This window comes from Embiotoca jacksoni, unplaced genomic scaffold, assembly GCF_022577435.1.
Source record: "Embiotoca jacksoni isolate LCO1_2020_lvr unplaced genomic scaffold, fEmbJac1.0.p SCAF_1, whole genome shotgun sequence".
In the NCBI taxonomy this organism is placed as follows: domain Eukaryota; kingdom Metazoa; phylum Chordata; class Actinopteri; family Embiotocidae; genus Embiotoca; species Embiotoca jacksoni.
The window spans coordinates 11,380,065-11,502,123 of record NW_027185229.1 but is presented as its reverse complement, the minus strand read 5'-3'; the positions used below and the strand labels follow the sequence as shown (position 1 = coordinate 11,502,123).

Below are 122,059 nucleotides of genomic sequence, written 5' to 3'. Positions count from 1 at the left end.
TAAACAATACCACAGAAATAAAGAAACACAAAACAGTAGCAAAACAAAACAGCACTGGCTTTCATTTCCTCCATTTAGGCAGGCTCACACCTGGTTTGGGCCTCCCTGAGGAGCTGGGTCTGGAGTTCAAACAAACAAACAAACAAACAAACAAAGCTTTACTTCAAGATTGAACCTTAAAACCACCTACCAGATCACTGCGAATCTCAATTTATGGAGCACTCAGACACAAGAAGGGAAAAGCAGCCTGACAGCAGCTCATTTGGTACAGCTTTTATATCCTGCCTAATGGGTGACTCAGGAAGTAGGAGGTGCCAAGACCTGCCTGAACCTCCAGTAACTCAGGGGGGACATTTGCTCACTGGCCACACAAGCAGCAACCCACCGTGAAGTCGCACAGTTTTGTGAAGGGTCAGTTTGTCTCCATCTTGATTTGTTGGAACCAAGATGGTATCATACCTCTCTCAGAGGCCTAATATCTAAATGAATATGGAATTATTTTCAAAAGGACCACCAGAACACTAATCAGGAGTGAATTGAGCAAATTAAACCATAATGACTTGTGGGATAAACTTATTGACTTTATATTTCATGAGAACATTTTACACTTTTTGAATGGGAATCTGTTAGTGCCAGCAGTTTTTTTTGGAGCCAACTGCTTGTGGCTGCTTGTGACTGCGTCATCTTCACTTTTCAAACCTGGAGTTTTCATCTATCTTCATATGCAGTCTGTGGTTTCATGTTTTCGATCAGTAAGACCCATCCAATGATGTGTACAGAGCAAGCGTGAAAGCAGTAGAATTGTCGTCGTGCCAAAAGGCCAATTAAAACATGTAGTGTGAGTTAACACATTATACAAGATTAATAAAAAAACGCACAGCTTTAGGTCACTCCATGCATCATTAATACACTCGGGGTTAGAATTACTTAGGCACGTGCGCCCTTGCTGCATGTCTGATGCACTCTTTCCAGACATACAACAGTATGTGGTGTAATTATCACATAGGATAAATACTCTACTGCTTAACTAGTGTCTCTGTCTCCTCATTCCATATGCATTTAAGGAAGGATTTCATAAACAACAAGAGACATGTTGATGGAATATTATTGTATTTCACTGGATTTATTAATGTCACAAAATTTTGAACAAGCAGTCGTTAACATGGCACCTATTATTTATGATATACAAGAATCTCGTGGAAGATTGTAGCATGAAAATAAATTATTTCTTCCTGAAAACTTAAAATATCAACAGAAAGAAAACGTTAAAAAGAAAAAGAAAACCTTTGTAGTCCCAATAATGATTATTGTATTGTGAGGTCCCTTACAACTGCAGCTGCTCTTCTTTTGATAGTACATTATGACTCAAATACATTAACCTCAGTATCCTCGTAAAGCATCGTCTGTATAGTGCATACTGATCATCTGTATAATCATTATGCAAATTATTATTGTTTTGAATGATTATTGTTTTAGGCGGCACAGTGGTGCAGTGGTTAGCATTGTCGCCTCACAGCGAGAAAGTTCCAGGTTTGAAACTGGGCCTGGGCCTTTCTGTGCAGAGTTTGAATGTTCTTCCTGTGCCTGTGTGGGTTCTCTCCAGGTACTCCAGCTTCCTCCCACCATCCAAAAACATGCACCTCAGGTTAATTGGTGATTTAACAAATCTCCCTTAGGTGTTAATGAGAGCGTGAATGGTCTTTGTTTCTGTCTGTCTATAAGTGTTGGCCCTGTGATAGACTGGGGACCTGTCCAGCTCACTTTGGGCAAAGTGAGCCGGGATAGGCTCCAGCCCCCCTGTAACCCTGTTCAGGATAAAGTGGGTATAGATAATGAATGGAATTATTATTTTGCTTGGTGTACGAACCGGATCTTCACTATACATGGTCAATCTAATGCAATCTCTTTATCTCTGTTCATCTTATGATTGTCTTTAATTATAATATAATTTGATCTGATCTAATATGAAGGTCTAATTTAAAATGATGACCCTAAAGCTCAGGTTGCATAACATCAAAGTGCAGTACATATAATGAGGATATTCTGTACATCAGTCTAGGGCTTTTCAGTGATGTTTGGAACATTTTTCTGGGTAACATTTGCTGTGGCCAAATAGGGAAAGTGATGTGGCTTTTAAGGCAAGGACATGAACACAGCATCTGTCTGGGAGAGCAAGGAGCTTCTCTACATCTACTTCCCCTTTGGTCTTCTATCCAGACGCAGGTTACCTCAGTGGGCTGGCTGCTGTTTCAAGGCAGACAGCTCATCAAGATGAGTGAAGTGTCGGGGCAGGAACCGGTCCATTCACAGTGTGGAGGGGGCCAGACAGTACACTTCCTGCCTCACATAAAAGGCTCTGCAGCAACAGTATCAGACAATATGACATATCCATAGTTGCATTGCTCCGTATGTAATTTAAAAGGTCCCGCATGAACCCTCATTGTTTTTAATCAGGGTGTTCTTTTTGAATTACAGTCTACTTTGACAGTCTATTACTTTTTTTTTTTAAATGTTCAAAGACCTGTTCTAATGCTGAGTAAATTGGGTTTTGTGGGATTGCATGCTTTTGAAGTGTTTAATTGCAACAAATACATTTTTAAATGCAGTCATCAAGGATGCAAAGTTAAAGACATAGTAATGAAATGTATACAGTTTGTCCTGCAATCAATTGCACCATCACAATGCTTTTTTGGATCTGGTACCTTCCCTGTGAACTGCTTGATTACCTTCAGTGCTAAATCCGGGGTTATGTGAAGTGAAGTCTGGGCTGGGCTTTAATCAGGGTACCCAAGAAAAAAAAAACGCTGGCTGTGGCCCTCTCCAGCCAAGTGGAGCAGGAGGAGCACCAGCTGCAGCCTGCATACTGGGGTCAAGCTGATGGCATCTGAGAGGTCTGAGAAGTCGGGCTGTTGGGATTCTAGCTGTGCAGTCTGGAGGTCCTGACCTTGAGCTGAAGATTTGACTGTGCTCAGGTGTAGGCCAACTCCCAGACAGCAGACGCTAATGACTCCATATATCTGTTAATTAAGACCACAAGTATCTCCTGATGCAGCGACTTTTGAGAGTCCTAATGAAGGTCTACGGCCATGGCATGGAATAATGGTATTACTGAAGATGTCAGCGGTGTCCCTGGGTCACTCTAAAACATCACAAAATTAAGAAAAGTGCCTATGCAGCACAAATGCTACTGCCGAGCTACCGTGATGAATTGGTGGGCTATTTTCAGCTGTGATCCCAGCAGTGCGGTTGGCACTGTGCCACCAAGGGGTCGGCCTGACAACTTCAGATGAGGCCCCGGGGCAGGAGGGACGTGCCGGGCAGGGCACTAGGCTTGCACTGGGTGTCAGCCAGCTCTCTGAAGTGGTCCCTCCTGGACGGCAGATGGAGGACTACGCGAGCTGTAGTTGTGTTCCCATGGCTCAGCCGTCCGCTCCAGAGGAGTCCACCAGCTGGGCTTTGAATCATCCCGAATCATCTGGCTTCTGTCGCTGCAGGTCCCACCAGTGAAATCAAAACTTGGTCTTCCAGATGGAAAGACAGACAATGCACAATATGTCCCGGTGCACTCAATGTGACGGATTTATGCCTCCTACAAATGAAGCAGCAGTAGCAGGCTGCAGATGTAGAGCAGTGACGAGCCTGGTGGTCCTCTGACTTTCCTGGCATCTAATGTGCTGTAATCACATTACTGTAAGGTGTCAGCACAAACAGCATGATTTATTTGACAGCGTTTCTTAAAATGTCTCACTACAGCCACACCAGGATCAGACTGGCCTCTTAAAAGTGTGCCGTTAGAGAGAAGCAATAATTAATGTCCATAAATTAATCCTCTGCTTCACATTTTAATAGTGAAAGTGCAGTAACAGGCCTGATGTTATGAATTCCACCAAGCCCTCACCCTGCCTCTCTCAGTGTCTGTCACCAGCTAGTCAAGGGCAGCACGCACTTCACACTGCGCTCGACATGCTGTGTATCTGTGTGTGTGTGTGTGTGTGTGTGTGTGTGTGTGTGTGTGTGTGTGTGTGTGTGTGTGTGTGTGTGTGTGTGTGTGTGTGTGTGTGTGTGTGTGTTTTAGGCATTAGAGGGCTCAGATTTAATGAGGCACACCTGGCCCTCATTCATAATGGAAGGAAGATTTCATATTAATTTGGTGGCGGACTCAGTGTCCAAGGTGATGTCGAACAGCTGTAGAGATCCAGTTACACTGCATAATGTATGATATCTCACATTTATTTAAAAACCAAAGGAGTGAAGTCTTCATTGTTCAAGCAGTAAACAGCAGAGAGGCAAGTGTTTCACTAAATGCAGAATTAAAGACTTAATTAAACAGAAAGAAAAAAAAAAAGCCCTGAAAGTCGGAATGGAGGTGTCTTTGAAGCCTTGAAGTTCTGCAAATTATTTCTCACAATGAAGCATCTGGTGGGTGGTTGGATAAGTTTAGGTGTAGATGTAGATACAGATGGGTCCCTTGTTTGAGCATGTGTATAGATCATGTTTGTTAGTGCAGGAGGTTACTGCTCCTGGCCAATAAATAGTGAGAACACCATGTCTGTGCTGATTAAAGATTAAACAAGATATAACATGTTAGTATTGTAGGTAGGTTTTATTACCAGCCAGGGTGACTGTTTCCAATCTTAAATAAGCTGTAACTGCATATTTATCATAAAAATATGGACATTTGAAACTTCTTATCTACCTCTTGACAAAGGAGAGAGAATATGCCAATTTCAGAAAATTTTAAATTATTTCTTAAATATCACTTAAAAAAGAGGAAGCGAATTAACTCTCCACCGTCTGAAACTTAGTTAAGGTTACTGGGTCTTTGTGAGGTGGCATGTCTTAAAACATTACATACATGTTTGAAACTGGATATTTAGATAAAATTTGGTCAAAAATAGAAACATTTAGTCAATTGACCAATCATATTCAGTAGTCTTCCTCTAGGTTATTTTTCTTACTGTCAAATCCAATGAAAAGACCAAAATCTACAATAAATTGGCCTAATATTGTTTGTGTGTATCCAAAGCCTGATATTTCGTATCTGGCATAGAGCTGCACTGTTGTTCAAAAGCTATTAAGAAACTTGCCTGGCTCTGCCCAACTATTTCTCACGAATTCAATGTTTGCTGTGGTTATAGTCTGGAGAACTTGTTTGCATTAAGGTTCGCTCAGCAATTCTGAAGGGTGGACCAATTGGCGACTATACAAATGGTATATGGTGGTCAATTTTCAAAAAACAACTCAATGGGCCCTATTTTCATCTGCCAGACGCAGCGCACTTCTGCACCAGCGCAGATAGGTGTGGCCAACTTGTTTGGTATTTTGGTTAACATGAGCGCAAGCGTAACTCTGGCGCAGCAGGGCGCGGTGGTCTATGAGGCGGACTCCATAATTAAAAGGTGTATCTCATCCGACTTTAATCGTAGCTAATCAAATCAGCTCCTCTCATTCTCTTTAACACCGCTGTGACGCACAGGACTGTCGGTTTCTTATGAATGAAGAAGAAACTGACCGGCACTGCTATCCAAACTTTACCCTGCAGGAAACTGACATACTTGTTTTGAGCTTCAGGCTCTATCACCAAATTTATTAGACTATGAGTCGGCCTCCAGGGGCTGATCACAGGCTTGGGAAGAGGTAATTAATGTTACCATGTAGATCAGTTTTGAGACTGTGAAGTGCACGCAGCAGGAGGAAGGTATAACTCTAATGAGTAAGTGTTACAAATCATCATCTGGAAGTCAGCAAGACCCTTAAAATGCTTCAGTAATTCTTCCCCCAGAGAGGTCCCCCACGAGTTATAATGTGCATTACTTTCAATGCAAATGGTCTGAACTGTGCTGCTATGGCACATAAGTTCTCCAACATCAAAATGTGCCCTCACAGCGCATTTAAAAGTTTCTCACCTGCAACAACACATTGCTCCCCACCACTCACATGAACGGGGTATGGCTCCCTGCTGCTTTTTTTTTTTTCTCTATTCCCAATAATTTGTCACAAACTGCAATGTGTGCTTTTGCTCAAATTTCACATGCGTAAAACATCACAGATGCCCCCGGACCTGTGTAACTCAGGTACTGATTTTGATCAAGTGATGAGACTTGGAGTCCTTATTAATGAAAGGTGTAGCTTCTCTGTGCCCATTGAATTTTGTTCGCATAAGAGCAGTGTGAAACTTACTGATCCACATAAATACAGATTTAGTTTATTATGGAATAATAGTTTACTTTGGGGTGATAAAAAATAACTTTTTGAATGGTTCATTTGATGTAAATATGATTTTGTCTGTGAGATATACCACTGTGCACGGTGCGCGTTTCTTTAAGGGGGACTACAGTTAAAAATGTTAATATTTGGAGTTATGTAACCGGATGAACAGTTTCCTAAAATACCGATATTGCTGAATCACAGGACTACTTGTAGCATTTCATTTGTTCTATAGTTGTCTTCCTTGTTCCAAATGAACTCCTTGTGTGTTTTAACACCAACCTTAGGTTGTGTGTTACAAACTCACCTGTGTAAATGATGCAGTGTCACTTGCAAGCCTTGATCACTAAACCAGATGAGTAGATGAAAAGGCCTTTTAATTATTATCCCTTTATGTGTAATTTAATTACAATTAATTTGTAGTTACTGGAGTGTCTTTTATATTTCATGGCTGTGATTGGCTGCTGCATAATGATGTACGCCAACTGCCTGATTAACATCTGATTCAATAGACAAAAGTCCGGTCAACTTTTCATATAATTAACTGAATCAGAATGTTGCATGAAAAAAATATAGTTTAAATATTTATATAAAATGTTTAAATATGTGGGACATCCACCAAGCCTGTGGGTGTGATTTTGGACAGGTCTGCTCATGTACGCTCTGCCCACTAAAGCCACAGAAATAGCTTTCTGCTTGTTGCGCCATTGAGTTTGACCTGGTCGGAGCTGTCGGAGGCATAAGGCGCAAGTTCACCTCAAAGTTGATACCCAAACTCCAATACACCGGCTGATCTTCAATGACACACCCCCTGCTGCGCTGTTCCGCCCTACTTGGTGCATGTGTGGAAAATATGTCACCAAAATAGGTCTGCGTTGCGCTGGGAACAAAAATATGACCCAAGGTTTACCCCGACAAGAATAAATCGACTGGAAACAATCCTCAATGGAGTGTGGCCAGACCCATATGTTTTAGTATTTCATTCTCCCCCAAACGAAACTCGATCTATCTCTGTATCTATCTATGGACATTTTGCTCTTTGCACAACAGGGGATGGGAAAACAGTCAGGGGCTGTCTCAAAACTGTCAAATCACACACACCTCAAACCAACAATTTTTCCCTGTGGATCTGCTTCTGTTATACAGAAAAAAACCTCTAGTCATGCAATATGTTGTAATGCAATTGTGAATTGTATTTTTCCATTATTGTTTTGTATCCCGACTTTTAACAGTTACATAGATCTTACTGACACTCAGTATGGACTCCTTTTTTAATTCTAGAAACGTAGTTTTTAATGCAAACCCTATTTGATCAATTGATGAATTTAGGTAGAAGTAAATACATTTAAGTGGCAGCTGGCAAGGAGGCAACAAATGGCAGTAATAAAGCAGACAAGAACGGTCCGCTGGCTGTAAACACTCACTCAAATATCAAATCTATTTGTTTTAGGAAGTTGCTGGGCTTTCATAGACTAGGGCTTTTTAAACTGTGGCCCATGGGTGGGATATGTCTCATTTGAAATTATAGCTGCCTGTCTGGATACTGTGTCATTGTTTTCATTTTTAACAAATATGTATATGGACCTGCTATGAGCACCTTATGTTTGTTTGGAACTTTTTTTGATAGTATCATAAACAGGCCCATACAGTTTTATTATGATAATCTTGTATTTTGGTGTCTGTAATTGATTACATAAAATTAATTTGTGTAATTAGTTTATTCCATGGACTGATATATCTATTTACAAGCAAGCAAAGTTTGAACAAGTTTTAGCGTATATCCACATTAGCTAACCTGTCTGAACACCTACTCATCCATCTATATATAAGTTATGATAAACATAAAAACTGGCTGCAACTGTTTTCTTTTTCATCTTGCCTCAAAGGCCTCTAGAACAAACCTTCAAGGCTTTAAATAATCATATCAAACTAATTCATTGAATAAAGGACCCAAGAGCATGAGGCAGGAGGCAGATGTAAAATAATCTATACTTAAAAAAACAAGTATGTAGAAATCCAAACAAAGTACGAAGGGACAGGTTGAAGCAAAATCCAAAACTGCTGTCAAGGTTGGAAACATAATCAGGATCAAAACAGGCAGGCAAAGAACAGAGCGCTGGAAAACTAAGGAACATGGCACAAAGACAATCTGGTGGAGAACAAGGGAAAACCAACTGGAATGTGGGCAATGCAGGAGTCGAGGTAATGGGGAACAAGTGAGAAGATTGGGTAGGAGGAGCAGTGCAGGTGATTCTATTTGCCTGCAGGTGAGGGCAACGTTGTGCATTCAGGCAGCTGGACATTTTTAAAAGTTCCCATTTGGGAACATCCCACTTTCAACTTGAGAGTGTTATCATAAGGACAGCAAACAGGCAACATTGCAGCCCCCAGAAAATGTCCTCTATCGCTATGATTTCAAACCTTCTTCTTAAACTTCTTAAGAACCTTTCACTTTACTTGTGAGATATTTGTAGTTCAGTAAGCGTTCAAGTGTATTCCTCACTCAGAAGCTTTCCCTAGTTGTTAATTCATGCACCTTAAGAACATGTACGCACAAACAATTGGACAGAATGAATTAAATGATAAATGTGCAGATTGAAGCTCAAAACATGACCCTGTGCTTGTTCATCAATAGAAGAAATTTAATTAAAATTGAAATAAATATTTTATTTAGTGTTTTCCTTAGTTTACTGCATTTTTTATAAGGTCACTTGGTAGATCAATGAATGGAATTTTCTTTGAATGCATCCTTATTTGATTTAAGTCCCTAAAACCACTCAAGTGGCAACCCACCATGATGTCACCCATTGGTTTGTGAAATATAATTTGGAAGACTTTGGAAGTCTGTTTGGCTGTTAACATTCAGGTTTTTTTGGAGCCACAAGTGACCATATTTGGATGAGTTGGGGTGGAGACAGGTGACTAATAATCACTATACCTGTTCACGTATACAGAAACTGGACTCTACCTGCATGTTAAACTTGGCATGCCCCCAAACATACCTCTCTTTGAGGCCTAACATGTAATTCATTATTTAATTATCTTCAGGTGGACCACCAGAACACTGATCAGAAGGAGTGTATTTCGCTAATAACACCATGACGACTTGTTGAAAAAATGTATTGCGTTTGTATTCCATGAGAAAAGATTACTCTTTTTGAATAGGAGTCTGTTAGAAGATTTTTGGAGACAGCCCGTAGTGGACCCTCAGTAGTATTGCACTTTCACACTGGTTTCACTTTTTAGACCCAGAGCTTCTGAGAAGTTGAAGTGTAATATTCTTCATCATGCCACGTACAATTAATTATTCATCCAATAACACCACTAAATCATGATTAAAGGGATTTTCGTAACAATCCACCCACGACTCCAATGGAATTATGATCTGTGGCAAACCATCCGGGCATCTGGGTGTGAACGATGTGTCCCACATTCTCAGCAGAAGTGCTGTGGAAAAAAAAAACACCTCACAACTTCACTTCTTAGGTGAGATGGTGTGAGTTTTTGTGCCTTTGAGTGAAAAGCCACATGTTAACAGTACAGCAGCGTGTATTATGATGTTATGCTCCACATGTGTTATGGGGATAAATCAAAATTAGTGACAGCTTGATTCAGAATATAATGTGAAAATGATCAGCAGGTCATCACAAAGCACAGATTGCAGCACGCAGATTTCACATCAATTAAAGACCACCCACAACACTAGATTGAGATAAATGAAGCCATTTATATACTCGGTGTCACGCAACCGTTGAAAGTACTGTGTGACACACTTAAGAAAAGAAACACAAATATGATAGGCTTTTAAAGACGAATCTGAATTAAAAATGTACCACTAAATGTCAAGGTAACATCAATTCCAATTCCACTAAACGCAGTGCCTAAGAAAACTATAACAGCATTTACCATTAATTGAGGGCTTTGAACACCCATACAGGTGCTTTCAGGTTTTCTGACTAATTTGATTTCTTCCCATGTAAAGTTAGCTCAAGATTTGTTGGGAAACAAAGCAGGTTATATGCTATACTTGATATGGTTAGTTAGTATAGGTAGTTTAGAGAAAATTCAGAACTGCAAGATCAAAAGAGGGAGGAATGGACTAAACCACGTCTCTCTCTGCTATTACATAAGCAGTGGTCAGAGTGTTAGCTCCAAAGCTAAGGAGTGCATTATTATTAATGAGCAAAAATGTGTTTTTGGAGTCACATGTTAAGTTCACGTCTAAAGGGCAAAACACACAGGCAGCGCACAGTCAAAACAGTCACTTGTATTACTACAAATGGCTGCTAGTTACGCGTAGGAACGCCGCCCAGCAACACCTCACCCAACTCTATTACTATTTCCAGCATTCTCGTGCCTGAAAAAACCTTTCCCCCCAGAGAAAAGGCTTTTTTGAACTTCACAGCTCCTGTATCATTTCATCTTCTACTCTGCTCCTGTTGTAGCCCCAGGTTTGCAATCGACTTCCTCACCTCTTATTGTTGCAGTCCCACAGTGGGTGAGAGGAGAGGAGTTAATGAGGTCGAGAAAAATCTTGATCTGTACGACCCCACGACCATTAATACCAGGACAGTTGGCAACGTATCCATCGCATTGTTTTTTTTCTATGCTGTGTGTGGTCTCCACGCATTGCTGTGCTGTGCATCTTATTAGTGCGAGTGGCGGCAGTCAACGCGCGACACACTGCTTGTATGTTTTCAGCTTAAGACATCCACTGTGTAGTATTTCAACCCGTTTCCTATTTGTTATGGCCTGCTGGTGTCTCATACATATATGCAAGGTAGCTACCTTGTTCCCAATGACATCACACAGGCCATGAAAGATGGCAAAGTAGGATTAGTGTCGCCGAAGTCGAAGAAGTTGAGACTCTACCACTTATTCTGACACATTGATCATTTGATCATCATGGATGATTGTATCATGGAGCCAATAGGGCTGGCTCCAACAAAAACCTACAGCTACAGTAGACTTCCATTGAGGGTGGCATTTATATATGAAACCACCTATTCACTTTATAAAAACCTTGTATTTGCTTTATTACTAAATTATGAAATGCAAACATTTGGTGTATTTCATTTGAATTCTGAGTGTACAATGTAGCAATTAAAATCCTAAAAAAATTTCAAAATGGGAAAAAAATATAGCGTCTATGGAATGTACACTACTTTTCAATAATTTCCTACAATGCAATGACAGACGATGATGACTCAAAGTAAGTGTCTGAAATCTGAAAATATTGATCACTCGAATTTGAGCCAATTATTCAGTGTACATGAGTTGTGAATGAGCAAGCAAGGGAGTGATATCAGACACAGCCCTGATGTTGTACATGTTGGCTGGTGATGGCTTAAAGGGACTCTTAAAGGAATTGAGCAATCTATAATATAATTAGCTGCACCTGTGTTTTTCCCTATGACAAGTCAAAATGTCTGCTGTGTGAAAAGCCTATTATCCTCAACCATTAGGTTTGCGCATGCAGATAACTTAATGCTCTGGACAAACCCAAGTTTGTGCTCAGAGATTTGGCTGGTGCCTTGGCTCATGTGGCCACTGACTGCGATGCCAGATGATCAGTACCTGGCAATTCCAGGCCCCTCCCACTCTTCCCCCATCCCTCCTGTGGCCACTCGCTAACAATTCTCTCTTGACTTATTACCCGTTGGGCACACAGGAGAATCTGATGCATGGCATACTGTCATAAAACAGGTGAAATATTTATTTTGTTGGTTTTCCTCTCAGTTTCTGCTGTCAGGGAAGGTTGATGTATTATACAAAGGGTTCAACAGATGCAATGCATGGCACGGTACAAAACAACACTTTATGTCTCAAAGTGAAATATGATATAGATTGATACGGTTTTTTTCACCTGACAATGTGCCGTAGGCCTAAATAGTATAAGGCTTTTCCTGTCAAATGAATAGCAACCCTTCGAGACATGGAATTCGACAAACACAATATTGTAAACACATGTCCACGTGAACTCTAAAATAAACTAGGTTTGCCAAAACAGAGCCCAAATATACATTAAAATATCTGAAAAGGGATTGAGTTTGGCTCCCTCCATAAATGTCTCAGATTTAGTTATTGATGTGTCATTCGATCCTTCCAAATATGATGGTTAGCAACATATCCACTGCTTATCCCAATGAGTTGTGTTACTGTATCATATTTTCTTGTCAATTGAACTTTTCAGCAATTCAGTGTTTGGACAATGCTAATAGAGCAGCTTGACTATACGTACTGTATGATGTCACCATTTTACCTATTTATTGCTATTTGTAAGTGTTGTACCTATTTGCACTAGATTATACACACATCACCAGCCATTTTCCTTCTCAGGGTTAGAGGCAGGGGTCCCTCCCAGCTTGCAGCAGGTGAGATCAGGAGCTGGGAGTTGAGCCAAGGTCCTTCATGCAATGCAGGAACAGTTTAAACCACCGATCCACACCTTTTGATGAATACATATTATTTTGATGAATAGCTTTTCTTCAGCCATATCTTGGCAAATTGTGGCCTGCTTATCATACTTAGAAATATGTGCAGTGTAGTAAATTGCGGTGGGTCAAAAATACAAAAAAGCAAGTATTGTGTTGATGCTACAAAATTAAAACCATGTTTTTGGGGTGGAAGTTGAATTGTTTATTCATGCTGCCTACCATCCTGACATTTTCTCAATAATTAAAACAGTACATTGTTGCAAAGCAGCAGTGGTGGAAGAAGTATTTTAATCATTTAGTAAAAAAAACAAAAGTAAAAGTAATGTCAAAATACAAAAACAATGTATGCCAATTATTACTTGGGGAAAGCTATTTTAGTAGTATCCTCAAAATGTAGTTAAAGTATTAAAGTACAAGTATGGTTTTTACTAATATATTTGTATATATGGCATCTTAAGATGAATACTGAAGCATTACGTAAAATTAATATCAGCATTCAGTGCCACTACAAGTATTTTGTGTTTTAAAGTAGAAAAAAATAATATTTGCCTTTGATTGTACCATAAAAATAATATTTTACTAACCTCAATATAGACAATATTTCCCTCATCTTCAACCTGACCACTGTGGGGCAGCAAAACAGGCTGTAAACTATACACTGTAGAGAAATGGATGTAGTCACTGGGTCTGAAAAGTGAAGACAATTTGGAGGTAGCTTAAACTGCAATGCCACTGAGGGCCACCAGGGGCTGGCTCCAGTAGTCTAATTAAAAAGCGTAATTTTCTGTCATGAAATTTAAAGTCAATACATTTTCTCGACCATTATGGTGTCAGTGTCCCCGTGGTCCTTCTGAGAAGATTCTGTAATTAATTTATTGATCAGATCCACCCCTTACACCTCCCATGGTTGTCTACCGGCAGTTCACAAACCAGTGAGTAATGTAAAGTTGATGTGATGAATGTGTTAGCAAACAGTTGCATACAGACACCTCAATGGGGGATCAAATTAGAGTCCTAAAGATTTTGTGCTTGTGAAATGATGTTCACAAATCATTTCAGTCTGCACTTATATTTCACATTTTGTGTGCACGTAAAAATAAATGCGCATGCTTGTATCTGAATGTGTAAGCTTGTAAAAGAAAACTTTTCTCATAAAATCAAATCTGTGAATGTGTGAAACTGTTTTGCACCTGTAAACATGTCTTCTGTCTGCGCAAACAAATTTTGTGCACACAGAGTGCAAAAGGTTTTTGTGCCTGTACAAAGTACAAAGAGGGACACACAAATGTTCTACTTTTGTGTGCGACTCGAGCTACAAAATGACGGACGAATTTTGACCCTGTTTTTACACTGCAGCTGACCAGCCAATCAGCATGTTGCCTGCTGACTAGCCAATCAGAACATTGCCAGCTGACCATCCAATCTGGAGGCACTTTGATTCTTGTGCATTCTGGCTACGCCGTCCACCTGCAGTCTGCCGGGGCGTCATGGCAGGACCGGAGGTGAACTCTTCTGGGAAACAGGAGGGTTAATTGCATGTGTTTGCACGGAACATACCTGTCAAGTCCCTATCAGCTTTCAAGCTGTCCTCTGTTCTAACATCAGTATCACAGGGAGCACAGATCTCTCACAATGTTTGGAATATGATTTCACAAAATACACAACATTAACATCGTGTGTAAGTGTATACATGATGCTATTATATGTTATATGATGCTACTTATACTATTATACAATTCAGTACAGTATTTACTGTGAATATTTTAATATTTTGTATTGTATTATACGACTATATATCTACTATATATCCTTTAGTATAATGTTATTCTCCTATTTGACCTTATTGGTTTTTTTTGCCAATTAATATGTTATACTATTGTACTATGCTGTATATTGGTGTATCACTACATTTCACAATATACACGGATTCCACTGAAATTCCTGGAATATCATGGAATTATAAAAAGTAAGTTCCAGACATTAAAGTCAGAGGATTTGATAATTTTTTTTGTATGCCAAATCATGGAAAATCATGGGGTTTAGTTTAAATCCTAGTTGCCATTTATCAAACAGTAATATTTTCCATGCATTATTTTTCTATCTAGAGGGAGCCTTTCATAGCCACGCCAACAAAGAAGCATTCTTCTCCCATCACTGCTCTGCTGCAGCCCAGTGGAGGAGAATCTTTAGGCGGGGCAGCCTAATTCACATTCACAAATTTTGCTCCATTTAAGAAGAATCCATTTTGTTTAAGCAATTTTAAAAAATCAAGTTTTGTACTGAAAATCTGTGAACTAGTAAGGAAAGCTCACAAACTGCTGGGAATAAAATGTAAATGGATTTTGCTTGACCAGCACAAAGGTGACTGATTTTGAGTTCATTATGTCATGGAAATTCAACTTTTTAGTCAAGGAATCTTGAATATAATAATGCACTTATATTCCTTACCATTAACACTGTGCTATATATTTTACTAGTTTTTATCATCAGGTTAATATGTTATACTGCTGTAACACCTGCGTTTCTTCCCAGGGAATCAATTAAGTTGTATCTGAATCTTTTCACTGCCATAAAAATATAGAACGCAGACTGACAGCCAGTGTTTGACAGTTTGATTTGCACTTGCTTTTTTGTTGTTTTTCTCAATTATGATACATTATTAGTACTATAATTATAATAATATAATAAACAATAATATTGCAATGTTTTAGTTTGTTAAAGTGAATGATCTGTATTCTGACTCAGCACAAAAATGCTAAAGTGATGGGGACTTAGAAAAAGCCATTTCCACAATATATAAAACTTTGTGCATATTTGCATTAAATTATAGCCTGTTCGGATGTTTCCACAACTATGATCCAAGAATTTGAAATGTCCATGCTTTACAAAGGTGAATTTTAATAATTGTTTGTGACAATAAATATTTTCCACCATGTAAGTAAATCAGTTAATGTAAATCTAACCCTTACACACTCCTTTCTTGAGTGTCTAGTTAAAGTATAGCCAAACTCAACACACTAAGTAACTGGAGAGAAAACATTTTATTTTATCATTTGTGAACGTCATTACACAAGCACAAAATCTTTATGACCCTAATTTGATCCCATACCTTGAGATGAGTGAATTTATAGCATTCATTTGAGATTAGGCTTTGTGATACCGAATGGATTGTATTACGTGTGTTACAGACAACTTTATGGCTGTGGACCAAAAACCACACAAGTGGTTAAAAAAAAATTGAACTTTTGTGGAAAGTGCAGAATCAGTGGATGATTATCTCTGGTTTCATTACTGTGAGCAAGCCCTTTTCACAGTCACATTTGATTTATTGTTATTATGAAATAATTGGTCAAAGCCGCTTTACCCATCTCATGGTAGCCATGCTATTATTGACTCTCCTTACTTTTTGCCACAATGTAAATCCCAGCAGCTTATCCTGTCCTTTCTAACAACTGGAGGATTCAACATGTCGTTTCACAGACATGGTTGGAATAATGAGTTGATGGAATAATGAGATAACACAAGCTACAGAAATACCATTCAAGTTTTTTTTCTAACGTCTAATTTTTGTAGTTTGTAGCTGTCAAATAGGAGCATAATTTTGTTTCTCTTTCCAGTTTGAGTGAACAAAAGGTAAAACTACTAAAGAAGGTGTAACACATGTTTTACACTAACATTTTATGAAGAATAATTAGCTGAATCCACACTTTCACTGGCTTTACAGAGCTCTATAGTGAGGTTTGGCTCAGTGTTCAGCTGTCTGGTCAGTAACTTATTGCTTTGGTTCACTCTCTCTGCTATCATAGTGTCATTTCCAGCCACATAGGGCAACTGTTTTCAGAAAAACCAGGCAGATGCTGTCAGCAAGTAGCCGGTAAATATAGTGAAGCTTGATATTTCCCTTAGGAGTCAATGGGCGCCAAAAGAAAAAATGAACACTGGACTTACATTGGCCAATTGGTCTAAACATGACTAAATTATGGCTAATGGAAGTGGAAGTGCTGGATGTACTGCATAGGTGAGTATAACTTCATCAACATAAAAGCTGATGATACCTCAGTGCTGTACGTGTTCACAGCTTGTTTCCGCTGCACCCAAGTGGCTAAAATTAGAGACTGTCCTCCTCCAAAAAAATGACCCCATGGGTCTTTTGTGCTTGCAGCTTGTAACAACCCAAGTGACCTCTAGCTGTCATCTAAATAACGACAATCTGCTGTCTATGGTGTCCTACTTGAGATGACCACAGCCTCATAACGCCGCATAACTTAGAGGGGATATGTAATGTGTTAAAATCACTCAAAGGGACCATAGCAACAATGTCAGTGGAAAGTCAATTAAGATCCTCAGCCATGGTAGCCACACAAACGTAAGCTGGAAAAGTGACGCAGTTTAGATGATGTCGATACAATATGAAATTTTCATAGTTAGAAGGAGGTGGGCTTCATGGATGAGTTGATACAACGGCTGACTCGGGTGTTCCCTTTCCATTTTCAATCTCGAGTCGGGACAGTTCTGCAAAACCACATTTATTGTTGATCAAAATGAAAGTTTCATATTTATAAGGAAGTAGTAACTTTAAAGCACAATATGTTTCCAATTAACATTTTAACCCAAATCCGTATCTTTCCTTGACCAAGTGTTTTTTGTGCCTACACCTAACCAGCGGCACACATGTAGGACACATGTATGTGGGTTTTATTAGAGGGTCAGAACAAACTATCAGAAGTTGCTACTAATCAGAATTAGTACTTAAAAGCTCATACGGTACATGTTAAATTAAAAGTTTATAGGCACGACTATTTTTGGGTTATTTATTTTTTATCACAACCAACTGCACTACCTGTCCCTCAGATCCTTAGTACTCTCACGTCTAAAATTGCTAAACCAGAATAAGTGAAATAAAGAGGTTTTATAATTCATATATTAATAGTTTCACTGCAAAAAAAAAGGGGAGGACTTTTTTTTTTTTTTTTTTACAAAATTGATTATTCAATTACTTTTATTTTCATTGACATAAACAAGTTAATATATGCTTCTAAATTTAATGATACACGTTTCTTAATTTCATACATTTAAGTATGCTTCTATGATAGTCACATGACTGTTATAACCATTGGAAGACTGAATGCAGAATGGGGATTAATAAGAGAGTCTTTATGGAGTTAACAAATGTATTGCTACTGACTTGGTATCAAAGAATCCCAGTCACTTTACTAATACAACTGACCATTAAAACAGTGGTACATTTTTGCCTCAATACCCCCTTAAGTATTTTTTGTCATAATCTCAACATTTAATGAGCATGATTTTGCAAATAATTATCCATGTTTGCAGCATTTAGAAGCACACAAACATGCACAAGAGACTTATTCAATATACTCACAGGCAAGCTATGCTTTTATAGATCCAGCTTTAAATTCTACGAGCAGTCTAGATTCTATAGTACCGCTGTGTTGAGAAGCTCAGAGCTGGAACCGGGAAATCCTGGTGCTGTCATATGGTGCTTATGGATGGTGCTTATTCAGAAACCAAAGACCAGTAAATCAATGATCCTTTAACTGTTAATCAATCACATCTCACTGTTATTCTCATAAGACCACTGTAGCTTCATTACCATTCAACAATTAACACTGCCAGGAGAGTGATTGGTACACTGACTGCCATGATTAATGAGACTATAAAATGGGAGGGGGTCCAATGAATTCAAATTTTGATGTTAATTAATTATCGGACAGTCATTAATTAATTGAAGGGTAAAGTTATAGTGGTTCATAGGATACGGTTTTGTTGGTTCCTGGTAACACATCTCAACATGACTTCGACTTAAAGCAACAAGTTAAAATAAATAAGGAAAGAAAACAACATACTCCTTAAACTGTGTATTCACAGGAAAGGCTTTTTTTGTTGTTCTTGTAATGTTTCTTGGCTTCTGCAAAGAATCAAATATTGCAATATTGCCTGATCTATCTTTTTCCACCCTAAATCTTGTTAAAGTCTTTCACAAATCAGTGAGCCTGGTAATTGTTGTTTGTGCTCTCTCATGCCTGGCATCAAAATGTTTTCAAGATATACACTTTTGGCTGCCCTGGACTGTTGCATTACATTTTTTGTATTGTTTTTAACCAATCAAATGTATGATTTAAAGTGATTATTGAAATGACTGAAGGATGGCAGGTTGTAAGCAAATGGTTAATTGGGTCCCAACAATGGGATGACTTAAGACAATGGCATCACCTGCTACACACTGTTGTCCAAGATTGCACACTTACAATAGGGCATTGCAAATACAATGAATGTAAATACAAGCATTCCCTTCCTCACACTGTCTGTGGTGCTAGATGTTTCCATTCTGACATGTTCTCTGTATGTTTTCAATTATGTAGGTATTTATTTGCAGTCTGTTTTTGCAAGTCACTGAGATTAGCATTATTTTGCCTTAAGACTTTTAAGTGATCTAATAACAAAAAAAACCAACAATAAATTATCTTAATATTTTGAGTATTTTATCAACTGTCACGTCTGACCGTACTGAGTGAGACTTTATCTGTTTTATTTTGGACAGAAGGCAACACTGTGAAGTCAGTAAGTCTTCCTATGGCCATATCCTTTGGGATAGTTCATTGGCACATTGAGAACAAAATGTTTGCACATTTGCATCAATTCTCTGCCAAAGTGCCTTCTCACATTGGAAACTGTAGTGTCACTTCCCAGACAAAAAAAAAAAACAACCTATGGATTACAATTTAACACAACAACCTGCAACAACACTGTCAACTTGTGTATGCTCCCTCTGTTAAAATGGAAGCCTACTTTAACATATTTATTTTGAGACATTTTCACATTGCTATAATGCTGTAACATACACAGAATTGTTTACGTTTATTTGAGTTTATCATTTAAACCTTTAAAATGGTGCAAAGCAGGGACTATGTGAAGTCTTGAGTTAGGGTTTAACTTCCTGCTATCTTTTACATTACATTTCATTTAGCTGACGCTTTTATCCAAAGCGACTTACAATAAGTGCATTTCAACCATGAGGGTACAAAACCCAGAACAACAAGAATCAAGAAAATACAATTTCTTCAAGAAAGTCAAACTACAAAGTGCTATCAGTAAGGGCCATTTTAAGTGCTACTAAGGTTCTACTATTCAAGGTAAAGTCGGAAGAGGTGTGTTTTTAGTTTGCAGTGGAAGATGTACAGAGTTTCCGCTGTCCTGATGTCGTTGGGGAGCTCATTCCACCATTTAGGAGCCAGGACATCAAGCAGTCGTGATTTTGTAGAGTGTTTAGCTCGCAGTGAGGGAGCAACAAGCCGATTGGTAGAAGCAGAGCGGAGGGAGCGGGCTGGGGTGTAGGGTTTGACCATGTCCTGGATGTAGACTGGATCCGATCTGTTCGCAGCACGGTACGCAAGTACCAATGTTTTGAAACGAATGTGGGCAGCTACTGGTAACCAGTGAAGGGAGCGGAGTAGTGTGAGTGTATTTCCGGAGGTTAAAGACCAGTCGAGCTGCGGCATTCTGGATGAGCTGCAGAGGTCAGATGGCGCTAACAGGTAGACCTGCCAGGAGGGAGTTACAGTCGTCCAGACGTGAGATGACCAGAGCCTGCACCAGAACCTGGACCAGAACCTGCGCCGCCTTTTTGACCCAAAAACAGTCATGTTTGTCATTGAGTGAGTGAGTAATAAAAGTTATATTATTGGTTGGGCAAATTCTACATTACTGACTGAAGTTAGACCATTGGCTGGCCTGAATGCCACAGTTTCAAATTAAAAAAATTAAAACAGCACCATGACGTGCACAGAGACCCTTAAAAGGCTTTAGTAAGCCTACAGCAATGAAGCAATGAATCACGTGAGGTGTTTTGAGTGGCATTCGCATGTCAGGGGCAAAACGTCACTGTCCAAGACCAAACAAGGTACATCAGGTCAGGAGTGAAAACAGGTGGCTTTTCCATGATAATCATGAGGTTGCTCACTGTGAATTCAACCCCCACGGTCAGGCTGTGAACATCAAGTTCTACTGTGATGTCCTTAGGTGTCTGAGGAAAAACATTAAGCACAAAAAACAAAACAGTTGTTCAAATGCACTTGGGTTCTCCAACGTGACAAAATCGTCCAATTACAGCTCTTTGAAAGGCACAAATTTCTCGCCACACACAGTTGATGCTCTCAACCACTCCCATTCGCCAGATTTGGCTCCTTCTTAATTCTTTCTGTTGACACAGAAAGTTGGCAAGAGATTTTTGATATGCACTGTAGAAAAGTCTCTGTGCTCAAGTTTCAGGTCAATGGTGAAATCACAAATGCCAACGGAGGAGTGGTCAAACTGTCGAGCACAACAGGAAAACGTTTTGAACACCCCTTATACAGCGCAGCTATATACTTTTTTTTTTTTTACTTTGTCTTGTCATACTTTGATGAAAAAATTATTTAAAAAGCAACAACCATAGGAATATTAAGTGATGAAATGACAATGGAATTGTATGTTAAGACAGAATTTGCCTTTCCTGTAGACCTCTTTAAAACCATTCAGCTGTTTACAGCAAATTACTTGTCAAACTTGTTGTTTATCCTTTATATTCTGTGACAATATGACTGGTTGGTATACATTTCCTCTGTGTCGGAGGCTTTGCTGTATTGCTTTAAAACAGGTCCCTGTGGAGACTGAACACCCCTTTATCCTTTCGCCTCAAGTCGCAATCAGATAATTGTTTCTCAGAGCAACCATTTGAGACTGCAAACCATGTAATCCCCAGTGCTACTCTGATGGGGCTACAATGGCAGGAGGCTGCTAGAAACTCTGAGGGGCTCATTGTGAGCTTGTTTCTGAAAAGAAATGTTTTTCAGAATTGTTTAGGTTAGGATAGAAACCACAAATACTTAAGTCAAGTGAACTTTCCCAAAGACGGGGTGTGTTTTTAGAAGTTGCACTTTTGTTCAATACCGAAGGATGTTTCTGTTGAAAGAAGGAATTGCATTTGACAGATTTTGTTGTTGCTACGATAGCTTGAAATTAATGAAAAGTCCAACACTTTTCTTCAATTAACACCCAAAATCTTTCTCTTGCTTCTCTATGAAATCCACTTTTTGCATCATGCGCATGAGACTACCCTTGGCATTTATCATCACCATATTACCTGTCAGCTCCCTGACTCTGTCATGTCCTAATATTCCATATGGTAATTTATTTATGCCTGTTCTACTAAACCAAGTGTCTGTGGGCTGCTTTAAAGATGTAATGGTAACACTGGTGCAGATAGAGTGGCAGAATACTCTAAGCAATATGGTGTAATTTCTCAGTGAGGGGAAGGTGTTACTTTAAATTTGTCAAATGTGGGAAACCAAAATACATAGCAAGGAGAAGAGAAGAGAAGAGAAGAGAAGAGAAGAGAAGAGAAGAGAAGAGAAGAGAAGAGAAGAGAAGAGAAGAGAAGAGAAGAGAAGAGAAGAGAAGAGAAGAGAAGAGCCTTTTGCATGACCTTTGGAGACAGACACTGTGAAATCACAGCTATGGCATTTCAACTAAGCCAAATTATATTTAGAAATGAAATGACTAATTGCAATAGCGAGCTCCAATTCCCACCTCTCATTATTTATTTCAGCTAAATCATTACTCAAAGTAAAGAATTCATTGAAATGTATGAAGGATTTCTTCTTTTTTGTTGTTGTGTTTGTTTGTTTTTTGTCAAAGAAACAACCTCCCCAGTATATTCTTTGCAGTGGCAGGTTATCGCCCCCCAAATGGCTCTATTGTGGGATGTAGGAGAAAAAGAAACAGTGAGAGTTTGCATTTAGTTGTAATTTTCCATCAGTCCTCTGGTATAGTGAATAGTGTATTTATAGACCCAGCAAACATACTGGCTTTTTTAATATTTTTTGCAGTTTAAAGTGTTGTTATTCCCGGGTGGCCAATCTATTTTTCATGAAAGTATTTGGTTGAAGGCCGTAATGCTTTTAAAAGCATAGATGGACAAAATGTGTTCCTGACGATTGCTTTTGTTTTTCTAATATAAAAGAGGAACATTTGCTGACTACTTTCGAAGCAAATATTTAAAGTGGTGAGAAGGGAAATTTAAACTTTACACAAAATATGTAGAGTATTTTATCCTAATTTACAAAGGCAAAAACCCAATTATCTCCTAAATGCAACACAGTGAGTTTGTTTCCATCTCTTGAAGATTTTGGTGGCATTTAGACCTTTTTAGTTTGTGTTTTTTGTCATGCAACAGACAGACCGAACGCCTTCATGTCATGCTGCAGCCGAGCAATTTCAAAGTCAACATCTTTTTTGAGCCAAGGCCACTGCCTGCAGCCTGCAGGTGTTGGTCTATCTAACAGCAATGACGAAACTCACAATGCTTTGTGCTAGTCTCCAACGTGTCAGTCATGTCAGCAAAGAACCACGGTCTGAGTGAGTCCCATTCCCAGCCTGGAAGCCTTGGGCCTTTTGCTTGCAAGGTTGAGAGACAGCTGCTCTGCACATGGAGCCAACTTGAAAGAATGCGACCGACAAAAGCTTGTTGTTCTACCAAGAGAGGTAAAATGGCCTCTCTCTTCCCCAGCCACAGGAAAATCCTCTCAATCTTTTAAAGCTGCACAAAACAATGTTAATTCCACATTTTTGTTATGTATGTGACCATATTTACTACAAATATCATGTGCAGTATGGACTGTTATTAAAGTTCTGTTTTAATGGAAAATACATAGTTGTCTATGCTTAGGAGCTTTTAAGTTGGTGTCGCTAGTTTATTAATGTGTGTGGAAATTATCAGGAGTGTCTGAGGGCTCAGGGACAGTGAAATTAACGAGAAATAAGGGCTGTTGGAGAGAAATGTTGTTGTGTGAGAACCAAGTACTTGGTAGAGGCAAGCTTTAGCAAATGTCACATTGTGAAGCATTGGCAAATTCCAGTCTTTTGGGAATATCATCCTTGGTTTTCATGTGTGCAGCATTTGCTTAGCACCCGAAGAAGACAGGTTAAAAAGGCTCTTACAAAGAGAATAATTTTGGATCTACACATTAAAAGCTACGCAATGAAGAACTTGTTTTGTTTTCATTTTTATAACTGCGTCTTTGTGTATTGTTCCTCTTTGGACAACTGGGTCAGTTTAAATGTTACTTGCCATTTAATGTTTGAATGTATTTAAAACTATTCACAGATTTTTCATAAATATCTGCATTTGGTTTCTGATCCTGACATTATGTTTCCTATCGTGTCTTTACCTGCGCCCATGTACTGAGTGACATTTCATTGGCCCATACTTGTCATGTGACCACTGACCAACAGATATAAGGAACAGCCCAAAGTGTGTTTTTTTTTTTACTGCTATTGAATAGCCATGACAAATAAAAGGCTTTTTAATTATAAACCTTTTGAGTGCCTCAGATTTCTTCAAGTTTTCAACTCAAAGATTAAAATTGCTTCATGATATGGAGCATTGTCACCTCTGTGTTTTTTTTTTTTTTTTTTTTGACCTTTATTTAACCAGGTAATATCAATTGAGAACCAATTCTCATTTACAATGATGACCTGTCAGCACAGTCCACAGACCTGAGGTGCATGTTTTTGGATGATGGGAGGAAGCCGGAGAACCCGGAGAGAACCCACGCAAGCACAGGGAGAACATGCAAACTCCTCACAGAAAGGCCCAGGACCGGATTCGAACCCAGAACCTTTTTGCTGTGAGGCGACAGTGCTAACCACTGCACCACCGTGCAAAAAGTATGAAGTTATTTGGTAGAAAACTTCCATAAATTAAAAATCAAATGATTCTTTCTGATGGCTTTGTTTGATTCTGAGCTTCAGGTGAACTCAGAGATAGACATAGTACTTTGTGATTTCTCTTATATCTACTTGACGATGACTCAGTCTTTTACCTACTTTTGAAAGTTCTGCTCATTATGATTGAGGCCTCTCCTCAAGTTGCATTATTTAATTGCAGGTAGTCTTTGTAGTGAGGTGTATTATATAGTAGCAGGGCATATATTTTTATGGGCAAAAATTAGGCAAAGAGATTAAGTCTATTTCAGTGCACATACTGTGCCCCATACACCACACAACTTCAGGCAGGAACTGCTTGTTTATTTGCCTGCAGAAACAGTAACCACCAACTCACTTCACTCATGGTGCCAAGTGCTTTCTTTCATGACAAACTGTAACACTGTAGAAACACAGTCGAATTATTGTGAAAACCACTAATACTAATACTGTTTGCCACATAACATCTGTGGTTCTTGGCCAAAGAACTAAAAACACATTAACTCAGAGCATGCTGGGAAATACCATTTTTCAAGATCGAAGTTTTGATTTCCTTATTTTATACACTACAACAGCCACACAACTAATTAGGTTGCTTCTGAGCCTAACATTGTGCACCAAATAGAATTTAGGTTTGCCAAAGTAAAATGGGATGAATACTTTTCCAAACAGCACACAACATTTTTCAATTCCTTAGAAAATAGTTTGCGATGTAAAACTCATGTTACTTTACTAATTCAAGTATTATTTTTGTAAGTTAAAGTAAATATAGGAAAATACTTGTGTTTAAATGTTAAATGAGGGATTTAGCAGGTGGCTTGAACACGTTTGCAAGAGAATGCATTTGTCTCGCTCTCAAAGTGTCATCCTAAAATCGTCCTTTGTAAAGTAATACAACAAAGCTTTAGGAAGCCAATTGTTTGCTGTCGTGTTTTTCAGAATTTCACGTTTTCAGATGTCCGTGAATATCTGACCAGCATGGCCTTGCTCTGTAGTGTCTTCCTCTACATACATTATCTAATAGTATAGCGTACTGACACGTCAATATGGATTCAGGCAAGTCAACACAAGTCAAGTACTTCAAATGGTTTTATAGACTGTGATTTTCAAATTTGATAAGGTCATTGCAATTTGAGCATAATATATGTAATGTAGAAAGGTTCAAATTTTTAACTAAATGTTCCAGCCCAAGACAGTACCAAAACTAGTCATGCTTTGTCTACATGGTCTAATCTGGAGAAATTGTTAATTCGTTTCCCAATTCCTTTTGTGGTGAGAAGCCTGACCACTACCAGGGGTATGTTACAGCAGCAGGATCAGGAGTTTGTCAAGGCGCATGATGAAAGAGCAAGATTCTGCCACCAGAGACCAGGGTTGGCATCCTGCAGGCTGTGTGGGTTTGGGTTTCAGGGAAAAGGATGACTTTTGCTTGTGATTAAAGAACAATAGTGTCGCAGTTTAAAATCACTTATTTTTTTAAACTCCACCAAGACTGCAATCTTTACCTGACTTTAACCACATGCTGAGAGTTCCAAAGCATAACCATTGAAAGCTTTAATCATGGAAAACAAATGTAGCATCAGTGAACATTTTACAGATACATATAGGGTGAACATTTTTCAACTTGCTGTATAATGTTAACAAAACCATGAATTAATCATACGAGAAAGCTGTAACACATTTCTTGTAATATAATGTCTTTGAGGCAGCAGAAGCTAGCAGGAGTACTGATTTCATTAACACCAGGAAATAATGTAAATTATAAGTTTGCTAGTTAAGCTACATCTCGCATTACCAAAAACAAGTTACCTGTTGGTTTGTAAACAGCCGTCTGGCCGTCGCCATCGTGGTTTTTGGAAAACAGAAGGGACCAAATTTGGACGAGCTGGAGAAGAACATGCAGTGGATCTACCTGAGAACCTGAGGGCACTAAGCCCGCCCACTTGTTCCAGCAAACTGGCAAACTGTCTGTCCATGTCAATCAAACTAGGCGTGCCCTCAACCAAACCTCTCTTTAAGGCTTAATATCAAAATGATTATTTAATTATTTTCAGAAGGACCATCAGAACACTGACGGAAGGACTAAATTTAGCTAATGACAACTGCTGACAACTGGTGCAGCAATGAAGTTCCATCTTCTCACTGGAGTGTATGTCTGTGAAAAACTTAAATCTAGTAGAAAGACTACAACTATATTGTACAACAACTGCTAACTTCTACCTCCTACTGCACAGTTTGATGTCAGAGGACTCACTTCTCTCTGTCATCTGACACAAAGTAAACCAAAACAAGGAGCAGATCCAATTTCTCAAAGCATATTCTCCACATCAAATGTATAAATTCTGTAAGAATTTCAACTTACAAGTTGCTCCTTAACCATCTACTTCTGGAACATGTTTAAAGCAGAGACACTAGTCTCTATTTTATATTTTGAGTGACTACCACTGCGTGAGGGCTATGATCTGAAAGAGGCGGCAACACCGACAACACTTTATTGTAAGATACCAACATTTGATCAGAAGTGTGGAGGCTCTGAAATGTTTTATTTAGAGTTTTGTGTGGGTGTGATATTTGAAAATCCCACTACAAAAAATTAGTTTGTGTCGTGCTTGTGAATCATTTCAGGCAGGCATTTTTATTCAAAAATACCGTTTGAGGTATCATATTCAAATGCAGAAATAAATCTTCCTTGATAACATCATGCAGCATGTAACCATCATGAACATGTCAGGGAAAGAGATGTGACTGCCAGAGAAATATTCACAGTTGTTTAATTTTTCAGGAATCAGACCTGAAGTATGTACACTGCATAGGCTGTGCTTGATAATAAAGGTCATATCTGAAGAATTCTGTCAAATGATTAATAAAGCACAGTCTCCTGTGATTTGTGAACATTGTGTTAGATACAAAGGAATGGTTACTGAGCTAATCTTTCAAAAAATGACTTGAACAATGAAAAAGGCATGCCATATGGTTTCATTTCAACTACTTATATATCTTCATACTATTATTTTACACTCACTGTCTATCCTATATATCTCCTCACATTTTCTGTGAAAAGGGTGTCAGCTCTGCAGCAAATGTAAAAAAAGATTTTTTTAAAAAAAGGAAAGCTGTGCCTGCTACCTAACATTTCTCTGCCATCCAGTTGAAATTGCAGAGCTCTTTCTGTATTTCAGCTCTCACTGGAAATGTATGTGCAAAGATCAGAAGGCTATCTGTGGGTTAAAGTTGTTGTCCAGGCCTGCTGATCTCATTCGGGCAGCAATACATGTTGTATGGGAAATATAATGAGCAGATTCTTGGCTGATGCCATGAGCGTGCCAGAGGCAAATCTGCCCTCTCTCTCTCTCCAAGCATGAACAGTGTGAACAGGAAGGCTCCAGAAGTTTACCAAGTGCACCGAGGGATCATGGGCATAAGGGAATAAGATTAAATGCAGTTTGAGCATGTTTGAATGCAGTAAGAGGTCATAACTGGTATATTCCTGCATTACAATTTGCGTGTTAAGTAGGCTATAAAATGTAGTGTTGAACTGAAAAGCAGCTTACAGGAAGAAAATACTGATATACAGTATGTTGTATTATATTGTTTATATTTAAAATCTGAATTCATAAAAAAAAAATGTAAGAACATATTTAGTATTAAAATATGAATATTGTATGAATATTTCTATATTACAACCTTCATAATGTAGTGTTTCCCCCACTACTATATAGAGATGTCGACCATCATGCCACGTAAAAACTGCAGTGAGAGACATATTGCGAAGGTTTTGTAGTAGTAGTACTAGTGACGCTATAGTGCAAGGTTTTGAAGATAGGGGCCACTGTCATTTATGTTGTGTGTAAACACAAGGACAGATATATAGGCACAGTAGCGTGATATTTTTGGTGCTAACAATGCGCCAGTAAAAGCTGAGAAGAAGAGGACCACTCATACTGTATACATAAAAATGGACATAGTGTCTGTGTCTAAAAAATTAAGCCAATGTGGAAGTGGAAGATTGATTGTTACTTGTGGCCCCAAAAAAACATGAAGAAAGGCTTGACTTCAGGCTTCAATACAGCAGTTCACAAACCAATGGGTGACGTCAGGGTGTGTTGACAATTGGGACCACTCGCCAGCAAACATGATTTAATTATTAATAAAGCAGGTGCAAATATGAAACAGTCCACTGCACATGTTTTATGAGCAAAGAACTGACAAAATATATCTTTTAAAAAAATGTGTTTCTATTTAGTTCATTGTAAGACCAAGATAAGACAGATGTGCTATGATTTACAAAATACACCTCAAAGCACAAATAATACATGGGGAGCTTGTTGCAAATTAAAGATAAATTCAATCATGTGCACATAGTGTTTGAATTGTATCTCAGCTAAAAGGTGTAGTATTTTGGATGCAGCAGAGAACATCAAGTCCGAGCACATTTTTAAGAAAGCAAAGACAATATAGCAAAATATGTTCGTCATGGCCTTCAGAAACAGGTATGTGTCAAGGTGAGACGCCTTGGATTTTAATAAAACTGTCTGTTTAAAAGAAATGCCCACCTTTAACCGTGCTTCCGAAATAGGTAAGCTTTATCTGTGGCCGAGTGTGATTTAGTGGAGTAATGTCCATGTTAAATTCTTAACAGTGATACACTTCCTGATTTCGGTACAACTAGCTTTCCCACCTGATGCCTTCTGCACAAGAGTACACCTGATCTGGACCTAAGTCCTTTTTTTTTTCCAAACGGACCTGGGTACTGTTCCCAGGTACAGCACACAATGTTCACACTTAACACAAACAAACGTTCACAAACGTACAGGACTTTGGGGTCAAACATATTCAAGTATAAGTGGGAAGTGTGAAAGGCTTTAAACAAGGATTATTTGGAAATAAACTTCTTTCTAGGAGTGATTAGGGTATAAGTGAACACACAGTTTCCTATCAAGCTGAGAAGAGTTTTGTTTGTTCCACATCAGAGATTCAGGATGTTAAAAACTTCCGTCATGTTGCCATGGAAATCTGATGAAAAGAATACCTCTCAATGTGTTTTTTTTCCCTCAACCTTAACTTTGACCACTGCTCATTTATTGTTATAGATAAAAAGTATAATACAGTAAAAGGATCCACCACATAAATAAAACAAGATGAATGAATAAATAAAGAACGTAAAATACGCGGCAGTTCCTGGCTGTCACACAAAGTGTAATTACATAACAGGCTTTTCTTGAATAACCCTGAGACAGATTGCCTAGACACTGTAGATAGAGAGATATTAGCATATGAAGATTGCAAAACTGTATACCCTCACGCGTGTAAAACCAGCTGCTCCCACTGTAAGATATGATGACAGAGCTGCGAACATGTGAATGTGGGAATACTGTAGGTTTTGAATGCGCTGCTGGGGAGCCTGGAGTTGGATGTGACGTGTGCTAGATGTGATTGATTGTGTTGTTATTGCTAAGGACTCTCTTCCGGCTGCCTTCGGGACCTTTTTCGATCCATCCACTGTCTGTTTGTACTGCTGCTCATAAATTTTACAGCCCGTGCTGGAACCTACTGGGAGCTTAAACAATTGCTTTATTGATGAATTTGTCTCATACAAGGAAGAGCACCACACCAAGCTGGCATGAGACGTTTCACCACAACAAAATGAATATTGGTGGCCCTTTTTTTTAATCATTTAAATCTCAATAAGTGTAGAGGGGGGGGGGGGGGGGCAGGCTGTGTTGGTGAGGTTTTCCATTCAAAATTATTTACTGGTGCTCTTTATTTACTGCGCCTTTTTTTTGGTCCCAGCAAATGAAATGTATCTTTAGATGGAGAGGTGGAATCATGGTTTATGTTGTTTGCAAGGTTTACGTTTTTTCATTACCTACCCCGTAGAGAAATAAATGTGAAACTGTAACATAAAACAGAGACAGCCTTTTGAATTAGTATTAGAGGCTTCAGATTGTTTGTATAAAAGCAACCTCAGACATGATTCTATAGGAAACATAAATCAATTACAGGGCGTAGTGCTACTGTAATGTGCATGTTGTAGCCTATGTGATTAAGAAAGAGAGGCACAGTTTACAGTGTGTGATCCTATTTATAGGAGTAGAAAGGGGGGTATTATGTTAGTGGGAGGATTATTGGTATTATTAGTCTTGTGCTACTAACCTACATGAGCGAGAGATGGGAAGATATATTATGTCATTAAAGTCAGCTTCTTTAAATGGACAAAAAAATCAAGTGCAGTCACAATAACCTCTTAAAATCAGCAAGGCACTTGCTGTTTTTACAGAATAAATATTGCAAGGAAAACATGTTTAATTCTCGCCAGGATCAGCTCCATGTTCCTGGTGAGTCAACCGGGGATTGGGGAAATGGAGTACTAAAATATTTATCAGAGCATTGCATATTCAGCTGAGGGTCCTTTGTGCATGCTCGTGTGATCTTTCACAACACGTTCACAAATTAAATATTTATCGCATTTAAATAAAAAGGCGAGTGCTGGGTCTCACCGAGTGGTAGTATGTGTGTGTGTGTGTGTGTGTGTGTGTGTGTGTGTGTGTGTGTGTGTGTGTGTGTCAGAGTGCATGAGGCGGGATGCTAGTTGTGTGCTATCAGGGATGATTGGTGTGGAGTCCCGGGTGGCGGGGGTGTGTTGAGCCTGTCAGGATGGAGATATGAGACTCACCTCCCTATCTCCTCATTCACAGAGACTGGAATCAGCCTCAGCTTATCCAGTGTGCTGTGGCTACTGAGGGGGCTGCAGCACACAAAAAGAGCACTGTGCCTGACCTAATGTTGCAGTATGCCACTAAATACACTGTTGTATAAGGAAACAAATGGCTTCCCAAAATCAGAATATATGCGGATATCACATTTTTGACTAAATAGACCTTTTAACTACTTATTCAATTTCATATTGATTTAATTAGGGTAATTGTATGGATTCTATCCATCAGTGTATTCATAATACATTTTATATGAATGTATATAGTCTGATTTTTCTCCAAACTTAACAAGAAAGGGTTAGCATGTAGTTAATGGTTATAGGTTTGGTGTATCTAGCTGCTGACAATCATGATCTGGTTCATACAAAGCAGTGAGGTAAGTTCAGTTATAAGAAATGAAATACACCCTGGCTCAACTAAATACACCCAGAGTTTTTTTTTGTTGCTACTGACTTATTTTATTTCAAATGACCAGTAGCGTGGTGGCTACTGAAGCTTTTGTTTGGCTTACAGCTGCAGAGTTCAGTGTGCATCAAATGGAGTGCTTTTCACTTAACTGAGCATAAAAAACGACCAGCGTAGTTTGTTTTAAGTGTACCCTTTGCTAATGTTAAATAATGTTGACTAAAGTTCATGCCAGCAAATTTAGAAATTTGTAAACTTTTTTTTTTGGTGCTATTTTTACACAGCATGGTGTTTTCTTTGTGGTAGTGTTAGGATGCCTGGTACTAGCTGGATTAAAGCAGAAGTCAGAAATGAAGAGCAGACCAACTAGTTATTTATTCACCCACAAAAAACACACAACAAACACGTTACATGTTAAACAAAATGTAGATTAAGTAGCATGAGATCCTATAACAGCAGCAGATTGTTAACTGGCAGCCTTTTATAGACTGCTGCTGACTACTTCCTTCAAGCCTTCCCAATGGACAGGGTAGTCACAAAACCCATTAAAAACTAACAAAGAAATTACATCCATGAAAATTATTGCATTAATAGATTTTATAAATAATCCATAACCTTATTTAAAGAAATTTCCTCCATCACATTTAAGGCCATCATCTCAAATTTGAATTTGAAAAACTGCTTCACCCCCTCCTCAATTAAACACTTTAAATTAAACACGCCTCACGAAACCTTTAATTGGTGTTCAGGCTCCATAGAGACTCTATTAGCCTGAACATTATGGAAAGGAACCACAACAGCAGAGGTAAGACATTTAGCAAGATATTACAACCACCCAACATTACAAAAACCTGCATCTAGATGTCTTTCGATTCAGCACCAACTGATGTTCTCTTTTTGTACAGCCAAACCTGCCAATCCAATCACCTTCAAGCTTTCAAAACCGTCATAAATACTTTTGCCTTCCGGCATGGTCACGAAGCACTGTATAGCTTGTTTCAGGTGTACTCTCGATGTTGATTCATGTTTGCAAATGTAATGCAAATATTGCTGTGCTACACAGTCAGTTCCCTGACTTTATAACTTTACTTGTGCCATTGTGTTTTAGCTTGTTACAGAGAAATAAGAATGCACTGCACCTCCCCAGAGTGTCAGGAGTGACTTGAAAGATATTGCCATGTCACAGTGATAGCAAACTTGTCCTGCTGGTGCTTTACCTTAACAATAGCCCTTTAGATAGACCACCAAAATTAGCAACACTGAAGCCTCAGATGCATTTGTCTGTTTGTCTGTCAAAGAGTGAAAATAAGTAAAATGTAACATGTCAAATAAAAACGATGTGTGAAAGAAATAATGGATCCCTGACTCCTTTTACATGGAGCCCATGAGAACCCATTGTAATGTAGGAAAAAAAAAAGTTAGGGCATGCTGAGTTGGTAGCTGTTTTTCCCCAGCTTGCTGCTAATTTCTGAGGGCCAAATGTCAGTGCACTGCCTCCTGGCTAATGGCAAATTCAGACACATTCAAAAATACAACACCAGCAAGGTTTTAATCACAGCATGCTTAGATAATATCTTTTATAATGTGGCAAATTTGTTATGTAGTGTTCAAACAAGTCAGGTTCTGATGTTACCTTCAAAGCATAACAACGTATAAATATAGCTTGCCACTGTTCCTGGGGATAAACTTGAAGTATGGGTCAGCACATGCTGTGAGGAGGCAAGCTGTGAAAGACTCAGGATCTGCTTTAAAAGCCAGACCATGAGCGGAGTCGACCCACTGAGACAGAAATGTAAAAAAAAAAGGAAAAGAAAAGCCAAACATAATTACTATTGAAATAGTCAGCATGTGGGGGTGTTTTATGTGCAAAATAGTACCTCATCAACATCAACAACAGCCATTACAACATGACGGAATACCTCTATTGATGAGCGCAGCCCAGCACGTAGCACACCGTAAATCACAGTATGATGGTTTAAATTAGGCTTTTCTTTTTTTTCTTTTCTGAGAATACTGCATGGTTATGACTACAATATAACAAACAGTGTAAATGCAGGTCAATTTTTCTTTTTGTATCCAAAAACTAGCCTTGATAGACTGTAATACTGATGCAGTGTCAGAAAAAAAATCTTGTTGACAAGAACAGGGTTGGGATAGGAAACCGACATCCGAGGAAGGGGAGTTTCAGAGCAGCTTTGTCTTGAAAATGTAGCATCAGTTCATTAAAGGTTAATGGTGCATTGATGATAAGTTTTATTCACCTCCTCTCTTCTGGACTAATGGTGCACTGCTCACATGTTGACATCTTTTAGATAGAATAGATGTTTGAGTCTTTGGATAAGGTGTCTTTGGTAGTAGCCAATGCAGTGATACAGTTCTTTGTAGCAGAATGCAAGAAGTTTCCAGAGATAGGATTTATAACCAAAGGCACCTGTATTCGCACCTCTCCAGACATGTCAGTAAATTTCCTTGAATTGAAAAGATAAATTTAAGACTCTATGATATGTTTATAGCCCTGTGTCTTAGCATTGCTTTAGGCACTAGCACTAGGCCTCATATAATTAACATATAGGGTGGCACGGTGGTGCAGTGGTTAGCACTGTCACCTCACAGCAAAAAGGTTCCGGGTTCGAATCCGGTCCTGGGCCTTTCTGTGCGGAGTTTGCATGTTCTCCCTGTGCTTGCGTGGGTTCTCTCCAGGTTCTCCGGCTTCCTCCCATCATCCAAAAACATGCACCTCAGGTCAGGTTACCTGGCGCCGCGCTAGTGGCAGCCTGCTGCAGCAGCTCCCCCCTGAGAGCCCCCCTGCTGTAGTGAAGAAACTTCCCCTCGGGGATTAATAAAGTGTATAAAATTTAAAAAAAATAATTAATGTAGCAAAGATGAAACTTGCACATTCTCTAACTAAAAAATAAAACTGAAAAAGTTGGATAACAAACTTAAAAGTTACCTTTACCATTGGACATTAGACACGAGGTGGGAGGATGGAGCTTTCATTTCAACAACTGCACTAGCAGTGATTATAAAGAAAAACTGCATGAACTTGGATGTGTCTGCAATATCTAAGTTGTGAAAGTATTATATTATCTGAAAGTAGTTGGGGCCACAGCACCATTCATTTTCATGCTTTTTAAAATGGAGGGTGCTGAGAGATAGCAGTTTATAGTGCTTATATATTAGGTCTGGAGGGAAGTGACTGCAGTTAACTGTCCTGGCCACCGGCCAATGTGATCCGACTGCATTATACAATGCTTGGTATAAAATGTTTTTTTTTTTACATGTATTGAAATATCTATGCAAAGAAATTAACCCTAGCCTCAAACCTATTGAACAATATATTAGCTATTAAAACTTAAAGGCAAATATAAGTACACTTACAGTACTGTAAACTTTAAATGTTTTCACATCTTATTTGAGTGCCCATCCCAATCATTTGTGTCTTTCATTGGCTCTGCAAGGTTGACCAGGCATGAATTGCTGAAAATGGTATACCTTCTGATGGTTTTAAACAAATATTTGAATTAGTGTTAAAATGTTTTTATTCGAAAGAAACATTTTTGGGGCCAAGAAGTTGACATGCAGCTGTTAAGTCTACTCAGCCACGTCAACTCATTCCTGTCACTGCTTTTTATTGGTGCAGCTACGTAACCAGCAGCAGTGGCTATGTAGGAAGATATGTTCTTTATTATACCTGCTTTGACTGGTTAACCGTTTCTCTAACCATCAGAAACAGCCATCAAGTGAGCACAATGCAGGACCTATTTGACATTATTTCTGATCATCTCCAGTTTGTTTGGCAATTACAGTAAGAGATCTGGAACCAGGGTGTACATGACCTGCATATCATCAAATCAGTGTGGGGCTATAATTCACCCTGTGTGATCTACATCTTCAAGGACATAGTTTGAGGATTTTATTTGCAGACTTTACAGTATATCTGCATTTGATGGTGTCGTTAGCCACACTAAGCCTTCCTAGAAGATCAGGCCTTCATGATTGTGCACCAATCACTCAGATTAAAAGGTGTAATGCTACAACGGTGACTTTTAGTTTGCAGATCACTTTCCACTGATTGTCATTTGAGGCTGCAAACTGACACCAACTAACAGCTACCTTTCTGATCAAAAGGAATTCACTTTTAAAGTAAAGTTAATGGATTTCATTGGTGTGCTTGAGAGTGGATGAGACATAGAGAGATGCCTAGCACCTTTTGATCCATCACCAGCCTGAACTCAGAAATACAGGAAACCATGACCCCTTAATACTACATGGTGTGGTGGTGGCGGCGGCACGTGTTGTGTTAAATCACATACTGGTGACATGGAAATAATGCTTATAGAAAGTGAATAAGCAAGAGAAGTGACAAAGTTCAGATGCTGTCCATATCTTTTTTCTTTTTTTTATCACAAGGCAGCTTTAGTGAAGGGTGGTACGGTGGTGCACTGGTTAGTGCTGTCACCTCAAAGGAAAATGGGTTTGGGTTTGAACGTAGAGGGTGTATGTTCTCCTTGTGGCTCCGTGGGTTTATTTTGGGTGCTCTGGTTTCCTCCCGCAGTTCAAAGACATGTGTTAGGTTAATCAATGATTATACATTGTCTGTAGGTATGAATTGGTGCGAGTGGCCCTGTCTTTCTGTGTCCATCTGTGATGGACCAGCAACCTGTCCAAGGTGTACCCTGCCTTTGGCCAAATTCAGCTGGCATAGGCTTCAGATCTCTCTGTGACCTGTACTGGATCATGCGGCTTCCTGTTTGCCACCCTGAGTTGGGACACTTTTATAAAACTGTGTTAACTGTTGCCATAACAAAGAAGGTTGCTGGCTTTTAACTTTAACCCTAACCATGTTTCAAGTGATCATTTTAACCCAAACAATAATATTTCCCTAATCCTAATTGAGTGGTTCTGTACCTAACCATAATCAGACACTAACCACAGCCTTGACACATATTTTAGAAGCCCGCTCAGTGATTTTAATTTTTAACTAGTCCTGCTGTGAACGTACTTTAAATGAAAGCAAATACACATCGCCTGTAGCTTTTGAAATTCAACATATGATAGACTGTGGTGTTTTATCAAAACACACACAAACCTGTCAGCTCCAAATTATTAGCTGCAACTTGTTGTTCATCTAGAAACTGGTGCCATAGAACAAAATCATCTTTGACTCCTCGAATCCTGGTCAATAATTCTTTAAGGTCCTTTAATTGTCAGCAACATTTGAAAAATTTAGCGTTTTATGCAAACACAAGCTGCTCTTTCAAATGTGGTTTTCATCCTCCTCTCGTAGTCATTTAACTCTGTAACACAACTTGGTGACATTAATTTTTATTTGATCAAACTGTTTTGATCTTTCTGTTGGTAGGTCAGTTTCTAGCCACAAACCAGCTCCCTGACCTGTTGTAAGGTTCCTTTGCACTTTTACAGCTATCATTCGTTCCTATTTGACAGATTTTGTCGCTGCTTCATTTCTTAGCTCTTCAAGACTTTATTTCCTCCGTGGCTTCAAAACACGTTATGGGAGCCTTCAGAAACTCTTTGAGGGCTGAGTAACTCTGAAAGTCTTACTATGAACAGATTGAGAACATTTGTTTGCCTGGTGCTTGCACTCTCCACAATTACACTTGTGATCTTTCCATTCAAGAACATCCTTTCTCTCCTCAGTGATAGAGAACTGTCAGCTGTCTGACAATTTTATAATCCAACATTATCACGGGAAAATGTGGCAGACAGAGAGGCAGCAGCATCGAGGAGAAGGGCGTAAAGCAACATGTTGCCTCACCTAAAAAGACAACAATGACAGCATGCTGACATCCCTGAAATTCCTTCAGAGGCCAAAATTGTCCCGAGCTACTTTATTTCTATGAAACTGTGCAAACCTCTGTCACTACCAAGAAAGCAAGCTAATTGAGTAGCTCTGTTGTCTTGCCAGAGCTGTGGTGATGAATGCCAGTGGACCTCTAAAGGCCTCTGAGTGAGATATAATATAATTATGGTGGTCACTCAACCATAGAGTTCCAGAGGTCTGCACACGCCAACTGAGCATATTGATGTTTTGGTAGAATTTGCTGAATAAGTTTATGTGAGTGTGTTGTATTAATGACAAGGTATTATTGGGACGAGATGTTTTTTCTTTTCTTTTTTTCAGCTTTGTTAGACATTCAAATGCCCTCATTGTCTTTTAGCAAAGTGCATAATTGCACAGTAATTACTGCAGAGCTCAAACCATTTAGCAATTGAGCAGTGCCGTAGGTCGTTGCAGGTTCCTTGTGGCTCCTTAACTGATAAATGTGTTGTTTCCAGCATGATCATACGTTCCATTAGCCTACTGTTATTGAGATTAATGTTGTTGTGATTGTTATTACCTGTGCATTACATTACATTACATTTCATTTAGCTGACGGTTTTATCCAAAGTGACTTATAATAAGTGTATTTCAACCATGAGGGTACAAAACCCAGAACAACAGGAATCAAGTAAATACAATTTCTTCAAGAAAGCCAAACTACAAAGTGCTATCAGTAAGTGTCATTTTAAGTGCATTGTATGGGCTGAGAGAGGACTGGGTTGAAGGGATGTTAAAAGCAATCCTAAATTGTACAGCTAATAGCTACTGTGGAAGATGTTGTAAAGACTTCAAAGAACAGAGGCCAAGACTGTTCACTTCACTCTGTTACCCACTCAGCACCTTCCAACATGGCACCTTATTTTTTTACAGAACGAATCAACCCAGTGGCTCAAGGAATAATTAGTGACATTGGTCTTTTGTGTCCTACTGTGCAATACTGTGTTGGCTGACTTTGGCCTAGATCAGTCAGATCTGCTACAGGAGACTGTTGTAATAACTGCCTGATGAGCTTTTTCTGTTTTTTCTCCACCAAAAACTGTACTTGCAATTTAGAATTGTTTTTCAGTAACCGGCTAGAGATAAGGTCTTATAATTGCCACTGTGTTTATAAGGGAATGGATACAAATTTAATTTGAATAATTTATAATTTGATCTGAATTGCACAACTTGAATAATTGGTTAGGTTAGGTTAGGTAGTTACTTTATTAATCCCCAAGGGGAAATTTGTTTCGCTACAGCAGCATACAGGAAAGCAATACAATAATAATAAAATAATAAAAAGCAATAAAATAACAGTAAAAAAAACATTAAATATAAAATGCACAGTATATACAGTACAGTATATATATATAATATGCAAACAGCCAAGAAACACAGACAACAGTGTTATTGTTGTGTGATTGATTTTGCCAGAGGTGAGTTATTGTACAGTCTTATTGCAGTGGACAGGAATGATCTCCTGTATCTGTCCTTGTGGCAGCGGAGCTGGAGGAGTCTTTTGGAGAAAGTGCTCCGCTGTCCCTGCAGCAGGTGGTGGAGAGGGTGGTCAGGATTATCCAATACGGATAACAGTTTGTTCAGCGTCCTATTCTCCACCACCTTTTCCAGGCTGTCCAGATTGTAGCCGATGATGGAGCCGGCCTTCTTAACCAGTTTGCTAAGTCTGTTGGTGTCTCCGGCTCCAATGCTGCCCCCCCAGCAGACCACAGCGAAGTACAATGCACTGGCCACAACAGACTGGTAGAACACCTCCAACATCTTGCTGCACACATTGAAGGATCGAAGTTTCCTCAAGAAAAAGAGTCGACTCATCCCCTTCTTGTAGACAGCGTTGATGTTGGTCTTCCAGCTCAGTCTGTTGTTGATGGAGACACCGAGGTACTTGTACTCCTCAATCATGTCCACACCGGTCAGTAGCGGTTGAGGCCAGATGGAGTCGTCTTCTTAGGGACTGGAACCAGGCAGGACGTCTTCCACAGCACTGGGACTTCTTCCTGCTTCAGGCTCAGGTTGAAGAGGTGTTGTAGGACCTCAGCCAGCTGAACGGCGCAGGTCTTCAGGACCCCGGGGCTGATGCCATCAGGTCCTGCAGCCTTGTGCTGGTGGAGTCTCTCCAGCTGTCTCCTAACCTGGCCAGTCGTCACAGAGAGGGGGGGAGGGGAGTCATGGCATCAATGGAGGAAGAGCCCTTTGAGGTTGAGGGCTCTGTGTCTATGCAGCTCACCAGGGGGGGCAGAGGGGGGAGGGGGAGGCAGCAGAGGTGTTTGGGAGGTGTAAGGTGTGGGGGAGACAGATGAGGGTGGTGAACTAAACCTGTTGAAGAAACAGTTTAGCTCATTGGCCCTCACCAGGGAGCCCCCTGGTTGTCTCTCTCTCCCCTTGAACCCAGTAATCTCCTCCACACCTCCCTCACGTTGTTCTGCTGGAGTTTGGCCTCCAGCTTCCTCCTGTAGGAGTCCTTGCACTCTCTCAGCTTCTCCTTCAGTTCGTGCTGCACTCTCCTGAGCTCCTCCCTGTCCCCAGATCTGAAGGTTGCTTTATTCTGATGAAGAAGCACCTTCAGGTCACTGGTGATCCACAGCTTGTTGTTGGGGAAGCAGTGTACAGTCCGGGATGGTACGGTGGAGTGTTCACAGAATTTGATGTATTCTGTGATACAGTCCGTCATGCTGTTGATGTCCTCCCCATGTGGTCCACACAGCACATCCCAGTCCGTGGACTCAAAGCAGTCCTGCAGGGCGTCTTTAGCCTCCTGTGTCCACCTCCTCACAGTCCTGGTGGTTACAGGCTGCCTCTGCACCAGGGGAACATACTTGGGAGTCAGCAGGACCAGGTTGTGATCCGACCTACCACGGGGGGGAAGGGCAGTAGCACTGTATGCATCCATGGCATTAGCATACAGTAGGTCCAGAGTTTTTTTTGTTCCGGGTGGGGCAGTTAACATATTGGTGCAAAGTTGGCAGTACTTTATCCAGACTGGTGTGGTTAAAGTCTCCAGTAACTTCCAAAAATGCACCGGGATGCTTAGTCTGAAGTTTGAAGTTAGTCTGAATGTAGAAGTACACAGCGACATTGCATTACAACATTTAATTTGAATCACATAAATTGAACTTGTAGTATTTAACTTGAATATTACAATTTTAAAACTGAATTTTAAAATGGTAAATTATAAAAATGAATTGATTTGTACTGACACCATATTTAAATATTGTAGAAAATGTAGCTTGCTGTGTACTTCTACATTCATTTCTCACAATTCAAATTTATCCCATGAAATTAAATTTCAGTTTGTGTCTTACACATCCAGGTCTTTGAGGAACAGCAATCGCGGGCAGATTCACAGAACTTCTTTTGACATCTACAGTTACACCATCACTTGTCACTTGTAGACAATAAACCTTCTTCCCATAGGAGGCACAATCAAAAAGTTTGCAAACTGTTCCTGTTGCGGCCAAACAAAGCGCCGCACCACGATGTGCATGGAGCAGGGGGAAGCTGTGTGAGTAAGTATTCAAAGTTAAGTCCCTTGATCAACATCAGCACCTGAATTACACAAGTTTTTGATACCATTGGTGCGAGCGTGATTTCACTGTGGAATTGGAAGGTGAGCGCATATCAGATTTTAAGTCAAACTCAATAAATTGGCAACAGTAGGGTCTCTGAAACAATCAGACTCCTATGGTCACAACAAATACATGCAACTCAGGTGCTGATGATGATCAAGTGACGTAACGTTGAATACTTTCTCACAAAACTTGCAGGTGGTTAATGGTGCCGCGCTCAATTTGCATACAACAAGAGCAGCCTCTGAACTTTTTGACTGTGCCTTGTATGACAGAGTTTATATAAATAAGTGATTGCATAACTGTAGCTGCCAAAAAAAAGTTTGGTGAATCTGCAGTCAATTGGTCTCCATCAAAGACATGGATGTTTGACACAAAGTGAAATTAAATTTCCTGAACAGAATTTGTATTTTGAGAATTCAATGTACAACTACTCAAAGTTGCATTTTCTGTAAGAATCAAATACAGTTCCTGAGCAAATTAAATAAATTCCATAAAGAAACATTGCATCAAGTTGTTTAAATTTAGTTTTAAACTAATAAATACAATGTCATTTTACGCCATTCAAATTCAGTTTCTTAATTAGTTATTCAAGTGAAATACTAAGAATTCAAATTATGTAATTCAAATTCAGTTTTTAATGCAATTATATGTTTTGCAATTCAAATAAAAACTTGAATTTAGTTTCTACTGTGACATATTTCTGCCCATATCAGGCATACTGTTTCTCTGTACAGGAGAGTGATGCACTGGATTCTTGCAAGTTACCCTTTGAATTCATATTTTTCAAACTTTCTTGCTGAAGCCACACATAGCGAGCCGAACAGAGATTGTGGATAAATAGCTATTCGCATCTTACAGAGAGCACTGAGCCCCGAGGGTTGAGCATGTGCCTTAATAGATGGGTGTTGATATACATAATATTTCAGTTTTGACAGCAAATCTGTTCTTAAGTTGCCGTGACAGCCACTCAAATTCATGCCAAAAAGCTATCAAATGGAATGGATTATTCCCTGTGTTCCCTGTCTACAAACCAAACTGAGCAGGAGCATGACACAGTTCCTCTGGCAGTGGTTTGCGGGGTGGCATGCTGCCAACGAACAAAGGTCCCAGATTGGCAGGGGCACATGTGATGGAACAACGGGAACATCTTCATAGCCCGGCTCAACCTTTAAACTAGTGCAGGTAAAGAAAAACAGCTGTGCACAGTCGCACACGATTGCAGCCTCGCTCCGATCTGAAAACACAGCTGCTTATGGTGCTTGGCGCTGAAATAAATCATGCCAATTAACGTTCTCGTAATCCTTCCTTCCTGGCAAATTTAGTTGAATGCCGCTGTTGGTTCTCTATTGGAATCCTTACAGTACATCTCTGAATATCAGTGTATCAACAGCTGAAGAAAAGGCCATGTGTGATCACTGAGAAGCCCTCAGCTTATGCACTATTTCTATCTCCCTAAGAGGTCTGTGCTCTTCCTTACATTCATGGATATAAACATGCAATTCACAATGTTGTGTTTATCTGTGATGATTTGACATTTTTTTCTCATCGCCTTTACAAGACAGTTTCAATAACGTGACAAGACTGCAGACTTCTATTTTAGCTCACTTCAGCCTTAATAGCTGGCTAAAGGAATCTAGTTTGCAGCACAGATGAGCAGAAAAGTCAACATTAAATACAAAAATAAAAAAGGATTTTTGAATGAAAACCTGATTTGGTACCTAGAGGCTGTCAGTACAGGAGAGAATAGCATTAGGTGTCCTCACCACCATCATACTCCTTGAAGACGTCCTCACACCCGTAAACATGTGCACTTTCACCAGATTTCTAAATCACTTTATTACTGCTATTACTATAATAGACAAAACAAAAGCTACTATCACATTCAGATCAAATTAATTTGTCAATGTAAGAGTGAGGGAAGGAAAATATTATCCACAACGGGATAAAATGTCTATGTAAATATTAAATTATGTAAGCATATGGAAGGAGCATAACCCAGGGCAGAGGCAGTAGATGAAAGGGTGCGAGAGGACGCCATTGACCCAGATACCCAAAAATCTGTCAGGAAGGCAAGGCCTACATTCTTCTCAAAATGGTCACATCCAATTTGGCATGTATCAGATGTATCATCTCAAATAACACATCATATGCATCTAATTTCTGTAATTTAAAACACTATTTGCCAATCAGAATTTTCTCAGCGCTGCATAAATTCTGCTCTCGTAAATCTCTACCTCCAACTTTCCTAGTTAGAAGCTCCTTTGCAAACTTTTCTGCAATGTATTTTCTCTCTGCATTCCATCTTTACAATATCCCTCCCCTAATTCCAGTGTGTGCCTGTAGTGAATTAGTTTGTTGAAGGCTGCTTGGAGATGTGTAATGGCTAATGTTTCCCAGCCAGTCTAATTTGTTCGCATTTTATCTCCATCTTTATGCTTCCCTAACCTCCCTCTCTAACCTCCCAGTCCCTTTATTTCCACGTTTTCCTCCTGTTTTGCACTTAATAGGGATGCTGTGTTTGATCACCATTACTCTGCAGCGCTTCATTATACATTGTCACTGAAGTTCATCCACAGGTCAGTGAAAGCCATAACATTACTGAGTTGAACATGGCTGTATTTTAGAGATTAAGATTGAAGAAATGTGCAGCGTATTACAGAAAACAAATCTTTTTCACAAAGGAAACATTTACAAACATATTCAGTCAACTTAAGTTAAGACTGGAATTTACTTTTTGTTTTACAATATAATACAACAAAAGTATATACTATACATAGAGCCAAAGGTATATACACTGCTCAAAAAAATAAAGGGAACACTTAAACAACATAATGTAACTCCAAGTCAATCACACTTCTGGGAAATCAACCTGTCCAGTTAGGAAGCAACACTGATTGTGAATCAATTTCACCTGCTGTTGTGCAAATGGAACAGACAACAGGTGGAAATGAGGCAATTATCAAGACAACCCCTATAAAGGAATGATTCTGCAGGTGCTGACCACAGACCATTTCTCTGTCCTCATCCTTTCTGGCTGATTTTTTGGTCACTTTTGCATTTTGCCAGTGCCCTCACCACTAGAGGTAGCATGAGGCGGTGTCTACAACCCACAGAAGTTGCTCAGGTAGTGCAGCTCATCCAGGATGGCACATCAATGCACGCTGTGGCAAGAAGGTTTGCTGTGTCTGTCAGCACAGTGTCAAGAGCACGGAGGAGATACCAGGAGACAGGCCGGTACACCAGGAGACATGGAGGGAGCCGTAGGAGGACAACAACCCAGCGGCAGGACCGCTATCTGCTCCTTTGTGCAAGGAGGAACAGGAGGAGCACTGCCAGAGCCCTACAAAATGACCTCCAGCAGGTCACTAATGTGCGTGTTTCTGCTCAAACTGTCAGAAACAGACTCCATGAGGGTGGTATGAGGGCCCAACATCCACAAATGGGGCCTGTGCCAACAGCCCAACACTGTGCAGGGCGATTGGCATTTGCCAGAGAACACCAAGATTGGCAGCTTCGCCATTGGCGCCCTGTGCTCTTCACGGATGAGAGCAGGTTCACACTGAGCACATGTGACAGAGTCTGGAGACGCCGTGGAGAACGTTCTGCTGCCTGCATCATCCTCCAGCGTGACCAGTTTGGCAGTGGGTCAACGATGGTCTGGGGAGGCATTTCTTTGGAGGGCCACACAGCCCTCTATGTGCTAGCCAGAGGTACCCTGACTGCCATTAGGTACCGGGATGAGATCCTCAGACCCATTGGAAGACCATATGCTGGTGCAGTGGGCCCTGGCTTCCTTCTGATGCATGACAATGCTCGGCCTCATGTGGCTGGAGTGTGTCAGCAGTTCCTGCATGATGAAGGCATCGATGCTATGGACTGGCCTGCCCGTTCCCCAGACCTGAATCCAATCCAGCACATCTGGGACATCATGTCTCGTTCCATCCACCGACGCCACGTCGCACCACAGACTGTCCAGGAGTTGACTGATGCTTTGATCCAGGTCTGGAGGAGATCCCTCAGGAGAACATCCGTCATCTCATCAGGAGCATGACCAGGCGTTGTAGGGAGTGCATACAGGCACGTGGAGGCCACAAACACTACTGAGCCTCATTTTGACTTGTCTTGAGGAATTTCCACAGAAGTTGGATCAGCCTGTGATCTGATTTTTCCACTTTTATTTTGAGTATGATTCTGAATCCAGACATCCATGGGATAATGATTTTGATTTCCATTGATCATTCTTATGTTATTTTGTTCTCAACACATTCCACTATGTAATGAATCAAGAATTTCAACTGGAATATTTCATTCATTGAGATCTAGGATGTGTTGTTTAAGTGTTCCCTTTATTTTTTTGAGCAGTGTACTTTTTGTTAAGATGGCATACAGGGGGCGATCAAAAAGTTCAGCGACAGCTTCTGCACTATGATTTGCATGGAACAGGAGGAATCTGTAACCCTCATAAATTAGTGAGCCAAGTTTCTTCCTATGATCATGATCAGTACCTGAGTTACACATTTTTGTGAAATCAAATTTTGTGTCATATTTTTGGGGAACAGAGAAGTCACAGAGCCAAATCTAGCGTGCAGGGGCTGGTGGGGCACAATAATAGTGTTGTTGCTGGTGAGAAATCTGTTTTCAATGCAGGTATATTGTCATGTTGGAGAAACCAATTGTCATTGTGCCATAGTTCAGGTCGTTTGCCGTAAAAGTTTTCACTCAGAAGCCTCAAAATTTCAGAGTAGGACTCAATCTTGACAGTGTGACCCTGGGGAAAGAATTCATGTTGGAAAACCTGAAGTTTGCAAACAAACACACCTGGTTGCGCTCCTGACCTGAAGGGTGTACTACAAAGCGAGATTAGTGGGTTAGTGAGGTATGTTGAGACTAAAGCGAGTGTTGTCAGTGTCACGAATGTGGCTCTCTTATAAGCTGGCTAGATCACCATGGTAACTTATGCTGCAAATTTTACCTGGTCTGGAGCAGGTTATGCTGGAGATATCGGATCAAAATGTAAGAAAGTACCGCCTATTGACCAACCAATTCTCCCTGAAAGTTGTCATCACCAATAGGAGAAGTTCCAGTAGAGCTCGGTACGTGGAGTGAGACAGTCCACTACAGTGTTCACTACAGCTTTTTTAGGAAGACCAAACAGGAGGGCGTTGAGGTAGTCAAGCATAGAGGTAATAAAAGCGTGCATAAGCTTATCTGTATTGGCTTGTGAAAGAAATGGCCTGATTTTGGCGATATATAGAACTGGATCTAAAATTGATAGTTGTGGGACCCCATACAAAGTGTCGGTTTCCTCTGAAGAGCAATCCACGACAGAGACAAAGAACTTACGGCCAGACAGATACAATTTAAACCACTTTAAAACTGCTCCTGAGAGCCCAGCCAAGTTCTAGAGCCTATGCAATAGGCTGGCATGATCAACGGTATTGAAAGCTGCACTGAGATCCAGAAGAACAAGGAATGAGAGCTTTTTTGAGTCACTATTCATTCTTAAGTCATTTACCACCCTACAGTTTCTGTACTGTGATGGGCTCGGTACTGAAATGTCCCCAGAATATCCTTGTTTTTAATAAAATAATTTACCTGATTAAAAACAACTTTTTCTTAAATCTTACTTAAAACTCAAAAAGGTTTGATATGGCCGGTAATTACTAAATGCAGAAGGATCCAAATTTGTTTTCTTAAGGAGTGGTTGAATCAAAGCAGTGTTTAGAACATTAGGGAAGGTGCCAGTAAACGGCGAGTGGTTAATAATACTTGCCACTCCCTCAGAAATGCAGTTCAAAACAATCTTAAGAAATGAGGTAGGTACGGGGTCCAGTAAGCATTTGGAGGGTTTCAGCTCAGAAACTACATCATTGATTAACACTGAATTAACCGGGGTAAAAGAGAGAAAGGTATGCGTAAAGTGCCTAGTGAAATTAAAAACATCATGCGGACTTGACTGATTCATGTTCATTCTAATTGATGTTATTTTGTCCCTGTAGTAGGCTAAGAATTCACTGCATTTTGTGTCTGTCAAGTTAGAAGTGGGGCAAGTGGCCGTAGGATTTATCACGCTGTCAATAGTTAAAAAAAAAAGACTCTGGGATTGTTGTGGTTCCAATTGATGAGATTGGAGAAGTGGGTTTGTCTGGCATTTCTCAGTACTCTATTGTATTCAAGAAGGTGGTTATGGAAGATCTCATAGTGAATATGGAATTTACGCTCAGGTTGTTGACAAGTAGTTTTAAGTATGTTTACAGTTTCATTCTTTCAGGGTGGTTTAGATTTCAGTGCAAGTTTTTTTCAGGTTTAAGTGGTGTAACAAGGTCAATTCCTGTCCCCAATATTAAATTGAATTAATTTAATAGACAGTCGACAGAGGGAGGTCAAGTGAGACGGGGCAACATGTTGATGTGTGTAATGAAAAATGTAGAATGTAGGCTTTATGAGGTTAATAGGTGAATAGACAGCAAAAGATAGCTGACGTACTTTCTGTAATCTATCAAAAATTTTAAAAAAAAGAAATCTGTCAGATATACAATATAAACCGGTTAGAAATCTGAAAGGATACATTTTCCATATAGATAATGGATTATCATTAGTTGCTTACCTCTTATACAGGTTTTTTTAGGGGTAAATAACCACCCTAAAACTGCATTAAAAAAATTACAAATTGCTCTGGTTCTCGATTATATGCTGGCTATAAAACATGATTGACAAGTAAAGCTATAACATTTTTATTACTAATATTTTTTCTCATGATTAGCTTTTGATGACACATAATCATCAACATCATACAGGACAATATGAGTAAGTTTAATGAATAATCTAAATATTCAAGATATCATATTCTTGGCCTAGTCAGTCAAAGCAGCTCTTCACAATGCATGTCAAATTGCAAAGATTTCAATTCATTTTCTCCATTTTGATAAACTAAAGCTAACTTTAAGGATCAACAATCAAGCTTTGAGAATAAAAAAAATAAAAAAAAGCTCCAACATTGTACACATTATTAAATTAAATGTGCATGACTGGGGCATGTACCAGCATCTAATGTGGGTCTATTTGGCTTAGTAGTGATTAATAATTGAAGGCACTTTGTGCAATGTCGTGTTACTTTACAGTTTGGCATAAGCTGTTTTTTAATGATGATGAGGTTGACTGTTACACCATTCTTCATTTTCTTTTAACTTGGTCGTACTTATACTTTTTTAACAAGAGTCATTATAAAAAGTAAAAAAAACAAAAATAAACAAACAAACAAACAAAAAACTTCACCCGCAATAATCAGGATATCAGCTCTGGGGACCATAGTGTCCTAGATACCCTTGTTGTTTTGTTGCTCACATGGCTCCATCAAAGCACTTTGGAAACGGTTTGGCCTTTGTGACACATTGTGGGTTTATGTAACACAGAAAATATAAGTTTGTTTAAAAGAGTTTTATAATGGTATCTCGGCAACTATCTCTTTTTTTGGGAGCAGTAAATTCCTGAAGTTGCCTCCAGTTGACTGGTCACTGCAAGATGACACACCAGGGCTGTGCTTAGAATCAGTCCCTTGTTCAATCATTCTCTTCTCCTCTTTTTACATATTAAACTGTAGTGAGTAAATTTAAATTATTGACACTTGATCATCATTTTTGCAGAGAGCTATGACACACAGACCCATATTTTCCATCACTTAGGTAAATTCAGCATACAATGTCATACTTTCAATACTTTAAAAGTGTGACTTTGGGCACAGCATGTGAGAAATAGTTCCAACACGCAACCCTTCTGTGTAAACCACAAATTCTTTATACAACTCAGTAATGTATGGTTTTGATTGATGATAGTGTCTTCACTTTCATGACTGCAGGCTTGAACAATACCATTGTCTCTCACAGCATAAGTGAATAATGAAAGCACGGCCAGCTCTCCATTTTACCAATTAATTTACTATTGCCTTCAGTTTGAAATGATGTATATTGGAACTTGTGTTTACAAAATTTCACCTTAACACAATGAAAAACATAAAAAGTAAAATGCATTTTCTAATAAGTGAAGCAAAAGAATAAAACATTCAAGCAGAAATAAATGACGTCAAGGTTGGCGCCAGAGAAAAAGCCATGTTCTCACATGTACTAAAGTCATCTTTAAGGCAAATTCATGGTTTACGTATAAGTACCTTATACAGACACGATCCACATATGAGAACTCGATATCAACCTCCAGACAATAGAAGAACAGCTACCTTTTATTATTATGATTATCATTGCATTTGACAGAACAAAATGAAAAGTGAACAAAAAACAAGAAAGAAAAAAAAAGTGTGCCACTGCTGAACAAGAGTAGCACTGAGGGTGTGGACTATAGCACATATGTAGCACAAAAAACGCATCCAGTTTTGTTTTCTGGCATATGCAAAGGTTAACCCGTGCACTTATTGTGTGGTCAGTCTGGGTTGCCCTAAATTTTGGGCAGGCATATCTGCAGAGGGGTCCACGCTAACCTTCATGAAGATGGCTGTCAAAATGATGTGTCACACAGACCCTCGCAGAAACCAACGATCGACTTAATTTTTGTTGACAGAATTAGTTTTAGTTGGTATTTTCTGCAGTCAGGCTTAGGTGTTCTCTGGGTCAGCTGGACTTTGATTGTACTGCTAATAACAGCATGCTAACTTACTGAGTGAACAAAGCAGCATAATGCTAACAAACGCTTCACTTCAGCGTCATGTCACGTAGCCACCCTCAATAGTTGTTGATTGGTTTGACCTTCAAATTATCTGAGTGAACTTTGATGTAAACAGGTTTTCCAGACTATAGTCACAGTGAGCCACAGCCAGGGCAGGTTTCTTCAACAGGACAATGGTCAAAATGCACCCAACCTGGAGAATAGCCCTCAAATCAGAGGTCCTCATTGTGTCCACATGTTCTTCAGGAACTCAGACCAGACCAGGGACTAAAGTTGGCCCACTGATTATTTATTATTACTATTTAAAACTGTGTTTTTGAGTTGAAATATCACGTTCAGTTCATTTGTGAGAGAACCATGAACGACGTGATCATCTGTAGGTGGATCTTAAACATGTAGTGTGTGCATGGCAGCCTAAAAATATTTTAGAGCTGAAGGTGATATTCCAATACGAGTGGCTGAAAATGTATTTATTTATTTTTGTGTTTTCAAGCTGGGATATCTGCCAGAGGGTAACTACCCCAGTAGTTTTGCAAAGCTTTGCAAATGTCACATATTACTGTTTCATTTTTATTAAAAAAAAAAAAAAAAAAAAAAAAAAAAAGTTTTCATGAAATAAAAAGTAACATTTGAATAACTGCGTGTTTTCTGCAGCGTATGTATTACTTCTTTTCACTTCAGAAATCAACTCAGTAGACAAACTTTTGCATACAACTGAAGGGGTACTCAAATATTGTATCTTTCTAGCAACATGATTATTTCGATTTTCCTTCCTTAGCATCTGTTACATTGCAGTGGAAAAATATTATATAGTCCAGATGGTAAATATTTGCACAGTTAAACTAATACTACATGAATACTACTATATATATATTGATACATTAGTACTAAGAACCAGCTCAATATAAACATGATTGAACAACAGCTTACATTTTCTTTCAATCTGAATGAAGCACATAGCCTCGAGAACAAAAACTGTCCAAATACTTCCATGTTGAACTTTACATTATGCAACAATAATTTCTTTTTAGTTGTGCTTTGGATTTTTTTTTTCTACTTTTTTCCACTTGGTCCACCTTTGACATGTTCACAGTGAGGTGTTGCCCACATCTTTTCTTCTTTCTTTTCTATGCAGCACTGACCCAAAGTGCCCCAATAAAACATAAAGTGATATTCTAGCCAGTGGATGCTGTTATACCTCCAACATGAATACTACAAAATATATATTGATACATTAGTACTAAGAACCAGCTCAATATAAAAATGACTGAACAACAGCTTACACTTTCTTTCAATCTGAATGAAGCACATAGCCTCGAGAACAAAAACTGTCCAAATACTTCCATGTTGAACTGTGCATTATGCAACAATAATTTCTTTTTAGTTGTGCTTTGGATTTTTTTTTCTACTTTTTCCACTTGGTCCACCTTTGACATGTTCACAGTGAGGTGTTGCCCACATCTTTTCTTTTTTTCTTCTATGCAGCACTGACCCAAAGTGCCCCAATAAAACATAAAGTGATATTCTAGCCAGTGGATGCTGTTATACCTCCAACTTTAGAGAACTGGCAGGAACAACAATGAGAGCAGTGTACTGTATGCTGCCAAGCCTGGAGCTTAAAAAAAACAAAAAACTCACCAGTCTCTCAGTCAAAGCTGTACGTCTCACTGGGAAACACCGGACACCTTGGGGTGAATTTCATCTTTCTCACCACTTTTCACTTGTTTATTATTTTTTTTTTCTCTTAACTTATCGCCGCATGGTGTCCTTTCACTCCTAAATATGAAAAGAGAAAGTGCAAAGTAACACACGCTTTTTATAATTACACATTATCTCTCTACACACACTCCCTACTCAGGGTGGCCAGAGCAGCATTTCCCAGCCTCATTAGCTCTTTGTTTGCCTATATTTATAAAAACATATGGCTTATTTGAGACTACTCCAATTTGGTCCTCCTTTCAGCAGCACCATACCGACCCAACACTACTTACTGCTCTCAGAAACACATAGAGATCTATGCTTCACCTGGCACCAAGTACAACACAAGAGTCTTTGATAGTTTCAGACAGACAGAGTTGTCATTTTCTTGTACAGCGCTTATATACTTAAATAGTAAATGTTTTAGCGCCCATCTAAGCACCCATCAGGGGAGGTCAGACACATTGTTATAGTATTACCATCTTGATGCAGTGAAAAGCAATTGTGCAGTTGACCAACAAAAACCTTGTCTGAAGTCAGTGGTACAATATTTTACTATTCTTCAAGGGTGCATTATTAAAATAGTAATATGCGTACATAGGTGGGTGCACAATGCACATTTACTCTGTTGCACACACAGGGACTTGCAGAAGCACACAAGCAAACACTAAAAGTCAAAAGCTTACTATTTGAAAGAGTATTATTGTGTACCGATCAATGTCCTCGGACCTTAAATTTAACTCTGTGAAAATTCAAACATCCGAAGAATGTTGAGAACTTCAGTGCCAAAAATGTATAACCTTTTCGCCCAAAATGGAAATGTAAAGCAAAAAAATGTTTAATTAAAAGATCCATGCCAAGTAAGCCTTTTGTTTCATTCTCTCACTTGAATTTTTAACAGCCATGCAGTGTCCTATCAACAGTTAAACAAATTCATTCTCAATGCACCGTTTACATACCAAATTTCTGGTATGACTTATTCTGAAAAATTAAATACACCGAATTCCTGAGATGCAATGATGATGCAATTGGCCCAGAAATAAATGGAGTCAAAACCAGATGAAAATAGGTATATAACAAAATATTTCCGCACTCTGTAAAAAGTGCCAACATTTCAGCATTAGATCAAACTTTTTAAGATAGATAGATAGATACTTTACTAATCCCTCAGAGGGACATTTTTATGTTACAGCAGCATGTACAGGGATACACAATATTGAATATAATAAAAAAAAATGCACATTCTACACAATAAAATAAGATAAAATAATATTAAATAAACTAAACTAAACTAACCTAAACCTAAACCTTATTATTAAAGATGTCATCCTCACTATTAAGTTGGTCTTGCACCGTTATAGTTTTGTTGTTACTGAATTTTAATGAATATGTACTTTCATAAATGTGCAATATCACCTCAACATTATGTGCAAGAAATAATTAATTGTCTTTTGACAATTTCCAAGAGGAGGTCAGAGCCCAGATTCAGCTGTACAGGATCTCTGGCCCTGGTAGGTCTACAGATACTCCAGCAGGACTGAAACTGACACTTGTGTCGGCAGAATGGTCTCATCATTCATTTCACCACTTCAGTTACCTGTAGATTAAGGTGCATTGCGTGCGGTGCCAGGATATGTAATAGCCTCCTGTCCCTGCTGACCTTGAACTGTCATTTTCCCAAACAAAAACCCTCTCTCTTCCACGCATCTCCTCAATGCAATTGGACACCAAATGACCTTAATTAATGAAGTTTCACCTCCTCGCTATTTCCCATCAGTCTCCCTGAAACCCCCCTGGAGTTCTCCTTTGCCCGCAAACATTAAATATTCATATCTCCATCACTTCAATATTTAAGTCAATCAAATGGATTGCGCCAGATAAAACTAACACCAATTATCTATGCAGCGATAGGGAAATTTATTTAGTGTGATGAGTGACAGTTGGTAAAACATGAGGCTGAGTGTCTGTCGCTCTCACTCTCCTTTGCCTATTTTTCATTTCCTTTTTTTTTTTTCTTTCTTTTTTTCTGACGACAGTGCATCTTTCAAGGCTCCCCCTTACTTGAAAGAGAATCGCTGGCACAGCTTATAAGAGTTTTGAAAATGAGATATCCACTTTTAACCAAAAGTGACACAGACCCTTTCACAGTGGCTGACAGCTTAAGAATTACAAACTGTAGTGCTAGCTAATAGATTGTTGTGGATAAAGTGGCTAAGAGGAGAGCTCAAGTGCCAACTCTTTCTTTTATTTTCTTTTTTTTTTATTTGAGTGATAATGGGCCGCTCATGTTTGATTTGACGATTCTTTGGGCAACTTGGACTGCATTATGACACCCTGAATCAGAGCTGTAATGTCACATTATCAATGCATTTCTTCCCGTATCAGAAATCCATGCCATATTAGATGCAATTTTTCCCAAATCAAATCAATCAAATCTTAAATCAATTCTTATATCAGTCCACTGGAGAGGAGGGGAATCTTGGTCAATATTCTGAATTAACCTCAAAATGATGACCTAAATCATTTGTTTAGTACAATGACATCTGATTTACTTACTTACTTAATGTTTGGATTTTACGTATAAGCGCAACATATAAGGATTCCACCTAAAGTTGGGGGCATGTAAAAACACAATATTGGTATGGTATTGTCACATAGTGCAGAATGTCAACTTCATTCTGCTGCCAGATGGATTCATTATGGCTTCAACTGCACATTAGTCCCTCTAGGAAATCGCAAATCTTACCATTGCAATAATTAATGGAAAGTCAAGCTTCTCCACAACATTTGTGGGAGCTTGCAATTTTGCAAACTTTCCAACAATTTCTTTGCAAAAAATACTCAATAGAAGCTCTGTTGAGGTGTATTTGGACACAAAATAAGCCTCTCCAAATAAAAAGTGTTTAATTCATAAAAATAACTGCTCACTTACTGTCAACAAGGCTTACCTTTCATCATTAAAAAAAAAACCCAAAAAAACACATGATAGATGACCACCAAACCCAAAAGTGACAGGGTTTATGGGAAATTGTATTTTATCATGGGAATTAATGTGTTAAATTAATTTTATACACACCTCAAGGTGTATTTTGAACTTCTGTTTGTGCATACAGTACAAAAGCTCCAAATTCTTACCTTAACTTGCAACTTTGGCAAAATTCCTGCAATTTTACCCTCATAAAAGAAAAAAACTCTCTCAATTTAATCATAGTTATTTTAAAAGCAGCTGCAAAAGCAAGCATTTTTATTGCCACCATAACAACAATAACAATTCTAGAGGGACTAGCAAATAAAACAAAATGTATTTCATAAGCATTTGGTTTCTTGCACCTCCCTTAACTCTTTCACTTTATGACTGGATCTGGACTGGATTACAGACAGAAATAATCACTACAACTGCTATAAAATTGAAGTATTTCCCAATACACAACATTAAATGTAAATTTCTGTACATCACATTACTAAGAAACCATTATTAATGTAACCGGAGCCATATATGCTTGATATGCCTATGTTACTTAATGAAGCTATCCTTATGTAGCTCCCTGGTTTTCTGACATTAATCAATATAAATGCACCTTTCTCACCTGCAAATACAACAAAAACACAGTGTATTGACTGGGATGACTGGTCTCCCGTAAATGATTACGGTGCCAGTCACTGACATCCCAGAGCAGATACTGCCATTTACTGGCGAAAACAAATATTGTCATACAACTACTTGAAGTAAAAGCACCTTATTTTTTCATGGTTTTAAGGTTAATCAAAGTGCCCCAAGGAATACAAAAACTATAACCAGAATGGTTACAACACAAACCAGCAACACAAGGACTGTGGACAAAATTTTAGCCCCTGAAATATCCAGGGTGCCACATTTGACTCTTATAAAGGTTATGTGACAAACATATTGACAAACAGCTGCGCATTTGCACACCCATCAGAGACTGAGCAACGAAAGCATTTATTTGGAGCCATGTCAACTCAATAATTGAAATACAATATTCACTTTCCTTTTCGCTTTGTTTTGTTCTCAGCCAACTCCCAAGGTATATTATCTGTCTGTCTAACAGCTGAATGCTATGCTAATTGCTAAATGTGTTCATCTGCGTACTGTGGGTTTATCAGAGCATTTTTGGCTGGAAACTGCTACGTGTTGTTGCCAGAAACAACAATGAAATGGCCAAAGGGGTGTACTATGAAGCAAGATTAGTGGGTTAGCGAGGTATGTTGAGACTAAAGCCAGGGTTCTCAACGTCACGAAAGTGGTTTCTTCGGAGATCACCTTGGTAACTTACCCTGCTTGGTTTTATATATATATTAACATTTTTTATATATATATATATTAATATAAAAATATATTAATATAATATAATTGATATATTAATATATATCAGTCAGTGGGTCCAGGCTTTTACTTTAATAAGTTTATTACATTAGGATGGTTCATGCCAGACTTACTTTTAATGACACAAATAAGGGGCATACAAGTAAATACTACATTGCTTTATTGGTACATGTTGTGCACTGCTTCAAAGTAAAATAGTTTCTCCAAACATACACAACATTAAATGTCAATTTATCAACAACAGGGGTCTCTATATATAGAAAGGCTTATTCCACATCTAATATAGCCTATATATATATACATATACATATATATAAAATATTATTTTTTATTTATTTTAATGCGATGTATGCCTACTGTTCGCCTCATGGCAATCTCTAATGAGTTTTACTGATGCTCATGCTGGTTTGTTCCCTGGTTTTATTGATCAGGGGCTGTTGGTCAGCATAAGCCCAGTTCACCAGTTTTACTGCAAAGTGCCTGCATGGATTTACCACAAAACATTTCACAGATGAGGTTATTTGGTCAATGCCATCTTCATTTTGCTCATCTTCAGATTATTCTCTTCAGTGAACCGAAAAGCCTGTGATTACCAGACACTTTTTCTTTTTTTGTAAATCTCTGCCGGTCACAACGATACAATACCCCGAGCTCAAAATGTGCACCCACTTATGTAGAAGGATAGCAGGTGCCCATAGGCTGGTGGCGCATTACTGTGCTGCGATGGGTGTTTTCACGCGTCACCAGTGGGCGCTTCTTCCTGCGCACAAAGAGAGCATGAGCCCGGGGATGCGCACAATGTAAGTCTCCGCTCAGAGGCAACCGCTGTCCTCGCTGCTTTCTTGGCAGCATCTTGTTGGAGTGTAACACGAGGAGGTCGGGGAGGAACAACCCCTCCCCCTGTGTAACGCGTATCGTCCTCAGCCAGCAAATTCACTTGTGATTGTGGAATCTACCGAGGCAGAGGTTACCATTAGTCCCCATCCTTGAACCACCGAGCGAGCAGAATTAAGTGCAAAGCGCGAACCCGTCTGGAGCGCAGAGCAAACGCTTCTTTTGGCTTCTGAGAGGACAAGAGTTGGTGTGAAAAAAAAAAAAAAAAAAAAAAAAAAAAAAATGTGTGCGAAACAACACATCTAACGGATATTGGAATTACAATCAAAGCAATTTAATGAAGAGGAAAAAATCTGCATCCTAGGACAAGTAAGTGACCAGTCAAAGATCATCACTGCATGCTTGCATGTTATTTTCTCGTCCAATTTGATTGGAAACGCGTAAGGAACTGTGTCCTGCTAAGTTTTATGCCTTTGCTTTGCAGAACAATAGCAGCAAACACAACTTAATTTGACACAAAGCAGAATAAAACCACATAAAAAGCCTTATTCGTTTTGCGAGATGGCTTTATCTACATTTGTAAGAGGGGCACTGCATCCTGATGGTCACGCATGCATGATGCAGAGGATTGCGCTTCTTCACTAGCCTCAAATGGTTTGGATGGTCCTTCTGGGATTTTGACTGTTGAGGCTCATTTCCCTCATCTAGGACAAACTCCATATGGTGCTACTGTGCTCATTCACACAGCAGCAGCAGGAGTGTCCAACCTGGAGAAAAGCTCTCTTTAACTTGTTAAGGCAATTATTCCAGTCTCTGTTGAGAAAAAGGGGATTGAGCTCACATGATTTCTTAAAATAGGGATTTTGTGATGCTGAATTGAACTTCATAATATTCTGATACGGTTGTAATTTTTCCCCACAATATTTCACAGGATCCTGATAGTTGAAGCCCATAGGGGATAGTTATTAAAGAAACTGTCTTAGCAGCTCAGCGCGACACTCTTTTTTTTTTCTTCTGGAAAACCAAATATTTGGTCAGCACGCAAGGATTCCTTTTTTTTTCTACCCAGACTGCAAACGGACAGAAAGGAAAAAAAAGAAAAAACGCAGCCGGCTGCATCTTCAAAGTATCCTACTATTCAGCAGGGACTGTTATCGTTCTCCCATCTATTCATGTTTATTTATAGATCCTATGCTCATATTTTGAGAATAACAAGCAAGTAGCCAAATAAGAGGTGAGACGTGTCTTTGAAGCCACGCAGTGAATTAGTCTATAACGTTGCAATATCCAGCATTGGCAGTACAGGGATGAGTTTGCACTGTAGCACCATTTGCTTTCAAAAGCCCATTTGATTGAAGCAGAGTGGCAATTACATTCTGAAGCCTTCTCCTCTGTATTTGTTCCAGGAAAAAAAAAGCTGTAAAATGAATTGAATAGGATGAGGAAAGAAAATGTGAAGAGCCTTCCTGAGTGTCTCCTGCTCCTCATCCTTGACCTGGAGTCATGTGTATTGCAGGCGGTATCCAGGATGAGGGGTCTGGGAATGTGCCTGTGGCTGATGATGGGGTTGAGAAATGGATCGCTGCTTCCCCTCTCTTTTTAAGTGCACTTACTCTCCTGCCCCCCCGTTATAGGCAGCAGCTGAGGGATGCAGCCGTGTTTAACATTGAAGGGAGTCACTGGGGGCGTCCTGCTGTCTTCCAGGGATTTAGTGATTTTCTCGCATGGAAATACACAGCTGTACAACGTCTGCAGAGCCTCCTGCCCAGCTGTTTAGTTCTACTGTGATATACACATATTAAAAACAAAACAAAAAAAACGGTATGATGAGGTCATCAGCAAATGTAAAATTATAGTTTTCTTTATTTGTGAGTGAAAAAAATCTCATATTGAGTGTGAAGTGCTTTTCTCTCGCTGCCCTTCACTTGAGTGATATTTCACAATCGAAGCTCCTGCTTACAGTTATTGCAATATATTTGTCCTTCAACATTTAAACCTGACCTTACCTACAAACTATGGTGTTTTATTCATATGCACAAATTGTGACATGTCAATTGCACGTGTGAAGTGGTGTCTTTTTTCTTTTCCTTTTGTTTTTGCCTGAAAGGCTCTGCTTAAAATGAAAGGCAAGACACATCTCAAGAGACAAGATGCATGCAACCAATTCTTTCATGAATGTTAATGGCACAGCTGTTCAGACTGGGTTGGGGATGGGGCAATTACATGAAATACCTTTTTATTTGAAACCTTAATGCATAATTTGCCATGGGAGGAATTACTTACTCACCTTAGAGAGTAATGCAGAGTTACGGCGCAATCAATACCAAACAGTGACGCCTTATTTGCTTCTTATTTTCATTTCGCTTTGAGTATTTAGCTGCAGCCGAAGCTGCATATACAATTCATCTTTAAGTTTAGTTTTTTGAATCAACCAGTTAGTGTTTTTTTTTTTTTTTTAAATCCGTCCATGTGAAATAGACTTGTGCAGGTTGTCAGTCAGTCAGAGTAAATTCGGAGGCATCAGTGCACAGTTGATTGTGAATTCTTCATTCACTGGCAGAAGCACAGAGCAGCTGCGTATTCAGATTGAAGCCCCTGGTGGCAGATTCCCGTCTCCCAGGTTCTCCCGCTGAGTGTTTTAATGGAGACGGCAGCAGATAGCCATAAAGACAATAACTACTTGGGTAATGCATCATATACAGCATTGAATTCATACTTACTGTTCCTTTGACAGTTTTTTTTTTTTTTTGCATGGACTGATATTTGTGATCCACAAATCCTAGCTGTGTGCTGCTTGTGCACTGCATGTGATCTGAATGCAGACCTTGAGTGTGCACGCCGCAATGATAAAAAATCTCCTTTCCTCCCTTCCTTATTAGATTCTTTTGCAATTATGCTGCCCTCGAGGGGGGAATGGATACTTTTAACCACCTCTCCTATCAATTATGCGCCAAACAACAGCCCCACTAACCAAGAAGTCATCTCATTTACTCTGGAATGTGTTTAGCCAATGACTTCCATTAGGTTTTGGTTCTGTGGAGGTGAAAGTGTGATGCCTCATTACATTTGGCAGAGCAATCATTTGCTGATCATTTCAGCAGAGAAAGCAGAACAAAGAAATTGCCAGCCCTCCTTCATCGTCTCTAAGCTCAGAAGGAGTTCTTTTTAGTTTTCTCAGTGTCCAGAGTATTGTGTTTTTCTTTTTTCTCTTGGATTCGCGGAAGCTTCAGGTGACATTCACCTCTGCAAGGTTTGACACTGTTGAAGGTTTTTGAAGGTCGAAAGTGCCACAATTTATGTTTGAAAAAATGTGTGTTGGCATAGAATTATATATATTTTTTTAATGTAGTAAGACTCAAAGCAATGAAGACACTTAAGCTCTTCACTGAGTCATTGAAAAGCTGTCCACTGAAACTGAAATCCTTCAAGGCAAGGTGACACTCCCGTCTTACACTTAATGTTTAAAAAAACATGATCTATTGGCTCCTTATATAAATCACTTATTAATTCAGAGAAAAATACACAAAATGCTCCAACATTATATCATCGTTGCAGATTTTACAAGGTGCAGAATGAAGCTTGTTCTCAGAATAAAAAAAAAATAAAAATAAAAAAAATCATTATATCAGGAGAGACAGTGGACTGTCTGACACCCAACTTTCAAAGAAAGTCTTTTTGAGAATAAATTCCTCTCATGATCCTGGAGCCTGTTGGACTGACTGGTTGAGATGACAAGGTTGGATCCTCCAGAAAGCGGATGGCAGTTAATACTGCACTCAAACTGAAAAATGCACCGCACTTTTTTTTTTTTGCACTAGTAGAATCTCACCGTGTAATCCAATGTGATGGGTTTTTAGAGTGGCAAAACGCCCCTAAATTTTGAAAGACACCAGGAAATCCACTCTGAATCTGGCTGTGCCTGCAATTACACTACATGAAGAACAATTTCTGGCATCAAGAAAGTCAAGCCAAGCCAGCACCGGCCATTAAATTATGATCAAGCGAATGGCATGATTTTCCCTCTTTGTAATCTACTGTGCTTCACACGCTTGTTTATGTTGCCATGCCTTTCACGTCAAACCACAGCTACATACCTACAGTTGCAAGTTGATGAAACAAGTGAGTGGTTAGTATTTAGGTCTGTTTCAAGAATTCCAAAGATAGCCCTGGGTTAATCCACACAACAGGGTTGTGTTGTAAGTATGAGGGGTTGGATTGAATTCTTAATCCGGAGAGGCGTATCAGTTTCCACTTACTGTGATGTAGGTCAGAGCTTGTGCAAAGCCCCTCCTGTGCCACTGTTACTGCAATTACAGAGTTCGAGCTCTCCATTCTGCCTCCAAAGTTTTAATGGCCATTTACGTCATTGATCATTGGTTAGAGCGGCACATCAGTACAGCTCTTTGTGATAAAGGCTATAGGGCTTGATGACGTGAATAACATCTTTAATCACAGTGTGATTTTTTTTTTTTTATCATTATGCATATTGAAATTGTGATATAACGACTGAAAAGTCTACCATCAAGCAGTCCCACTGCATAAATTACCAGCGATGACCCAATGCAACCGGAGATATTAAAGGTCACTTCAGCAAATTAAGTATCGTGCTATTCCAAAAATGTGGGCCTCACAAGAGGTATGTTTTAAATAGTTTCATCATCTAAAACCATTACATCCTACATTTCCCACAATCTAACAAAATAATATTTTTTTAACCCTACACCTGCAGCTTGCAATACAGAGTCATAGTTTAAGATTTACAATTAATTACTTGTTATTTACTACTTATTGGAATATTTGTTACACCATTTAATCACTAATTAAGAGCAAATTACTTTACTTTCTATTTGACTTTTCAGTCGTTTCAGGGAATTCCAATTTGGGAACAATAATTAATGCAAACTCAACCAATGCCAATAAATTCCAAAAAATTTCAAGGACTTTCACATTGCAGAATTTCCACAATTTGTCCGTACTAAAGGTACTCAATAGAAGCTATTGGCCCCTAGACCAGTCGCAAAAATGGTATTGACTGTCATGTCTGACTTCCTGGGTAAATGGGAAATAAGTAGAGCCTGACAGATTTTTGGGAGCATTGCCAATGGAGATACGAGGTAATAAAGAAATTCCAATAATGATACATTGGCTAATATTCTTATTAACAACTACGTATAACTATAATGACTAGAAGTACTAAAACATGAACAGATCAACTCCTAATTTACCTGAAGGATCTTTTTTTGCATTATGTTCTTTAAAAAAAAGTTTATTGGATGACATATAGCTGATACCACTATATATCTTTGACAGGTCAATAATGGCCAATAAAATAAGACAACTGATTCATCTGTAGAAACAACCAATTCCTAAAATGTCAAAGTAACACAATTACTGAGAGAGTGACTGTAGTTATTACAACACTGAAGACAAAAATGGCCTTAATATAGTCAATGTTATTGTCACATACGTCACTAATTTTACAGACTGAATAGACTATAAAGTGAGCTGGATGTGTAAGATTGTTGGAGTACATTTTTAAATGGATAATTTCTTTGGTAACAAAGGTTTAGGATGGAGGACAACTTTCGGTTCTCTCAGTGTAAAATTATGTCAGTCAACCCTTCCATTTTTACTGTTTTATTATGTGGCCCTCTTGTATATTTTGTTGATCTCAAGGGACATTATTTATGTATATAAAAATGAAAACAGTCACTTTGCTTACATTTAATCAGCCACCAAACCCTTTGTTAAAGTATGAAGTGGCATTTTGTGGAGTGCTGGTACATAGTCTGCCATCTCCTATTAATAGTCAAATTGGGAGAGAGAAGTATCTTTTGAGGTCAATCATTTCCTTCCTGGCTTCTCTTTAAAGTTGCTGAATTTAGCTTGTTAGGCAGGATGAGAAACACACAGTAAAAGAAAACATGCCCATTTAGCAGCTGTTTCTTCGTCTGTGCCCCCTGAAACTCGCACTGCCGGGATGTTTCCTGAGGTTTATGCCTGCTGCTGTTTTTCCACACAGGCTTCTCACTTCCTCAAAATTCACTTTCTCTTCACTTACAGTAACTCAAAAATAATGAGAGACAATTATGTAACTTAGAAGCATTGTAACCATGTCTTTTTTTGCTTTGGAACGCATGTTGTATTTGGATCAAAATGTCATATTTTAATCACATCCATAATTACTTTCCCTTCAGATTAAAATTCCTGTATTCAAGGGAGAGCATTACATTCACAAGCAATTGGATGAGAGTCTTATTAGCCCTTGGCAACTGAAGATGATGTTACCATGGAAACAAATTGTTCTGCTATCAATCACTGGATGCCTTGCAGGTAAGATATTTTAACACGTTATATTTGAGTCTCACTGCACTTGTTGTCATGGTTTATGTTGCCACAGCATTTTCCCTAAAAGAGTGTTTTTGAATGTATATTGACTAAAGTAGTTTGTTCTTATTTCCAGTTTTTCTGCAAACTCACAAACTGAACGCGTCAGTCGTAGCAACCAATATTTCTATGAAATGTATGTACTTGCAACCATTAGTGAGAACGTGGCACAATTAGAACAGTTGTAAATAACCTCAGAAAATCTTCTCGACCAAAAAGGTTACTCTGATTAAGTTGTCGTCATTATGTGTACAGCATTCCAGCGTGATGTCCTTCGCTGTTCCCTAGAGTGGTGTCCTGCTGCACGCTTTCAGTACACTGTCAGGGACAACTGGGAGTCCAATCCCATTCCTGCTTATGGCTTGTCCTGATCATTATCAGGATCCATGCAATGAATCCAGCCGTGCATTTTAGCACAATCTACTTGCCACCGTGCCTCATTCTGCCCTTGTGCAGCCACCTGGGAGTCGAGCAGGAGAAGCACAGACACTCTACCAGAATGTCAACCCTAGTTCAAATGACATTGTAAATCCCGATGAATTTTATTCAAATTGGCTCATGGGTAATTCAGGCCCTGTACCCAAGGGAGCGACATCCAAAGCAGTCTCACCTTTCTCGCGGACAAGTGTTTTCAACAGGATTTGTGCCTATAGGTGGTTGTTCTTATTCAGTGCTGTGATCATACACTGGAAGCACCTCGAAAGTCACTACACCTGATAACAATCATTATCAACATCTGAAGTGACATGTTGCCTGGGACAAAGCACTTACTTCACAAAATGAACCGACCCCTTGGATGTTAGCCTGCACAGCATTTGATTTAAAATCACATTAGTCTGTATTCGGCTGTCAAACTAAATTATGGGAAGAAGGAATTTGTTGTGGTATTTTCTTTAGTTATTTATTTGGTAGATCATGCTACAAATATGTATTGAAAGTTTTACATTTCTCCCCAAATTTCACTTTTTTTCCCTTTAAATTGGTTTGAGGTCCATTCAAATTTTTACCACACACCAAAAGAACAACCAAGTGAAGCTGTGATTCATTACACTGTCTTCTTTCCGAACCTGACAGGTTACCGGTTAAAACCACGTGTAGAACTGCTAGCCACATGCTGCAATCTGTTAGCAGTAGGATATTAATTAGGCCTACTCTGGCCGTCTGTTGGACTCCACTTTCATTTAGTACCAGATTGTGTTCCACATCCTTTCCTTTTAGGGCTGCTGGCAGATGAGTGCATCCTTATGGCCTCAATTAACTTGTGCATGTGTAGTATGATGTAGATATTCTGAAAATAGATACCACTACTTTATTTATTAACCCTGTTCCTTGCTAAAGAAACATGAATTACTGCGGAAATATGAAAAAACAAGATTTCTACCTTAGTAGTCAAGTATTGTTGACTTAAGTGATCAACTTAAGTGATCAACTTAAGTCCTCAACTGTTGTTATCTATCGTTATAATATTATTCCTGGCAAGTAATTAATTCCGAACACCTCAGTTTACTTGTATCTCTCAGCAAACTCTCTGCGACTCAATTAAAAACCCTCAAAGGTCTGAGCCAGCTAAATATTTACATCGTAACCAAAGCAGTGTGACATATTTTGCAATATTTGTATTTACATAGTTTTTTACAAGGGAGTTTTGAAGGAGGGAGATTAATCAAATATTGGACACGAGCAACAACATGACGATTTATCATTATGATAAAGTAACAGAGTGAGGCCTGGCCCAATAAGTGTCGTCGTCAGTGTTTTTTTTTTTTTTTCACTATTCAAGTGTCATATTTATGTAAAAAAAAAAATGCAGTAGCATACAGAGAAACAGATCCCAGTGTTTGTAGAGCAGCACTGTTCAGAGAATAGGAAGCAATATACTGTATACACAGTAGTATATTTAGAAAGTAATATTCACAGTGTGTCAGAAAGTTGGTGAATTTCTACAAGATGAACTATTTGTCCTCAGTCTGTGCTTTTGCTGTTTCTCCAGTATTTTCTCTTAAGGTCAAAGTGACACATTTTCCAGCTTGTACTACTATAGACTTTTTTCCCCTCTCCTCCAGCCTATACAGAGGATGTCATATTCCAAGGGCCAAGATGGAGGACAGAGCCAAGTGACCTCATTTTGCCGATCAACTCCCCCGACCACCAGGCCACCATCACGTGCGAGGCAGAGGGGAGCCCTCCTCCACAATACAGGTAAATTGCCACATCAAAGTTACATTCCCCGCACAAGCCTCGGCCTCGGCTGTCTACCTGCTCTGTGCTCCACATCACATGAGGGAAAATCCAATGGTGCTTAATTGCTTGTGAATCTTCATTGCCGCTTCCACAGAAATCAAAGAGGGCACCGATAGCGTTGATTGCTATTGATTTGTTAAAGAACAACGTTTTGTGGACATAAATGCTTGAGAGAGATTATGCACCATCCAACAAAAAGACAGGCTTCAAAGAGCAACTGCTTAATTAAGCATCCATTTCTAATTGAAAAAAGCTTATCTATTTTCAGCCTGTGCTATGATGTGGAGTTTGAGTCAGGCAGCTGCCGCTGTGGTTGGTGAATATGCCAACATCTAAGATATGAGTGAGGTTAACTTTATTAATGATAAGATTTAAGCTACTGCACGAACTGAAGCCGATAATTTATAATATGGTGCACGGCTTAAGAAATCATTAGGAGAGAAAAGGAGATTGCGGTGACTCATTTGCACCACAGATCCTTTGATATCTTGCTGGCTATTCCCCGGTGGTGCGGGGAGCTTGCCTGAAAATGGCAGCTGGCGGTGTTTTTTTTGTGTGTGTGTGTGTGTGTGTGTGTGTGTGTGTGGTAGATTGTGTTTCGGGGCTTGGTCAGCACCATGTAGATGCACAGCAAGCAGAGGAGAAAGGCAATAACCTTGTGAGTGACATTCCTTTAAATGCTTACATTTCCTATAATGTGTCTGCGCTGAAAACATGGTTTAGGCACAGAAGCAGGGGGTGGGGGGTATCATTATACTTGTTGTGTAACCTGAGCTATCCAAGGGATGAAGACCATACCATTAATTGCATTATTTCACCCACAACTTAAAGCCTTCTTATTGCTCAAGAGTTTTTTTTTGTTTTGTTTTTTTTCAGGTTCTTGGTGGTAATGCAGGAGTGGGAAATGGTGTAGTTCTCAGGATTATCTGCAGCTTGTTCTCCAGCTGAACAAGCAGAGGCCTGACGTAGTATTACAAGAGCAGATATAAACAGATTACCACTATTTGACTCTATCCTCATATCTGCTCTAACCAAATTTGCAATCCACATTAGCTTTCCAGAGTGCATTAAGTCTTCCAGGTCAGTGTTTTGGGTTTATGCTCCACAACTTCTACACCCAAAAAACCCTCGATACGTTGCATTACCTATCCAGCGTCAAATTCAGAAAGACACTATTAGTGACCAACTAATGAGCCCAGCCAGGGGCGGACTGAGAGAATAATTCAGGCTGGGAATTTGACTCCATCCCAGGCCACCCTTTTCACCCAAACGATCAGACCGCTAATTCTGTCGGCTATCTGTTGTTGATGTTAGGGGTAGCAGACTAGTTGGGATTGATCAAGAATACTGAGGTTGGTAGCCTATATTATTGCCTCAAAAAGTCACAAGGAAAACACCAATCATAGCACACACACACACACACACACACACACACACACACACACACACACACACACACACACACACACACACACACACACGTAGACGTAAAAGGCTCAATACACCAAGCAGTTAACCTACTTTTTTTTTTAAAAAAGAGACTAAGATACAGAGTTAGCTTAAATGTTAAATTATTATCTTTATGTTTAAGCATCAAAGGTATACAAAGTATCAAAAAACATCACACACACATTCACTAAATCTAAAGCTACAACAATATAGCCTAAGTTTAATCCAAAAGTCAAAAAACCCTCCACAATTGAAATATATAGGTCACAGTATTCAGCATAAAAATAAATATATCTATACACTCAGTCAAATACATATAATATTGTACACATAACTGCAGGTGTAATAGGCCAAAACAGCTTTAAAGAAATAGCTTTAGCTCACAGCTAATTTTATTTAACCCTTATCAGCCGGTTAAGGAAAAGTCATCTCATACCTGCCTCTGAGTAAACAATGAGTGTGTATTTGACTGACCTAATCCTTTCCTTTGCTACATTTATCTGCATCTGTGACACCTTCTCTTTTCGTTCTCTCCCTCCCTGCTCCACCTTTTGTCCTGACCGTTCACTGTGCCAGATGACTTGTCTTAAATGTTAACAGTAGAGATGTAGTTCGACGGTCACTGCTGTGTGGAGCAGAGCACCATAGTGAAGTTGTTTCTGAGCCGTGTACATAGGCTGTGCACCATCGCATTTTCCTAGGATGGTGAAGGAATGACCCATGCTAGTCTGACCGGCAGCTCGTGCATTCGCCATCTGAGGAAAAATATTGCATCGGAAACACTGCGGCTGTACATGACTGGCCACAACGGCCGTCAGGCCACCGGGAAATGTCCCAGCGCTCCCGAGGTCAATCCGCGTGTGAACCCAGCGGTGCATTTAGCGGCTAAGGGCACTGCCTTTAAATGGGGTCATGTTTACTGTGTTCACGATACGACTCTATTTGAAAGCTCCACTTTTGTGGTATTAACAACCTTGGGATTTTGTGAAAGCCCTGAGTTCACGAGTTGGTGCGTGTTTGCTGACGTTTTCAAAAGTGGTAAAGGTCATGGCAGTTCATTTTTCATCAGATAAAAAGTTGATATATTGTGATTTTAATCATATCGAGTTTTTCTACTTAATTCAATAATACGTCTGAAGAAAATATTTATGTTGCCAACAGCCTAATTCCCCCCCCCCCCTTATCGTTAGGCATGCATTGTCTGGGTTATGTTACCCAGATGCTACCTTACTAAACCACTTCTAGATGCCTTCCATATTGCCGTTGCCTAGCAGCATTGTTTCACTTAAACTCCAAGTATACCATGTACACAACTTCCCATGTCATAACCACGAGCTCACCAATTCCATGTAATGACAGTATATTTGTCAGGAGTTGGTAAAGACCAAATGAAAGGATAGTTAAACATTTGACCTTTTGATATTAAATCAAACACCAAATCAGGGAGAAAGGAGCTTACAGTAAATCAGACAGAGGCGGGAGAACAGTGCTATTTGCTGCAGTGTGCTGCAGGCTCGGGCTGATCTGAGCATGCTCTGAATGAACTCCTCGTGAAAGATTAGACTGTATTCTTCCTTGTAGTGATTATAGTCTGGAAACCCTTTTCACATTACAATTTGCACAGCCACACTGAGGGACAGTGGGGGAGACTAAGTGCGATGATGTTAAAGTCGAGTCTTCTTTGCTGAATGTAGTTGCAGTGAAGGTATAGTTTGGGCGCAAATGGTGGTTAATGGTGATCAGTTAAAGGCTGCTCAGTTTCAAAATGAACCTGAGGTCTCCACCTCTTAGGATACAACAACTGGCAAAAAAACTATGGAGTGTAGCCTAACCCATGTATGCATGGAGTGGATGTGGGTCCATTAGCACCAGGCTAGAGATCAGACCTCGTTCGGCCACACAAAACAGTAAAAAAAAAAAAAAAAAAAAAAAAAAAAAGCCTCATTTGAAATATACACCACCCATAAACCCTAGGAGTTCTGCTGATGAAAGTCATTTGTATTGCCATTTATATTGCTCTGATTCCATGCACATCTTCTGCTTAACTTCACCCTGCTTCTCTAATCAGCCTTCTGTAGCTTAACATTTTATTTAGTATCTGCTGTTAACTAGTTTTCCAAAATTTCAGAGCACTTGGCTTCTGCTTGCAGTACAAAAACAACATTAATATCCATCTAGGTCAGTAGCTCTACAGCTCAGAGTCACTGCCTTCAATTATGAATAAAGAATGTGAAACCAGGTTTAAAAGGAAGATGTGATGTTTGAGTAAGCAAACTCTCACCACTGTGGATTGACATTTCTGTAATGCTTTTAAAGACATGAGATTTTTGCCCTTAATTTTACTTTGAGAATGGAGTCTTTTTTTGTGTGCTTTATTTGGGTTGCATCAGTTTTTCTGACTCTGATTGTCCTTGACTTGTTTCCCTTTGGGCAAGGAGAGGACTTGTCTTTGTCCCAGTGTAAAAAATAGAAAGCATAAATTCTTTGCAATTTATTTCATTAATACTGAAATTAGAACCTCAGAATGTCCTGAGCAGGCTGAAAGAAATGCCTTTAGGATGTGGTCATGCTGTGACTTTCACCAGAGTCTGCAAGCTATGCACAGGCCTACACCCTGCAAATGAACAGTATTTGTATAATTAGATATGCCAAGCGAGAGGGTATTACATTCAGACACTTAATTTCCTCAGTTACACCAGCTATTAAGAAAAATTCATCCATTTGGTTTAATATCCATAGAGAAAATTGGGCCGCAGTATATTGAATTTGTCAGAGAAGATGATGTTAACCTTGTCAGGTTTCAGCTTTCCTGAATATCACATGGTGCTGAAATCTTACTAATGACATTTAACACCATTAAAATGGTCAGTTATGAATCAGATTCTTATCTACATCCGTTTTATTTTCTGAATGTCTGTTTTTTTTCTTGATTCCATTGTGAAGAAGCCAGATATACATAATGTAACTGAAGTTTAGCATACTATACTATGTATTAATACAATGACCAATAAAATATGTTATAGATATTGTATATTTGCGTCCAAGTGGCAACACACCTTGAGTATGACATTTTGGCCATTGCTATCACAGTTTATTGGAGCCAGAAGTGACCATATTTGGATGAGCTGAAAACCTGAGGACCCTCTGCCCGCCCACCTATACTGGCAGTCTGACTGCACCCCAGGTGTGTCAATCAAACCAGGTCTAATACCTAATTCATGATGGAAATATTTTCAGAAGAACCACCAGAACACTGATCTGATGGAGTGAATTTAGCTTATGACATCATAATGACTTACGGAGAAAATTCAGTCACTTTCATGAGAGAAGTTTATGCTCTTTGAATCTGAATCAACGGGATCTAGTTTTTTGAAACCCTATACTGGCTCTTTGTGCTATTGCACCTTAAGGCATTTGCTTCAGTTGTCAGGCCTGGAGACTGTCTATTTTATTTTTTTTTATTTATTTTTTTTTTAAATAAGAGTCTGTGTCATAAACTGGAACTACAACTGCACAGCCTACATACACTTATTTAGATAAGGAAAGTATGTTGGAAATGTGCCTCCTTCTTTATATTTAAAAAAAATTAACTGCTTCAATCTGCATAGCTGTATTGTAGCACCCTGTTTTAGTTGCAAAAAGAAAGAAAACTCAAAGGATAAGTTTGGCGTTAGTCTGTATTTTTGTCACTTCCCGACAACTCTTTTGAAAGACCAAAAACCAACAAAGCACTTCTCTGAATCCGTGGCTTTAATTATTATGTAGCTCTCAGGCCGAGCCCAGTGGTTCCTGCTGAGGGTGTAAATGTTTAGAAATGGCTCTGGAATTTATGGTTTAATTTTCAAAAAATAGGCTGAGTACTTTCTAAAACCAGCTGAGCACTGGAAAGGCTTCTGTTGGGGACTATTTTCAGCTGCAGATGAATACAGATTCAGTGAGCTATTTGGTATTTACGGCAGCTGGATCGTGGACCTAGTGCGGATTCAAAGTAAAAGGCAGTGCCCAGGTTTATAGTAGTAAAGGAACATGCCACCCACTGAGTTGGTGAGGCTCGCTGTTGAGTTGCTGGACTTCGTTGTGACTCTATGGCACAGAAAAATAAGCTCAGGCTTTGGATTCACACATAATACATGTGACTCATGAAACAGGGGTGGCTGTGGCTTAGAGGGGTTGCTCACTAATCGTTAGTTTGGCAGTTCAATCCCCAGCTCTCTCTCTGGCCAGATGCTGAAGCGTTCTTGGGTAGGACAATGAACTCCAACTACCGATGGCAGGCGAGCCTGCAAGGCAGCTCTGCTTGCATTAAAAGGGAGGCAAAGATTGCTAAGAGTTTTGTAGACGGCCTGGGTAAAAAGGTGCTATAGAAGTGCAGACGTTCTGAAAATGAGAATGCCTGGTTGTCACCTTTGTTTATGATCATAATCCTTGCGAGTTACTGCTGCTAGCTGGCTTCATACCGCCTGATTTTGTTTTCTGAGCTCCGCTCCACCTTCACCTCGCCCACTCAGTGACACGGCGAATATACGAACGGGAGCCCTGACAGTTCTTCAGTTGACAAATAGTCCAGTGGAGCACCAGAGTGCACTCCAGGGCTCAGAGCTCTACTTTATGAATACACCTGTCACTGTGTTTACTATGAATCTGCTGTAACGCGGGATCAAGGGCACAGTAGTGATTGGAAAGGGGGAATAAAAACGTGCTCTGACTGGTGTCTGCTATCATGTCATGTGACTTTAGGCAGATGTATGACTCAACCTTTGTTTATGGGTTGGCACGCATTAACGGACATAAATAGTACTGAGAGGGTGTGATTTGAAGACTTTTTCTTTTCTTGTGATTAATTCAGTTGCAGCATAACGCCAAATAACAGCCCGCACTCTAGAAACAGTTTCAAATGGAATCGATTTTTATCTTTTGGAGGGTTACTTGTCCCTTTACAGGCTGAGGAAATTATATGGCCCTTGGTCTTGGGAGATCATTTTAAAACCAACAGGATAAACTGCCAGAAGGCAGGGCTATTGTCTTTAATATAGGCTATATTTATAGACTGAGAAGCAGATTTACTGTATGGCCCTATTTACTGGATGTCGCTGGATGAATATAGTTTTCTTTTGTACTTACTTTACTTTCAATTTGATCAAAAGCATCATATTTAGACCATCAGTTGTAATTGTACATGATATTATGTGTGTGGATAAATGTCTTTGGGACTGTGGGTGTATACATGTGCACAAGCACTGTATAAATGTTAATATTTCACTAATTCCATTGGATTTCGTAAGCTGACACACACTCAGATATGCTTACACACACACACACACACACACACACACACACACACACACACACACACACACACACACACACACACACACACACACAAGCACTCACACTGATACAGAGGGGTTTTAGTCAAATGTATTGTGTTACATTTGACTTTAAAGCCAAATGAACATCAATTTATTAAAAAGCAGCAGCAATACCCTGTGAAATATAATTGTAGAGAGTACCCTGGTCAGCAGTTGAATTTCCGTTATCAGCTATAAAGCTCTGTGTGTGTCCGTGTGTGTATGTGTGTGAACAGCATGTAGTCCGTGGTGTGTGGTCACACTGATGTCTCTGTGGGTATCTGGCCTGAAGGAAAGGCCGGTAAGCCAGTGCTGCAGTACAATCGCTGGTCTATTTGATGAGGAGCCCTCATGCAAAATTGATGTGAACTTCAAGGTCACGAGGAGTTCATTCTGAGCATGCTCAGATCAGCCCGAGCCTGCAGCACACCGCAGCAAATAGCACTGTTCTCCTGCCTCCGTCTGATTTACTGTAAGCTCCTTTCTCCCTGATTTGGTGTTTGATTCAATATTTTTCACAATAAGGACTTCTACCTGATCTTTCTGCTTTATTAATGCAGTTTATTATTAAAATGTAATTGAAATTGATATAATAATAGATCCAGTGCTTCAAAATTAGTTAAAATAGGAAATTGATTACTAAATTGTGTTGCTTAATTGAATTCTCTTTATCGTCGGGGATTGTAGTCAATGAAATGCCTTCTTGTGAGCCCTTGTCACAAGTATTGGCCTCAGGAGGATTCTGAGTTGTCAGCAGTTCAACCCATGAATGATTTTTAGAGGCATGAAGAAGTTTAAGTATTTGATATTTTCAAAACAGAAAGCAAAAAAAAAAAGAAGAAATCCCTACACACATTCAATCTCCCGAACTAACTTAATAAAGTGTAATCGAGTTTATTGAGTGTGAGAAATGTTTTGCCCTTTTCTGCGAAGGAAAACGACTGAGCTTTAAAAGAGGAAAATCATATTGACCGCATGGTTTTAGTTGTGTGGTCGTCCCTAAAAATGGTGTATGAGCAATAGTCTTTGATTGAGATTGATAGGTACCACTTTCTAAAAAGGTGCCTCAACTGAAAGGTTATGTATTGCAACTAATGGCTTTAATAGTGGCAATAAATGATGTATCAGTGCTCGATAGATCAGTTGTAAGCCATTGAATAGTACAATGTATTGGGTTTCCAGGTTAGGGAGAGTCCCCCTTCAAACCTGATAGTCTATAATTCATCAGATTACTCTATTTTTTTCCCCCCACTTATTACAGGGAGAATGCAAGGCTTTTATATTGAAATGAACGTTAGTTCACAGAATTCTGATGAAGCCTACTACTACCAGATAAATCTCTGTATTTCATAGTTGCGCAGTATTAAAATCTGGTGTCTGGTGAGACATTACCCCGGTGGGGCGCCTGTCGTGATGCGTTTTATGTCACCCAGAAATGGTTATTTTGCCGGAGCTGAAAATTGAAGCAACATTTGGGAACGCAGTGCTGTCGAGTATTGCAGAGTGGGTTGCAGTAGCTGAGAGTTAAACTGGTGTAAATCTTGGAATATAGTGGAAGGATTAATGTCAAAAAAAGAAAATGATGGATCGTCAATCGTGTAGCAATAAAAGGTGAGTGAAAATCTTGAGTGCTTGATCCTCAACAATTTACCTGTACAATATCTGAACCATATAACAGACCCAACTCAATACAAGTCGAGTGTAATTTAATGTAATAAACCCAATTATATTTTGTGTCTTTTTGCTTGTTTTGTAGCGACAAAAAAATAAATGCAGCATTTCTCTGAATAGTATGATAATAAATAGCAACTGGAGAGTGATTGGAAAAAAATAACTTTATAGTAAACTGTTAATTTACATCCCGGACCTGTCAGTTATAATCTATATATACGTAACTAGCCCTCAGTTTATAACAATTTTCTAAAAACACTGTTTTGATACAAGTACACATTTCTGTGTCAGAAAATAACTACCACATCTGAGAAATCCATAACTTGATGCTTTTTTTCCCCTCTGCCCTTATTGGCACGGGATCATTTGAAGCGAGCGCTCCTGGAATATGGAAGACAGGGTGGGGGCTGGGAGTCGTGATCACCTGTAGGTGTATGTCAACCACACACCATCAGCGTTGACTGTGTTTTTTCTAATTACTCTGCTTGAGACGGTCGCCAAAAGTTTTGCACTGCTGCAGGTTTACATTTACAAACAGACACAGATTACTGAAAGAATCCTTAGCAAATGACTCTAAAATTGTACTTGCATACTTGAGGATTTATTAGCCTTCATCAATGATGCAATAACATTTAACTTGTTTACCTAGTGGTTTATTATGCTTCACTTACTAATCCCAATGCTTGTTTTTCACTGTTTATTAATTACTTGCACCCACTTAAAATTAAATATGACTTACCGTTGTTTGCTTAAAAGTAAGAACTTTTATAAACAATTTACAAATATTTATAACTGCTTAATCAATTGTGAATAACCTTTTATTAATGTCCTATTACCATTTATAACCACAGATGTAAATGTGTATTTTAAATGTTGATCTTTTAACAGTTACTGTTAATAACTTGACCTTATCAATAGCCAGATAATACTTTCATAAGACCTTAACATATTATCCCAGGAATATTATTAATGAGCTATATCTTATGTATAAATAATTAGTAAATTATGTATTTCATATTCATTTTATATCATTTGTTATGATTTATAAATCATGATATATCAGAAAGTGACACTTACTTATCTACCACCATACACTGTTCAGGTAGGGGAAACAAGTCCATTATTTTGTTAGGCACCCAAAAATTTACCTGAGTACTGATCCGAAATTATGTCTTCATTCTGCCATTTAACATACAATATTGTCGTCTACTTAGTGAAGAGTGAATAAAGACATGATTTTGGATACAGCAGTAAGCAAACTGACAATTTGCAGCTACATTGATTGTCAGGTGGCGGATGTTGGAGTGATGTCGAGGGCAGCTGCAGATGAGACTGAGACTCATATTTATCATATTTTCTCAAATGAAGATTGGAAACGTTTCCACCAGGTTCTCTTGGCTGTGGCAAATTTTTAACATATGCACAAAATTCAAACTGCTCCACACAGCTGTGCAAGAGCACTACATTCAGAGAAAGTCATCCTTCTATCTTGTAATAATTACAGCCTCGCAATCTTTATAAAGATGCTGTGTGCATTGTGTTTTGTGGAAGTTTCTTCATATTTTCTAAGTGGGAAAGTTCACATTTTCCTTAGTTTATGTCCAACTGTCACCTTGGGAGAAGTTGAAAGTGCGAGTTTATTGTTTTATTCACAACTGGTCAGTAATGGCCAGTAGTTAAAAAAAAGAAAAATAAAAAAAGTTAAAATGCTCTTTTAAATACATTGCGGTTATGAGTATGAGGCAATGTATGTTACCTCTAATGACAAAAAGACAGCAGCTCATTTGCTCTTGTTGATTTTTCCTTATCTTTGAATCCCTTAAAAAAGGCAAACAGGTGCTTTGTGATGACAGGTTCCCCATGACCGCTAATATCAGAGCGTGTCTCTGTTGTTTCTGTGACTGGAGTGGGTGCGTGGCTTACTAATTGTGTCGGCGGAGCAGAGGCACCATCACACCCGGCCAGCTGTCTGCTCCAGGGCTGTGTGATCTGTCCAGGCTGCCCACCTTCCTCTCCCATTAAGCTCAATCATGCTGGTATGCTGCAGGTCTAACTATCTTCCCATCCTTTTCCATTTAACCTCCTCCCCTTTTGCACGTACAATAATCCTCCCTTTGGCACAAAAGGAACAGCAGAAAGACGATGGAGAATTCAAATGGAGAATTATAGGGACCTCATCAATAAACTCTTATTAGTAAAAGGTGTGTCTTAGTTTAAATGTTTGTTTTTTCCACATATATATTCTTGGAAACCTGACAAATACAGTGCATTTTAAAGTAATAATGTTGTAACAGTGACAAAATCAGCCAGATTAAATGACTGGTACAGACTGTTACATGAATAATGCAGGCTACAAGATGAAAGACAGCTTCGCCTTTTGTAGTCTGTCAGGCAGGAAGCTGGGGAGAGCCATGACTGGCTTTAAGACTACGCGACGCATCACTCTAACTGCCTGTTAGTTTGCCTAGAAGGGGAAAAAAATAATATTGATTTTTTTTTTTTTCTCCTTATCATTGGAATTGTCATTTCACATTCATATCGCTGAGGCAGACTTTCACAAGGCTTTATTTCTCAAATTCTGTCAGAAATGTAATTTTTCATCTGTGTTAATGCTCTAAGGCAAAGTCCTGCTTCACTGCTCCTGTAGGTACAGTATCATATAGTACTTTACATCTCTTTCAAATATGTCAGACTGACAGGCCGTAGATTTCAGTGAATTCCATGTGAAGTGTTTTTATTGTTCACGATGAGCATTATTCAGTGTTTCAGTGTCTCTGATGGTAGCTGTGATTAATAGCTGTCACTTCCTGAATTCAGTTTGCATGACGGAGTGCCTCATGACCTTTCTTTGAGGGAAATGGTCTGTAGTCAATGCAATATGAGGGTGTCAGAAAGCAATAAGTCAGAAACACAAAACCACAAACAGAAAACTAATTAGAAAGCACTGAAAGAGTGCATGAATCTGCCAAGGCTGCACGATCCTTTTGATTTGTAATTTCAATAACAGAAAATGTTTAGACATTTTAATCTCCATTTAGATTGAAATCTAGATCAAATTGTACATACAGTAGCAATGCAAGCATGGTACTCATTTTATATTCAAGTATGTGCTACGATTAATGAACAAAGAGAAACAAGATGGCTCCATAAGACTGTGCTTAGACAAAGTGGTGCTTTGAGCTAAATACTAATATCAGCATTCTAAGAATGTCTAACATAATACATAGATTTCCGTTTAGTATGTTGCTGTGGTAACAATAGCCTAACTGATGCTGGATCTTTGTGGCTGCTAATACTCAGATATTGAAAAGATCCAACAATGTTATATGAGCGATGTTATTTTTATTATTATTATTTTATTATTATTATAATTCTCGATTCGAGATGCATACAAAATTATAATAACCACCATCCGACCGCGCGCACACAAACACATGAATATAAAGAGAGGACGTTTGCTCGGTGCTTCAGTCTAATGAGTGTGCTTTGCAGTGGAAGACTTGTATTCTAGCTTGACCTGCATGGTTCGCACCGCACCTCATCATTATCTATGTTTTGAAGAAGTTCCACGCAGAACTTTCTGATGGCTGTAGTTGTCTTTGCATGTTTCCCCATGTTCACACCGGGAAATCTAATACCAGGACAGCTTTACCTACAAAGCTCCGCACCCCTGAAAGCAGCGTGATCTTCTTCTAACCATGTTATTTAATGCAGCTGGCAGGTACCTTTTAGGCACGTTACCGCCACCTTCTGAAGGGAGTAACGCATTACAGCTAGGCCTCGGTAAAAACGGGAAATAAGGAAGAACGAAAGTCGCATGTACTAATTGATTTTGGAGATTAAAACGACTATTTGAATACTCAAAATTCGTGACCCATCTCTAATCATGATATGGCTTGCTTAGTTTTCTTTCTTTAATCTGAGACCCAGATGCATAATGAGCGGGACATTGGTGGTCCCTCTTTTTAATGGAAACACTGCTGTTACTGTTGTTAATATCTGCCATATTACATCTGCAATAAGCTAATAGTGCTTTATATATTGGCCTGCCAGTTTGTAGGTCTGGCACTTATACTAACATAGGCAAACCCTTGAAAGGCTGCTCGAAATACTAATGACTATTTTTATAAACAAGTATATTGGAAAAAGGGACATTTTGACTTCATTCACCCTGTAGGGGACATAAATATCTGTATCCAAATCCATTGGCAATCCATCGAAAAGTAGTCAAGAACCCAGTGGTGGTGTTAAAGCTAGCGTCTGTGCGATTGAATACCAGTGTCTCTCTTGAATAGCTGTTAGATATTTCTGTCTACATCAAAGTGGAGGACTGACCAAAATATCCATGGGTTACGTGGTGAAAACTTTAAAAAGCTCTTTCTTACTCTGCTATTAAACATAATTAAGTATATTCTCACCCACAGTTGTTCCTGGGAGTCATTATTGGCAAAGTTTCACTGAACTCTTTTTCAGATATCCAGTTAACATTTCCAGCAAACATCAATAAAACCCAGATATCCTGCTAGCACGCTTACAAACTGGACCAGGCCTCCTTAGTGGAGGTAATTAAAACTGAGATGAAATAAAATCCACTTCACTATGCAAGTAGGAGGAAATCAATACTCACCAAAGTAGATTTGCTCGGTTTTTGGAATTTTGCCTGAATTAAAAGCAAAACAAAATACTTAAATTAATTCAAACTGGGATCCATAGCTGTTGACGATGCAATTATTTCTTTCATCCTAACTTGCTGTTCTGTTATTAATACAAAGCCCTCCTCTTATTACACACCTTTTATCTTCTCAGCATGATGTGGGCGGACCAATCAAATCGATCTCTGTGACAAACCCTGCAAGTGTTCATCTCCAGGGGGGCTCAGCTACTGATTGTGTTTGCGTTTTTCCAGATGGTCACTAAACGGAACACTCATTGATCTGGGGAATGACTACCGGCGTCACATGTCTGGGGGCAGCCTGATCATTAGAAACCTGGACAAGGACCAAGACTCCGGCGTTTACCAGTGCACGACTTTCAACACGTGGGGGTCCGTCCTTAGCCGCAGAGCCAGCCTCCAATTTGCATGTAAGTGATTCTCCAATTTCTAACACATTTCTGGCTTGGCTTTGAAACACTTATGACACTCTTGTATTTGCTCTATATCAGCCTGACATGTGGGGTAATAAGCTTATGTACATGCTCCATTTTTTTTTTTTTTTCATCTACCATTCAGATTTCTCATTTAGATTGCCTGGCAATCTATTTTCAAGGGGGGGAAATGGTAATCGAATGAAATGTCAGAGGCAACAAACACAGTGGGTGAGGTAGCTTCTGACTGCCTCAGAACTCCATTGATTCTCATTAGTGGTTCCAACTATGACAGCATCTGTGCTTCTTCCGAACGGACTCATGTTTCCTAAGTGATCGCCAGCCCCTGTGATCCAGACTTTAAAGCAAACAAACACAAATAATGCTTAAGAAGTGTTTGTATCTTTGTAATAACCAGCCTGACTTTATGCATAATAAATTCAGCAGATTGCGAGCCAATCTGACGGTGACAGGCTGTCTGCTGCTCTGGCAGCCTGCTGCTTTAAAGAAAAAAAGGCAAGCTGGGGAGTGATGCTGCGGAGTAGGGTCTTACCTTCCAGACAAGCACTGCAGAGGCACCTCTCCTCTGTTGATCAAGTCTGCTGACTATTGATCATGTCCCAAGGATAGAGAGCCTTTCACTTCCTCTCAGGAGATGGACTGCCATTATCCCTATAGCTCAGTAATGAATCTCACTTGTGAGGACTGGGTGAAGAGAAGAGCTGCTTGAAATGTATTGTCGTGCCTAATGCACAGTGAGGGAGGTCTAGGAGATCAGCAAGGCTGATACTTCTGTTTTTCCGTGTAATGAGGCCACTGGCCTAAGATAGAAATGTCATGCCTTCTTTCCTGCTTTGCTTTGCTTTGCCTTCAAAATTCTGCTGCAACCACTAAAAGCACGTACTACTGCAGGTAATTTCTTACAGCATAAACAACCAAAATAATGGTCAAAATGAATTACAAAACTTCGGTTTCAAAATTCAGCTTCGATACAACTTAGGTCAACAAATTGCTGAGATCTGGGAATGCAGAAAACCGTCAGACAGGAGAGAAACATGACCACTCAGACGATCAGACCAGTCACAAATATACTAGCAGTGACTTGAATAATCTGGCTAAACTATTGGATTCTTTACACCCTATCTGATTGACATGTTTGTAGCCTTGCCGAACTTTGCTATAGTGGACAGAGACACTACAAATGATGTAACTGAGTACAATTTTACCATAACCTATACAAACGATGGGCAAAACAAAAATACCCATCATGATGCCACCCATTGGTTTGTGACCAGCTGTTTTGAAGCCTCATCTGGCGTTTTAGTTGTCGCAGTATTGACCATATTTGGACAAGCTGGGGAACACTATGCCCGCCTACCTATGCTGGCAACCCAGATACAACCAGGCATTAATCAAACCGGGACCCCAAACATGCCTCTCTTTGAGGCTTAACATCTAATTAATTATGGAAATATTTCCAAAGTTACCACAAGATAACTCATCACAAGGAGTGACTTTAGCTAATGAGACCATTATGACTTGTAGAAAAAGTATATTAGCTTTTTTTTCATGAAAGAAGTTGACATTATTTGAATGGGATTCAACAGGAGTCAGAGTTTTTTTTTTAAACCTAGTGGCCCTCAGTAGTATCACACTTTGATTTACTTCTGCTTAGGTTTTACTTTTCCAACCCAGAGCCCACGTCCATTTGTATATAGTCTATAGTTGTAAATAAGATTAATCTTTCTTATGAATGTCTCACATACACGTAAAGAGTTGTATTGTGGTGCCTCTGACGCAGTTAATATTAGCTTTCTACAAGAACCCTGGCAGAAACCAAAGATTGCAGGGATTGTCTCTACGGTGGCGACATTGCTCAAACCAATCATTTCCGAGCTGTAATGGACAGTCTTGTAATGTCTGGGCCAGCCACTCTGGTATGGCAGAGACTGATTCTGCTTGCAAAGAAATCACTGCAGCTACATTGAGTTTGGCCTCTAGGTTTCCGAGTTACAGTGTGTGGTCAGTTCACTCCAGTGAAGCCCATTATTCTTCTGCTCAGAGGCCATTGAAGAGAGAAGTGTATACCCCCAGCACTGAGTCCAGCTACACCTTAACCCTTCTATGTACAGTTTTGCAAGATTTGGGTGAAGGAGACGCCCTCTCCTTGTTCATCATTAGTAATTATTATGAATGCTATGATTAACCTCCCACTGATTCTGAAGGCATTTCCTTTATAAATATCTACTGCTGTTATGCTGAGCTTTTTCAATCATCCCGGTATATGAATCTTGCTCCAGCACAGCTCCTCAGAGTTATAAATGTCATTAGGAGATGGACTCTGTATTTACTAAGACAGCCTGGTGAGATCAGAAGGACACTGCATCCATCTGTATTTCAAGTCGGCCATCTCCTCCTGTGGCCTCTTTGGTGTCTTGCCGTGACTTGGCTCTGTTTGATTCCACTGCGGTCATCAGAGAGCTGCTCATTAATCTTACCAACACTCTGTCCCACTTCTCTCCATAATCTTCCTTCTCCTAATTTCCCTTATCGGTCACACTGACTTTCTTTTGTTTGTGTTTGGAAGGCTTACTCTAGGCTGTTAGCCAGAGGGTGCAGACAGAGTACAGAGCGGACTGCGGCAGCTTCCCTCCATCAGTCATGAAGCCAGGGGTGGTTTATCATCCCAGGTTTAGGTTTTGTGTGCCAGCAACTGCTCATTCATTTGCAGGGGGATAGATTGTGCTGAGAGTATTGATGGGGAAGCTAATGCTTTTAAGTGCAAGATTACACCACATTTAATAATGATGTTACTTATTGCTGCTGGCACTTCAAACTGTCATTTGTCATGCACGCTCTCCCGTGTTTGCGCAGTCCACACAGCATTTCCTTTCTCCCCTCGCTCATTTTATCCTATTTCAGCCTCATCTCTTTCTTGTGCTAAAGTGTAGTGTTGCAGGGTAAACGTCACCAAGTCAGGTCCATCTATTTCATCAGCACCCCGGATGCCTTTGAAAGTGTTGGAGGCTGTCAGGAGGGTGTCCCGGGGCAATCAATGATGTCCTATTAAAGTCCCAGCGCTCCAAATGTAACATCACAAATATGCCTCAGTGAATAAGTGAAGGGAGTTTTGGAAAACGTATGTCCCCTTTCTTCAAAACTGTCCTTAAGAAACCCTTGTGAATATAAACTATATCTAAACACACGTTTTGGCTGTCTGACACTCAGAACTATCGTGTTATAATTTTTTTTCTTTTCTTTTTAGCTGCAGTCTAACTCTATTTCAATCTTATTTGACTCATCAGATCTCGATAACTTCAAAAGTCAAACAGTGAGGAGTGCTGTCAACGTCCGTGAGGGGCAAGGAGTGGTTCTCTTGTGTGGACCGCCTCCACATTCTGGAGGTAAGTTTGCCATATCAGGCTTTTGTAGCTGTTGTCTCTTATTTGAAGGGGACTCTTTTCATTGTTTCAAGTTCTTAATCATCATCCCCTAAAATTGTTTACACAGGTTTAAACCAAACTCCACTAGGGTGTTTTTCTTTCTTTCTTTAGTCTATTTTTGTAATTCAAATTAGTCTCAAAGAAATACAGTTACTGTCTGTAAATATGAAAATAAGGCAATGAGATAGATGGTTAACTGAGCTTAACACAAAGACTTTGAAACAAGTAAACAGCTACTGTATCTGGACACTGTCAGAATGTGACAATATCTGCATAACAGCACCTCTAAATAATAGCACTGTATTCATTTGCTTCTTCTGAAAAAGGTGTTGTTATAAAGAGGTCTAGGTACTAAAATTATAACCGAGATAAAAATGTCTAGCCAACATGTGTCACTGTCACGTTTTGACTTGCCAACGTGAAGGAAAGTACATGCATGAATGACCGGCCTGTTTTCATTTCAAGTGGTACAGAGTAATAGAGTCTGCATAGCAATGAGGTTGTGGGTGGCTGGATGCAACAAACAAAGAATTTAGGGAAATTTGAGTCCGTGAGAAAGCATAAGTAAACCTGGACTTTATTTAGGTAACGTAAGTACATGAGTTACTTGCGTAACATACATTAAGTAACTTCTTTATTTTAATCCAAACCATTATCTTTTTTCTAAACCTTATCGCATGGTTTTTGGTGCCGAAACCTACTTTTCATGCCTAGTCAAGGCAAAATGTGACACTGACACGGTATCCTCTCGTGAACTGACAGGTGTATTACACACTTTGGCATAATCGCAGGTTGAGGTTTATGCATAATACATGAATTATTGAAGGAGCTAAAGGGTGAATTTTGCTGTCTGTTTCCAAACTGTTTCCAGTCTTTATGCTAAACACCATGAAACTGTTGGCTGTAGCCTTTTATTTATGCACCTCCACACATTCAAAAAAGATGCTTTAATTGTGCAAGTGAGAGGCTAACACTGTCTTCTATAACTGAGCGGCCACAAATAAGAAGATAAAGACGCAGGCTGCACTCTGCAGAAAACTGAGAGCATGCACAATGGCTGCTGCCGAGCTTGTCACCCTCTTGATACAATAGCTTGCACATTGGAATGACCAATTTCTTTCACAAGTTAACAGTTTGTAGCACAGTGCATTGTGCAGCTGGTCTATGGGATAATGGGTGAGAGTACTCTGTGTGAAATACAGTTTGACAGCTTCCCTCGCTGACATAGGCTTATACGCGGTTGGCTACTGTAACCGTGGCGCTATTGTGTTTTCCCACATTTTCAGAAGTGATTGAAAGTAAAGCAGCGCAAGCCAACTGTCCCTTTATTCCTTCATTGCCCTGTTGCTCCCTCCACAGCTCTCTCCCCCTGTCCTTTGTATTTCGCTCTTTTTCTTTTTCTCTCTTGAATTTTGAAAGCATTGATGTGTCACATAACCTTCAACTCCGCTGAACTTTATCTGACACCTACGGTAGGAGGGATTCCTTTTGGTTTTCATTACGCTTGATTAGCTTTGAAATCTTCAGCAGCTTTTTCCTCCACCACCACATGCGTTATCACACCACCCGGTTAGGAAAATTAAAATGCAATTCTTTCACAAGTAATTGTTATTGTATCACTCTTGTACTCCAACATAGATATTTGCTCACTGAAACGGCCTCTTTGACACTTCTTTGTGTTACAGAAAAGCTCTTTTGTTGTATTTTCACTCCTTGCTTGGTAAAATTCTATCACTGATCATTACAGCCACATAGTTCAGACGGAGTTTATGCTGACGCTGAACTATGTGGCTCCTGCTTGCCTAATCAGAAGGAGCTTTATATCTGCATGGCTGCATCCAGCTCGAACGTTGCATCTCCTCCAAAGCTGAGTGGCTCTCTCCCTCGGGGGCATTGAATATGATTGACAGTCACTGCATGCACCTTTTGACTCAGAACCCCGTCACCTCCGAAGTGGTAGATTACACAGATCATCTCCTCGCTCTTGGACATCTGTGCAGTGTTCGCTTCTTGAAAATGACGCAGTAATTCATCATGGCAGGCTTCTCCTTTCTTATGGTTGACATGCCGCTTGTGAAGGGGCAGGGCAACATATTCCTACCCCCCTATGTCAATCCATCCATCCATCCATCCCTCAATCCATCCCTTCATTCATTCAGGCCACCCAGGAACTTAGTCACTCGGGGACCCACGGAATGGAGGCCATGTGTCAGGGGAGGACCACTGACGCGCTGTAATCCATTTTGTTTCGCTCCCTTTCATTTGGTCTCCCATTCTTTCTGCCCTGATAGCTAATACATTCACCATGTCTTGGTATCTCATCCCAAGGAAACTGAGATAAGGGGAGGAAAATGATGTGATATGCTAACATTTTCTTTTGAACCAGCTGTCCATGTCATAGTAACCAATGTATCTAATATGTGTGGAATCAGCCGAGGTGTGAAAGTGGACCACTGCTGTGCTAAGTTAAACTCTTTTTCTTTCTGTTTACAGAACTGACATTTGCATGGATCTTCAATGAATACCCGTACTTTGTCCAACAAGACAGGCGTAGATTCATCTCTCAAGAGACCGGGAGTCTGTACATCGCCAAAGTGGACCCCTCAGATGTGGGCAATTACACCTGTGTGGTTAACAACACTGTTACAATGGAGAAGGTTCTCAGCTCGCCAACACCACTGGTCCTCAGGAATGATGGTAATTATTTGAAATCACATTGTGGCTTTAGTTTACGTCAACTACTCATGATAATTTAGTCATTTCGATTATACTTAAATGTCTCATCAGATGTTTCTGGTCATTGCTTTGGTGATTCCATTAAATTAGACAAATTCCCATATTTGTGTTCTTTTATATAGCTCGTAGAGAGCTGACAAATCCTATTTGTGTCAACATGAATAGAAGAGTGTTTTACAGAAAAAAATGACAGTTTTAGCCCGAGTGTTCTGTAACATTACATCAGTGGTATAGTTGACTTTATCCCATCATGTTAAAATATACATTGACAGCATCTGATGACATCAAATGCCACTGTTGACTGCACATTTACTGGGCAAAAGCCAATATTATTATTTTTTAATTTTTAGGTCAGCTAAAATTTTTTAATTATCTACAGTTGAGTAAATTTACTGGCAGTAGTCATTACGGCCAGCAAAATCAGCAGTTGCTGGCTTAAGCTTTCACTTGGTACAGCTTGTTAAATAAAATTGCAGCTCTTGTAATTTGTAAATTGTTCTCTTTCAAATTCCCTTATAAAAACAGTTAATTGATCATGTGGTGTAATGGTTAACAACTTCAGGGTTTTCCACCAGGAAAAATCCCAATGGCTCCCGCTAGAAGCAGTGATGAGGTTGAAGGAATAGAACAGACAAAATATTTTATTAAATTGAAAAAAGGTTTTAGTTACTAAGCTGAACACTGGGTATCTCGATAGAAGTCCCACAAACATTTCAAAAAGACTACAATAATCCAAAAGGAACAAAAGAGGTAAAAATGAGACACTAAAACAAGAAGAACTTAGAGAAACAGAGAACTTACTGGGTTAGAAAATGCTCAAGAAGACATCGGGCAAACTCAAACAACAAACTGACAAAGAGGGAAGGAGAGCACACAGGCAGGGAAATACACCAGGGAGGGAAGCACAACGAGGGACAGATTTTATAACTGATTTGTAAAGCAGCACGAAATAATTTGTTTACCATTAATGAAGCCACTAATTACAAATGTGGTATAATGTTCCACTCAAACCACTGTTTTGATTGGTATTCCACTCATCACGCAGAGCTTTCATGAGATGCCTTCAGGCTTGTATTACTGCCAAAATGTCACAGATTATTACTAACTAATCACTGAGATGATCAGAGTATGGATTGTGTGTTGAGAGAGTTGCAGCTCCATATTCTTGAGCTTGTCCACGTGGTGTGTACGATACATGCACAAGACCCCGATTCAGCTCTTGCTTTCAGACTGTGGGGTTGTAATTAGTACATCTATCTCTCCAACGAAGTCTTTGACCTGCCCTAGTGATGTGAATATAAATAAAGTCATAAATGAAGTCACATTGCCGACTGTGATAAATCTATACCAAGCAAGTCTTTTCCCTGAAGTGCTGTCTGAATCTTTTATAACCCACCTCTGATTTCTTTTCCTCTCTACAAGCCCTTTAGTGGTCACTTTTGCTCTGACTTTTGTGCTAGCTGTCCCGCTGCGTTACTGCTCTCTCTCTCTGATCCAATATGAACCCAATGTCTGCTGTTAATCATTGATGTAAAAAGCTTGTCATCTATTGTGTCCCTTTTGTAGGAGTAATGGGTGAATATGAACCCAAAATAGAAGTTCATTTTACTGATCCGGTTCCAGCTGCAAAAGAATCAGTGGTGAAACTGGAATGCTTCGCTCTGGGAAAGTAAGTCAGCCTCATGGTATGTGTGTTTATGTGTGTGTGTGTGTGTGTGTGTGTGTGTGTGTGTGTGTGTGTGTGTGTGTGTGTGTGTGTGTGTGTGTGTGTGTGTGTGTTTGTGCGTGTGACATAAGCTGTAGGCTGATTCATACATGAATTTATGCTACTCAAGATGATTTAAGAATGCACTGGCGTAGTATTATTCATTCTCACACTCATCAATCCATAGCAGAGCAAGGGCTGCAACACTAAAAGACAAGAGAGCTGAAATCAAAGTTCTTTTAAGAGCATTTGAAATCTGAGCAATCACAGTATGATTTGTAGGGAACAATAATTCACAAGGCTTTTGCTTCAACTACTTTCCCGCTTGTGCTTAATCGCACTTTGTTCACAGAGACTGACAGTTGCATCCTGGGAACTTTTTGTTCCTGTTTTGCAGCCCTGTCCCAGAAATCAGCTGGAGGAGAACTAGCGGTGTCCCTTTCCCCAGCAAAGTCAAAATGAAGAATTCAAACGGCGTCCTTGAAATCCCGAATTTCCAGCAGGAAGACGCGGGGACGTACGAATGTATGGCGGAGAATCGGAGAGGCAAAAATGCTGCGCGGGGTCGTATTTCATTCCATGGTAAGTGAACCATTTCAAATTGAATGACAGTGGAAGCATGGAGACACTGGGGTGAATGTAACAGACATTCACACTTGTACAAGAAACATGCAGCTGACCCACAGCTGGAATCCCAGTTATTGGACAGAAAACACATCTACATGTGGGGCATATTGTTGCCACGCCACTTTAAAATAAGCTATGGATCCAGTGGGTAGAAGTGAAAAGTGAATTTTATTTCAGCGCCTTCAAATTAATTTTCAGTTAATATTCAAATCTGTTTACCAATTCTGTCTGTGCCATTACACTGATAATCCACTTGTTGAGTTTTAACTTTGATGCAAGTTTTAACTTTAATGCGAGGCTGGTTTTACGGCTTTATGATTTCTGATGCCACACTTTATTAATCCAGTGCTTCTATAATTAAAATACATGTTTGAATAGGTAATCCTTTCATTCATTCCAAGCTAAACCTCACTGGCTCCAGACAATGACGGACACAGCCCTCTCTATAGAGGAAAGCCTCTTCTGGGAGTGTAAAGCCAATGGGAAGCCGAAACCATCCTACAGCTGGATCAAGAATGGGGAGCAAGTGATGGCTGAGGTATGGAAATCTGTTAGATTTATTATGGTAATGCTGACAAACCATAGAAAAAACACAGGATTGGATGTAGAGTTGTATCTCCTCTGTATATGTGTCTCATCAGTGTTTCTTTCTGCTCAGTTTATGCTTTGATAAGTTTGTAGCCACAATATTTTGAACTGGTTTATCAAGTCCTTTTCACAGTTTGGTTTTGGCTGTAATGTTTAATGACTTGCTGAGGTAAATCTGCCAATCCCTTTTCCCTAATATGGATAAGGGATCATCTATGTTAATGCAAGGTGTAAATGCACAAACACCACCTCAGGATCGGAATGCAATTGGATCGGCCGCATCATGTTTGGAGGTGGTCTGACGTTGCAATCGGATCTGAGCCAGATCTAAATTCCATTCCTACAGTGTCGACAAACACAATGAGTGTACGTTTCTACTGAATTTACAGCTAATGAATAGTTGGTACATTGTCCACTTAATACCTAGATTATAGTTAAGAAACCGATGTTCTACACCCCTTGCGGCACTGAGGATCCCTGGTTGGCTTAGCAGTTTAAAAATCAGTCATAATTTGAGTATCATCATAGTAAATAAATATAATAAATAGGAAAATAAAAGATCTTTTGCTATATTCTTAGTGCTTTTTTTTTTTTTAATTTTTTTAGCATTGCCTCTTTTGTATATCTAAGATGCATGTTAATTCACCACTGCGTCTTCATCTTTCACAAGCTGAACATATGGGGAATGGCACAAGTCTCTTTTGTCTTTTTTTCCCACCTTTCTCCTTTCTCCTTCCCTGCTGTCTCCTACCTTCATGGTGCACCAATAATTGCCATTGTGCCTTTAGACATAATAAGATGGCCTGGCAATGGATATGCAGAACAGTTTCTCTTTTTCTCCACAGGGCCGGGTACAAATTGAAAACGGGGCCCTTTCCATAGCAGCGCTAAACCTGTCAGATTCCGGGATGTATCAGTGTGTGGCTGAAAACAAACATGGCATTATTTATTCCAGTGCCCAACTAATGGTGTTAGGTAAGATTGTGTCCCTCCTTCTGCTTTTATCCTGCTTATCTGTCTATGCGTTTGATCATCTCCTTAGATAAAAACCAGCAGCCTGCTATAACGTTCCTCAGCAATCAGTCTGCACACTCATTTGATGTCACCATGCGCTCCGCCAGAAAATATATGAATCTGAGAGTGTCTCATTTTACTTTCAGTCGTTTCATCTATTGATTTGGATACTACAAACTCATTGCTTTGTTGCATTGTGAATGCTCTCTCGTGTAGATGGGGTATTGATTTATTTGCAAAGCTTTGATGACTTCCATCTGACTAGCTCGATGAGAAATTAGATTTTCTCTCGATACATGTGATGACACTTCATGGTCCTAATGATGGCGAACAAAATGTGATGAGTGCAGGCAGGAGCTGATGGCTGAAGACATGACGAGCGTAGATGTTGTTTGTGTGTATTTGTGGGATCAGTGGGTTCATAACCTTGAGTGTAATGGGCATTTGGGGTCAGATTGTGCTGTGATTTCAAGCTGCTTTCTCTGAAAGCTCATGAAGAACTAATCTCAAATACAGCACGGCTAATCTGCAACGGTTTAGGTTGCCTATGTTTTTTTAATCTCATACTTTATCTGCTCCCCTACGTACAGCTTCATCTCCTAGTTTTGCCAAAAGTCCGTTAAGAGCCTTGCTAAAAGCTCGCTCAGGCAGCGAAGTCACTTTTGAATGCAAGCCTGAGGCCTCGCCCCCAGCAATTAGCCTGTGGAAGAAAGGGAATGAGATCCTGCAGAGAACTGAAAGGTAGGATAAAAGTCCAAGTGCATATTCCTCCTCGCAGCTTTCACTCACATTCACTGCAAGCCGACTTGTTTCGATAGCGTATTTGGCATTTGTGCAAATGCATAAAAGTAAAGACTAATTAGGAGAATGAGAGCAGTGAACCCACCAAGAAAATTGCACATAGCTAATATATTGCATGCACCCTCATGTGCAAAGTGCTTTATGTGATGGATGGAGATGGTGGATGGTCATATCAACACTGCATGCATTAAATATTTACAAATGGACTCTGTCCTAAAGATGAAGTCTATCCATTTCTAGACCGAGTAAGAAATTTGAAAAGTATGACTGAAGCTGTCGCATGTGTAATTATCTACTTTATCATGACATACAAAGAGATACAAGAGTTTGATTGATGTAATCAGCAAAACTGTAGAGATGAAAGCCTTTCCGCAGATTGGAGGGAAGAGAGGTCTCACTATTCTCAAAACTCTGCACGCTGACACGATGAAGACAATGAGCAAACATCAAGCACCACTTTCATCAGTATAAAGTGGTGTTTAATTTAGTTTGTTGTCTGATTTTGTATTGAATACAAGAAGACGTCATATAAAACTAAAGAACCAATTAAAGGTGGAGAGTTCCAAAAGCAAATCGGATAAGAAATGACACATTTGAGCAATCTGTCTGCAGACTTTTCATCATCCCGAATGGCTTGGGAAGGAAAGCCTTGACAGTGACTAAACCCTGCTGCAAGTCAGCATGTGCACGTCAAGAATTTGTATCACACAAACACACGCACACACACACACATGCACACGCACAACAGGCAAGACAGACTGAATAAGAACAACTCAAACACAGGCATCCCAGTGTGCTGAAGAAATGCTGTTTGAATCACTCCCATGCTGCTTATTGAAAAGGAGGTTAGAAACAGAACAATAGTAGCAAAGCGTCTTGTCAAAACAGCACAGAGGCTCTTTAGTTGGCTCCAGACGGGAAGCTGCATCTAAAGCTTCAGAAAATTGGTGAACGTCCCAAGCCAACTGACATTTAGCACACTATATGTGAAGCCCACATACTCTTTCAAGGTGCACAACATGGCATGTATGCAGACACTGGAAGGGAAATGCTGTCTAATATCGGCAGCCATGCCATGCTGTAAATTGGGGCAGTGTGCAGAAAATAATTGTTGCACATAATTGAATAAAAAGGGAAAAAGTAGCACTTTTTTTTTTTTCTGTTAACCATTAGAAGCTATAGTTCAGTTATGATTCTTCTCATTTGTGCTAGCACAAATTTTGAATTTAGCATTATCATGTAATTAACGCTTGGGGCACTGTCCTTGTTTTTGTTGATTGGACATGTTTTTAATCAGGAGAATGAGAGCAATGAAAAATATATGATTTTTATATTTAGCTTGCAGAGTACCATATATTGGGCTTTTGTTAAAAATAAAGCTATTCAGTGCCCCCCCCCCCCCCCCCCCCCCCCCCCCCCCCCAGCATGATATGGGCTCCTCACTGACCATAGCAACATAAAGCCTGTTACGCACATTTATGTATTCAGGAATTTGCTCATGGATGCTCTTTGTAAACTATTTCTTCATTTTGTTTTGTGTCCCAGAGTTTAGCCGACTGCTGAGTCAGGGGGAATGGTCACCCTGCCTGCTGCTTACCCACCTTTAAGAATTACATTTTTCTGGGATTTAGTGGAGAGCTTTTAGGTACCATGAGGGTCAACATGCTTGAACATGACAGGAATATAATTCTGGTAAAAACACCACAGGGCAAACGTATTACATTGAGACGACTCCTAAAATAGCTGACGTGAATACATTGAATATCTATACAAAGTAATGACTACATATAGGATCAAAACAAAGCCAAGCCCTTCTGTCTGTCTGTACAATTTTCAATTTAGTAACCAGCTGTTCTACTTCCTTCAGGATTACTTTGCTTCCAAACGGAACATTAAAGATTGCCAATGTAACCAAACGGGATGCAGCGAGCTACACATGCATTGCTAAGAATCAGTTTGGGACAGCAAGCACAACTGGGAGGCTGCTTATCACTGGTAAGTCCTGGTTTTCTTCAATCAATAACTGCCTAAAAAAGTAAATCACCCATACTTAATTGACCTTTCTCTATGCCCTGCCCCCGCTTTTATAAGATCATGCCTATTATGCCAAGCTTGAAAAGCTTTAAGCACCGCTTGTATGCAGTTTTCATTGATAACAGTGGAGATTTCTCTCTAAACTCTCGTGGTAATTTTTGAAGCAATGGATTCTTGATTTCAAACAGAAAGTGTCTCAATTTGTACCTGGTTGATTATAATGGCTGTTATGACTTTAGGGTTAGGATTGACATGAACTCAGGGGTCATGGAGGAAAAAACAAATAATTTGGTAATTTTCGGTTATCAATTTTATTTTGTTTTCTTGCCAAAATTGATTCTACTATTATTCCTGTTCAGCTGATGCTGTTCAAGGTTGACTGGGCTTTAAGTAATTGGTGATATTCACATGGTTAATATTGCAGTTGTAGTGGTAATACAGAAAGCAGGTGACTGTGTGTAAAAACTGCAAACGCCCAAACAAAATTCACAAAATATTTTTGTTTTTACTTCCTCTCACACGAAGATAAAATTCTGATTAGTATTGCCATGGTAGATATATCCAGTAATGGGCACAACTAAGCTTTTACTTTAAGCATCAGCTGGTTGCCTATTCTGTTGTATTAAAATGGATGTAGGTTTAAATGATGTCGTCCACAGTGATTGATTGATGATATGAATAACAAACACTTATTCGGAAATTCATATTAATCTGAAACCAGGCCATCTGGTGATAGCTTCAATTTTTTTGTACAGACAAGTGAATGATATTGATCCTCTCATTCCTTCAAATATGCAATTAATGGCTACATAATATGATACCATGCTAAGTCTGTAGCCTAAAAATGAAAAGAAAAGCAAAAGAGGTTGAAGCTTAACAGATCTTGGTAAAAAGTCATCATCATCATCAGCAGTTAGCATGTACAGTAATACAGAATGTAATATAACAGTCTGATTAGGTGTTATTTATGGAAATACACACGTTGCTTTGACAAAAACACAATGAACTTTACTGTTTCTAAAAATGCCAAACTTTAAGCAAAGCACATGAGGATGATGATGGAACAAGGAGTTTGGTAAGTCAGTGCAGAGCAGGTCAGAGCAGCAAATGCTTACATAGTGGTTAGCAGAATCCAAGGCTGGTGTTCCACAAGGTCATATGTCAGACCTTTGAAGCATATACATAATTGCCCACTTATGTTTACTCTTGGCCCCATAAATAATGCTAGGTTACTACTAGATGTAATATAGTGGTTAGCCAGCCATGCATGCGTCACAATTTTGTAATTATGATTTTGTTTCTGGAAAGACAATAAAAAAAAAGACATCTATATATATGCCACGTATTTTTCTGTGTAAAGCTAATAAAGCTATGATTAGGCAACTGCTTCTTGGCAAAGGGTCAGTTTCCTGGCAGTTCTTCCAAAACAGTCCACCTATTTATTGTCAATTTACCGTATGGCTTGAAAATCCTTTCATTTCTCCCTCTTTTATGTTTATCTTGCATTGCATATGTACCGTTAACAACCAAGGTTATTGTGAAATGAATATAACTGGTATACATTATGCAAAATAGCAGTAAAGCAAGCAACAAACATTATCCTTGATTTAGTTAAAGGTCATTATTTATGAGTGCAGTGACATAACACGTTCATGTAGTCCCCCAGTTGAATTTGTTGTGTGTGTAGCCACCTAACGTATTTTTCTCATTAGCTTCCATTCTTCTCGCACACTGACAGCTGAACCATTTAATGTCATAGAATTTAATTACTGTGACCTTTCCTCAACATACTCCGAGGCCCCCAATCTAACACAGTCACCAGCGGGAATGTGCTCCCATCTCTGTAATCCTGTTTCGAACATTTTCTCCCAAATTGATCCCGGAACATGAAGTGCGAACCGGAGATGTCATTAAATGTTACTAATGGACAGGCTTGGAATTTAAGTGCTTATTAAAATCAGGAAAAGCCCACATCCATGGGTAATTTAATGATGGTGACTTGATTTAGCTGTGAATTGTGAGTGAGATAGTAGTTGCAGAGGTCATGGTGGTGTTAGAGGTTCTGGTGGCAGAGATATTAACATGCGTACGCTGTCATCTGTTGTCTGGCCAGAGCCCACCAGAATCACCATGAGGCCTACTAACATGGAGATTATTGTTGGCGAGAGCATCGTGCTACCCTGCCAGATTGCTTCAGATCCAGCCCTGGATGTGTCTTTCTCATGGGCATTCAACGGCCAGCTCATCGACTTCCAGCGAGACAGCGATCATTTCGAAAGAGTGGGCGGGGTGAGTCATCTCGAGCATTAAACTCAGAGTCTTTCTGGCTATTCTGGGATTAATTGGGACATACTGTGCAATGTGCAAGGGTATGCTCCATTGCCCGGCTGAGGGCTTCTTAGACACCAATAATACCCAAGTGAAGAGATTTCTGGCAAGTCTTGTACATTTGAAAGTTTTCCTGTGGTTAGGGGTGAACAGAATATCAAAAAAATAATGATATCTATGAGGAATCAGTTACAGTCATATGCTGTAAAAGCCTCAATGAAAGGCACTATCACTTCAATAATCGAGATCCTTACCTTTTGAATTGGCTGTGTAAGCCACCCACCTCTAAGAATATTTTGATGAAATGCCATTTCAGTCTTACAGAGGGTCCTCATTAATAAAGTCTTTATACTTTTCATCCCTTCAACTTCTGATTCCCATACCTCAAGGGAGAACATTTTCTTATCATCTCCCTCTGCCATAATTTAATTTGCATACCTATTTATGAATCTTTAGCCCTGAAATAATTAAGTAATGAGCCGCCTGGCATTCACCAAGGGCAGGCCTGGCACCAGTAAATGTTCATTTGAAATCCTTTTGCCTTGAAATAAAGATAAGTGATGACTTTTGTTTAATATTTGTTCCTTTTGATGAAGGGCAAAGTTAATTGTTCAGAGCTTGTCAGTTTAAAATGACTACACACGCTTTTGCTTTATATAGTGACAATTATCATCCAAGGTTAGCAGTCTGATCAGTGCCATTAATGTGTTAAAGGTTGATATGCACGCTCACAGTTTTTTTGGACATGCCAAACTCATATCTTCATGAATGCAAATAGCAATTACTAATGACATTGAACTGTGCATAGGCATTTAATTAGATATAGTTTTCACAGAATCTGTTTCCCCTGTCCAGAGAGATTACCAGCCCCCTGCTCAACAGCTTCTGATGAATTAATTTACATAATTAAAGTAAATCTGCCTCATCACTTCCTTCCTGCCAAAGCAGGAGGCCTTGCGACGCATCGCGCGCTCTCAGGTCGGCCAGGTGGTGCCTGACATTGGAGAGAGAATCAGACACGGCGTTTTAAAACTGTCAGGCGAAAGGAAAGGAAACGAAAGGAAGGGGAAGAGAGAAAAAAAAATAGAGTGGTAGAGGTTGTCTCTTTATCCAATGACCGCAAAGAAGTGCCATTCGGCTTGGCTCTGCTTTGTCAGGTGCCCTAGAGAGGTGGGGATCCACGGGCATTCGTGCCTGGTTGCAGCAGAGCGGAGCTATGATCACTAGCCGCTGGGGGTGATGAAATCTACTATGACTGCAGCGAGTCTTACCTGGCCCACCCCCAGGTAACTACTTTCTAAAGCAGCACACTCGTCTTTACTGGCTGACATGCTTTGTGACAGGCCACTTGAAGAGGGAACTTTAAGATGTATTTTAGTTTAATAGTGGTGTTGTGTCAGTTATTTTAGAAAAACTCTCATGCTCGCTCACTTACTCAGAGTAACAGAGTGAACTATTAATTGCAGTATGTGTTTTAACGGTGCATTACTTAGTATTTTAAGTTTAAGATCTTTTTAAAAGACTTTATTTTGCACATTAAAAATAAATAAATTATATATATGCAAAAATGACAAAGACAGCAAATTAACAGTGCAGGAATAGGCAGAAAGCCCAGAGAGCTCCTTTGAAGCCTCCACCTAAATACATTTCAAATTCATAAAGAACACAAAATTAACATACAGAAAATAACATTGTTACGGAAAAGTGATAGAAAACATACACATGTGTATACATAACAGCAATAATGATAAGGGATGATCTATTGGCAGAAATTTAAAATAATATTCATAATTATGTTTTCATCAGTTTATAATCACCTAAAACTAAGAATCACTGTATTTTCATTACCTTGAGTCCTTTATATCTACATAGGGAGCAGGTCCTCTTCTAAGGAGCCCGCCATGTTGTACCACCATGTTTCTACAGTAGCCCAGAGGGGACAATACTAAACACGAGCTTTAGAGAGGGCCTTTCTTGTTATTCAGGAGTTTCAAGGCCTCTGTAGATTTTGCTACACGCTTGGAAGGGCAGGATGAGGCGAGGGTCGCAACCTCACTCAATGCCACTAAATTCTGCACACAGCTGTTTTGGGACATTGCTTTGGCTTTTTAAAAATGAACGTGCACAATGAATATGTTAATTTTTTTTTTTTTTAAAGAAATCCTCTGTGAGAACCAGAGAGCTTGGGATTGCAAATCACGGACAGGGTGGGGAAGACTTTAAAATCTGAGAGGTTGGCTAAGGCATTGAAAATTCTCCTTCAGCCAGCCACAAATTAAAAACAGCCTTATAAAGATAAGAAAGTTGACAGTATTTGCTGTGATGTTTTGTTGTTTTTCCTCATGTCCATCACACACAATGCAGCTCATGTAAAAAAAAACATTTGCTCTACACTGTGAGTTATACTCATATCTCGCTTGAGCTTATGTAATTAGAGAATAATGAGGATTGCCTTGCCAATTAGATAGAATATGTTTGTTTTGTGTGTCCTGTGTGTAGCTGTTTGCAGGGGGTTGGGAGGCTGGTTGGTTGGGTAGCGCCTGAAGGACAGCCAATAGTGTTATTTGTGCAGAGTACATCTGCCATGTCTGTTGTTGGTGTTTGAAGAGAAGCAAAAGTCAGTGGCCCGGAGATGCTGTGATTGTCGAAAGCATTATAAATGTTAAAACATCCCAGAACCAAAAGCTGAGTGATGAAACAACACTACATCTCTTACTTAGCCTTATTTTTCCATCTCCTCTAGAGTATATCAGGGGATCTGATGATCCGTAACATTCAGCTGAACCATGGAGGGAAGTATGTCTGTGTTATTGACACTGATGTGGAAAGCTTGTCCACCTCTGCCATTCTGGTTGTCAAAGGTAAGAGAACCAATTGATTTTAACAGCTTCTTTTTATAAGCCTGTGTTTAAATAGCCTGAGTATATTTACTGTAAAATAATGTGGCATTGAAGAATCTGTTAGAGATTAGTGAAAGAAGTTTGACAGAAAGGTGTGAGAAATCCCTGCAGCTTCCTACAAAGATATGGGAAGGCGGAAATGGATGCTGCTGCAGTCAGTTATGTCAGCTTCTGTTTACATTAAATACTGAAATGTAAAAATAGCATACACACACTCAAGCTGGCATGGGTGACTTTGGGGCCCAGCTGACGTAGCTTTGTTGATATGTTCTTAGTGTATCTGGCTCAGTGTGCCGCCTTAGCTCTGGTGATTTACATTGGTATTCATGCCCTTAACAAACTGTAATAGCTGTCCCAGGTGCTTTGAGAAGGCAATGTTTATCACAGAAAATGACTGTAATTGGCTCATTTACACATCGGCAAAATATCATGGAAAGCATTCGAATAATGGAGCAGCAGAGCAAACAAGGACAACACGGCAAAGCCAGAGCATGTAACAGTCACACACACACTTGCTTTTCCCTTATTTTATTAAGCCTCTCTTTCTTTTTCTGATTATCCCATCAAGTTTATCTTTCCACTGCAACTGATCCTTATGTTCACTCATCACTAAGTAGTCCCACACATCACATACGCAGTGTGTGCACACACCAAGGACACAGAACTTAATTAAAGCGAGTATGATGGCCTTGGTATGTAACAAGGTGTAGAAGCCCTTATGAGTTTGATTAGGGGAGGCTTCTTGGAAGAGGTGATAACCTTGGATTCAGCCTCCTCGCTTTCTGATTGATGCAGGTCCCCCTGGTCCTCCGGACAAGGTAGCAGTGGAGGAGATCACAGACAGCACGGCCCAGTTATCCTGGACTCCTGGAAGGGACAACGGCAGCCCCATCACCGGCTACATCATCCAGGCTCGAACGCCTTTTACTGTGGGCTGGCAGGCTGTAGACACAGGTATGCTGAAACAGTCCTCCTGTCCTCTTGTAGTATTTGTACACCCTTATGTGGGTATTAATTTGTTTATCCTTTAATTTGAGTCAAGTAGTGCAGCATCTTGATATTTTTTAAATTGTTTTTTCAACTATGCAGTGCCGGAGGTGGTCAACGGTAACATGCTGACAGCCACTGTGGTGGGTCTGAATGCCTGGGTGGAGTACGAGTTCAGGGTGGTGGCCCGCAATGCTGTTGGCCTTGGAGAGCCCAGCCCGGCCTCAGCCAAGACTAGGACAGAGGATGCCAGTATGTACAACTCAACACTAAACTGCACACATTGATACACAGAGTGCTGAATGATTCCCTGTACTTTTAAAATTACTTTGTGGGAATATGCATTATGTCTTCCTGGGATTTCTTTGCAGAAATGGATTGTATCGACAGAACTGTTTTTTGGGGGGGAAATTGTCAGTTTATGGACACTCCCTTTGAGATGAACAAAAGCCCACAACTGATACTCAGCTAAAAATAAAAGTGTCCCAAAGCTCTGCTGAGGATCCTCCAAGAAGACGGACACTATTCTGTAGTAGATTTTGCCGTGTAAACACCTGGCTGGTGTAGAAGCACACTGAAGACAAATCAGTGTCAGATACTGACTGATCTGGTTGCATCATCAGAAGATCTAAACAATCAATATAATGGCGAAGTCCAGGGCTTTGCAGTCTGTTCACGTCTCTCTGAATTAGATCACTTTTGTTGCATTTTTTTGCTTCTGCAAAACCAAGAACTCTCATGGAAGTTTATTTATTTCAAATTTTTATGAAATTTAAACTTTAGAAAGCCACAAACAGGTGAAAGAGGTGTAACATACTTGAAAGCTGTAGTTGTGTTTAAGAAAACTGTGTGTTAGCCTCCACCATTTACAGTAATGCAAATTGTAGCGTTCAAGCTTTTTTTAAATGTTCATGGACCAGTGTTGATGCTAATGTGGCGTAAAGCCTGACCTTGCCCTGTGTGCAGAGCTAACTTATGCAGCTTAACAATATTTTCTTATCATAGAGAATTATGTTCAACAGAGCGGAACACAAAGCTTAAAGTGTGACAGTTACAAACATCGAAACAGTTCTGAAGGATATCAAACAGTTACTGGGAGTGATCAAGAAGTTATCTTATGCACAAACAGAGCACAGTCCAGTAATGAGCAGTGATCAGTGGGACGCAATAACTTTCACGAGTTTTCCAGAACACTTTGCTTGGTTTAATAGCTAAATTACTGCTTCTCCCGTGCTCCGTGTACATTTACCTTGTTGCGCTCAATTCGTGCCCGACAGGAGCAGTCTCTGAACATTTTGAATGCACCTCCTATTACTCTACTCATGGTTTTGCAAATATTCTTAGCTACTAATGATTTGATACCATTAACACAGTTTGGTAAGGCAAAGGCAATGGGAGCAAATCTTGGCAAAAATTCCTGGGAAAAACTCAGATCTCAATTCCCAGCATTCAACCCTGCCAGACAACCACTCATGGGCATAAGACATAGATGCTGCTAACTAAAGCAGGGGTCCATTTACTGTACGAAAGAATACTATGAGGGCATGCTTGACTGCTCCTCCACCTACACTGCCGTTTTTGCCAACATGTTGCGCTGCACAAACAGCCAAGTGGGAATAGAAACGGTGTGGGTTGAGTCAAATGTTACAAAATATTACAAATTTTGGCTTACTGTGGATGTACGGTGACATCTGGGCAACGTCAGCAATTTACACTCCTCTGAAATGTTTGTGTTTGCACAGAGTGGGGGATTTGTGGGGTCTAAAATAGACGATAGTATCTGCAGCAGGCGCCCTTGTCACAAGACTACAGCTGAGGTTTGTCGTTGAGCTTCGTAAACTGTGTTCTAATTGCTCCCCTCTGGGCTTTACCTCTCAGTTCCTGATACAGCTCCCACTGATGTTGGAGGTGGAGGCGGCACAAAGTCTGAATTAGTGATAACATGGGAGGTAAGTCATCTGTCACATTTGACTGTTCTCTCCATTGCCGAGTAATGGTTTTGCTTAATTGTGCAGAATTGAACAGAGCAATTTTATGACCCACATTAGTGAGACACCTTTTATTCAGCTTAGCCTACGAGTGCCATTTCTCTCTCCAAAAGCAGGGACCGAGAGCACTTCCTTTGACGAGTTTTGCACTTTAGTCACATTTACATGGCCACGCAAGAGGAAAAGATAAGGTAAAAGGTGATTGTGGCGGTAGATGACGGCGAGAAAGGGGATGTTGTGTATTCACAGAAGCCCTCGTCGAGGTACAGTGCAGAGATGGGCCTGTCTGTTTCTTTGTCTGTATGCGTTTTAATATCACTATAGTTTTGTGTTTCGCTCCCAGCCTGTGCCCGAAGAACTTCAGAACGGAGAGGGCTTCGGCTACATCATCGCCTTCAGGCCTGTGGGCACGGTCACATGGACGCGAGCAGTTATCTCCACACCCGGAGTGGCACGCTACGTCTTTCGCAACGACACCATCCCGCCCTTCTCGCCATTTGACATCAAAGTGGGAGCCTTCAACAACCGAGGGGAGGGGCCCTTCAGCTCTATTGCCACCGTATACTCGGCAGAGGAAGGTACGGTGCAGACTTCATAGCCCAACGGCGGAGAGTGATGCTTAAATAAGCTATAATCTCTCTCCTTACCACTATGACCTTGAATAGTAATGATGAAATGAGTTTTTTTCCAGTGCTGTTATTTCCCTCCCCTCTCAAGCTGGGAATGTCAACTTGATATTAGTTATCGTGCTGGTAGATTACAGGAAATCCTAGCAGACACTTACCACACCGCGCTGTCAGGGAGGTATCCTGTTAATTGAATTTGCCGGGCAGATAGTCTTCCCTTATGTCAGTCACAGATCCCATTAAAAGAGAGCAGGGAAATAGCTTTTCAGTGAAACTACAGGTCTATTCTGTGCCTTACCTCTTATTGCTATTAGTGTGTGTGATAGTGTTGGATGAGTCTGTGGAATTCTCAGCACATTTCTGCTCTATTTCTGCAGTCCCCAGTGTGGCTCCTAAGAGGGTTAGGGCTAGAAGTGTGTCTGCAGCACAAATTGAAGTGATCTGGGAAGCTTTCCCTACCATCCCTGAAAGAGTGCTTGGATATGAGGTATGACTCACTGCAACATAATTCTTCTTATGTATTTATTTTTTCTCAAGTAACATAATAATTGAGATTTTTCACACGGCTTGTTCATCAGCTCCTAACCATCGTTCATGTGATTAGTTTTCCTGTCTTTAACTTGTAATATGATACAATTTCTTCTCATGTATCTCTGCAGAGGATTTGTTTTAAGCGTTAATAAGATCAAGAAATGACTTCAATACTTTGGCACATCAACAACAAACCCACAAGCGGAAAATAAAATCCCTCATCTTTTCAAGAATGGAAAGAGTGCTTTGCTGGTTTTTGTCACCCCTTCCCTTCCCATGCTCTTTCAAAATCTGTCATCTCTGGCCCTTGGCTCAAAGCTCACCAGTTGCCATAGCACTGGCTACATTGTCCTTTTAGAATGGAGCTCATTTCACCAAACGCCGTTCTGAAGTGTGTTTAGGCTGCTGAATTTCAATGGGCCACCAACACTATGGAAACGGAACAGTGGACTGCACATGTGCGTAACTCAACCATATAATTACACGTTGGTAGGATTGCAAATGCAATTCAGTTTCAGATTTATGTAATACTGTCCAAAAGATGATAATACTGTTAACTAGATTCTGGTGCTTTAATTGATAAAAGATTGGATATACAATAATGTAAGGGTGATGGGAAAGCAGGAGTCTCCTCAAGGGGGAACTTCACATTTCAATTTATTATAGATTGACTTAACTCGTATGTCACTTAATACAAGATACAAATAATGCAAATAACTCAAAGCAAGCAGAACATTTGTCAGTTTGTTTTACCGAATATTGCAATATCTGCACCCATACATGTCCGGTGATAGCCTGAGGGAAAGTAACTCTGCAACTTGTTTTACAGAGCAGAGAATCCTGCTGTTTGCTAGAAAGGGGATGATTTGTTCATCCAAATAAAGTATCTATCCATAAGCTTTTCCATTAAAGAAAGAAATGTGAGATTAAAACTTTCTTCCTGGGTCTGTTATCATGCTGTTTGACCCACTAAAATGACTCGGGTGGCTGAGAGTATGTGCACAAGTAACTGAGACTCCACTTGTGAAAAATGAATAATTTGCCAGCACTCCCTCCCTTCTTTTCTCTGATACAAACAGCATTTCAGAATTTCATTGCATGATGGAAAATTAATTTCAATATAACAATAAAATGCACCGCAAGAATCTCTGTGCTCGTGGCTTATTTTTATTCTCCTCCTGTCAGGTCGTGTATTGGGAGGACGACACCAAGCCTGACACTATTGGCAAAGTGCGGATATCTGGAAACTACACACTGGTTAACATCACAGGGCTGAAAGCGAACACAGTGTACTACCTCTCTGTGGCTGCTTTCAATACAGCTGGCCCCGGGCCACAGTCAGCACCCATCAACAACACAACAAAGAAACCACGTGAGTCTGTCCGGGAGGTGTATTTAAATCACTTCTGAATGGAGACTCGTTCATGAACCCTGTTGGATGACACCATGCTGTCCTCAACACGATTGCCGTTGCGTTCTTTCAGATTTGTTAGTTGAGCTTATAAAAGTCAATCTGACTTTTCATATCTAATGCGCACTGTTTTATACCTTACATCTTAATGTAGGAGGCCTTAAAGTGACCTTGAAGGTGAAAAGATAATGTCAGGCCCTCTTACGCAGAGAAAGGAGAGGGAATGTTTTTGGTTAAGCTTTGTAAAATGCAACCAGTGTTGGTGACGCACACCTGTGAGTGTTTCACAATAAAAAGCTTCATTAAGAAAAACAAAGTTTCTGTCCACTGAAATGTTAGCAGGCTTTTAATTTGAAATAAATACAGGAAGTGTTGAGTTTGTGTTAACGTTTAATGCAGTAACTTTAACAGTTGAAACAGGAATAGATTAAAGCAAGGCTTGGAGTTGACGTTTTCAATCACCTTAAATGATAACTGTGACCATTCAAAAAATGTTTTATTGGCTACCTTGCATGTCATACGCTTTAGAGATCATTGGATCTTCAAGCACTTGAAAAATAGAAGTGAATTCCAACCGGATCAACAAAACTGTGAACATGCCTTTTATTCACTAAGCGCGTTCCAATGCACCCTGGCAGCACTACATATATGCATGTAATAGTGGGTGTATTTATGAGGGGCTTACAATATAGTTCCTAATTCAAAGCTGGATACATAAAAGAATCAAAAATCTAACAGGTTTACGTTTTATGTTCAATTTTGATAGGCAGTTAACTTATCTGATTGGTTGTTCAGTTATTTACATTCTTTCAAGACTCGGGACGCTCAAGAGGAATGATATTTACTAGCGTAGGGCTGCTAGTTGCTTGACTAGAAATGGTAGTCACTAGCCTAAGGATTCCAATTGCCAGCTTGGGAATGAAAGTGACTAGCAAAGTCAGTGGGATGATAAAGTAGGTTTATGAATTTTCATTACTTGGCTCACTAAATAATTAGTCACCCTCAGTGAATGAGTGACATCAGTGGGTCTTGTCGAGGACTGCCAGCCTCTTAGGTTGACCACCGTCTGTTTTTCTGTTGTTTATTTTTTCGCACATGATAGTTGCGGCCTTGCTATTAGGATGAAGCTGGTTCATAGCTATTTGTCACCGAAAGGGGACACAATGGGTTAAAAAGTGCGCTGATATAAATGGTGCTGTCAAAATGGTAAAGACGTTTTCCTAATTGATCTGTGTTTTGTGTATCTGCCTGTGTTTTCTAAGTTGCAGTGAGAGTCAAGGCCACCATAGAATACACTGTCTTAATTAAAGAGGGTGTTCCAATGAAGCCCCAATTTATTAGTTTTCCAACTGAAGCTTCTCTATAAACCAAACATCTAGAAACTGTTTTTAATAATATGCATGCATTTTTTTTTTTAGAGATACAACCACAGGAAAGAGTAAACAGAATATCCTGTTTACCTCTGATTTCCTTTCCTAGCTCCAGATCGGGCTCCGCTCAACATACAATGGACCATGATTGGCTCCACACTCACGCTGCACTGGGACCCTGTAGTAGCTATGGAGACAGAGTCAAAGGTCACAGGATATTTGGTAGGTCCCTGTATTGTGTAAAGCATGATTTATCTTCAGAAAACAAGGTCTTTGCCTCAGCTCATTTTTATAAATCACCCTCTCCTGCCTCAGGTGCTGCTTAAGAGACATCGCTACAATGATGTCAATACTATCTTGACCAACAAAACCACAGCTGAGCTCAGCCTCTCAGCCAACGACAACTATCTCATTCAGATCAAGGCTGTGAGCAAGGGCGGTGAAGGTGTGGGCAGTGAACCCATCCACATTCACAAATTAAGTGAGTTTACTGTTCTCTTTCCCAGTTCATATTACTTCCTTTTTAACCAGTGATAAAGCTTAAGTGGGGATTCAATGAGATAAAGAGAACATTTAATTGTGCTTCCTTCCATCACTTTTCAACCATGTGTAATAGACTTATTTTGAGTGTGAGAAAAGCGACCTTTTTAGAAATGCATGTGTGGCGTCATCCATCTCTGCCATTGGGTTATTATTCCTTGTTGACTGGCTGCACAGCTCTGCAGCATATAAAGCAGTCCTGTGCTCCCATCCCGCTGCAAAATTGTGAGGCGGCTCAGTTTGTCGCTCTCCTCTCTGATGTGATACCAACTTTATCTTCTCAGGATACTTAAATAGCCTCTCCTGTTGAAAGCCAGTAATATCGTAGATATGGAAAATAAAATCACACATGGCTTTTGATTTATGATGACTTGTCAAAATCTTAGAGGATAGCACAGCAGAATGCAGGTTTAGTTCTTTGATGTCAGGGGTATTTTGGCTCTTCATATGCTGCTTTGCTGGTTTTGGTTGCAGGCATGGGAGCACGGGGCTCCGGAGCAAGCCGCCTCCGCCCATTGTGCCGCACCGCGGTTCTCATCAGCGCACTGCTCTGCTCTGTCTGGTGATGTCCCCCCACTGCCTATGGAGCGCCCTCCCTCCTCCTCCGTCCCTTCTGTCAGCCTGTCCAATGTCAGCCCTCCACTAGACCGACAAAAGGCCCTGGGCTTCAGTGGCAGAACTAGGAAAGACCAAAAAAGACCGTGCCACTCCTTTTTAAGCACCATCTGATAGAGACGTGATAATTTGCATGATATCTTTCAGTATTTCTTCCAGCGTCATAAGTGCCATCATGTTCTAGCTTTCGTTTTAGAAGTTTTGATGTCTACATGACTTCTCTTCTTAGTATCTTTGGAGATACTAATGCCTTAAAACCCACTTTACATATACAGTCCATACCAAAGTAGGTGACAGAGGCTGCTTTTCTTTAACCCTATATACAAATATATTGCAAAAGAATTACATTTTTGAGCAGAACAATGTTAATATAATCATTGGTTGCATCCATATTTTATCATCTCAAAAATGATTAACTTACCACATTTTTTTTGCAGCTTTTGCCAAAAGAAACATACTTACAGGCTAAAACGTTTTACCAGGCTTTGCCAAATATATGAAAGATCCATAGCAAATTGATCAACTGTGCCTGAAACCCACTTATCTCTGAATACTGAAATAATATTAAGCCTTTTCTAGAGCCTCGAGCTCCTGAGTTTTAGGCCCCCTCCACAATGCTCTGATAGATCTTGGCATTTTGCTCTCTATCTCATGCTCCTCTAAATAATAAATGGCTATCACACTCCGCATTCTCAGTCTAGCGAAATTTTAGAGAATAGAGACGTGTGGTGTTAGTATGTCAAGCAGATCCCATGTGTACTGTTCCTCCTCTACATTTAGACGACCTGTGTTCTAGATACGTTCATCATATCACAGAACATGTATGATCCACACCCCAGATGACCAGCTGGCCCAGTGCACAATGGACTACGGGATAACAGTGCCTTCACTAGAGCTCACCTTCTCTTTCTTTTTCCTTCATATGACTTAGGAGAAAGATTCATGTTGAAGCAGAGGCATGGTTTTCTTTTCTGAAGAATTAGTTATGAAGGACAGGAAGCTCAGAGGAAGGGAATCCATTATTGGAAATAAAGTATGTTGATTCAATTTTAATTGAGAGACCGGCGCACCTAAGAGAAAAAGGGGTTGGAGGCTTTAGGAAAGCCGCAATGGATTAAGATATATTGCGGAAATTTTGGTCCCAGTATTTATGGTCTGTGGTATAATAAATGTATGACTCCGTCCGTAACATAATTTATGAGCTATTAAGGCATCAGAATAATTGATGCAAATTCTGTGGTGATAGAGCCCTGACTGGAAATGGAGCAAAAGGCATGGCTGTCATTTTACCCCACCTCATCACCATCTGTTGGACACATACCAGAATGAACAGCAACAAAAGAACATTGCTGCTCTGCTGAGGGAGCTGCTTTTCACTCCCTTTTATCATGTGGATGAATCTGTCAAGAGCTACCCAAGTAAGAGCTGAGGTGAGATTGCTGGGGTCCTGACAATGTTCACGTGAAAGGATACAGTCAACTGAACTGCTACACATTACTGTGCCTTTGCCGAACATGGGGCTGTGTGCGGTCGTTAGCTAGAAGCTGTCGTCGTCGTCTGCATTTTGCACTCTTTGCCGAACACCCCAACCCAAAGTCAAATGAAAGCACAAGGAATTGATGCAAGGTGACTGGATGTCCTCACTTAACTGTCTGAACAGGTGTGCAGACCCCAGAGGCCTCGTAAAAAGCCCAAATGACGAACATAATCAGGCTGTCCTATCTGCTCCTTGACTGGTTTCATAAAGCTCTGTGCTCGTTGATTAGACTGCTGCAGACCAGTCAATGGGATATTGATTTTCCAGCCCCATTATTACAGCTGTCACAATTCAGCTGCTTGATTGACTGATGGCCGAGTTCTTATTGCACTTGTTCTGTTGTGTTACAGTCTGTGATGTTTCAGATGTCCTCCACTACTTCAGTCTCTATCAGACCAAATTCAAAGGCAATCTCTCTTGTGGTTCGACAAGAGATTCCACCGCATTTGCTCAGTTTTTAACAGAATTTAATGTTCAAATTGTAGTATTTTTGTAGTGCAGTGCTAGATTGTGACTTTGAATTGGAGCAGTGACCTGAAATTGATTAGCTGGTTGATTATTTTGTGTTGCACATCAAAACAAACCCACTGTTAGGCTCCCGTGCTCCAGCAGGAGAAGCCTTTTACTGCATCTTTCTTTCCAGCAGCATAAAAGCCTAGTCACACCAGCATTTAAAACTGAAATTTCATGTCAAAATCAATTGAGACATTCTTCGATCAGCCGAATCACTTGAGTGGAATCTTCTGTGCTACTGACATTCATTATCTAAAACACATGGCCAGAGAATCCAAAATGGAGGGAAATAGCATAGTTTATTGGCTGTGTTGAACTTTTTGCTTTTATTTACAGTCACCCAAATCTGTCAAATTATAATGCTGCCTTCAAATGGGATCCCGTTGATTGTGTTCCTGAGAAGAGTCCATTTGAGCGCCCCTCTCTGGTGGTATTCACGACCTTAGAGTTTTCTGAAAGCTTAGAGTGAACAGGTGGTGACGTATTTGTTGATGTTTACAAAAATGGAGGAGGCTATTGAAGTTTATTTTTCATTGGATTATAAAATAACAATTTGTAATTTTGCATTCAAAAATACGTCTAAAGAAAATATTGATGTTTCCATCCTGTCTCGTGCCTTATCTTTTCCCTCTGTCATTATGCCGTTGCATTTCCTGAGTTACGGTTCCCACCTGCTGTTTGCTAAATTGTTAGCCTATGTGGCCTCTAAACACCCTCTATGTTGCCATTGTCAAGTAACGGTGTTCTCGTGACTTAACACTTGAACACCAGACACAGCATGCACAAGTCTACCCATTGTTACGATGAGCTCACAAGTTCCAGAAATAGCAGAGGCTGTGGAAATTAATCCTTAACCATATGTACACATATACGTTTATATATAGTAAGTTTAGTCATGTATAATTTTTCTTTGTAATTTAATAATACAACTGATAAAAATGTTTATATTCCAATTAGCCGCATCTTTTCCCTCCTAATATTCCTTTGCATTTCCTGCATTATGTTACCCGCATTCTAACTTGCTAAATTGTTAGCCTTTGTGGCTTCTAGACGACATCCATGTTGCCGTTGCCTACCACTAATGTTCTTAAACCTTAACCTATTGAACGCCAAGCGTACCGTGTACACAATTTTCCCATTTAGTAACCCTGAACTCATGAGTTCCATTTGAAGGCAGTGCTCCAATTCACAAACTATCCCACTAATCTTCAAGCAACAGCTACAAATACAGGCAGATAAATGTCCCTGTGTTATTCTCTGGTGTGACTGGGCCTCAAAGCAGCTTTTGTGTGGTACTTGGTGTTAATATTTCCTTTAATATCCAAATAAGGTAACCCAATCACGAGATTGTAGGCAAATAGTTAATTAATTTTCAATATGTAATTGTGTGGCAGTTTCTCTGAGCTTTCTTATTATTTATATAGTTGTAGTTGGGTGTAACGTCTCTAACCTCTTCTCATGCTCACATTAGAAAACAAAAGTATTGTTTTTGGCCTTGTGCTTTAATAAAATTACAGAGTACAATCTAAAGAAAGTGAAGGCAGTGATTAGAGACGTCTGGAGTGGTTGAAATGGTATTGATGACAGAATAACGACATATCTATTTATATCCACATGGTCAGTTCAGTTAGATTGGTTTCTGTGGTTGTCGTTGCTAGAAAGGAGTGCACAGCGTGCAGTGTAAATAGCTTGCATATATTTTTTAAACATGGCCATCAAAGACAACTTTACTGCTTTTATATGGTGTGTTCTCTGACCTTAATACTGGTGTATTAATCAATGATCTCTGTGAGATACTGACATGTAGGATGGCATTTTCATATTGAAAAGTAACTGTATTGTCTTGTATACTAAAATTGTGCATGTTAATCATTGTTTGTGAATTTGTGTTGGATTTTTTTCTAAAACTATAACTTAATAAAAATGTTTATTCCAGCTGCTGGTGTTTCTTTTTTTAAGTTTTTACCAAACTGACTTACATACTCACAGCTTTGTTTCATTTAGTGATCCAGACGCAGGTCCCTCAGGGCCCCCAAAAGCCCTGATAGAGAATCAGTGGAAATGTGATTAGTTGCATATTTGTTACAGAACTTGGACATAAATAGTATGATACATTACTAAATGCACTAATATTGAGCCCTTGCCTTTTACCCAGGCCCTGTGTCAAAATCTAGTTTTTAGAGTTATATAATTGTTGTATAGATTATAATTGCATGATGCAAATACCTAAATTAAAATGGGTTTAATCAAAATTACCACAAATTTACCTTGAATCCTGTTTTAGTTTCTGAATCTCTGGGTAAATGATGCACAGATTACTGTGTGCACTGTATAAATACATTGCAGGCAAAAGGGTGCACAGTGCAAAGAGCTGCATAGGAGATCAACTGGGGCGACACAAATATTTTCATCAAAGCCTCCTAACAGGTTAATCTTGCTATGATAAATTATATGTTTGATGTAGTAGTCACAATAGTAAAGATATTTTGCTATATCTATGCATGTTGGAAAAGTTGTGCTAAGACACATAAATTCAGCTAATGTCCAAAGTTATGATTCATGATTTAGTGATGTACATTACATCAGATAAAACTACATATAGGATTTATTTTTTTATTTTTTTAAATAGCTTGTTTTGATTTATCTATTTAGGCAACAGAAATTTGAAAAACAATGACCAAAATGACAAAAACCCTTTTAGACTAGTCCTTAAATACAAACATCATTTAGTTGCCACAATTGCAAGTTGAGTTGGGTCGAGCCTGAGACCAACCCAAGACAACATTTGCTATAAATGCAATGCCTCTTATTAAATATAACTATTTTAATAGGTTTCTTAGGGAAAATAGAGATATTGATGTATTTGCAGACACCCTATGGCATAGACATTGATTAATTAATACAAGCTTGATAAAGTTGGTGGTTTATATAGAAAATAGACTTAACACTAATATTAAGACCCATCTTTAATCCCTACATACTAAATTTTTAGTACAAATATACCTCCAGATCTATAGACCCTGCTGTTGAATATTTCACAGCAATTCACTGGCATGACTTCATGGGTATCAAGTGAAATCTCATGTAAATGAGACATATTAACTTTAACATAGATGGTTACATCATAGCAGTGCTTGATTGAACTAAAAGTACCTCCTTTCATAATCCAAGGCAAGAATGGCTGCTGCTTGCGGGATTCACACATCGCTGGCAAGCTGCCTTTTTAGTCAGTGAGATCTAAACAGGATTACTTTATGCCACAGCAGTTTGTAGAGCAAAGGAATGTTTCAGAATATAATCACCCGATTCATCAAAGCACAGCTTTGCACTGCCTTCTCCGCTGTGCATTTTACCCGTCATTAGCCTCGCAGACAGGCACAGTATCTATAAAGAATAGATGTTACTGACCAGAGGTCGTCTCTAAGTAAGGATTTGAACTTGTGTGTTTGTGAGAAAATGTTGCTCATTAACTTTCAGACCTTTTTGAACCCATGTTTGGTTTTCACAGTATGTATGAAGAGATGCAATCTATTATGCATGTATATGATCACTACTAAATGTCTTGTTGAAATGAGATATGTATGAAAGGGTTCTTTAAATCACCAGGATTCATGTTCTTGTGGTCTATTTAAACCCAATAAGATGGCTGCTTTAACATTTCATAAAATGTACACTTAAAAAGATTTTTTTTAAATAAAGCTCACAAATTTTACCTTCAAAAAGGAGCAACAGTAATTATATTAGTGGTTATTAGTGGTTAATTCTATTAGAATTATAAACATAATCTTATAACCTATAAATTGTTTGCAGAGCAGTTTATGAGTAACTTAGGGTCATTTCATAAAAATGTATTAAGGATGTTATAGTTGAAGTGCTCTGGTCTTTCAAACAGAATAACTCATGTTACAGTATTCATGACAAACAATTTTAAAATTCAATGTAACAGTGATTTTAAGAGAAAAACTGCAATTTTCATTGATATGTAATTTATTATTCTGCCCAAAAATGCTTCATGTTTCTTCAAATTAAAAGTGTTTGACATTCCTCCAACTACAGTTAAGTTGTTTTATTATAAAGACTTGGAAAGACTGATGTAAAAATATAAAAGTGATTGAGTTTTGACAGAAGATGTAAAGACTATCATCTTTCTTTCTGTTCGCAACGTTAGATATATATATCAAGGGTAAAAATGGTATACCATCACAGTCGTTTTGGAAATTATATTTATTAGCTCTATTACCAAGAGCTAGACAAGAAGATTGAAGCTACTTTCCACAAGTCTTCAAATACAAGGTTTCACCCAGAAGCTTGTTAACTTAGCTTGGCACAAACACCCCAGTCACACCTGGCATTAACATGTGACTTGGATATGTTAACTGGATGATGGAATCCATATCACATGTCTTTGTACTGACACTGATAAATATAATGTGTTCTTGTTAACTTGATTTTCATTCACTATATGCAAAGTTGTTAGGTGGGGCTATCTGAATTTGTCCTAGGTCAAAGGAAGCAGTGCTGCTGCACACACTGTGGTTTTCTTTACATTTGCTGCGCTAATGTTAATTATACTGTTTGCATTAGCAAATAGATATACAAACTATTTGACTATGGTGTATATTACACAGTTAAATTGTGCTGACAAAAGTAGTTGCTGGCTGAATTATGTTCAGTGCCGGACTTGCTGGCTGAGGTTGATGCTTTTACTAGAAGTTTCGGTGCATATTGAACTAAAAGCTTAGATATTTTGTCATGTAACATGTACAATAATTGTTATTTCTCGAAGACAGGGTTATGGAAATCCAGTATGTTTTTGAACCTCCGTCTTGGGATCAGGTTATATCAAAGCTATTGTTGTGCCAAATGTCACATAATCTGAGATGTGAGTGACACTGGGCATTTCACTTGTTGAACAAGAAAATGTCAAGTTCATTACACAGATTTTTCTCAATATAGCCATAATATGGACATGCTAATTAATGCCAACTACTTTGATTCAAAGGGTAAATGGCCATTGATATATAAGATTCTAAAATGATGAAGACTTCTACCACCAGGAGTATTCATAGATTTCTACTTAGCAGCAACAGCATTGTTTTTTCTCTGATCATTACAGATGCTCCATCAGTGTTCACTAATTAGGAGGGCGCCTTTTTCACAGACAACAAGGGAAGAGACACAGGAGGGAGGTTTGGAAATGAATCACTGAGGTTTATTAATGAGTGGGTCTCGGCCCTGTGTGGCCAGAGAACAATATGAAAAGGAGCGATCAGAGGCAAGCTCCATCCATCACCCTGGAAACTGCATACGGCCACCAGCGGAGGAAAGCTTTTAGAAGCAATCTTTAATGTGGGTACAAGTGAAGAAAAATAAATCATCATCTCAAATAGCATACGATTATTGAGACCTGTTTAAACTTCTAATATTCATTTTTGCTGTTATTCAAAAGTCAAATGTGCTGTATACATTATGTTTGAGGGAACTAGGAATAATTTCTGTTTAAAGAGCTCTTGAATGTCATTCTGTAACCTTTCTCTGTGCTCTTTTCACCTCCATAGACAGAAATATTTGGAATTCATTCCACATAATTTACTATTTACTGAACTGCTGAATAGGTCAAGGAGCACCATAGTTCTTGTTTTTTCCTAAACCTGATCAAGTGTTTTTTCACACCTAGGAGAGACAAAATGTGACACTGATGCAAAATGCTGTGGTGGACTGACTGACTTATTTGTGATACAAAAAAAGGAGAATATAAAAAAATATGTTCCTCATCTCAAAAACATAAACAACTACATAACCAGTGTGGTAACAAAAAAAAACTAAAAGCCATCAGGAGAGCAAGATCCCATTATTGTGCAAACTTTAAATCCTGGGTTGTTCTTATATTTTGTAGTAGGCTTATACTGTATCTCATAAATGGAAGAAGTGTCAGATGTCAGAAAATATAATGACATCAGAGTAACAAACTGGGATGAGATTGTCCCTTGCGCTTCAGTGAGGTCACAGGAAACCTCACATGGGAGCTTTGGCTAAAGCTGAGCTTTAGAGGATAACTTGGAGGCTCCTTCCAGTCGGCAGCTGGTCAGGCGAGAAGGGCCAGTAGATGGTGGCTGTGCACTGGAGCTTCCTTAAGGTGACTACATAACCCCTGGCAAGAGCTGCATGAGGCACACAGAGCCACCTGAGTAGAGACATAGGACATTGGTTACTGTCTCAAAGAGGGGTGATTTCAGATGAATGGAGATCATACAGGCATTGATCTAGAGAAGAGCTGTGTAACAAAAAGTGGAACATATCTTTTAACATTTTACACAGTATGTGTTACCACAGATTAATTTAAAATCCCAAATAGTCAGCAGTCAAAATCTGAGCACAGAAAGTGGATAAGGAATGTTTCTCCCCCTCCCCCATACCATCAAATTGCCCTTGATATAGGCACTTAACCCCAATTTACCCTCGTGGTGCTGCTCTGTGTCCTATAGCAGAGGACTGGGACTGTGGGCAGCTCCCAGCAGTGAAAGGAACTCAGTGAGTGGGCATGTGGCATCTCTATAGATAAGGGATAACAAATTAGAAAAACAAGGTTAGCAAATGCCTCTCAATGCTAACAGCATTTTACTTTCAAAGGGTGACCTAGATCAGATAAAATTGGTTTTCCAAGCTCAGAATATGACAAAACAGCACTTGAATGTTAAAAGGTTTAAAAAGAAATCCCTTTAACTTTCTTCTGTGAAATTTCTAAAGGGACAGAAATTTCAAATAAACTTTTAACTTCAGCTAGTTTAGAGGATAATTCCATTTCATTCAAATTTAATCTTGGGTGTGAAAAGTTTATTCTTTCCCGTGTAAAAAGCAGTTGACAAAGCGGATGTCATCCCTTGGTCCACTCATTAGCTTTTCTTAAGCTTTCGATATCAGAATTTAAAAACATGCAACAGGTTACTCGGATTATCCAGACAACTTTATTAAAGGGAAATTGTCAATTTTACACATCTGAACAACTCTAATTACAGGTGTTGAGAAGTGCCATTGTTGTTCACAGTCGAAATCTGACTTTACATCATTACATTGATGCTATTTCATCAAGTGACATCACTTGAGGCATTATCACTTGGGGCTAAAGAATAAGTTTGAAAATGAAAAAAAGTTAGCCATTAGAATTAGAAAGAAATGTCCTAACCTGTCTGAGGAGATGAGTTGCATTGAAAAGAGAATGTGTTGAAATCACAATTCATCTCGTGCTGTTACATCAATTTTGGTCATTTTTGAAAACATTTTGAACTGACTATCCTAAGTCTGACAATGTTATATGTTATGGAAGTGCTATGTTCAATTTGTGGAATACTCATTTAAGGGGTAAAGAAAAAAGTAATTATTCATAATTGACTGATACTAATCCCTATTGGACCACAGTGACAACAGACATTTAGTACAGAAGGATGTCATCTGCAAACTGATGGATATTTACAGTGGACTTTGTGGGTCATTATTTTACAGGTCTATCTTTGGCTGTGTTCCAAACTGTCTACTTCCCATAGTACATAAATATATGGTACTCTTACATGTTAGGACTCATACTTGTGCAGTACTTGAATTTCAACAGGGTGGTCTCAAAGTGCACACTGCCATTCTGCACTTACCGGACATAACCGTAACATTTGAACAAATCACCTCCCATCATATCTGCCAGCTTAGATTATTTTACCCTGAAATTAATATGTTTTTGTGCCCTCTGTTTGACATACACAATACAAATACTGATGCCTTTTGTCCAACAGCAGTATGGTGGCATTTAAACACTTCTGCAACCACTGCAGCTTCCTGAGATGCACTAATTAAAAAATTTAGGTCGGTGGTTCCTCCCTGTCTCCTACAGAGCCAACATAGCGACCGTTAAGTGAGGAAAGTGTCCAGGGTTTCACACTGGATTTTTGAATTGTTTTGAGTGCACTATACGAGTGCACTGCTTGTTTTCCATACTTGTCAGTGTGAAAGCATTTATGTACTAAAAATAGTGAGTGTTGGAACACAGCTTTTGTGTTATTTTCCCTGTTTGTGTTACTGACTGTGCTTATCACCTCATAACCATCTTGACACCTATGGTTTGGTTTTACACAATTAATTTGAGGTACTTGGTCAAGGTTAGGAAACAGTTGTTATCAAAATTAAAATAATTTAATGTTAACTGTTTGAAAAACTCCATACAAATTATTTTTTGACTGATAAACTCTTAGACTCGGGTAGAATGAAACAATACTTGTCGTTTTATGAAGAGTTAAACACATTTTAGCCTGTTCAAGTATTTCATTAAAAAGACAGGCCCTTCGTGCCACCTTATGAATGAAATAAACAGAAGCCATTAATTTACCTAACCCACTACAAGGCAGTAAAGTCATGCCTCACATATGATAACACCCACACCTCTGTTGCAGTTTTTGAGTTAAGCATGTGCATAACTTCAGTATGAAAAATCTGTTCCCTCATATTTCATTGTTCAGTGGGTGACCATGTGATATTCCTGTTGTTCTATTTTCTTCATCATGTTCACTTTCCCACATTACATTTTTTTGGAGCCAATCAGCTTCTCGTCCCTGATCTTTAAATTGAATTGTAATTCTGCCTTTTGGACTTCCTGAAGCACAATCCTCTTCCTCACCATCACCACCTCATCCTTCTGCTTATCCAGAGAGCTTCAACTGAAGTTTATATCAGTCGTCCCCACTCTCACCTCACCTTGCCCCTCTAAGCCTGGTCCTGTTGGAGGTTTCTTCCTGTTAAAGGGGAGTTTATCTCCTTCCAGTTGTGAACTGTTGGGTTCCTCTTTACAATGTTGTAAGGAACTTATTGTGTTAAGTGCCTTAAGATGTCTTATGTTCTATTTGGCACAATGTAAATAAAATAGAAATCACTTAATCCTGTGCACCATCTCCAGTATCTATGCTCCTGGGATTCCCGTCCTGTCTTCTACCCTCATATGGAACATAGCTCTAAGAGGTGGCCTCTCATCATCAGAGTCAAAACACCAAAATATGTATTGCTCAAACGATAATAAAAATAGATATTCACTTCTAATGATCTCTCCTTATTGAAATGCATTGGTAGAGTGGCTCATTTCAGAATGTGAGGGTTTGCTCTTTAACATGAGTCAGGATGCAAAACTGTGGTCCTAAATGTCACCCCAATCATCCTCCAACCTCCTCTTGGAGAGGAAGCATTAGAGGCAGCATTACAACAGTTTATGTTACTTGAATGGAGACAAGTGGTCCTTGTCAGGAAAAATAAGCAGTCCTTGATTTGTATTTCTTCAAAACAGTCCTCACACCATGTGTAGTCTCCAATTACCTGCTTTATCCTCTGCTGGCATCTCTTGTCTCTTCCACGCCTCTTTGAATAGCGCTCTTGTCTTGTCTCACTTTGTGACCAGTGTCAAGTATTTCCTCTAATGTGCAGTCTGTCGAGCTTTTAAATCTTCTTGGAGAAGAGGGTTGTATGGCAACATCAAAGACATGTGCATTCCATATTCTTTAATTTTGTTTACTTACTATTGTCATTTTGATGCTTGCCTGCTTATGTACAGATAATTGTCCCTCCAAAATTGCTCTTGCTGTGCTCTCACATTTCTTTGCCATTAAAGGGTATTTTTGTGGAGTTTTTCTTTATCTAAATAGAGCATCTCAGCATAGAGGGTGTTATAGTTTGTACAGATGGTAAAAGCCTTAAGAGGCAAATCTGCGATTTTGGGACATATGTATAAATGTCATTCGACTTGATTATGTTCTCTCTATTGCAGTGTAAATGGTACTATTTCCCATAAAAATAGCAACAAAAAAAGGTACAGCTTATCATAAATTTGAATTATTCACAATTGTATGTCTTGTTGAGTTTGATCAGTCAGAAAATTTATTTTTAAAGTTTTTTTCTGTTATCCTAGAAAGTTCTACAATTTGAACATGATATCAAGTGTTGTTACGGGCCTACTTTATAGAACTCAAATGCAGACACATGGAGTAGCATGGCAACCAGGAATAATTCTATTAACCAATTGTTGTTGTTTTAGTAGGAGAGTCTGATTGTTTGATGGAGGTGCCAAAGGAGTCTAGGGAGATGGGGAGTTTGAAGTTGCCGGTGTAAGTCCTCAGCAGGTGAGGGAAGTAGAGCAGAACCAGGCCTAGGAATTAATAAGGGAATAAGCGTGTTCAAAGGAAGTTCAGAGTTTTGTGGGTGTTGAGCATATCCATATTTGTTTCCGGGGATGGAGTTTGATGGAGACAGGAGCCTGGGAAAACAGAAGGCAGAGGAGAAACAAATTAGCAAAAAACTTCGAAATAGAGATTGAATTATTCATAAGACAGCTATAGCGTGACTGAGTCGTCGAGTCTACTGCTTCCTTCAAATGAACCCAGTGAGCACGTGGTTACAACAGTGGGAGTGGTGTGCACGGTATGCTTGGCATTAAAGTAGTGAAGTTATGAGAACACCGTTGCTCGGTAACATCAACATGGATGGACTCTAGAAGCCAGAGGCTAACAATTTAGCAGGCTGGCAGGCACCTGATGTAATGCAGCACCTGCGAAAGCATAATCACAGAGGGAAAAGGAGGCCTTTGGGATCCTCAGACGTACTTCCGCTATTTCTGAAAATGTCAGCACACACGTCTCAACTCTTGAACTCAAAACACAAGTGGAAATTTGAGTTCTTTTGTATTATTTTCGTAAAAGGAAGCATATGATTTGGCAGCGTGGAGGAGATGATGCCTGTATTTAAAGTGGAGGGGATTGAAGAGGTGCCCGACGTCTGTACACCTAACTGTACTCGTTACTCTAACCTTAACCATCAGAACTAAATGTCTACCCTTAATCCTTACCCTAACCCTAACCTAAGCTGAATTCTTACTTAAACCTTAAAACTTAAGTTTTAATACTCAAAAGCAGCCTGGACCCCTGGATACCTCAATTTTGGTCCCCACAGTGATGCATGTCTCCATGGGTTAGTGTGTATTCAGTTTTAAGTCCACAGCGGAATATAAAAGCCATACATGGTCACACACACACAAAGAAAGATGGAGAGACAGGGACTCCTGGCTCGGAAGAATAAGGAGTATACGCAGAGAGTGTGACAACTGTACACTTTTGAAAAAAACAAAGGTAAAAAATAAAGCAGCAGATATCTATAACATCGACTTAAACAGCTTTTTGTCTGTCCCTGTTCTTTTTCTGAACTTGTTTAATGGCATTTTAGTCCCATTTTTTTAAAATGAATATTTCACTCAATTGTTTTATTGCACAGCATTGCATGGCAGCAATTTATACCATACAGTGCATGCACCTTGGTGATCAAGACAGTGATAGATGATTATTTTTATGCTTTATAATTTCCCCTACACCATGAAGATTATTTTTCTAAAAACACTTAAAAGGATTATGCCAAAGTTCAAACAATAAACCCTAATGATAAATCTTCCCCTGGATCTAAGCAATAAGGTCTTGAAACTGAATTACATATAAACTTGATACACACTAGACACTTAATACGTTTTTTTCAGTATACTCAGTGATATGAGTGGAGTTTCAAGTTTGCAGCTTTTTTTCTCTGCTTACAGACCCTTTTAAAAAGGTTCATTAGTAAAGAAGTAGAACAAATGTTAGATGTAAAAAAGTTTCTCTTTTCAACTCTAAATTAACATGATACTTATATATTCATAGCTCAAAGACATTGTTTAACAGTAGAAAATTAGTTTTTACCATTATTACAATTAAATTGTGAGCTGAGGACAAATTACCAATATCAGAATTTAAATTATTTTTTTATGTAAATATCAAACCGCTCCTCAAATTAGCACAAGCAATAATAGTTTAAATCACACTTTCTTCAAACAGTATGGGTTATAGGATTACTAGTGTCTCATTTAAAACAAATTTGCAGGACGCCATTCTTTTTTTTTCAAGTAATAATGACATTTACATAGGGGTTGTAGTAGGACTTTAAAGGCCAGACCACCTTGTGAGCTCGATCAATTCCCAATACTCATCGGGTGTAGCTCATATTAGGCTCCTCTAGGCCTAACTGACAAACCCTCAGGTCAGTTGGTCACTGCTGCTCTTCTCTGTGATGAATCATTTTGAGCTGCTGTTGTGAATTGTCCTTGTGTACCAAGGCCCTTTTTGATTTAAAGTTTGACTGATTAGTTTTAATGTTGTAGGCCAGGTGTTTCAGTCGTCTGCAAGCTTATACTCTGGCTTGTTTTGACTTCCTGTCCTGTTCCCTACCACAAATCAGAACTGATTTAAACCACTTTATGAGCCAAGGTAATATTTTATTAAACCCTTTTTGACCACCTATTTAGTGTTTTTTATTTTTTTTTTTATTTTATATTTCGGGTCTCTTGTTCTTAGCAGTAGTAGAGCTGAATCTTTACTGTCCATCTTCCAACAAATGCTTTTTTTTCCCTGTGTCCGAGGCCAGAGCTGGATCCAGAAAGGGGGGGGGGGGTAAAAAAATGACCACTTGTTATCTAATGCACGGTTAAGTTGTCGTTTGCTGTGCTTCCACCTTGCACTTTATGTTTTTGGTTTGATTGTGTGTGTCTGTATGCAACTTTACCACCCTTTTACATTTGCTTAGGTCTTCCTCCAAATTGTCTCGGCTTGGTAGACAGTGATCTCTCTGCCTGATTAAAAGCCTGTGCTTGATATCGTGTTCCTCTGTATTTATTTATTTATTTTTTTTGCTCAATCTAATTACTGTCCAAGAAGGTTCTAATTATTTTCTTCTTTTTTTTTATATTGTTGATGGATAGATTTTTTTTTTTGTATTTAATGCATTTAATTGTTTGTATCCTTGGAAACCCCATCTAGACACACATAGATGCACCCAGCGCAGGAATTCATCAGTTGTTCCACACTGGACAATGTAAGGAGAAGAAACTTTATTTGTATAGCACCATTCATACAGGAAAGTAAAGCTGGCAGTGCACAGAACAATTTCCTCAAATTTATCTTGTGGAACAACGTGGCAAATAGGCCGAACAATTAATTACTTGTCAACACAACACATGTTTTTGCATAAATTTATATGCAACATATAAAGCACAGAACTATGAGTTTCATGCATCATGGGAAACCATTCACACAGTTATGTATATAACTTGTCTAAATCAGCTTTTAGAAACGTGCTTGGAGAATTTGAATAGGCATTTAATTGAGCCGCTAACATAAAACCAGAGCCTGGCAGATGACATATGTTAATATGTCAGTTCTTTTTCTGCTTTGTAATTTGTTCTCTTGCACACAAGCCTGGAGCAAATTAAATATGTATTTGAATTCTACATATGTATCAGCAGCATGCTAAAGCAATGGATGGTGTGGTGATTAACAATCCTAAACTGCTGTTATGTTAAATCAACCAATGTCTCCGCAAGAGCAGTTTCATATATATATATATATATATATATATATATATATATATATTTGAATCGCATTGTGTCCAACTATAAATATCTTTCAAAGAAATTACCATGTCTCAGCACAGTACTCTTATTTTTACCTAGCTGATCTCCTTCTATAATTTTCCATTGGTTGTGCCTTTTTTTCCTCGTAGCTTGTAGTTCTGTGAAACATCATTTCTTCAGACAGTTTCTGGTGTTCATATTGCCCTGAGGTTTCCTGAAGACTGAGGTGCCAATCATGGAGCCTAGTGCTATAAATGAGGTCTGACACTGGGCACCAGCAATCCCTGAGCTGAATGTAGCATCCCCACTTGTTCATTACAGCTTAATCAAGACACTCAAACACAGATGTGGATTCTATATGCTGATGGTGTTGAAATTCTCAGTTAAATATACTCACAGGAATTATTTTGCTGTAAGAGGTACATGGGGGCTTTGCTGCTTTATGCATCTGCCAGGATGTGTATATCAGCACAAATATTGGGCTGCTGTAGCTTATAATTGTTGTGAGATCCAGCTTCTCTGGGTCAGATGAGCTCACGCCTCTTTAGGCTGTTGCAAAAGGACTTTGCAGTGCGATGCTATGTATCATTACGCTGATTAAATCCCCGGCAACCCCTCAGAATTTTATTTTGGTATTGCTGAAATATAATTTGCACAAGAATAATGTTGAGAAAAAAATTATTATACGTGTCACACATCTGATACATGGTGAATAAGCCATGAACTGAAAAGATATGTCTTAATTTTCTTTTTTACAGTTTGAGAATTCATGCACGGGCACATATTGAGCCACTGTGGAAAGCAACACACCAATTATTGGTGCCAATATCATGTGATGGGCAGGCAAAGGTGAGTTCATCATTGCTAATCTGGTTCATGGTAAAGTGCCTCTCCTATGGTTTCAACACGGGGCTTCATTGAGCAGAGTCTAGAGTCTCATGGCAGGACCTGGATTTAGTGAGGCCTGTCGGGGCGAGAGAATGTGAATTACGGTTCAATGTTGTTCGACAGTGCTGAGCTGGTGGCTTCATCTGTTCTGACAGGCTCTTGACTCTCTGTGATGATGAGAGACAGCTCCGGGTTGGTGCTCAGCACTGACTCTTCAGCTGACAATGTGAATTATAGAGACCCAATGGAGCAAGAGCATGCATCAGCAGACCCCTTCTCCTATTAATCCCACCCTCAGAGGTTCCACCACAGAGACCCCAGACGTACCTCATTGTTACTCGCACACACTTCAAATGGTGTCAGAAACCTGGTGGCGGCAGTAGACCCAAGAGCTCCGTTAACCTCTTTCAGCATTGTAAATTTCCCTTCCACCTGTACACAATTAATCAATGGATTATATTTTCTTTAGGGTTGATATATTTATTAAATAGGTTAAATAATTCTGAGTTGTATCTGCATATTGAAAAATTCATAGTACATTTTTAAGCAAACTTCTTTATCGAGCCTCAATATAGGTTCTATATTGACAAAATACAAAATACATTAAATCAAGACTGCTGTTGTTGCAGACGAATAGAGCAAATGTGCATGGAGCAGGGGGAAGCTTTGTCAGAGAGAATAACAAAATACATCTCTTAATCAACATCAAAACAAGAGATATGTTTTGGGACCTTTGGCATGGGTGCTTTTGCAATGTCAC

The 122,059-nt window shown here is 39.4% G+C and overlaps 1 protein-coding gene across 1 annotated transcript; it reads left to right on the top strand.

Moving 5' to 3' along the window:
• The first annotated feature begins 56,419 nt into the window (after positions 1-56,419).
• Positions 56,420-108,896, top strand: cntn3b (contactin 3b). Its single transcript, XM_069165374.1, has 23 exons — positions 56,420-56,855; positions 62,684-62,819; positions 64,937-65,072; positions 78,489-78,664; positions 81,973-82,071; positions 84,604-84,807; positions 86,413-86,515; positions 86,949-87,133; positions 87,580-87,716; positions 88,612-88,741; positions 89,371-89,521; positions 91,449-91,576; positions 93,729-93,904; positions 96,687-96,804; positions 97,639-97,797; positions 97,933-98,082; positions 99,709-99,779; positions 100,162-100,396; positions 100,822-100,931; positions 102,161-102,347; positions 103,866-103,978; positions 104,072-104,237; positions 104,771-108,896. Exons 2-23 carry the CDS (start codon positions 62,765-62,767, stop codon positions 104,860-104,862), a joined length of 3,081 nt encoding a protein of 1,026 aa, XP_069021475.1. The 5' UTR covers positions 56,420-56,855; positions 62,684-62,764; the 3' UTR covers positions 104,863-108,896.
• The last annotated feature ends 13,163 nt before the right edge of the window (positions 108,897-122,059 follow it).

Excerpts from the sequence above, each read along its gene's own strand:
- cntn3b (XM_069165374.1), top strand. The coding sequence starts at position 62,765 with ATGATGTTACCATGGAAACAAATTGTTCTGCTATCAATCACTGGATGC. Across the intron at positions 100,397-100,821 it reads CGTATACTCGGCAGAGGAAG|TCCCCAGTGTGGCTCCTAAG; the intron begins GTACGGTGCAGA and ends CTATTTCTGCAG. Across the intron at positions 100,932-102,160 it reads AAAGAGTGCTTGGATATGAG|GTCGTGTATTGGGAGGACGA; the intron begins GTATGACTCACT and ends TCCTCCTGTCAG.